The sequence below is a fragment of the Dreissena polymorpha genome, chromosome 4, assembly GCF_020536995.1.
Source record: "Dreissena polymorpha isolate Duluth1 chromosome 4, UMN_Dpol_1.0, whole genome shotgun sequence".
Classification (NCBI taxonomy): domain Eukaryota; kingdom Metazoa; phylum Mollusca; class Bivalvia; order Myida; family Dreissenidae; genus Dreissena; species Dreissena polymorpha.
This window is the reverse complement of record NC_068358.1, coordinates 136,617,130-136,761,308: the sequence shown is the minus strand read 5'-3', so window position 1 is coordinate 136,761,308 and position 144,179 is coordinate 136,617,130. Positions and strand designations below refer to the sequence as shown.

The following is a 144,179-nucleotide window of genomic DNA, read 5'->3' as shown; positions in this document are numbered from 1 at the left end:
TCTATCCTTTATACAGTTCTAGACGTCTATTTAGCATAAACCGTCAATCTTCCATGAATCAATGCAGGCAGAAGTAAAATGTTTGTTTTTTTACTGAAACACACTTTTAAACCAAGAATTTTCAATTATGTGGAAAATGAATCCTAATACCGGGTAAATATGTATTGTATTTTAAATTGGATATAAAAAATGTTGATTTTTGACGATGCTGCGAAGCAGCTCGTCTAAGTTATCATACAATGAAAACATTCTTCACAATGGCGACCTGTGTAAAAGACCGAGCCAGTCCGATTGAGATAGCTCGATTTTTCTAATCGGCATACCTCGCCGATTATCATTGATAAAGGTATAGGAAGCTCAGCTATAAATAGTACAGCATATTCTGGGGAAAAGATTTATTAATAGTTTGAAAACGTTAATTTTAAATCAGTTATATTAAATCCATTATATGTTTATCGATCAATCAACCAACTATGCATTTTCTGTATTGTATTTGACATTTGTCGCGATTCAGTAAATAAAATGCAATTAAAACGTGTATAATTAACTTTCAACGCAATCATGAGTGTAAAGAAAACGAATTATTTCGAACCTGCCACTTGTAAACGTTGTAGCGACTATGGTATATAAACATCATAATAGCCGTATGACCTGATAATTCATTCGTTTGTTGGATATTGTTTGCTGTTTTAAACACATATTAGGTCATATCGCGGATATTTAGTTAACCTTACCATGTGTTCATGGGAGAACTCACGTATTCAAGTGCTCTTACGACTATGTGCTCATACCTACTTTCGGGAATCATCATGAACTTATTGCCGTACTTAACGAACAAACATGCCCAAGCTTATTGAATTAGAGAAAAAAACAATAATCAAAAGAGAAAAATTATATGTTCATGCACTTGGGCATGTGAAATCACGTCTGTACACATAGCATCATTAACTAAGGAAAGGAAACAACGAAATATAAAGCTTGGTATGATATTCATGTGAAATTAAAGAGCATGGTGTAATTAAAGAGCATGTCAAGTTTTGAATGTATATGCTGAAACGTAATGTTATAACCCACAAACGTTTTACTGTAACAGAACGTTTTTTTTTTAAGATAGTGGTACAGAAAATACACGTCGAACATCTTTGTAAAGATATTTCTTGTTATATTTGATCGAGAATGTAACCCGCCTCCCAGTTTCGCTGAATGAATCAAGCTCCCCACCCACGGTTACTTCTTCCCCGTACCCCCAATTTTTTGTTCGTACCCTACATTTTTCGTACCCAATTTTTTTCGTACCCATTTTTTTTCTCGTACCCAATTTTTTTTCCTACCCATTTTTTTCCTACCCAACCTTTTTCCGCCAATTCGTAACAAAATCTTTTTTCGTACCCAATTTTTTTTGCATTATTTTTGTACCCAAAATTTTCGTATCCATTTTTGTTCGTACCCACATACACAATTGTGGTGATGTAGATAAACTTAAATAGATGCTTTTATATCAATCCTCTTTAAAAGCATCGTCACACCAGTACTGTCAGTCAGTAGGGATAGTACTTAGGGCCTATGATAGACAACCATAAAAATACATGGATAATAGATGTGTTGTTTGCATTTATTTGTTAATATAAAAACACGTTTATTTTTTATAAGATATTTAAGTGATGTAAGAAATTTTAATTAACGTTGTCACCAAGCGGCATCCATTAGTTTTAATAAAAATGTCCAATTGTAGTAAAATGGATTTTAAAATGTCTACATAAAATAAAGCTTTATTATATTTATTATTGTCAGCCGCCGAACTGTTCCGTTCGTGCCGGAACCCGGGATTGAACCGGGGGCCTTTAGATGATCGTTTCGTAAACAACTTCAGTCTAACGCTCTCCCAACTGAGCTTTGATGTTGTTCTGAGTTTATTTACAGGTCCCACGCCCCTTCACGGAGTCATTTTAGCTGGACCTGAAGGCCCAACTGAGCTATTCCGGCTGACATCATTTATGTACTGCTATTTGGTGAAGTTGTGCATAGCGATCGTTATTATATGTCTATTAATAAACTAATACATTGTACGTTTTCGTACCACTACGCCTTCCAATAAACTTGCTTGCGCGATAGGTCGTCAAATATCGTACTACATTGATTCTCCACTAAATAAGCAAATTAGAAAAACCACAAAATAAATATATTTTGATAATGTTTTGTTTTTATACAAAACCAGAAAGTTTCGCGTATTTGCCCAGTCCCTGTGATCTTTCCCCTGTGATCAGTTGGGGATCAGTTATTAATTAAAACAATTAGCTTTGCATTATTGGCAATAAATGTAATAGGCACAAATGCAGTACTTATTTACACTAATTTACGCAAAAAATCACCACTATGCAAGATATTCTTAAAACAAAAATATATACATTGATCCGTAAAATAACTTCTCCTCCCATAAGCGAAAAAATGCATTATATACTAGTCGCCGCTCACCAGAGCGACGCCAATAATTATGATATAATTATGAAGATGTCAAGTTAAACTGTTTTACGTGATACGGGAAAAATAACATTTGTTCAATGCCAGTAAACGAACAGTTACAAAGTGCTCAGATGGCCCCTCATTCCACTTTTGTCTCAAAACAACGCAAACGCAAGAACGCAATCTCGAAATGAAATTAATGAAGGTACACTTATCCTTATACATTAAAGTAAATATGTGAAAGCATTTCGCAAAAAAGCGGACAAGTGATATTTTAGAGAAAAATTAGAAAAATAGTTCAAGGCCCGTAATTTCGTCAAAAATCAAATGGACCGGAATGAAACCTAAACCTTATCTGTACGTTATGTAGATAGACTCACACTGCACAAAACAGGTAAATATCTGCAAGCCTTTAGCAAAAAAGTTATATAAAATACTGATATTGAAGAGAAAGTCCAGTGCCATTATATTCCAAAAAAAAAATCAATAGACCGGAACGAAACTTGAAAATTCCTAAGTCTAAGGCCCGTCACTTTGTAAAAAATCAATGGACCAGAACAATACTCAAACTTGATCTTTTCGTCATGTAGCTAGACTCAGATAAATACATTTTATTTTAAATCAAGCAAACGTGGACAATCATTCAAAATTATGAGTACAATTTAAAAATTCTACTTTACAATAAATAATCATGATAATTTAAGATTGTTTTTTTCAATTTTTAGAATATTTAGTAATGATTCTGATAAAATTCTATATTACCTTAATGATAATAATAAAACACAAATTGTTAATGTATGAAAAAACGTTTAAATTTACAAAAATCATGGTATTTACAAATAGATACACCCAATTATAAATATCAGACACATGGATTAATTATATAAATGATCAACCCAGACATTATTTTGATTTTTTTTTTATACATGACCTAGGCTAACATCATATGTTTTTTTTAGCCATCATCATCAGCATCTTTATTTTGATTACTTACAACCATATATTAACGTTATATTTTATCAGGTTTTCTAGATACATACTATAATCGAGGAAGCGGAGATGAGTTGTTCCATTCGTTAATAATTAAGCATTGAATTATTAAAGAGGCCTGACATTGATGAAATTTTCGCTTTGTTTAAAATTCTGCTTACAAAATTACTTAATTGATCATCTATATAGACCGCACTTTTTATTATTTTTTTAGATATATAGTTATAAATATCAAACTTATTTACAGTAATATATAATAATAATGCAATGTTTATACTTTTGATAATATTCGTGCCAGACAAAACGTGTTATTGATGAGGGCATTTACTATTTATTGCTTGTGACATCTAAAGTGAAGGTTTTGCATATGCTGTGTTATATCAACGCCTGATCAAAGTATGATGACCTTAAACATGATTGGCTTCAACAAAAGGTCATAATTTATGTAAAACTAATTTACAATGTATATGAATTTAATTCAACATAAAAATAACACATGTATATCTATAGCTTTACAATAAATTATAATTTATAAAAGAAAAAGAAGTTGTTTTTCAAAATGCCTTTAATTAATTGCCATTCGCGATTGCTCAAATCGATGACATGAAATTAAAATATATTTTATTGATGTAGATTTATGGTTGAAACTCCTTTTTTTTTAATCCCATGTTATGTCATTTTTCGAAAAAGTCTCATGTTTTGTAGAATTTTCTTACAAAACATGTTGAACTTCAACTATATAACTGTTAATATAGTTAATTAAATGTCCTGAAACAAAACATCCTTAAGGTTTTCAAATTTTAAAGTTAAATTGAACCTTATTTGGAGATCACGAGTTACTAATTTGCCGAAGTTAATAATTATTTAAAACAAATATAACGAATAGTTATAAGCGATTGTGTATTTTTTTATTGTTAAATTTTGATTCGTTTTCGTCTGTGAAAAATGTGTTAACAAATTGTGGTTTTGTTTTTTTATCTTGACAAGGAGAAGTGAAAAGGAATATCGCAAGAACAATGTCATACACGCAATTTGTGATATAATGTCAGTAAAAGTAACAAAAATTAAGTGTACAGACACACTATAGTTATATTTTTCTCCACATGCGCAATCCAAAGTTCCACGAACAGGTTAACTTATGACTGCTTACTTTTGTACCAAATAACGATGTATTAATGTTTCGCATTAAACAAACTAATTAAATATAAATGAGATACTAAGTCTTAGTTTAATATGTCAAGTTATTAATACTACCAAAGGTTTAACCACGTATTATTAAGGGTTTATTCTGTCGCAGTTACCTGTGAATGCAAAGTTTGCTACATTCGGTACATATCAATACGCCGAAAATGTAGATTTTGTTGTAACTGTATTTTGCACACGTGTACATATGGGCCACAATGGTTTTAAACATAGTAAGCCCCAATAAATAACTTTTAATCCTGTTTCTATGCTTGCTTCAAGATAGCATGCTCCGGTTATTTTTATTTGAACATTTAATTGTAATTATAAAAGTATAGAATGTTTATAAAAATGCACTGAGGGCATTATATTACTTCACGTTTGCATTCAATGTCTAAGTTTTCATTTTAAAAGCATTTTTTTTTAAATATTTCGTGAGATTCGTTAGAACTTTAGTGTTAGTATTTGTTAACAAAAGTGTTCATTTATGCATACTAGGTCGGTTATAATAAAATAAAAATACCTCTTAGTGGAATACTGCATTTGAATCATAAAATCGCTACTGTGGTGTTGTTCGGTACATAATATAAAACCCGAATGTCAGGTACGTAATCCTAGAACAAAGTCATTACTTTTGCTGCAACCTTTACCATGTAACGTTAACGAGCAACATTTCATATTCACCTAAATAAAAGACCCGGAAATCAGCAGAAAACCTGTCCTATTGAAATGTTGCAAAACAAATTATTTCTTCATCGTTCGAGAAGAAGCCATAGAAATCTATAAAAAAAACAACCCTTAATAAATTGGAAAAACAGAAAGTAAGTCAAAGATGTTTGTAAATTCAACGAATAGTTCACGTGTTTGTATTCGAACAAACTAAAACATACATACATGTATATCTAAAGCTTCAACGTAAAGTCGACTTTGTTTGATGTTAGAGTATTGTTAATAGTGGTAAAAGTTTAGTCCGAGGTTATTATTATACGCTGATGGCATTGTATTGATTGCTAAGAATGAGAACGATTTGCAAGATTATGTTAACAATGCTAAACACATGGTGTGAGAGAAATGAAATGGGCATTAAAGGGGCCTTTTCACAGATTTTGGCATTTTTTAACTTATTCATTAAATGCTTTATATTGATAAATGTAAACATTGGATCGTAAAAGCATCAGTAAAAAATCAAGAATAAAATTTAAAAAAGGAAAAGAACATTGCCCGGAGCAGGTTTCGAACCAGTGACCCCTGAAGTCCTGCCAGAGTCCTGAAGTAAAAACGCTTTAGCCTACTGAGCTATTCCGCCGAGTACACATTCTTAACGTATTTTATACCTTATATAAGCAAACTTTGTAGTTTCACAAAATTTAACGACAAAAACAGAACTCTCCAAATTATTCAATCGTTTCGCGTTGCAACGCTTTATAATTTTTAGGTTTTAAAATCGTCAAAAGATGAATATAATGGCTATATTAGAGCATGGTAAATGTTCAGTATTACTGTTTCCTCACAAATATCAAAACTAAAACGAAAATTTGCGGATCTGAAACAACTTTTTTCAATTTTGTCAATTTACCAAAGCGTGAAAAGATCCCTTTAATGCTAGTAAAAGTTATGTAGTTCGGTTTAGACAAAATTCGTCTCCAAGGTCAAACTTTGTTTTTAATGTGGAGAGTGTACATTATGTTAGTAAATATACGTATCTCGGTTTAGCCCTGACCGAACATCTAGATTATACTATTACAGCTTAGATAGTAGTTCAGTGTGCAGGTTGTTCCTTATGGCTACTCATTGCTAAGTAAAAATCATTTGGTGGTCTACCCTATGATGTATACACAAAGCTATACTATTCTTGTGTTGTACCAGTAATTACATATGCTTTGTCCGTGTGGGGTGTTCGAACCTTTTCATGTATAAATGCTATTCACCACAGAGCTATGAGGTTCTACCTTGGTGCTGGTAAATATACACCCAATGTTGCGGTTCAAGGTGATATGGGTTGGAAGCCTGTTTTTAACTATCGGCATAGATGCTTATTGTATAATGAAAGTAAGACAAATAAGAAAATATTTAACTGGTCAGTAGATAAAGGGAATACTAGATGTAAAAATTGGCCTTTTATTGTAAAAGATAAGCTGTGTTCTTTGGTTTTAAATATGTATTTAATGTTGCCTTTTGATAAAAATAAGATGTTAAATGATGTATGTACTGCACTAAAGCATAGTCATATTGCTCAGTGGCAAATTGATTTGAATAGAGACTCAGGTGTAAATCGCTCAAACCGTTATAAACCTAGAAAAAATAGATTATTTAAAAATAGTTATGATACGGAGCTTTATTGTAAACTGCAATTGCCATACTATCATAGGTCTGCATTGTCTAAATTTAGATGTGGTGTTGCACCACTTAGAATTTAAACAGGGCGTTACATTAATTTACCAGTGTCTGAAAGAACATGTCCTTTGTGTAAGGACTCCGTAGAGACGGAAATGCATGTTTTACTTGTATGTCCTTTATATATTCAAATACGAAATGTTATTAACCAGAAAGCTCAGTTTTAGACCCTGGTTTTCAAGATATGACTGATAAGGCCAAATTTGTATTCATGTTTACTCACCCAGACATGGTTAGGGTCCTCGAAAAACCTGCTGTGATAAATTGAAAATGAGAGATAACACGTTGTATAGTAAAAATTTTAGTGAGTAGATATTTTAATAATGGTAAGATTTTTACTGTAAATGTATACATTTTAGATGTATAGAAAACATGGCCACTGTTGGATTTCTAATTTTTAAGTTGATGGTAATTGATTTGACTACTTGTTTAAATGACAAGTTTTAGTGTTACTATTATATTTTTATTACTCATACTATAAATTAGTTGTTGCCTTCTTATCAAACCAATATATCTAAACATTTAAAGATGCTTTTCTAGATTGAAGAACACTGGCTATGTTTCTAAGCATAATTTTACTTTCAACTATTATAATAGCGTGTTTTAGTATGTTTTATAGTCTCTTATAATTCTTATAGAATGGCTGAATACATGTATTTGTAAAATCGTGTATATGGATGAGACTGGAATAAAAACATAAATAAATAAATAAATAAATAAATAAATAAATAAATAAATATATATATATATATACCTGACATTCGGGCTTCAACGTAAAGTCGACTATGTTTGATGTAAGAGTATTGTTAAAAGCGGTAAAAGTTTTGTCCCAGGTGGCTGGCTGCATACTTGTCATTACAATGTGTATATCATTAAGCATACAATGTACGAAGTTTACGGTTTATTGCCTTAACTTATGCCCGGTCGTGTTAAATCTTAGAGAGACAAGTCATAAACCAAAATAAACAGTCACACACTTAATACTGTGCCTACTGTTTTTCCTACAGATCATCTGTGTGTGTGGCAATGCTTCATTTTCGAATTTATTTATTAATATAATATTTACATACATAAATAATTAAAAGTGTGTGCAATTTTGAGAAGACGCTTGACATTCAGAGCGCGTTATTTATGAGGACATTAATAATTAGCTAAAATACATTCTGTCCTGTTAGTTTCTGTTGGCTGATCCATTTATGACGAGCTGTAACAGAATGTCATTCTTTATGGAAACTAACAAATGCAAACACACTACAGCAGAATATTATAATTATACTTTGTCCTGGTTATGAGTTCCGATGTACAATTAACAAGTGCAATACCTTCGCTGAAATAATACATTGACAATTTTGACAAATGCTACACGTCCCTCATTAGTTCTTTTTGATAATTAAAGTGATGAAACATAATTAATGGTTTTCACGTTTTAAAAGCTGTCGTTTAAAACGGTTGCAACTCTTTTGAAAATTCTTAAATATTTTGCACAAGGTATATGTACTGTACTACAATAATGTCGAAATATGTCATGTAAAATTGTTGAAAACATGTAGATCTTGATACAAATTACGCCATTCATAATTATGATTCCTACTTCATTGGTTTAAATAATGCAAGAAAACAGATCAACCCATGTTGAACAATGTATTATAACTAAAAAGTATCAAAGAAATTAATCGCCCAATTATTTCGTGATAATCGAATAGACGCACGTGTACCGTTGTTTTGTTGAGTGTTTAGCTTGACATTGCTGAATTTTACTGGCCTTCTCTGATATAAATGATTTCATAATCAACAATATCGCAGCATGTGCAAAGGAAAGCAGAGTGACAAATCGTCAGAATGATAAACTAAATGCATTTAGAAGGTTTTGCCATTATCAGTTAGTATAGTTAATTGTGCAGACATGGTACGGTGATGTTTCCTATTTGTCTTACATTCTTCACATACACATCACAGTTGAACACGAATAAGTAAAGCTGTTGCAGCAGAATTTCTAAAATAGTTTATGAAATTCGAACATTCAATACAAACAAATTGTTGATATAAGAATATGTCATAACCGGCATTCCGAATGAGTGAACGTTTCGTTTGCATTGAAATGTAAATATTCAAAAGTGTGAACGTATCAAGATGCAATAAATTTCTCAGTTCTGTACTTCCAATAGTCAGATTATTTTTTTTTACATACCGGTTCGCAACAGTTTAATTAAGTAAGCTGATGGCATTTTATATGTGCTACCTTTTATTATTCTCATATTTTCCATTTTCTTAATAAGGCGATGCTTTCTTACATTAAGTTTGTTTGAGATTGGAATCATTAATCGTATTCTCACTGTTTCTTTACAAATAAAGTACATTAACTGCATAATAACATTGTTAACACCGCGTTTTATTATTGAGCCCACTGTTCGCTCATGATATTGTTTTGACGTCTTTTGGGGATACATCATTTCTTAAATCAACCGTTTTTTCTAAATCAGACAATAGCCACGCTCTCATTAATGTTAGTGGCAGTCGCACGTCTATTTTTACATCCAAGTACTGCCTTCATTGTTGTTTAATTAATACGTGAAACATGCGTACTTAAAGACAGAAGCAACAAGATTTGGTGCATTTCGATATATCCTGTCTATTCATATATTCAAGTACTGTCGTCATTTTTGTAAAAATAATATGTGAAAAATGTCAGAATGCGTATTTAAGGACAAAGGCAAGACGACTTGGTGCATTTCGATAAGTCCTGTCATTAATATAAGACGCGCTAATAGTTTTGCAAAAACAGTTTATGAACTGTAGTGGTGGGGCTGCAGACAAAACCTTTGCCATCACGCCACGCGTGTACTTAACCCATTTGTATAACTTATGGGTAGCGATACAGAAAAAAGATTGATGGACGATGATATTTCTACAATCCATTTCTTTTTTTTTCCATAATATTTTGGGTCATACAATATTTATGACACTGCATCAATAAATGGCAAAAGCTTGTTAAGAAACACAATTAATTTACATATGTTTTTCTAAAATTAACACTTTCGATGACCTTAAAATAAATACTAGGGCTGTTTAATAAATTCGATGATTTTTTTCCTTGAAAACGTAGTCGTCCATTCAATTTGGATGTTATTTGAGGCACAATCAGTTTGAAGCGTAACTGATAATATTTAACCTTAAGTTTCATCCCAGTGGGCATCAAACGTTGTGCGAACGTTGCTGCAACGTAATTTTTAGGTCGCAACGTCGGCAACCATTACCGAACGTTTCCACAACGTTGCATACAAAACATTACCCGGACGTTTCATTCATTCCTTTAAATTGATATTTCTTCGAAATGATGTATGTTTTGTATTTAATTTAACGCATGCTGTTATTGCTTATGTATTATTATGACGAAGAGCTGTATATGCTTAAGTCGAAATAAACTATTCTGTTCTGTTCTGTTCTGATATTACACTGATTTGCAGTACACGTGTTAATACTTTCGATTCTATTCTTACCAGTAGCAACGTGGTGTTTTATGGCCATTAGCATTTAATTGCCAGAGATATTGGAAGCTATTGCAGTACGCACGGTGTGCTGTGGGTGTCTGGGGCGGTTTCCTCCATGGCGAGCTTCACATGATTGGCAGTAACGGAATTTAATGTTATATGTAAAACTAATATATGTCAGTTCACTTAAATAGACAACATTTGTTTCGTTTGCGTTGTGATACATTTTCATCTTTTATATATTATATTCATGATCGTTCTAAGCGGTTAACTGACACGAAGTCATGAATAACTGCTTTGCATGAGGCTCGAACCATAATGACCTTTAATATAATACATGTATAGATTATTAAAGCGATTTATATTTGCTTTTGAATTATTCCGTTTTATGATTGTTTTCGTCAGCGAAATCTTTGTTCACGAAATCTTCTTAAATGGAAAAGCTAACAGGTTTTCGCATTTAAACCAACAGAAGTAGTTTAATTTATTTTCTTTCGAAATTTCACTGTATATTATTGTTTAAAATAATCATAATAGCCAGGCATTAATAAAAGGTTTGCTTTATATATGATATTTACTTAAACTAAAATAAACGATTGCCGATAGAAGAATACAATAAAGCGTTGTCAAAAAAGTTGTAATACAGTTATTGTAATAAATAATTTAAGAAACCTGAGGATGCGCTTATAAATATTGAGTTGCAAGCGTGAACAAACACTGTTAATAAAATAATTCATTTCCTTTTAACAACAGAACGAACTTGTGCATCATAAAAAGGTAGCACAAACAATATGTCATCATCTTTATTGATACGTGCACAATTTAGCATCCTTGCATTCAAATGCAAATGAAATGTTAAAATACTTGCATAAAGCCAATTATGACATATATTCGTATGTCATTCATTAGGCCACGACTTTTTTTTTATTGGTTTACAAAAATTATTTTGAAAATGGTCCATCGGGCGGTCAAAAAAAAAAACATTGGAAAAAAAAGTTAATACTAATAACATCAGAACAAAGACAACATATCTTTGATAACCTTAACACAGAGACAAAAAATCAAATTATGCAATGAAACACATCTATATCTTCAAATGAAATGAGTCCTAAAAGCACCTTTGTAACATCAGGCAATTTTAAACACTCCATTACATGACATGCGTTCTTCTCCCATTAAAACGAAAAACTGCGCTTCATTTCCGTACTTCGATGCGCACCATTACGCAATGCGATGCACGTTGCATAAATCTTATAAATTATTTTTTTTTTAAATCTAAACATATTTTATTTCCAAAATAGTTACACAACTACAGAACATACATAGAAATACAACTGTTTTGAAAAAAGGGTAGGACCTAAAGTTCTAACAACATTATTGGTGGTCTTTCCCTGTTTTGTTATTTACATTGCATATATTCGTAAATTATAAGATAAACTACTAATACACAGATTATGTGTTTGCTCTTACTCGACTTATGAGATCGTCAATGAAAAAAATCGAGGTAGATCGATCCCCGCGTCGTCGCGGTAATGTTTGTTAAAGTTGTTGTTGTCATGAAAACTCGTTGATTTACAACGCAAAACGTCTTATTTGAACTGACGCGAATTAATTTAATATTTGTCAACTTCGCTTTTGCTTTATTTTTATAATTTTATCCAAAGTTTAATGTTAGCAAGTGTTTTTTTTTTACTGGAATTGTAAACAAGGAGCCAGTTAAAGTCTTCCGAAAATGTGCAGTCTGTGTGAATTGACAGTTTGACGTCATCAAAGGAAATCCGCTTTCTGTCTGAAGCGATAAAGCGACAAATTTCGCGCCGACAAAATTTGCTTCCTTTGTCTAGCAATCAACATGCCGAACCAATCGTGTGTTTGTTTCTCAATTGCAATCCATCAATTTAATAATAACACGTGCATAGCTCCACCTTCGAATCTTTTGCTGTGAACGGAGGCGGAGTTTAACGGTTAATTTGAGCTAGTGTTTTACGCAAATTGAGTTCCGATTTGCCGAAATTACTCGGCCCTATACGGTGGCACTAAGGTGACATCACCGCTCCAAATAAAAAAAAATCGGGAAAACATAACTTAAAAAAAAATTAACTCGGGGAAACACAAAATAAGTCTGTTTTCAGGTTGTTGTTTTTTTGGCGACGGGAAAACATAAGTTCTGTTTTCACGTCTTTTTTTTATTTTTGGAGCGGAAAACACAAGTTCTGTTTTCCCGTCTCCTTTTTTTAGACTTCAAAACACAATCGCTATATTGTGCGCACAAGATAATCGGCCAATCACAGACGCGGTTTATATGGAGGGAACATTTGAAAACGTCCTAAAGGCAAGTTCTGATATAACAAAACACACTACTACTACTACTACTACTACTACTACTACTACTCCTACAGCAGCAGTAGCAGTAGGAGTAGTAGGAGGAGGAGGAGGAGGAGGAGGAGCAGTAACAGCAGTAGCAGTAGCGATAGTAGTAGTTGTAGTATTAATAGTAGTAGTAGTAGTAGTAATAGTAGTAGTAGTAGCAGCAGCAGAAGCAGCAACAACAGCAGCAGCAGTAGTAGTAGTAGTAATAGTAGTAGTAGTAGTAGTAGTAGTAGTAGAAGAAGTAGTAGTAGTAGTAGTAGTAGTAGCAGTAGTAGTAGTAGTAGTAGTAGTAGTAGTAGTAGTAGTAGTAGTAGTAGTAGTAGTAGTAGTCGTAGTAGTAGTAGTAGTCGTAGTAGTAGTAGTAGTAGTAGTAGTAGTAGTAGTAGTAGTAGTAGTAGTAGTAGTAGTAGTAGTAGTTGTAGTAGTAGTAGTAGTAGTAGTAGAAGTAGTAGTAGTAGTCGTAGTAGTAGTAGTAGTAGTAGTAGTAGTAGTCGTAGTAGTAGTAGTAGTAGTAGTAGTAGTAGTAGTAGTAGTAGTAGTAGTAGTAGTAGTAGTAGAGGTATTAGTAGTAGTAGTAGTAACAGCAGCAGCAACAACAGCAGCAGCAGTATTAGTAGCAGCAGTAGTAGTAGTAGTAGTAGTAGTAGTAGTAGTAGTAGTAGTAGTAGTAGTAGTAGTAGTAGTAGTAGTAGTAGTAGTAGTAGTAGTAGTATGTTTTATTATATCAGAACTTGCCTTTAGGACGTTTTCAAATGTTCCCTCCATATAATCCACGTCTGTGATTGTCCGATTATCTTGTGCGCACATTATAGCGATTGTGTTTTTAAGTCTCAAAAAAAAAAGAGACGGGAGATTTTTTTTTGAGCGGTGATGTCACCTTAGTGCCACCGTAGCCCTAAGCATTGAAACGACAAATACATTTATCAATGATTTTCCGAGATATACCGATTTGTTCCGATTTCCAAACTTTCTGTACAGTTCCTATAAACTATGGCGGACATGTTTACAAAATTCCTAAACACATATATCGTAAATAATGGCAGTGTTTTATTGGATTATTTATACTAATTATCAAATTGCAAGGTAATACTTTTTTATCTACTATGATATCGGGTTTGTTTAATATAATTAACATGTTAAACAATTTAGTTGCGTCACAGACTCGGACATAAATTTTGATGGGGTCGACATTTTACTGACGCTGATTTTCCTATTGTCTGTAGTTTTTACCCGAAATAAATTTTGAGAAGTGCCCATAGAAGGACTGGTACATGTACGTAATGTGTCACATTGAAAAATATCCCGATCTCTACAATATATGTGAACCAATCGTTGATTGTACTTACTTGATTTTATTCGCAACCGTACTCAAACCGGATGTGTTTTTTTCTCGTTTCGCTCGTTTTTCAGTGCGGTCGGGAATAAAATATATAAAAAGACGATTTTCCGATTTTATTTTTTTCCCATTTTCCAAAAATTAGGGTCGGCGGTTTTGTAAACCAAGAACTATAAAAGTACTGGCCTTATATCATTATTTCATTTTTGTGAAATATTAGAATATCATAAAGCCATATATTCTTACTCAACTACTTCGAAAATTCAACAGTCACAAGTTTCCATATTCTTAGTACACTGTATTGTGTATGTTGGGAATGTAATACATATGTAAAACATCAACGTATCGTGTCTGCACGATTAACCATGTTTGCTGATTATAGTAAAACCGATTGATTGCAGGTAGGTTGTTATTTTTGCGATTCTCGACACTCTACTTTTCTTTACGCATGTTGCAATATTTGATTATGAGATCACAAACATCATATCACTTATCCCCTATTAATGGATAGATGAACTTGTTTGAAAGATTTTGGCGATGATGCATTTTTCAAAATTGATAAATATGTAAAAAAACAAATAAAACTCCATATCATGTATTTGGAAAAAGTATGTATGACATGACTTTATCTAGATCTGCATGTATATATACGTTTGTACTACAAATGTAGACATAATGGTGCGTGTACATTGTGCAAAATATTTTAAAAAATATTCGGACAGAAATGCAAAACCAAAATATATTTTGAGGACCTCAACCATCAAAAGGAACAAATGTGGGACGTTAAGCTTCATCATGACATCAAATACTGCATGTCAGCTGAATGTACATGCAGCTTTATCTGTACATCGGGCTTCATGGCTCAGAAACATAAGAATATTCTGCTGCATCGAATTGGCTTTTTTTAGTTTACATCAATAAACTTATTCTATAACAGCTAGCAAAATCTGAAACCGCCCCCCCCCCTTCCGATACCAACAACATAACATGTGTTCAAGATAATAATTGTTAATGTCCTCATAAAAACCGCGTTCTGTGTAACAAGCGTCGCCTCAAAATTGCACACACTTTGACGAATTTGTGTATATAAATATTTCATAAATAAGTACATATATATATAAACGAATATGAAGTATTGCCACACACCGAGTATCAATAACAAGATAACTGTTGGCATATTATGAATATAATAAAACAGAGATATTGTTTGTTTTATTAATTGCATGTTAAACATTATTCACCATCGGGCAATAAGTGAAGGCAATAAACCATCCATTTAGAACATTGTACGAACGCTTATATAATTGTTAGTATCTATCCGCAAAGGGCTATTAACGCGACTTCAACATCAAACACAGTCGACGTGACATTGAAGTGGTGGATACACGTAACAAATGCTTTGTTACTGTTTTTTCGAATATAAACGCATTGAACTGGACACACCTTTGTACTTTCAGTATTTCCGAGGCTAAAACAGTTTTGTCAAGTTTTAAGAGGACGCGTATTCAGCTAATTTTTGATCATGTCTATACTTATTTATGAAATGTTTTTTCGTTTTTATCACATGGTAAAGATTCCAACCAACTGCATGCCGTTGTTCTAGGGCCTTTTCACAGATTTTGACATTTTTTAACTTATTCATTAAATGCTTTATATTGATAAATGTAAACATTGGATCGTAAAAGCTCCAGTAAAAAATCAAGAATAAAATTTAAAAAAGGAAAAGAACATGGCCGGGAGCAGGTTTCGAACCAGTGACCTCTGGAGTACTGCCAGAGTCCTGAAGTAAAAACGCTTTAGCCTACTGAGCTATTCCGCCGAGTACACATACTTGACGTATTTTATACCTTATATAAGCAATCTTCGTAGTTTCACAAAATTTAACGACAAAAACAGAACTCTCCAAATTATTCAATCGTTTCGCGTTGCAACGCTTTATAATTTTTAGGTTTTAAAATCGTCAAAAGATGCATATAATGGCTATATTAGACCATGGTAAATGTTCAGTATTACTGTTTCCTCACAAATATCATAACTAAAACGAAAATGTGCGAATCTGAAACAACTTTTTTCAATTTTGTCAATTTACCAAAGCGTGAAAAGATCCCTTTAACCCTCTTGTTTAAAAGGTTTCTTACATCTGAATAAAGATCCTCAGAAAATATATATTGTAGACATTGTTGTTAAGGTACATATTTGCGTCATACATATTAACATCAATTTATTTTATATCAGCGCTTACAGTCATTAATTTTGTTCAATTCCATTCATTGTACCATGATTTTTTTTTCTCTCATGTTTTTTATGTTAGCATGTTTGCTTGGGGTATTACCTTTGTGTTGTTTGAAACATTTAAATGTCAATTTGAAAATACACAATGACTAAGGGAATCCATGAGTTAACAACTACTCGCTGTCAATCATCTTTAATGCACAAGTACCTATACATGCAATGTCATTTTATGACACTACAATTAAGATGCAAACGTTCCGTACAGTAACAGGGTGTCAGACAGTTCACCCCCAAGACAATTCACCCCCTGGACGACTCACCCCCAGAATTTGATTTCCTTGGACAACTCACCCCCAAAGACAATTCACCCCCAAGACAATTCACCCCCATATTTTTATGAGATTTTAATGTCATTTTCATTTGTCATATTTGAACATAAGTTGTGAGCAGATGCTTTGGTGTTATAATTTTGACTTGGCAGCACAATTTTGACGTAATAATAAACTGTAGTATGTAAATGAAAGATGACATTGTGATTTTTGTCAAATGAAATTCAACCAATTTATTTATCTATAAACTGTGTTACAGCATATAAAATTGAAATAAATAAAGTTTTTTGTATAATATTTGTGCATTTGTTTTAAATAATATCATTAGGTTATTATTTTATTAATAGAACTTTGTTAAATATTGAAGTTGATTAAATAATTTCATTCAATTCTTCGAATTTTACATTTTCACAATAATTAATTTTTTCATGATGATAGGATAATAAATTTAATAAAATACAATGGTTTAATTCAGAAAAACCTGAATTACAGAAAGGAAATTTAATCTGGTAAGAGCATGCCATTTGTGGGTATTACAATCGAGCATTCACACCAATGATGAGGCTTAATAAAATTGTCAAAACAGATTAATCAAAGTGTCAAAACAGATAAACAAAGACTTCAGTTACACACATTGACAAATAATTATGTTGGGGTGGGCAATTCAAAAGGTCTATTAACATCTCAGAAGATAAAACAAACAAGTTCATAAATATAAATTATGGCTTTTATTGCAAATGTCTATATAAATTTCACAAACATGATTTTCAATAAGATATCTTTTATACATCTACCAAGAATATTTACATAAGACAAACACAGCACATATAACAAGAGTAAGAGGGTTTGTTCACAACGTCGAATGTTCCATCCAGAAACCATCGTTTGGCCTTCTGCATATGTCCTAACTGGTTGGAGGTGGCGAATAGCAAATGGCGTTGTTCAACTACACGGACATCACCAACAAGAAATTCTTCTTTCAGGAATTCTGTGTTAACCTGCAAAGAAATATTTAACACTACTGACCACCACTATTTAATGTATTATTTTATGTTATTAATGTTATTATTTTAAGATTTATAGACTCCGATCATTATAACCCATTTAGTCACCTATTATGCTCTTAAGTGAGAAGTGTAACAAATGTTTATGCTGATTTCGCTTCGTTCATTCATTCGTATATTCATTCCACCTACCTCAAAATCCAAGGAGTCTGGTTCCTTTGGTCTATGTTGTGCTCTGGCTCTGTTGACGTTACTCGCCAGAGTTGAGGGTTGAGGTAGATTGAAATCACCCTGTTGGAAAACGTCCTGCATCAAACCTTCCACTATTGTACCGGCGGGCTGGTGTACATCTCGGACAGCTTCTCTGCGTATCTGCAAATCAAACACAACTTAAGGCCATGCAAACTGCAAGTGTAGGTACTCAGTTGGTGTTATAATATCTCATGTAAGATATAAGTGTAAATTCCACGACCTACCTCATACCTAATCTCTCCGTCTTCTATGATGGTATCTGTCAGAGGTGCATCGGGTAGTGGGTCTTCTACAATGACCTGAACAAGGGGACCATCTCGACTGAGGTCGAAGTAAGCGGGGACGTTTTCAGGCTCATTCTCGGTGTTGGTGTTCTCGGTGTTGTCATAGTTGTCGTCCGGCTCAGCCCCTGTTCTGTCCGCTGCAGTGGTATAAGTGGAGGTTGAAGTACCAAGGCTGAACTCCAAGTTGAATGTAATACTTGGTAGTGGCGGGAGTTCTTCACTGGTATCTATCATGGTTGAGTGGGCAACACCTTCCATCTGTTCAGGCTGTTGAGCAGCCCCGCTGTCTTCCATCTCATCCTCCTTACATGCGCAGCACGTGAAGATGACCTGTTTCTTGCATCTCATGGCCGGGTTGTAATGGCTCTTGGTAATACCTGTATTACAAAATTATATTTTTGTTCACTTGATATTTTAATAATTAATTTTATTTAACTGCCTGTAAACTTGAGTTTTTCTTAAACAAAAATAATTATTTTCATTGTTATTATCCATTTAGTTGTTGGATTTTCTCTCATAGAAGGATTAGTGATAAAAGTTGCGTTTAGTAATGTTGTGTATTGAAACAATTCAAGTCCACTTCAATCATACAGTATGTTAACTCATTCTATACTACAGCCTTATCTCTAGGTAACTCCTATCAGTAATAATCTTATCTACACCTAATTAATCAGGACCCTCATCAGCTCTGAAAGCCTGACAGATTATCTGTTTATTGTTACTTTTAGGTGTGAATAGGGATATGGTGTTTTAAGTTGTTGTTACTTTGTTGACTGTTGTGACAAATATTTTATTATCATATTTCTCATTAAAAAAAAAAGTCTTCATTGCATAACTTATCAAATAAAAAACATTGTATTAATGTATCCAATACCATAAATATATATTTAAAACACTTTTTACAAATATAAACTGTTTTATTGAATACAAACAATCTTAAATAAAACCAAACACATACTTTATTATTTAATGACAATAATAAAATATTGTTAATAATAAAAACAAACATCAATTGATAAAAAGCACAGTTCTGTTTCAATTGCAAGTAATTTTATGACAGACAAATAAATTCTGAGAATATCTTAATATGCTTTGATTATAACTTTATAAAAATTAAACAGAATACAACTATCCTCAGAAAACAGATATTCGTAATGAATAAATCCTTAACAACTACAGAGCATTTTTTTTAATTGGGAATAAGACAACAAACCGGGAATGGGCTTCATGATTTTGGTGATGTTTTCAATCAAAACTAATCATTTCATAATCTGATATTATTTGTTTACTACTTGTTCTATATTTCAAGCTTAATAAGCAATTTTCTATGACTTTTTATTAAAAGTAATTGTTTTTTATAATTTAAACTGTATTTCAAATTTTATTAGTATTTAAACAAATCAATTAGAAATCCAGTTTTGTAGTAATTATATATGCAAGTTTATATTTTAATTATAATTTGAACTAAATAAATACAAAATGTAAAGCTGCATATTATGCACTGTTGAAAGACTCAAATTATACCCAAATTAATGTCTTATTCCAACTTCACATAATATTGCGTTATAAGTACATTGAATATCAGGATTTTGTACGAAACCCACTTGAGGCAAAAGTCACAGAAATATTCAATTTATCGCATTATATTTTCTTAAATTACAAATAATGTTATAAAACTATGTTTTTAATTTACATATTTATAATGATGAAAATACAATTTTTTAATAAACTGTACATACCTGTATCGCATATGCGATGCTGCCATTTTGAGCAAAGATCACAGGACACAATAGTAGTCCGTCATTATTATCCAATACCACAAACCACTTTAAATTATATGTCCACACTAATATTATATCAACCTTATTTGAAACTATAATATCAATTAGCACAATTTCCCTGAATATAATCAATAGCACTCTTTTAGTTATAAACTTAATAATGTTTTGATAAAAAGTTGAGTTTATATACATTTTCAACAGTATTACTCAATAAAATCTGTGAAAACTAATTTACACTTCTACAAAGATGAAAGACACACTTGCTCTTTTAATCACATTTAATTATATAAAGATTATCACAACTTACCTGAAGTGATTAAAGGCTTCATAAACACACCAGCTTCAATCGAATCAATTGAAAAGAACTTCAAAACCTAACAATTATCAATTATAAGATTCAAAAGCACAATTAATGAACCTCATTATGGTCATTAATAATTAAATGAATTAAATGATTTCAAAGACATCTTTTGAGAAAATAAAGCTGCAAACAATGATCTCTCTATTTTGTCTTAATTCCAAGTGAAAGAATTAAAAATCAACAATGATAATAACAAACATGGTATTGAATTATAGTAATCTATACATAATGAGAAAATATCTGGGGTGAATTGTCCAGGGAGCCGGGGTGAATTGTCTAGGGGGTGAATTGTCTCGCTTCCCAGTAACATTACACTTCTTACGCCTTATTATAAACAGATGCCGATGGATGCCGAATATTCTACAAAACATCAAAACAGCCTAGAAATAAAGAAGAGATGTCAGGTCACCGCGACATATGCCATGGATTGTGCATTAAAAGTGAAGTGTGGTCATTTTTTTCTGGCAAAACCATTAAGCGGCAAAAAGTTTCGTTCAGTAACCTGGACTTGTGACGTCTTAAGTTTATTATAAACAGATGTCTAAGGATCTCGAATTTTCTTCAAAACAACAGAAGAACCCAGACACGAGGAAGAGATGTCACACCGATATGTATGTTATGCATTATGCATAACACGTGCATTTTAGGTCGAATATGTATAACGAAGTACGTATCGTAGGTGTTAAGAAAACAAATAATCCATTAGATTAACCGGGCTTAATGCATGTGCGCAAAGTATCGTCCAATATTAACCTGTGCCGTCCGCAATGGATAATCGCAGAGCAAACCTTTTCAATATACTGAATTTTCGTTTGTAAGAGAGGTCATTTACACGATGAATTCCATAAAAGAGGAAGTGTCATTACTCATTTAGCCTCGGCGAATTCAATATACTAATCTGTGACGATACTTAACACAAATGAATTATATCCGGTTTTCGCTGTTCGCAGCTCATACTCATTCTTGTGATTTGGAATTGATCTTTCCTCCGCGTTCCCCCATATGAAGACATCATTTGTCTTATATGTATCATATAAAATTGTTACCAGGTCACGTTATCGTATCGTGTCACTATGTGAAAATTACCAACAAGAGGGCCTGCAAGGCCCAAAGTCGCTCACCTGAGATAACAAGGTATTAATGGGACAAATCTTCGGACCAAGTTTCATGAAGATCGGAAAATGAATGTGGCCTCCAGAGTGTAAACAAGGTTTTACTATAGCCATAAGGAAAAATGCCCCGCCCCCTGGCAGCCATGTTTTTCAACCAACCGGCATCTTTTTTTTTAACTCTTCCGAGATATTATCGGGATGAATCTTCTGATCAAGTTTCATGAAGATCGGACAGTAAATGTGGCCTCTAGAGTGTTAACAAATTTTACTAAAGCCATATAAGGAAAAATGCCCCGCCCCTTGGACGCCAATTTGTTCAAGCAAACATAATTGTTTTCGAACTCATCCAAGATATCATTGAGACCAATCTTCTGACCAAATTTCATGAATATTGGACAATAAATGTGGCCTCTAGAGTGTTAACAAGGTTTTACTTAAGCCATATTTAACCATATAAGGAAAAACGTAACCATTTTCGAACTCATCCAAAATATCATTGCGACCGTTATATCATTCGCAGGCAATAACCACTATGTATGATATTGGTTTTGCTTCATTTTATAAATTCAATATCTTCATATTTATTTATTCATTCTACCGTTCATACACCCACTCTCACTGTATAATATGTGTTGTTGTTGTAAAAATTATCGGAAGTCTCAATATTGTACTTAATATTGTACTTTGTTATATTTCCCATATTGTATATGTTATATACTTGGGTGAAAATAAAGTTCTGTTTTGTTCTGTTCTGACTGGCGAATAATAATTTAGTTTCTGTAATCACAGTTTGAACATACATTAAAATATTTGAATTACTCAATTTTAACAAATGATATAAATTCCAAAAGTAAATTTTTGGTAGAGACTGCAAAACAATTATTTGTGATAAGGGATCATAATTTAAATATGAAAATGCCCTCAGCCCCTTCGGAAGTATGGAAATACTTTACACGTTCTGTGGATAAGAAGACCGCAACGTGTAATGTGAGTAAAGTTAGTTTTACATATGCGCGGAATATTTGGTGTACTGTGCATGCCTTATTGATATGTTTCTTTATATAAACGTACATGCTATCGTTACTTTAAAATTTTAAATAAAAATAAAATTCTATGACATGATGTTTTTCCTTCTATGTGTGCCTGATTACAGTATCGGTCATAGTATAAGCCGACACTGATACAATCTTTTGATCGCAACGTTAATAAACAGCCTCGTATTCAGCAAACGGATATAACTTACGAAACAATGGAAGTTATTATTAAGCTTTAAGTTTCACTCTTTTCTGATATATTTTCTTTTTATTTCTCAACACAGCAATTGTATATTCAATTGTATTTCTGTGTCAATTAATATTTAATATCCCAACTGGATACGAAATTGAGTAATATAATTTAATGTACTTGTTGTGGTAAAATGTCTTTAAAATCGCAGATGTCTAAAACGCCGAACCTCTGGTTGCTGCTGTCAATAAACAGCGCTTAAACAATTGCAAATTTCGAATCGTCATCGTCATCTTCTTGAATTTAGTTAAACATACCTTACTTAATTTTCTCTGTGCCAGAAAGCACATAAGGCTCGGACATCATTTCTCAAATGGGGGTCGGTTTGAAGCTGCACGTTTCATGTGGTCAAGTCTCCATCGTTCCTTTCCAATTCCACCATGCAGCACCAAGTAGTTGGGGGTCGGACTCTTTTCTTCGTCCTTCGGGTATCCACATGTCGTCTGTTGTGTCTTTTTCTAAGACCAAACAGATCCCATCTCCTTCTCACTCATTCGCTGATCTTCCCTGCCTCCGCAATCTGTAAAAGGGTTATCTTTCAGACATGCTGTAGCCAACGGATTTTCAAGATCCTCCTCAGACGCTTTTTCTGGAATTTATCTAGTTTCTCATTTTCGCCCTGTTTTAGTTTCAAATTAATTTCCAGTCCCGCACAGTAGTACTGACAAGACAAGGCTCTTGAATGGGGATGATTTGGTCTTTCTGTCGTTGTCATCGGCTTGCCAGGTTTTTGATAGCCGTTTAAACTGTGGGCTTGCCAGTTCTGTTCTTTTCTTGACGTCTGCTGCGCATCCACCGTTCTTTGTTACAGTTGCGCGCCGGTATATGAAGCTTTCCACCCATTCTACTTCTTTGTCTCCAAAGTTCACTTTATTTTCATTTTTGCTGTTGGTTTTTATGACCTAGCACGTCTGATCGTTTATCTCTAGTTCAACGTTTGTGGCATGGTCATCCAGTTATGTTGTATTGATTGTTAGGCCACGACTTTTTTTTTTATTGGTTTACAAAAATTATTTTGAAAATGGTCCATCGGGCGGTCGAAAAAAAAAAAAAAAAAAAAAACATTGGAAAAAAAAGTTAATGCTAATAACATCAGAACAAAGACAACATATCTTTTATAACCTTAACACAGAGACAAAAAATCAAATTATGCAATGAAACACATCTATATCTTCAAATGAAATGAGTCCTAACAGCACCTTATGTAACATCAGGCAATTTTAAACACTCCATTACATGACATGCGTTCTTCTCCCATTAAAACGAAAAACTGCCCTTCATTTCCATAATTGGATGCGCACCATTACGCAATGCGATGCCCGTTGCATAAATCTTATATAAGATAAACTACTCATACACAAATTACCCGGTATGTGTTTGCTTTTACTCGACTTATGAGATCGTACATGAAAAAAAAAATCGAGGTAGATCGATCCATGCGTCGTCGCGGTAATGTTTGTCAAAGTTGTTGTTGTCATGAAAACTCGTTGATTTACAACGCAAAACGTCTTATTTGAACTGACGCGAATTAATTTAATCATATTTGTCAACTTCGCTTTTGCTTTATTTTGATAATTTAATCCAAAGTTTAATGTTAGCAAGTGTTTTTTTACTGGAATTGTAAACAAGGAGTCAGTTAAAGTCTTCCGAAAATGTGCAGTCTGTGTGAATTGACAGTTTGACGTCATCAAAGGAAAGCCGCTTTCTGTCGGAAGCAATAAAGCGACAAATTTCGCGCCGAAAAAATTGGCTTCCTTTGTCTAGCAATCAACATGCCGAACCAATCGTGTGTTTGTTTCTCAATTGCAATCCTCCAATTTAATAAAAGCACGTGCATAGCTCCGCCTTCGAATCTTTTGCAGAGAACGGAGGCGGAGTTTAAAGGTTAATTGAGCTAGTGTTTTACACAAGTTGAGTTCCGATTTGCCGAAATTACTCGGCCCTAAGCATTGAAACGACAAATACATTTATCAATGATTTTCCGAGATATACCGATTTGTTCCGATTTCCAAACTTTCTGTACAGTTCCTATAAACTATGGCGGACGTGTTTACAAAATTCCTAAACACATATATCGTAAATAATGGCATTGTTTTATTGGATTATTTATACTTATTATCAAATACTATCGGGTTTGTTTAATATAATTAACATGTTAAACAATATAGTTGCGTCACAGACACGGAAATAAATTTTGATGGGGTCGACATTTGACTGACGCTGATTTTCTTATTGTCTGTAATTTTTACCCGAAATAAATTTTGAGAAGTGCCCATAAAAGGACTGGTACATAATGTGTCACATTGAAAAATATCCCGATCTCTGCAATATATGTGAACCAATCGTTGATTGTGCTTACTTGATTTTATTCGCAACCGTACTCAAACCGGATCGTTTTTTTTTCTCATTTCGCTCATTTTGAAGTGCGGTCGGGAATAAAATATTTAAAAAAAAGACGATTTTCCGATTTTATTTTTTTTCCCATTTTCCAAAAATTAGGGTCGGCGGTTTTGTAAACCAAGAAATATAAAAGTCGTGGCCTTAATGTTTACTTGTTGATAATAACAACGCAATTTCTTAAGTCGAGGCTAAAGTCGATGTCCTCGGAATAGTTGTGAAGTTCCTTCGGGTATCATGCCTCTCGTCTTCCACAGTTCTCCGAATGACCAAGTCGATCATAAGGGGGAAGGGAAATCCTGCAATGCAGCATCCCTACCTCACTCATGTCATCACTGGGAATGACTAATGGCAACCCAAAGACTGTTTCTGTTTATAGGATTGAATGCCTTTTCAAAGTAAACAAAGTGGCGTTCAATTCGTTGACAGGATGTTTGAACATCTGATCGACAGGTCCTCTGCCTTTCAAGAATCATGTATTCTGGTGATAAGGATCTTATTGAGCACTTAACTGGCAAAGGATAATAATGTTATTATGGCTATGTGAACAGGGCGGTTCATCTGGCAAATTCACGAAGTCGTTCACCATTTTCATTGTGTGTTCCTAATAAATGTATGCCAATTATTCTCTCATACTCACTATTGTCACGCCTTAACTAAGCGTTAAGGTCTCCGGTGATAATGAAAATGTCATTTTTGATTCTTTTCTATTTCCTTAAGTTCTTTGTAGAATTGTTCCTTATTCTAATCTTCTTTTCTTTGCGAGGAGCGTATACTTGGATAATGGTTACTCACCGTAACATTTTAAAAACAATGTTGCTGTTATTATACTCTTATTATAGGTGTCCATTATAGGACTGACTTCACCACGATTGTTCTGCATCAATCAGTGTTTGTTCCGGGGATATTTTCATCTGGACTTCTCCTGCCCATCTGCTCTCACGTATTCAAAGTATGTCCAATTGGTAGCATTAAATCTCCCTCGCGATCTGTACAGTTGATCAACTTCTATATATATTGAAAACACATTCAAGTGTCTGATGTTGAACATGTTTTGGGGGATTGAAATATATATGGTCGGGCGCAGAGTTTATCTATGGCTATTACTAAATGCCGCCATAGTGCCGCCTGCAGCGATCTTTTGCTCAACCTTCTTTTTTTGCAAAATGTTGTTCGTTGTTTATGTAGCTTGTTTTTTTCCGGAAGGTTGAATATATCTGCATAAATCCAAACCCGAAGATCCAGTCGTTTTTTGTCAGGATGTTCTTCCCTTATACTACGTAGGTACGCGGCATTATACGGTGCAACCTCCTATCTGCCACCCAGGGGACGCGCCTCTAAGCAGTGGACCCAGCGCGAGGTCGTTCAAGATAAATCAGTCTCAAATTTCATCCCATTTGGATACAGAATAAACAAGTTCAGAGAAATTGTTATGCAACATAGGTGTACAGAGTATTGCAAAGCTTTGTAGTGGCTATTGACAAATTGTGGAAATATGTGTATGAGTATCGCAAAAAAAATGTACAAATCCCGATATCGTACCAAAAGGAAGAAATTGGGAATCATTACTAACGCATATCGCTATTGTTAACGTTAACAATATGCAATGTCCAGAGTATTATTTCGACCGATTGCTTAATTCTATTTTAACGCATCAAAACTAAATAAGAGTCTGATTGCTTTCAATAAGGTAAAGTTTGCAGTGAGTTTTGAATGATTTATGACTTCGATTGTATTAAAGAACATCTGTTTTAGATAATAACAGACTGTTTGATTTTGATTTGCCATCCATCCGATACATTACAATCAGTAACCTGTCAATAATACCCACAAGGGGAGTCAGACAGTATAGAAAGATAGTAGGTAATGTATTTTTGCACAAAGAACCAAATCGGAAATGTCATGTTGCAATTATGTAAGAGTTAACCATTTTTGTACTGGCTTTGTTAGTCATTGACAAATTGTGCTTCCATTCAAACAGCCAGAAAAAGTATGTATTTACCAGCGTCATTTACTGGCATTTTGCAGAAATTTGTTTTTGTTTCTTTAATGGAAAATACACAAAATTGGAACACTTGAACATGGGGTCTTGAAACATTAGGTTCAAATAAAGCACAACACACAAAATTGGTGTAAAAATATTCAACTAAGTTTATTATGATATTCATAAAATCAGGATCAAGATAATCAAAAACAATTTATTTACAACAACAATAAATATACTTACATTGTAAAGACAGAAAAACAACATAAGAAATTAGACATAACTTCCATGTGTGGATATTAAAAGGAACAAGACTTCATTGGACATGATAAAATGATAAAACATCACAGGTATAGTTCCCTTCTTTTAAAGCCTAGACTAAACCAACTCCAACTTAGCTATGTATCTGTTTCAATTTGTATAAATGCCGAAACAAATCAGATGGATTACCAAGTTGTTTTTCCTGCAATTTATATCAAATACATATATGGTTGATAAACACAACCCTGCATACTAAAGAGGTTTAAATCAATGAATACAAAACTGGGTTTATTCAAAGAGTCATTAGCATATACTAGTATACAAAATGGTATATTTATTTTAATATTGCTATTAAAAGGTTTTTATATGAAAAATATTTTACTATTGTCACAAAAATAATATTGTACTCGTTAAGACAGTTTCGTTATATTGTACTGTGTTAAACATTGGCATGCTATGCAGTATATAATATAAACTATAAAATACAGAGCAACAAATTGATCTTAATGAGCACACAATATTATGTACTATATATACAGCAAAAGTGACATCTATAATAAAACAGCATTAATTTTTAAAGAAAGCCAACTATGTCTGGTTATAAAAGCAAAATTTGGGAACATTTGAGACATGGAAGGACTTTAAACCATGAAACCACAACATTTAAACATATATCTGACATGTCCACCTAAAGTCAAGCACAATTAAACCAATCACACAATAATGAATACATTCTTATAATATTTTGTTAACAACTGAAGTTTGTCCGACATGTCTTAGTGTCTCTAACTTCGCATTATTTATACTGGATTTAGCATTTTCTGTGATATTATATATACCTTTCTAATAAAATACACTGATCAATTGTCTCCAATGTATGTACTCAAATTGTTAATGAATAAATTATTAACACCAGAAAACATACAGAATTCCGTAATAGTACGTCATTAACAATCTTCTATTATAACGATATATTAATTAACAAATCCTTAAAGGCACAAATATTTTGAGCAAATCATGCATCTATTGTAACATTAATAATATGTATACATGCTGATCAGCTTTCATTCATCTGATCTAATTGTGTTTGTTTACAAAGTATAATGGGTCTATAGTATTACCAAAAGATGCATTAAAATAATAATGTAATAGGTCAAAATTAAAAAAGAAAGTGTTTTGTATATCTGTGGATTGTGTTACATGCACCAAACTCATGCACAGAAGTTGAGGAATGTTTTACAGTGGTAAAATTAAAATTATTAAATGTTGAGCACACTACTGATTGTTTGGGTCCCATGATTTGTGAGGAAAACGAAGCACTTACATTTTTTTTAGTAGGAATATTTATTATGTTCTTTTTTAATGCATACTATCTACTTAAAGACATTTTCTTAAGTTCTGATTCTGTTGCAATTTGCTTGAAGCATTTGGGTAACTCTACCTGTATATATAATACAGATAATGACTAAAATAAAAAGATAAACAGTTCATGTGGATACTTCTTATGACGAGCAAATAGGAATACATAAGCATAAAAAAATCACAAAGCTTACGTTCCAAGTATCAATTTCAATGTTCTATTTGCTATTGATAGTGTAGGCATTTAAAACTTCTATGTTAAACAAACCTGTATGGCGCTGCATAACCTCTCTAATATGTGTCATTATGCAAAACAGTAAGCAGTATCAAAGAGACTTGGCCGGCAGACAGTGCCATAAGCCTGATTTTTATTAACAGTGGCAAGGCAATTAATATATGAACGATATTTACAATACTGAACAAGTGCATTGCAATACAATGCATTTTATTGTAAATTGGAATTTATGACAAAGAATAACAGATATATTTCATATGGATGTGAATTCACATCAATTAGTTTAACATAAATTATGACATTCTGTTGCAGCCCATCATTTTAAGCTCGTCATGTCTTGATCCACCCCCAGGATACCTCCAGCACAGCATGTGCTCTGCATAATCTTCACCGCACATTTCCCAGATACTTAATTGCTAATGTCCATATAAATAACAGTAAATGCGACAAGTTGTCTCTGGAGTACTTTCATAAAACATCTTTAGATCGTGAGAAATTGATACAACAAATTACCAAAAGAATTCAACTTATTTTGCATCCAATTATTGTTGCCAATAGAAATGCCCAATCAACTATATTAGCACAAAGCAGTAAAAAAAGCATACTGATCTTTTATTCCTTGTCTATTAATCTTTGCATGTAATTGGGCACTTAGTTTATTATGCAATTAACAATCCATACTACTATGTGCGGTGCATATGTAGCAAGTCTGGACCCAAATTAAAACGCCATGCAACCATTAAGACTTCCATAAAGTATCTGTAGATGTGATACAGTCTCTGTGTAGGTGTGAAAACTATTTATAGCCTAATTATGTGAGCATAAGTGGACTTTGGCGGCAATTGCAACAGATGAACTGTTTCTTTGTTCCACAAAAAGCTAGCAACATTTATTAATTGGGTAGAATAAACATTGAAATCGCATGAAGCTGTTCAAGTTTATTTTATATAAGCCTCTCTCTGACAAACCTGGATTGAATGCATGTGCATAACGTTTCCCCCCAGAAAGCCTGGGCTAGCCTACGGACAGCACAGGCAATGCTGGGACGGCACTTTACACACATGCATTAAACCCCGCTTTCCCACAGCGAAGCTGAAATAAATTGTTGTTTGCTGACAAATACTAATGTTTTACATAAACACCAATGTGCAGCCACCCATTAAAGGGATCTTTTCACGGTTTGGTAAATTGACAAAATTGAAAAAAAGTTGTTTCAGCTTCACAAATTTTTGGTTTAGTTATGATATTTGTGAGGAAACAGTATTACTGAACATTTGCCGTGGTCTAATATAGCCATTATATGCATCTTTTGACGATTTAAAAACCTAAAAATTATAAAGCGTTGCAACGCGAAACGATTGAATAATTTGGAGAGTTCTGTTGTCGTTTAAATTTGTGAAACTACGAAGATTGCTTATATAACGTATAAAATACGCATTCTATGTATACTTGGCATGATAGCTCAGTTGGCTAATGCGTTTTTACTTTAGGATTCCGGGGGTCACTGGTTCGAGCCCTGCTGCAGGCTACTTTTTTTTCCTTTTTTAAATTTTATTTTTGATTTTTTACTGGAGCTTTTAAAATTTAATGTTTACATTAATCAATTATAAAGCATTTAATGACACACTTCAAAACATGCCAAAATCTGTGAAAAGGCCCCCTTAAAAGCCATTCTTTATAATGTGACATTTGAAGATCTTAATCAGCATTAACAATGTCTTCATTTGTATGGGAAAGACCCATATTTCTGCAAGAGAAAAAAAAGCCATTAATTCATCATCTATCTATTCCTAAATCTAGTCTGGCAGGGCAGGTTTTTAATGCAATCATCAGACTAGGATCATGATTTAAATACATGGTAAGGAGCACACTGTGTGTATTGTTGATATTTAATATCTCATATCCATGGCAGTGTTATTGGGGCCACTATCCATGGCAGTGTTATTTGGGCCACTATCCATGGCAGTGTTATTGGGGCCACTATCCATGGCAGTGTTATTGGGGCCACTATCCATGGCAGTGTTATTGGGGCCACTATCCATGGCAGTGTTATTGGGGCCACTATCCATGGCAGTGTTATTGGGGCCACTATCCATGGCAGTGTTATTGGGGCCACTATCCATGGCAGTGTTATTGGGGCCACTATCCATGGCAGTGTTATTGGGGCCACTATCCATGGCAGTGTTATTGGGGCCACTATCCATGGCAGTGTTATTGGGGCCACTATCCATGGCAGTGTTATTGGGGCCACTATCCATGGCAGTGTTATTGGGGCCACTATCCATGACAGTGTTATTGGGGCCACTATCCATGGCAGTATTATTGGGGCCACTATCCATGGCAGTGTTATTGGGGCCACTATCCATGGCAGTGTTATTGGGGCCACTATCCATGGCAGTGTTATTGGGGCCACATACATGTGAAGCTGCATGTTGACAGTTATTTGTTTGATAACTTTTTACTTTTACTTCTCTGATGGTATCACTTTTTAGAAACTGCTCTCTGATATGTAAATCATTATTGTGAATTGCCTATATTTCTCTTTGAACCAGAAGATAGCATAAAATAAAAACAGTTTTCATTTATTGAATCAGAACAATTATTTTTGGTTGATAAATCTTTGACAAGAAATAACAAATACATACATAACATTTAATTTAAATACTGTCTGCAAAAAATTATGTCATAAAACATGCTCTTATTAGAATATTCATTTACACAAAACAGTTTTATTAAAAATTTAATGAGAGCTCAGATAACCACTAATATGAAACACAAATATTTAAAAAATCAGATTAGAGAAAATATTTTAAATATGGTTTACATATTTTGTTACAAGGGATATGAATAATATTTAATGAGTATTTCAAATAAATATCACACCCCATAGAGGAGGATAAAATGTATTGTCAACCATAGGATGGTTATATCAACCGAGGTGAAAGCTGAGGTTGACATTAACATTTCGAGGGTTGACAAAATGTTTCATTACCCTCTATGGGGTGTGATGTTAATTTTTATATACAAAACAAACGCGACATTATCCATGGAACATTCATAATAAAATGAAATCAGCCTTCAGTACATTTTGATTAGCCTAATGAAAGAAGAGTTGTTTTCAGAAGTGTCAATTGGGGTGTGATATATATTAAAAAATCTTCAATGGGTTTGCTTAAATCACTTATTAAATAAGGTGTACAAAAATCTAAGCGAATTGTGCAACATGAATGGATGAGATAGAGCTAAAACAATGTGTGTATCAAATATTTAGCACAAATATTTATATAAATGACTCTTTATTAAAAACATTTAGCTGCATGTGGCGATACATTTATTTGCACTTGATAAGCATCATTACATAGGGTTATTAGTGCGCCTTGACCATGTTATTGTTTTAGTAGATCTGAAACCATTTGTTTCAGTCGTGTCTAAAATTGTAAGAAGTACAAAAACAAATTAACCAAATATAGGTTCTCATTAGTATTGGCGAATTTGAAAACGAGTCATATTTCTGGTGAGCAGGATTTTAATGAAATGAAAATTTAGTGCTCAGTATACTTTTGTTAATGTAAATTACATGGGACATGTCTCTTGTTGGATAAAATTCGATAAACAATGAATAGATGTAGGCATCTTCAGAAGCTTAAGATACATTTAAAGTTTCAGATTCCATCAGTTTTGGTTTCCGTTCTTCTATTTTTAGCTCCATGTCAGGTTGAGATTAAACAATGTCCTATGCAACGTTTTATGTTGTTGAACACTAAGTATGTGGAAATGGTACATGGGAACATAGGTGAGGTATAAAAAAGATAATTAATTTAGTTATGCTAAATGGGACATAGAAAATAGTTCATGCACTGTTTCACAAATGCACTTAACATTTGTACTACATAGGTAACAAAGTAACAACACAGTATAAGTTAGCACATACATGTTTTTTACAAAACAAGAAAACCAGTAACAAATGTATCATGTTTAACGCGCTCAGATGAAACCCGAACACACAATACACTGATATATACAAGATAAAACCTGAGGTGAGCATTAAAAACAAATACTTATTCATTAAAAGATATCACTTAAACATGGGCAATAGTAATTTACAATAAAATATCATCATGGAAAAATATATTTGGAAACACTCGTTGGTTGGTCAGGTAAGAACTGGAATGTGGGGTAAAATATTTTAGTTTATAGCTAGACCACTAAAAGCATCAATGCCTTATCACCATATATGACATACAGAATGATAAGCTTTGTGGCTTTTCAATAAATACTATAGTTAACATTGGAGGACAAGATTGGGCTTCAAGATACAGATACAATAGAGCTATATTATGCAGCTAACACGTTGTTAGCAGAGTTATAAATTGAGACATAAATGAATATTTTATAAAACATGAATAAACCTGAAAGAAACGATGCCAACATTTGCTACACTTTTAAGCACATAAAAATGCAAACTTAATTCAGGTAAGAAGCATTTGATTAATGCCAAGCGGTGCTTTCCATTAACAAGCAAAAGATTAGTTGTTAACAATAAATGACTTAGCATATCATCTTTTAACTTAGAGGAAAAGGATTCCATCAATTTGTTTTATTAAGGAAAAATACAATGTATGCAATTCATTCTAATTTGTAGCTGAATAGATTTTGATGTGAACAAGGAGCTACACAAACTGTTTAACCCTTTGCATGCTGGGAAATTTGTCTTCTGCTAAAATGTCTTCTGCTGAATTTGTAAAATTAGCATTTTCTTTGACTTTTTTCAAAGAACACTATCAGAATAGCAAACAGTTTGGATCCTGATGAGATGCCACGTTCTGTGGCGTCTCATCTGGATCCAAACTGTTTGCCAAGGCCTTTAAAATTCGGTTCCAGCGCTGAAAGGGCTAAGAAATAGAAAAATTGCACTTATTTAAACAATTTAATTGGAAATTTACCACATTTTATTATTTACATTAAAAAATATGTAGTTCTTGTTAAAATGTCCATCATCATTCATTATCAACATTTTATAATACAGATATGTACACACATACTGGCAATATACAGAAATATAGGGATAGAATGAAGAGAAAAATGGCACACAGATGAAAAGGATACAAGTTATTATGGTCTATCATTGAAATGCACAAAGTTCCTTATACAGAATGAGGATCAATGCAGTTCATTAGAGGTCTTTGCCATGGGCACACTGCACTGCTCTGCCCCTTGTTTTCTATTAAAACGGAGCCACATACCCTCATAGCAAATTATAAGAATCTTTTCCTCAAAGTGCCTACAGCTCTGAGATCAAAATCACAATGTACAATGTCCCAGTACAAGCAATAAACAGACAGGACTTGTAGCACTAGTTCTGACTGTACCATATGATCATGGTTATCAGCACAATGATGGTGACCTTCATTTGTCACTGGTCACTAATGCTATTGTTGAAAGCATCTTGCACTGGCCTATTCAAGCGGGTGATTTTGATTCTTTCACACAAAAAGGTGCCAAAATCAGACTCTGGAACGAATCTAAATGGGTCAATGACTGACTAGGTTTTCAGCATGTCTGACCTGATTTCTTGTTATCATATGACCTGGTCACAAGATCAAGTAACCATGGCCTGGAGCACATGATTTCCTGATCCACTCATGAGATATAAAGCCTCCTGGGTTTGTATGTTGGGCTATGCATTTGTGCAGTCGATTTCGATGATCTGTTTTGGAACCTCTGCAAACTGATACACGAGACGCTGTCCATCCACTTTGTTAAGAATACCCCGCGCATAGTAGTACCTGAAAAAAATGTCACGCTTTCATGATTTCATGTTATTTATGTTGAAAAGGTTGCAAGTCAAAAAGAAACATTACTTTTTTTCAGGTACTTGTGTACAAGGTGTAGCCTTTAGACTCATGGCACAAATTCAGACACAATAAGATATTCATAATAAAATACCTCAATGCTCGGCCCATTGTTTCATAATTCATGTCGGGCTTGTTTTTGTGAAGACCCCATAATTTTGACACGGCCTTGGAGTCCACAAGCTTGAAAATGCCCTTCTCCCTGTTCGTCCACTTGATGTACCGGGGACATGTCTCTCTGTTCTGTAACAACTGGAGCAGGAACTCCCACAGATATGTTGTGCTGCCTGCAAAGTGGAAAACACATCATCTGACCAGTGTCATGCAAAAACGGGTCTTATGCCAAAGGTAGCCATTGTAGCTCCAGACCAGCCAAGGGATCTGCTCAGTCGGTCATGAGAAACCCTGTTTGCTATATAGTCACACACTATTTGACACTATTAGATTCCACAATAATGCAATGGATCATATTCATGGCAATCTGCATATTTGCATTAGCTGCGTTACTGGTTACAAAGTCTTATGACATGGTAGCTCCTGAACAGACTCTGCAAATGCCCTAGCCGGTCTTAATCCTTTGCATGCTGGGAAATTTGTTGTCTGCTAAAATGTCGTCTGCTGAATTTTTAAAATTAGCATTTTCTTCATTTTTTTTCCCAAAGAATACTATCAGAATAGCAAACAATTTCGATCCTGATGAGACGCCACGTTCTGTGGCGTCCCATCTGGATCCAAACTGTTTGCAAAGGCCTATAATATTCGGTTCCAGCACTGAAAGAGTTAAGCATAGCTGGCCACATATGGCATAAGACCAATTTAAGCATGTATTGCATGCCATCATGTTTTCTAGCATTAATTCCTTCTGCATGTACAGCTGCATAATTTAGGACTTTTTGATAAAAAAAAAGAAGTATAAACATTCATCAAAAGCCAGAGCAGCTTCTTTAATGCCATGGTATTTGTAAGTGAGGCTGTTTTCTCCTTCATATGAACTCAATTGTGCATCTTGGTAATTGATTGCAGATTCAAAAATGTATTCAAAACATTGTAGGACAGCTGGATGGAACTAAATCATGGCTTGTATAATAGCAGACAACAGTCAGATATTGCACAGTCAGAAATTGCAGTCAAGTTTAACGAACACATTTTTTGTTTTGACATTATGCAAACCATTAAATGAAGTGTTATTTGCAATTTGTGTGTGAACACAACCATAAATTTACACTAATACTATCATTTCTAGATTCTGTTGTTTTTTTTCTTGGAGTCTGTTCTTACAGCAGAATTGCCTTGGTATCTATAGATGAATGCATTCTTGCCCATCCTATTACATCCTTTTCACACCAATTGTGTCCAATGCAATAAAGCTCACTGCATGATAAGAAATGTGCTGATAGGTTCAGTGTTTTAAGAAATAAAATGTGGGGACATAACTATTTAACAACTACCTTACTTAGTTTAAATAACTTTCCCCATAAATAGTATTAAACCACATATTGATTCAAGAAGATATGCATGTTAATTCTTTTCACAGACAATTAATACATCATATAATAATACTTTTTATAGGTTAGACCACAACATTATAAAAAAGAAATTTTTGCTTACTCTCTCTTTTTCTCTTTGGCTGTGGCAACTGACTATGGTCAAACTCGTGAAACTTTGGTTTCCGACCTGAAACAATTAAGAATTATTTTCATTTATTTCAACCACTAAAAATGTTTCAAGACAAACTTTACCACTTATGTCAAACTCAACACAGGGTTGGCTCGCTTCAACTAGATATATTTTAAAACAGGTTCTGTTCAATGTGGCTTTCTTTTGCCATTCCAACAACTTAAGCAGCTTAAAGAAGAGGTACAATACACGTAAAAACATTCATACATCATTGGAACATGCAATAAAATGACACCTTTATGTAATTACATGTGTATTCATGTAATACATTTTATGTAAGTAATCATAAGTATAATGCTGTTTGAATTATTTTAGCAATACAGCAGAAGGATGTTGACAAAAAGATAAGAAGATCAAGATTGTGTATCTCTTATATGATAATTATTATGAACTGTTATATAATAATCAAGAACGATTCTGTCTAGAAATGCATTAGGGGCGGTAATAAACCGTAAAATATGGTCCATAACGTAATTTGTTTGTATGTAACCCTTAGGTGTCATTATTTCCTATGAACATTATGAGAATTGAAAAAATCCTTCAAATTCGTAATAGGTGCAAGTTTTGAGAAAAACAGCACCACACATTGTTAGCATGACATGTCAATAAAAATACCATTTACTACATGAATGATAGATAGTAATTTTTAATAGGAGAACAAAAAACCTGAACAAAATGTTATGCAAAATGAATAATTGCTAAAAGTAAAAAAAACAAGATGTGTTTGTGAAACACAATGTCCCCCTATATGACGTTTGACCTTGAAGGATGACCTTGACATTGACCCTTCACCACTCAAAATGTGCAGCTCCATGAGATACACATGCATGTCAAATATAAAATTGCTAGCTTCAATATTGCAGAAGTTACATTACAAGCAATTTTGACCCATATATTTGACCTAGAAGGATGACCTTGACCTTTACCTTTCACCACTCAAAATGTGCAGCTCCATAAGTTACACATGCATGCCAAATATCAAGTTGCTATCTTCAATATTGCAAAAGTATTCATAAAATAAGCGATTTGGGCCACATAATATTTGACATCTGACCTTGAAGGATGACCTTGACCTTTCACCACTCAAAATGTGCAGCTCCATGAGATACAAATGCATGCCAAATATCAAGTTGCTATAGTCAATATAGCAAAAGTTATTGCAAAATGTTAAAGTTGGCGCAAACCAACCAACCAACAGACCAACCAACAGACAGGGCAAAAACAATATGTCCCCCACTACTATAGTGGGGGACATAAAAAGGACTGGAATGCACAAACAATCATAGCACTGGCTAAATATAGGAGATATACTGCACAATTAGTGTAAATGGTATTTATGTTTTCAATCAACAATCTTATATCTTTCTTAAGCAGTTATTAAATGGGTCACTTGTTATTGAGCAGTTATTGCCGAGAAGAGATCAAAGAAAATAATTCATAGCTACATTCATTTCAACAAAGAGTTATTAAAACCCACAAAATTACCATCTGGATTTCATGACGCTTACAAAAATTTTAATGTCAGATATATTTTTCTAAGAAAAAACAAACAACCTCACATATACATCACTGCAATTTAAGCTGTCATGTTCTGTATTTTCCATGTCAATTTTAAAGTTTTTGAAAAGCAGGTTATCTGAAACTACATTCTGAATAGCATTTGACTGAAAGTACATTGCACCTGACTTCGACAAGATCAACGGAGCCTAGAAATATTTTAGAGATTCGCCCTGTCTAGAAATAGCATAAACTTCTAGATTATAATTAATGAGATAATAATTATACAGCATCATTATAATGATATTCTTCATCCTGACTTCAAGGACATTTACTGTCAAATAACTACTTTGAACTCATTCAAGCATCCTTCCTGGAAACATGCAGCACTCTCATTCTTGTCCTCTGGTAATTAATGGATAACAATAGAAGTGATCTGTTTTAATATCATTATTTCATCATTTGCATACATCAATTAACAATAGAAACAATAACAACATAAATTATGGAATGTATGCATATTGTAGAATGGGGACAAGAGTAATTTTGAAAATTTATTAGGATTTTTGTACACTAATTGTTTATATCCTTACATCCAAATAACCTACTAGCTGATTGGTAGACAAATTCAAATGTCTGCGACTCTGAGATGAAACAATATTTTAAGATTTGTTGAGGTAAATGAATAATTAAATTTTGAATCTTTTAAACAGCTCATGCATTGTGATGAATGATTACCACATAATAACACAATTAATACAAGAGCACCGCCTTGCGGGTGAAGACCGCTCATCTATTTTTCTTCTTAACAGTGAAGGGACCTATCTCAATTTCAATCACAAGGGAAGGAGGGGCGGAGTGGAGGGGGGGGGGGGGTAGGGGGGGGTATAGTGTGGGGTTGTGGTCATTTATTACATTTTCTTCGAAAAATGTAAATAAAATGCATTTTTTTTATTATTTTTGTTTGGGGGGGGGGGGGGGGGATTTTTGGGTGGGATGGTTGGACAGTTTTTCAAAAATAAAATAATACAAAAAATATTTGTGTTTTTTAACCATGTTTTTCTTTGGGGGGGGGGTTGGGTTGGGGGGGGGGGTATAGTGTTAGGGTGTAGTGGTCATTTATTAGATGATCTTAAAGAAAACAAACAAACTTTTTTTTTTGGGGGGGGGGGGGCTTGGAGGATGGTTTGGGTGGAGTCTATTGTGGTATGTCAGGTAAGAGTTGTTTTGTCAAAGTATCAATCAAATCTAATCTGAAATAAAGAAGTAATGGCAATTTTAGCAAAATTTATTAATTTGCCCTTGAGAGTCAAGGTCATTCAAAGGTCAAGGTTAAATTCAACTTGCCAGGTACAGTACCCTCATGATAGCATGAACGTATTTGAAGTTTGAAAGCAATAGCCTTGCTACTTTAGAAGTAAAGTGGATCTAAACACAAAATGTAACCATATATTCAAAGTTACTAAGTCAAAAAGGGCAATAATTCCATAAAAATGACAACCAGAGTTATGCAACTTGTCCTTTACTGTCCCCTTATGATAGTTTGCGAGTGTTCCAAGTATGAAAGCAATATCTATGATACTTTAGGGGTAAAGTGGACCAAACACAAAACTTGACCAAATTTTCAATTTTCTAAGTATAAAGGGCCCATAATTCCGTCAAAATGCCAGTCAGAGTTACATAACTTTGCCTGCACAGTCCCCTCATGATAGTAAGTAAGTGTTGCAAGTATGATAGCAATAGCTTTGATACTTTAGAAATAAAGTGAACCTAAAGACAAAACTTAACCAAATTTTCAATTTTCTAAGTATAAAAAGGGCACATAATTCTGTCAAAGTGCCAGTCAGAGTTACATAACTTTGCCTGCACAGTCCCCTTATGATAGTTAGTAAGTGTTGCAAGTATGAAAGCAATAGCTTTGATTCTTAAGGAATAAAATGGACCTTAACACAAAACTTAACCAAAATTTTCAATTTCCTAAGTATAAAAAGGGCAAATAATTCTGTCAAAATGCATGCCAGAGTTATCTTACTTTGCCTGCCCAGTCCCCTCATGATAGTTAGTAAGTGTACCAAGTTTGAATGCAATAGCATTGATACTTTATGAGAAAAGTGGACCTAAACACAAAACTTAACCGGACACCGACGCCAAGGTTATGACAATAGCTCTTCTTTTTTTTCAAAAAATAGATGAGCTAAAAAAACAAATCCATTTGTGAACTACAAAAAAACATTCCTCATACTTATTTATTAATTTGGATTTAATTAAAATAACATTAAATATGCATACAACATGACTGCAATCTTGACACAGAGTTAGTTTTTTTCCTTGTACAATTTCAATTAAAGTAGCTTCATCAAAATTTATGAAGCTATTATACTTTACTACCAACAATCAACAGAACTTGTAATCATGGTTGCAGACATTTATTACCTAATTACTTCCTAAACACAATCCATTTTTTCCCCCTGATAATTGGACACACTGTGTCTGAGATGTAAAAATGACAAGAAATTCATTTACAAATGAATGCACAAACAGAGACCCACCTGTAGTTGAAGTAATTTGCACGAATGCTCTGTCATGGTCTTAATTTTTCTTAAATTTGGTGTTCATTTTTTTCACCCATTATTTCTCTGATATTGCATGGTAATTTTTTTGTTCCAGAAGTTTTTTTAATCTTGAAAAAAATAGTAAGGCTTTTACATTTATGTTTAATTCAAACAAAAGCATATTATTGAAAGATCATTTTAAATTATATTTAACTGGTTTTAAGTGTTACTCTCTGCTTAGCAAACAAAACTTCAATCTAAAACAACAACAACAACAACACATTTATGCTCTTTTGCAGGTATATGTCATAATGTGACTCTTTACAGTTACAAGTCAACCAAAATATAGAGAATAAATTGGTTGGTGAAGTGGATGGAGAATGGCTATCTGGCAAGTCAGAGGAATTTTGGGCTCACCCGAATAAGATCCTTCAACGAGCCAGAACCATTCTCCATCCGCGTCACCAACCTATTATTCTATTTATCATGTCATTTAACCGAATCCAACAAATTTCCTTTTTATTTTATGCCTTTTTTCACCGTTCATTTACATTGTAAGAGTTTAATCGGAAAATTTCTCTGGTATAATGACGTCATTTTGTTAAAAAAATGACGTCATTTCACAGTAACTTTTGGGTTATTAGGTTACCTGGTCAACAAGCCTAATAACTTTTGGGTTATTAGGTTACCTGGTCAACAAGCCTAATAACTTTTGGGTTATTAGGTTACCTGGTTATCAGGCTGATTTAGAGCCATGTGACAATGTTAATATATGTCTTTAACAGTTTTTTTTTAAACATAATTTGCGGTAGTCATTTACAATCATAATTGCTTATGTGACAGTCTGTTTAATGCACTTCAGAACAGCAAGTGTGCAGTATGTTTGCCTTGATATCTGATGGTTAAAACACGAAATTAATCTCATTTCTTATTAAAAGCTAACAGCTACCACCTGCTGCACTTGAAAGCTGGCGTGCATTTAAAAACAAGAAACATTAATTTCTTATGTAATTCTTCAAGCAGACATTTGACGCAAACCTCACTTGCACATGACATGTCTTATGTATCACAATAATGGAGTGACACGATTTAGTATTAATATACGAAAATATACTGTTTTGGGAGTATTAAAGTGTTATTGAAGTATATGCATTTCTTATGGTTTGTGGTTTTATTTCCAAATTGAAAACTAGCCTAATGAAGTTTCCATGAAAATATTCCATCTATTGATCACCACAACTGTTAATGGTGACCTCTCAAGGTCTCTGCCAACAAACCTCACAGTAATTCATCCTCTCCTTTCTTTCGGAAACACAGATGCACAAGATTTTAGTACAGTGATGCCAATATATTAAGCATTTCCTGCCTGTGAAATCACCTGCTGCCTGAAAATTATCTATATAAGGAATCCCTTTACCACGGAGCAGACAATAAATCATGAATGATGCATTGCTAATTTTTCATTATAAGTTCCACTACAGAATATCAACCCCAGCTGAAATGCCTAATTAAGACCATCCCAACAAAACATGCAAATAACCCATTTATGTCTAGAAAAAACGCTTGGCAAACAGCGTAGACCCAGATGAGACACCGCATAATGCGGCGTTTCATCAGGGTCTGTGCTGTTTGCTTAATAAAGGAATTTCTGTAAGAACAAGGGCTGTTTGTAAAACATGCATGTCCCCCTTATGGGCTGTCAGTTGTAGTGGCAGCCATTGTGTGAATACGTTTTTTGGAACTGTGACCTTTGACCTTGTGACCTGAAAATCAAAAGGGGTCATCTTGAGTCATGATCAATTAACTGTGTCAAGTCAACGTGACCTTGACCTTTGACCTAGTGACCTGAAAGTCAATAGGGGTCTTCTGCGAGTCATGATCAATGTACCTATGAAGTTTCATGATCCTTGGCGTAAGCGTTCTTGAGTTATCATCCGGAAACCATTTTTCTAAGTTGAGTCACCGTGACCTTGACCTTTGACCTAGTGACCTGAAAATCAATAGGGGTCATCTGCGAGTCATGATCAATGTATCTATGAAGTTTCATGATCCTAGGCATAAGCGTTCTTGAATTATCATCCAGAAACCATTTTGCTATTTCGGGTCACTGTGACCTTGCCCTTTGACCTAGTGACCTGAAAATCAATAGGGGTCATCTGCAACTCATGATCAATATACCTATGAAGTTTCATTATCCTAGGCATAAGTGTTCTTTAGTTATCATCCGGAAACCATTTTTTTATTTCGGGTCACCGTGACCTTGACCTTTGACCTAGTGACCTGAAAACCAATAGGGGTCATCTGCGAGTCATGATTAATGTATCTATGAAGTTTCATGATCCTAGGAATAAGCTTTCTTGAGTCATCATCTGGAAACCATTTTACTATTTCAGGTCACCATGACCTTGACCTTTGACCTAGTGACCACAAAATCTATAGGGGTCATCTGCGAGTCATGATCAATGTACCTATGAAGTATCATGATCCTAGGCCTAAGCGTTCTTAAGTTATCATCCGGAAACCATTTTACTATTTCAGGTCACTGTGACCTTGACCTTTGACCTAGTGCCCTGAAAATCAATAAGGGTTATCTGCGAGTCATGATCAATGTACCAATGAAGTTTCATGATCCTAGGCCTAAGCGTTCTTGAGTTATCATCCGGAAACCATCTGGTGGACGGACATACGGACGAACAGACCGACATGAGCAAAACAATACACCCCCTCTTCTTCGAAGGGGGGCATAAATATTCTAAATATAGAAACGGGTGATGCTCCCCAAAGGTATTTTTAGTCACAATATTGCACTATATATTCAGATAAAAGGAAAAGTCTTGAGGGCACAGTAGTTGGGGGGACAAGAATTTTTTTTATAGAAAATTTCAAAGGGCCATAACTCTGTGAAAAATCATCCGACCACAACCCGCTGATAATATGCACATTTCCTCTTGGTAGTGAAGCTTCCCATAAAGTTTCATTGAATTCCGGTCATTAGTTGCTGAGAAATAGCCCAGACAAAATTGTGCACGGACGGACAGATAGACACACACACGGACAGAGGAATCGGTGACTATATGCTCCCCCCAAAATAAATTTTGGGAGAGCATAATAAATATACTAGACATCCCTTATTTTGGAAATAAATTTATCCAATTAAGAAGTATGGGAGAGTCCACTAGGCATAAATGGGTTTACCGTTAATCCAAAACAAAAAGCTAGCTGCCTTCACACTTTATTTCAAAGATTTAGGTGCATGTGTTCCAAGAGAAAACAATTGTACTGTTTTAGATTAAGGTTTGTGTACCGAGACAAACAAGTATTTAGTTTTATATTTGCCAAACACAAGCACTTTTTGGACAATCTCAGCCAAGTCGGTTAATAATGCAGTATTGGTTTCTTTAAATTGGCCTCTTAAAATCGGTTATATGCATGAGTATAGTTGTCAAGTAAAACTGCTCTGTAAGATGGCCAGATGAGTGAAATGAACTTGTGGTGTCTGACAACAACATTGCAAACCAGCTTGTTTAACCCTTTACAACTAAGTTAATTTGTAGTTCATTTGTAGTCCCTCAGAAAGTTAAATCTAATGAAAGAATTTTCTTCCTAGATTAAAATTTTAAAGGCTTTCAGTTTAGACAGACTGTTAACATCCCTTATGAGCCTGTGCGGATTGCACAGGCTAATCTGGAAAAACACTTTACTCACATGCAGTGAGCCAAATTTTCTCAGAATCAGGCTATTTTAAACCTGAAAGCAGCCATTTACCTTTTTTACTTTTGTATCTGAGCGGGGAGGATGGAGGTGTAGTTGAAGAGGTCCCGGAGTCGGACTCTGACATGAACGACAGCCCCTGGGGAGGACTCTGATGGGGCTTATACACATCTGCAAGAAAACAACAATAAATATCACAGAAGTGCATTAATAGGCTTAAAATAATTAATGCTTAAGAGTTTTTAGTCGTATAAGTATTCAAATAGAAGTCCAAAAAGCAAGCTCGGATTCTTGTGTTATTACAGGAGTCAATGAAAATGTTGCCAGCCCACCCATATAAATGAGCCTTGCTATGAAAACATAGGGCTTAATGTTTTTGTGTAAAGTGTGACCCCATATTAACCTGTGCAGTTCACACACATGCATTAAGAACCTGTTCCCAGGGTCAGACTCAAATCAAAGTCTCCCCAAGTCTGGTTCCAAATTTTTAAGTGCAAGGCTTGTACTACTGGTGATTTTTTTAGCATAGGTGCAATGCACCTATGCTTAAGGTTTAAGCTACATTTAAAAAATCCACATGAATCGGTTGACCATTATGAAGCCTTACCTGATCAAAAATCAGACGAAATATCTATTTAATATAGTATATGGTAATTCTTACAATTTTTTTTTTGGAAACGTTTTTCTTACTTTTACTTCCAAAAATATTGCTGACACCGTTTTTAGTGAATTTTTCTAAGACCGTTTTACGTGAAAAAACCTTCTAAGAAACTAAAACAAATTTCGTTCGTAAAACAATTCTGTTCTTGTTGATAGTGACCTCACACCTAATTTCTATTTCCTTTGTTTACTGTTCTGGGAGAGGTCAAATGTTTACATAACTGAATTCATAAGGCCCTGGTTTAAGGATATGTAACATTTCATCGGTTAATTATAAAAAGAAATTAACATATTCTCAGCAGGAAGTGGGGCATAAAGCACTTTTATTCTTTGAAAATGTTTAAAAAATGGCGGAGTACGATGAATGTTTTCTGACTTAAGACATGGATTCTGACCTGCCTTTCTATGGATTTGATGAAGTAGAGTTTGAATGTAATATGAGATGTGTTAATTGAAGTTAAAATGATTTACTTTGAGCAAGAAATTAACGTTACGAGTAGAGCTAACGGTTTAAATGTGGCATCGGATTTAATGGATTTGCGCGAATTCTGGACGAGTGTTGTGTCTGTAAAATATTAAATGGAAAGCTGTAAATGTATCAAGTCGGAAAAGAAAACGGATGGTTGCATAATGGTATGCGTGAAATAATGTAATTCTACGTATTTATTTTCATAGTTATGTCATTTTGTAACCATTCTCGTACGTCACTATTTGGAATTCCCGTTTCTAAAAATAGAACATTGGTAGCAACAACAAGGGGGGCGACTCGTGATGTCAGAAATCGTTAAGGTTACAATATGCTAAATAATCGAGTCATGAAGGGCTAAATAATCGAGTCATGAAGGGCTGTACTCTCTAAACAAATCATCATATTTTCCTCGAAGGCATGTTATACACTTTAGACTGTTGTTCTGGTTTTATCGTTTGGAGATATTGATAGGGTAAGCATAGGTGTTCACTACTTAATCCCTGAAATAGGATAAATTTGGAGATTAAAGTAAAAGATGGCACTGCAAAAGGTTACAATCCACTAGAAAACGGCCGAAAAAAAGGTGCAAAAACAGTCGATTTTGATTTGAGTCGAATTCTTTTTTGGTTTGAACATGACACATCTTTTTTATTGCTTAAATCGATTCAGCTAAGAATGCCCGTCAAGAAAAGGTATGGTTATGAGGGTCTCTATGTGCAAAATGTTGTATTTATTTTCGCTCAAAGTTGTCGCTTTTACATCGAAACATATAAGGAAACTATTTAGTATATTTTGACTTAAACATTTACTTCAGCAGCAACTGCCCTGTATCTTGCAACTAAGCTTTCTGCGCCATTGGCGCTCTCGTTCCATAACTGCATCATTTGATTTGAGCTTGCATAAAACTCCACACCATGAAATTGACTTAATCATTTTTACAAGCAGTATCAGCGTTGTTCATAGTTCTACTTGTATCAACCCAAAGAAACCTCACATCAGCTTTGCATTACTGATATTATTGTTTAGAGCAAAGACTTGATAGCCATGTCATGTCATTTATATAACATTGGCATTTAACTTTATGAGTATTCATCTTTTTCCTAAAAAACATATAATTAGATTCCACAATAATGCAATGGATCATATTCATGGCAATCTGCATATTTGCATTAGCTGCGTTACTGGTTACGAAGTCTAAAGACTAGTGAAATCGAAACTGTGCTTTTATCTGTCTGAATTATGTGCTATACATTCAAGAATGCAGTAAAAAAGCATTTAGGAAAATTAACAAATGACATATAAATACTGGCACACAAATGTTGTTTAAAGGTCTTTTCAGTTGCAGCTTTTGCTAACGTTAAATATTGTTTTCTTATATACTTAGAGATAACTGGAGACATAAATTCTTGTTTTTGTTCGAAGTGAACTACGTGTTGGTGTGCACTTATGGCTCCTTTTTTCGGCGTAAGCTGTATTAAGCCAGCTTTTCACCCTGACTTGACCTTTGTAAGTATCCAATAATATGCAAATAAAATTTCCCGCGGCTAGGTACGAATGAATACACTTCATTTATTCCATTGGCTGATTTGAGTATAACACCAGAACATTGGAAACATATCCGCGTCTTTGTAACACTGTTTTACTGCATGAAACAATTTTATCTCTAATGAAAAGGCTCAATAGATAGAACAGTTTTACAATCAATTTTCGACATAAATACAGTTTGTGCGTTCACCTTTTATTTTCAGAGAATTACCAGCGCAAAAGCGTTTATACTAAAGGCTATATTCTCATATTTAGTACTTACTTGCATTGCATTTCAACCCGCGAAAGTCAGAGTTTATATACAGTTCATCACCGGAGTTTGCAGAAGGGGTTGCGACCTTTTCATTGAAGGACAAAATTGGAATCTATGCTATTTTTGTCTGATGGAGTAAATAGTTCGTTTAGTCGCTTTATCAATATTTTCGGCACAGCTGTTGCCTTGGTCGAGTACAGTTGGCGTAAACAAGCCGTCGTTTCAGCAGCAGAATTGTTACCTAACTTTAATGCATTGCATTCCAATCCGCAAGGTATCAAGGTCAGTTTGCGGTCAGTTGCAGAAATCTTTATATAAACGCCGTCTCGTAAACTTTGTGCACTTGAAGTCTGTTTTGATCAGAAAGATACTAAATAAAGATATTCGGCAATATTATTGTGGTTTGCCAATCATCGATTTTTAATATGTTTTCAACATTTGCATGATAAGGACCAATTTTGATAAAATTAATTAGAAATATTTATCCATTTTGACCAGTTTATTAAGCATGAGCACAATAATTCACTATACTATAATTATGCAATTAAATAAGATTCGAGTATTGCCGGCTGACCTATATGCACTCGTTTATTTTCATGTTTCTTGTGTTTTTCTATTCTGTAAATATAGACATCTGAGTAAAAATATCACATAAAGCAAAATAAGCCACGAAATCTGGCGCAACACCCCGTACTTGATTTGCTTGTGATGTAGCTAAGAACTGCGCAGAAAAAAGGCATCCGCTACTTTTTATCTCATAGAGATAACTTTTGATCGTTCATAAACATCGTCCACAATCAACGCCGTATATCTTTTTTAAAGATATTTCTTGTCACAATTAATGTTCTTTTTTTCTAGAAAATTCTGATCTTATAGAAAACATAATTATGACCAGACAAATTGTCATGCTTTAAAGAGCAGACAAGACAGTTTCCTGGCAACCAAAATGACTTCATAGCAACCTGCATGTACAAATTGAGAATCAGTTTAGTGTTTGTGGAAACTGTGAGCTTCCTATTTAAACTATCTGAAAGTACAAGTCATTACCATGGTTTGCTTTTTTTATTACTAAGATATTAATGTTTTGCACGCTTTTACAACAACAGTAGAAATAAAAAGATATAATTGTGTGTTGTTGTTTTTCTGTTTTAATTTCACTCCTTGCGAAATAAAATTTATTTCTGATTAACTTTTTTCTGCTGTTTACTGATGAAAAAAAAACTGGACGTATACAAAAAGATAACCAACTAGAAAAATATTTTTTCTTCACCATGACATAAAAAACAAATAAACGCATTAAACCTTTTTTTGTAACTTTTTTAATAGAAGAGACCTTTTACGATAATCAATAATAAGACACAGTTTTCTCTGAACTCTTTACTGGATTGCTATTATTCATGCAAACCGAAGAATTCATGACCAGGCCTAATGAAGAACATCCTAGTAATAATGGTCCATGAATGAACTTCTGAATAATAATGGCCATGCCTCATTAATTAACACCCAAATAATAATGGCCATTCCTCATGAATGAACACCCCAGTAATAATGGCCATGCCTCATTAACAAACACCTCAATAATAATGGCCATGCCTCATAAATGAAAACCCTTGTAAAAATGGCCATGCCTCATTAATAAACACCCCAATAATAATGGCCATGCCTCATTAATAAACACCCCAATAATAAGTGCAATGCCTTATTAATAAACACCCCAATAATAAACGCCATGCCTCATGAATGAACACCCCAATAATAATGGCCTTGCCTCATTAATAAACACCCCAATAATAATGGCCATGCATCATAAATAAACATTCCAATAATAATGGCCATGCATCATAAATAAACATTCCAATAATAATGGTCATGCCTCATGAATGAAAACCCCAATAATAATGGCCATGCCTAATTAATGATCACCCCAGTAATAATGGCCATGCCTCATAAATGAAAAACCCAGTAATAATGGCAATGGCTCATTAATAAACACACAAGTAATAATGGCCATGCCTCATGAATAAACATCCCAATTATAATGACCATGCTTCATGAATGAAAACCCCAATAATAATGGCCATGCCTCATGAATGAACACCCACATAATAATGGCCATACCTCATGAATGAACACCGAACGAATAATGGCATCTTTGCCATCATCTACAACTATAGAAACTGTACCATGTGACAATGTGAAGATGTTGACTATCCAACCTTGGACCACCCAGAAGCCTGCTCATCTTCTACATTGTATTGCAGTCCATAACCTTAACTTTTTGTTAGCACTGTCATCCATCCCCCTTCATCTTTTAAGAGGCCTGTTTTTCCCAACATTGAGTGCTATTATCATCCCCAGAAAATGCTTTATAGAAAGATAATCTGTAAAATTGTTATAATTATCATCCTATACAGCAAAACCTAAAAATATTGAGGAGTACTTAACCTAACAAAATCATTAGGAATCAAAGTGTCAATAACAAAACAAAAATGTTCCCTTTATCCAAGAATGTCTGGATGGTGGCAAACTGTTTCATTGCTAGTACTAAAGGAGTCAGTTACCCTCACATCAAACAGTTTCCATGATGACAAAATGAGATGTAACATACTTTCTATTAAAAATAAACAACAGGTCTGTTGATATTGAAATATAAGGACAACAATTCTGCAAAAAGAATTCCTGTAAAGTCTCACAAGCCTGGTGAAGAGTTCCTCATTTTCCAGCAGAACTAAGGCATGTCTCAGATACTTGTAATTCAGCACTAAGGCTAGATTACCAAAACATTGCCTGCAATAAGCACCCATTCATCTAGTCTTCTTTGAAAATTAAGCCTGAAAAAATACCTATTCACCTAGTTTTCTTTGACCAGCAGTATATGATACCTCCTTTAATACTACAACAATTAATTACTGTCCATTACATGGCTTGTGAACTAAGTTGAGAGACAAAAATAATTTTCAACGAAAGCATACTTTCTAATCTTGATTTTTTTCTTTACTTCCACCCCAAAAACAAACACTTAACAGGGCAACAATCTTTCAACAAGAGCTGTCCCAATAAGAAGACTTATGCCCCTTATAAACGCATGATAGAAGTTATGAGCTTTTTTCGAAACCTAAACGCAGATTTCGTAACCTAAACACAGACCCTAAGTTCAAGGTCAAGGTCACAGGGGTCAAAATTTTTGTGCGTATGGAAAGGCCTTGTCCATATACACATGCATTCCAGATATTAAGGTTACATCTCAAGGGACATAGAAGTAATGAGCATTTTTCGAAACCTAAACGCGGACCCTAAGTTCAACGTCAAGGTCACAGGGGTAAAAATTTGTGTGCGTATGGACAGGCCTTGTCCATATACACATGCATACCAGATATGAAGGTTACATCTCAAGGGACATAAAAGTTATGAGCATTTTTCGAAACCTAAACGCAAAATGTGACGGAAAAACGGACAGACGGACGGACAGTCCGATCATTATATTCCCTACTATCGGGGGCATAAAAACCTAACAACATTATTATATGATAATAAGATTAGCATAACATTTTTAGGATCAATGACACAGCCAAATTATTGTTTCAAATGGACTGCTGTCATTTAGAATAAATATATTTTGTGCTATTAGCCATTCACTTCGATACCAATAAACAAGGAAGAGCTCATGTACACTTGATAAAAAAAACTTCACCCCAGATAATCAAGATGAAAAATCCATTATATGGGGTTAAGACTTCATGTAGAATAAAAATGAACTTTGTCTATGCCTAAGGATGTCTGTCTGCTAATGTCTTGCTCTACTAGATGCTTCCATTTCAGTTATATCTATTAAACGCAATCAATACTGCCTGTGGAATTTTCACTTCTTACTTAGTGAACTACATTTAAGACTTTTCTTCCAGATAAGCACAGACTGCTGACAGGTGTGTTCACAATTTCATACAAATAAATTTTCAATTCATTCAGAAATGACCTTAATGTAGTTTAATGGAAAGTTTATAGAGATAGTGGTGTCCCCAATTTAATTATTGCATCATACATTAATGAACTACTTATATGCCTTTAGCATATGTTCATAAGCGTTTTAGGTTTAAGCACGACGCGGACGGCGAACACAACGACGGACACGACACGACGAGCTGGCTATGACAATACCTCGGGTTTTCTCCGAAAACAGCAGAGCTAAAAATAATTTGCCATAATGCCACCCAAACAAGGTTGTTTCCCCGAGTATACGGCTTTAACCCATTTATGCCTAGTGGACTCTCCCATCCTTCTAAATTGGATCAACTTATTTCCAAAATTAGGGACGTCTAGTATATTTATTTCTATATTTAGAATATTTCTTATAGAAATTCCTTTAAGCAAACAACGCAGACCCTGATGAGACGCCGCATAATGCAGCGTCTCATCTGGGTCTATGCTGTTTGCCAAGCCTTTTTTCTAGACGCTAGGCATAAATGGGTTAATACCAACCCAGCATGAGGAATCTTAAAGAGCTGGCACATTTATTTGCTAGGTGGTTAGTTGACAACAGTAGGTGCCTTATCTCTGTGGACAGGCTTAAATGGCGCAGACATGTGAACATACACTCCCCTAGGCCTTGAAGAGATGGGGAAACTCACACATAACATACATCAACCTTTATGTAAAAGGCACATCCATTTAACCCTGGTTATTTCCAAACGTTTCTTCAAGAATTTATAAATAAAGGCATGGTTCAAAAAGCCTTTTTGAAGTCTTCAATGAATAATAGGCCTGTTGCATTATTTTTATCCGCATCAATTAAATCAATTGTATTATTTTGCCTTTTTGACATTGTTTGATAAAATCTGTTTGATCAGGAATTATTAAAGAGGGAAACACTTTTTTAAATTCAATTTCACATTTTGTAGTGACTGTGTAGTCTACATTCAAAAGACAAATGGGTATCCAATTTGAAACTATTCCATACAAAAGTGGTCACTTACCAGACATAAATAATAAAGAGCTGCGCCATGAGCGCATGATACGCCCGTCGTTCGCCAATGAAGTAGTAAGGTAATAAATAACCCTTTGAATCATTTTTTTACTTCAGTTTATTTGTATTTGAATACATGGTTTATTTTATAAGTACATGAGCATGGAGCCCCGTCTCCTTGACATTCAACAAAGTCCCATAACTGTGGAACAACAATTCAGAATTCCGTCAAAAACGAAAGGGGATCAGGGTTTATCAATATTAAGATTGTGTTGAAATTTGAAAAAATCCATCGAAGGATATTTGAGCTACGGTAGGACATTCAATGAAATAACGAAATTTTGACGAACAAAGTCCCATAACTCTGGAACGACAATTCAGAATTCCGTCAAAAACGAAAGGGGATCAGGGTTTATCAATATTAAGATTGTGTTGAAATTTGAAAAAAATCCATCGAAGGATATTTGAGCTACAGTAGGACATTCAATGAAATAACGAAATTTTGACGAACAAAGTCCCATAACTCTGGAACGACAATTCAGAATTCCGTCAAAAACGAAAGGGGATCAGGGTTTATCAATATTAAGATTGTGTTGAAATTTGAAAAAAATCCATCGAAGGATATTTGAGCTACAGTAGGACATTCAATGAAATCACGAAATTTTGACGAACAGAGTCCCATAACTCTGGAACGACAATTCAGAATTCCGTCAAAAACGAAAGGGGATCAGGGTTTATCAATATTAAGATTGTGTTGAAATTTGAAAAAAATCCATCGAAGGATATTTGAGCTACAGTAGGACATTCAATGAAATCACGAAATTTTGACGAACAAAGTCCCATAACTCTGGAACGACAATTCAGAATTCCGTCAAAAACGAAAGGGGATCAGGGTTTATCAATATTAAGATTGTGTTGAAATTTGAAAAAAATCCATCGAAGGATATTTGAGCTACAGTAAGACATTCAATGAAATCACGAAATTTTGACGAACAAAGTCCCATAACTCTGGAACGACAATTCAGAATTCCGTCAAAAACGAAAGGGGATCAGGGTTTATCAATATTAAGATTGTGTTAAAATTTGAAGAAAATCTGTCAAAGGATATTTGACGTAGCGTACGACATTAACAGACGGACGGACGGACAGACGGACGCGGGGTATACCATAATACGTCCCGTCATAGACGGGCGTATAAAAACCTTGAATTTATGTTAACATCTCTCCATGGCTAATGCAATTGGATTTTCACTTTGCTTATATCACGCAAGAGATAAGTTCCTAAAAGAAGGGCTGGTTTTCCCCTGATTTGCCCCTGCAACGTACCTGGTCTCATGGCAACGTGTGTGGCTGTGTTGAAGTGAGCAGGCAGGGGTTGGTGAGCAGGAGGGGGTTGGCAGAACGGAGCAACATAACGCTCCTTCGGTGAACTGTCTGTCTGTGACGCTAGGTATGCTGCACAAACAAAGGCACAGTTTATGCGTTGAACATACAAGAATGCTTATTTTTCATACAAGTTAAATATCATACAAGTTGAGCCTACACGAAAGTGCTATCTTCCAATCTGTCTTAAGCCATACATGATCTTCATGATAGTTATGTTGTAGATGTTTTGAATGAACATCAATCTGACAGTTCTGCAAATTTAGATTGCCTTAATATGGAACAAAATAATAGTATACCAAATGAAACATAATAGATTCCTGGACATTTTTGGAAAAAAAGCAATTTCAGGATTGGGATTTTATTCGTGTGAAAACTCCTCTAATTTGGAAAAAAAAAAAAAAAATTATAATATTTCAAATTAGAAAAACAAAATAGTATAAATTTGGTTATATACTTTTTTTCATGCAATTGAAATAAAATTGAGATATAAAAATCATAAGACTCTTCTTCCTTAAAAAAGAGTTTTTTTATAAAGAAATTGGGATTTTTTACATTAAATTGGGAATTTTTGTTGACTATTTTTTGGAATGGGTCGGTTAAACATACCGTATTTTTTACATCAGAATGAGGCCAGGCTTTATAAAATAATTTTAAGTCTTTATACTTATGAAAACAGCGCTAACAAACATCAATAACTGATCCACCTTCAACTGTCATAAGATGTGCCTGCAATAACCTTGCATGAACAGAAAATTAAACAAAAAAAAATGCCAGCCAAAATAGCATAAGATCAAAACGCTTGTTTCTTCTCATTAACACAAATACATTTGGTGGTTATAATTGCCTGTGCATTTTTTTTATAATAAGCTATTATTAGACGCTGCTCTATAAGTTACAGGATATCATTTGCACCAGCAGCTCTTGTGGCATGCAATACACGCCACAAAAACAGTGCTGCCTTGCTGTTTTGTCATTCAAAAACAGTCAGTGTTTCAACACTATTGAAACACTAGACTTGTTGCATTCCCCAAACAGGAAATTGTTTGGAGAGCAGTGTAAAGAAAAGGACCTGAGATACAAAAAACAATGCCCCACTTTTTTCAGCTATATCATGCAAAAAACCTTTGTGCACTAGACATAATATGTTGCAGCTCTACAAAATGTATTTGACAGGAGCATGTTTTGTTAAAGTCTACATTGAAATGCACAATAAACTAGTATTCTACTGTGGACCAGAAAGACAAATGGCCATAATTCTGCTAAAACTGGTCGCAGCTGAAAATCCTTCCTGAATGCATATCAAGGACAGTCAACAGTGAAAGTATGACCGAAAAATCTACTAAGTTGTTAACCCTTTGCATGCTGGGAAATTTGTAGTCTGCCAAAAATGTCGTCTGCTGAATTTCTAAAAAGAGCATTTTCTTTGTGTTTTTTTTTCAAAGAATAATATCAGAATAGCAAACAGTTTGGATCCTGATGAGACGCCACGTTCTGTGGCATCTCATCTGGATCCAAACTGTTTGCAAAGACCTTCAAAATTCGAAAGGGTTAAAGGAATTGTAAACACAACATTTTGGTAGAATATATAATGATAAAGTGGAAAGTCAGACAACTAGACATCTTGCTGCAAACAATTGTTGCAGCAGAAATTCTTTTCTTTAATATTATGTACGCAATGAGCTGCTCATTGAACCGTGAAAGTGAGATTGATATCCACTCAGTAGTTAGGGCTGGGTTGAAAACACACGCTTAACCCATTTATGCCTAGCGTCTAGAAAAAATCCATTTTCAATCAGCGAAGACCCAGATGAGACACCGCATGATGTGGCGTCTCATCCGGGTCTGCGCTGTTTGCCTAAAGGAATTTCTGTAAGAAATATTCTAAATATAGAAAATAAATATACTAGACATCGCTAATTTTTGAAATAAATTGATCCAATTTAGAAAGAAGGGAGAATCCACTAGGCATAAATGGGTTAAGGATGTACTGAAGTACGGACAAGAGCAATTCTTTATGCCTCTCAAACATGAAATATGCAGAGAACCATTCCTCATTTCTTGAGATATGCATAATCCTATTTAGACAAAATTTTATTCAAAATACAATAAGACTTTAGCTTCAGTCTAAGTCTGCTTTCAAAATGTAACATTCAAAGACAAGCTGACAAAGCAAGGGTCACTGTGTCTCAAGATTAAGTAGCTCAAGAGGAATGCCCTAAAAGCAATAAACACATCCTTAAAGCTTAATAGTATATTCAACATCATGATGTTAAGCCAGGTCCCTTGGTAATCTGGAAATAAAACTGCAGACAATAACTTCTTATTTTACAGCTTATAGGCAGGCATAAGGAACAACAATATGTTTCATGATTAAGAAACCTTGTATTACAAATAAAACATGGATGCTTATATAACAAAAGCAAGTTGCATAAGGAGAACTACATGTAAAGAGGCTCTGTTGATAAAGAAGTCTCAAAAATAAAAACTATTTTTGTAGAATTTCGCTTTGACAAATACTTAAAGCACTGACATAGCAAAAGATGATATTTACAAGTAGCTCAGTTGGAAGACTGCTGGATAGGAGATATTTACAAGTAGCTCAGTTGGAAGAGTGCTGGATAGGAGATATTTACAAGTAGCTCAGTTGGAAGAGTGCTGGATAGGAGATATTTACAAGTAGCTCAGTTGGAAGAGTGCTGGATAGGAGATATTTACAAGTAGCTCAGTTGGAAGAGTGCTGGACATGAGATATTTACAAGTAGCTCAGTTGGAAGAGTGCTGGATAGGAGATATTTACAAGTAGCTCAGTTTGAAGAGTGCTGGACTATCAATCTGCTGTTCACAGGTTCAATCCCCGGCCTGGCCACATAACTTGTGTGGGGTTTGGTCATGAACCCCGTTTACGGCCATTCTCTCCCTCGCCTCTGCTTCAAAAAACACTGATGTCAGTTACTGACATAAGTATAAGCACTTAGTACTGGTAAGCCAGCTAGACCAGGAAAAGTGTGAGTACCTACAGTTGCTATGGTCAGTTTTGAGCAGTGAATACACTTTTAGCATATTGACTGCTTGAAAATCTCACCTTACTAGTGACCTGAAAATCAATAGGGGTCATCTGCCAGTCATGATCAATGTACCTATGAAGTTTCATGATCCTAGGCCTATGCATTCTTGAGTTATCATCCGGAAACCATCTGGTGGACAGACCGACGGACGGACCTACCGACATGTGCAAAACAATATGCCCCCTCTTCTTCGAAGGGGGGCATAAAAATACCTTGTAAAAGTGTAATGACTACTATAGGTCGAAACAAACACACAGCAAAACTAGAATTTGTTAGCTGTTACCTTGCAGTCTGAGCTTGTCGTCAGATGACTCCAGATCACTGGACACACCACTGTCACTGTCTGCCGGACTGGGTGGTAACACTGCAGAGAAAATGGGGAGACTATATGAGCCTTGGGCTAGGAAAACTGGGCTAAATGTATGTGCGTAAGGTGTTGTCCCAGATTAGCCTCTCCTGACTGCCCAGGCTAATCAGGGATGATACTTTCTACTTTTATGGAACTTTTTTTAACCCTTAAAGCACTGGAGCTGAATTTTAAAGGCCTTTGCAAACAGTTTGGATCCAGATGAGACGCCACAGAACGTGGCGTCTCATCTGGATCCAAACTGTTTGCTATTCTGATAGTATTCTTTGAAAAAAAATGAAGAAAATGCTTATTTTACAAATTCAGCAGACGACATTTTAGCAGACGACAAATTTCCCAGCATGCAAAGGGTTAAAAGGAAGCCTCTTCAGAACAAAAAATCTAATCTAGGAAGGTAGTCCCTGATTAGCATGTGTAAACTGCACAGGATAATCTGAGGCAATACTTTACAAACATGCACTAAGCCCTGTTTTCCTAGAACAAGGCAGATATGTAATATTTACTTTGTAAGGTACTATGCGAGGTTACTCTGCACCAATGTTGCATCCTCGGACCACCCAAGGTGTCCCTGCACCCCTGCTTTATTTACCTTCAAGCTCATCGAAAGTTGCAATGTTTTTGTTAATCATAGCTGCATTTGTTTATTTGACAACTTATTGAAGCTTTCAAAATCAGTTTGTAAAATAAAGTTGTGTTTTGTTCAGCAATCATTAACATGGTTATTGGCTGTTGTAAAGCTTTTAGAAGACTAGAATTTTATATCAACATCATTTTGTATAACTCTCGAGAAAAAGAAGGGAAAGAGATATAATACACACTATGAACACCAGAAAACTAGTAAAATTTCAATGTTTTCCATAATTACACAATCTGCAACAATCTCAAGAACTGAAAAGCCTGAACAAGTGGCTGCTGCTAGGATTTTATTCTTAGTAAATTAAATTATCTCCAGCATCTCGTCTGGCATTTAAATATGGAAACAGTTCAGCCAGTTCTGCTGTTTCAAACATCTGGGTTGAAACTGAAAAGATTGAAATGTATAGCAGTTTTTTTTTAACTTTCAAAATACAGGTTTGCAGTTTCAAGAGGGAGCTTATCAAATACATTAATCTAATTCCTCCACTGGCTTATTTCCGCATTCCAAAGTATTTCAGAATTTTCATTGCATGAGAAAATATGAGGTCTTTTTTTATTGACCTCTTTTTCTTTCAAATGTCTTGAAAACACACAGGTGTCTGGGGTAGTGTAGATTGTAGATATTTAAATGAGCAAGTAAAACTTATGTTAATGAGATTCACTTTATGAAAGACTGTGCATTTTCTTGATAATTTTTTAATGATAATAGTTTGTTACTTTATTTGTTATTATCATAAACCAATTGCTAAATTTTTTAAAATAAGAACATAAGGAACTGCCCGTTTCCGAGTACCTTAAAAGAACTGCCCCTGCAGAACAAAAGCAGGTTGTTTGCTTCAATAAAAAACCTTTAACAATCGAATTACGCAATATCAGTTGTCAATATTTTTATCTTTAAACCCAGTGTTTACAATGTACTTGCCCAAACGCAAAATTTATCAGTCACAGGACAAATAATTTGAGGTCATATTTCAAATATATTGCGCACACTACGTATATTATTTCCTGGTATTGAAAAAGATTTGAAGTATAATGAAATATGATAAGAGCTATAACACTTATCTGCCGTATCTTGATATGTTAAGTGCTAAACTGGCTTATCCTTTATTGTAGAGAGATCACAATGAGCTAGTCAAGCAATCACTCGCTACACAAAGCAAACTTGTCTAGATTCTTGTTATTTGACCTTGTAAAGCGGAACAGGAAACTTAATGCGTAGGCTTTGAGAAAAAAAAAAAAAATAGTCTGCATTTGCAAACCGGAAAAAAATGTCAACAATTTTTTTGCATAAAAATGTTCATGCTAATGTGAAACTGAAAAAGTAATTGAAGCCAACTGTAGTACAAACACTTACAAAAAGCCAAACCTTTAAAAGATTTGCCATTGTAAATAAACCCATTTATCTTCTTCCTGCCTGTGCAATAGTGCATGTTTTTGTACTTAAAATTTAATGATTTGTTTAACAATCCCTTATACTTCACTTACCGGTAAACAAAATGTCAAGATGTATTTTAATTATATGAAAGTCTGAAATTTATGGCTTGAATAGATTTCTATACATAGAATTCGTTAAAAGCATTCATAATGTTAAAACAATACTTTGTAATAACATGGCTTCTGAATTGTAGATCTAGGGCCTATGTGATCAGTGTTTTTTTGGTATTTTTTCTTTGTTTTTGTTAGAAATGATAGAACACCCTGCATTTAAACAAAGACACCATTAACAAGAGATGTGTTTGTCAGAAACACAATGCCCCCTACTGTGCCGCTTTGATACATGTTTCTTTTTACCTTTGACCTTGAAGGATGACCTTGACCTTTCATACCTCAAAATGTGCAGCTCCATGAGATACACATGCATGCCAAATATCAAGTTGCTATGTGAAGGGACATAGAACTTATGAGCATTTTTCGAAACCTAAACGCAAAGTGAGACGGACGGACGGTCCGATCACTATATGCCCTCCTTTAACACCCATACACTATCCAATACACTTTCACCGAAAACACTTGACATTCATCACTTAAACCCTAACATCCCAAATAACTGAACAAACTGTCAATCAAATATCTAATTTGTGTTATGCAGGACAATAGTTGTACACCAGCTTCAACACAGTCCACCTAGGTCACAACACTGGAGAAGATTGCAGACTGTGTATACATGCGAATGATGAATTCCAGGGCCCTACCGTTAGTCTGTTGCTGCTGCAGAATGCCCTGCAGAAAAGTCTTGCTCTCCGCGCCCGCGCTCGGTGACTCCATACACAGCAGGGCCTCAGCTGCAACCTGTCGCCCATGACGCTGTTGCTGCTCACATGTCTCCACTGAAACAGATAACAATGATTAGACTTAAATACAGGTTGGGAGGGGGTCCTATTGGCGATTAAACAGCAATTTAAAGGGTTCTCAATAAGAGCCGGCTGCCGGCAAAATCGGCCGTTTGAATCAGATTTTGGCCGTTTGAAAATCGCTCAGATTCAGAAAATCGGCAATTGCATTTTCGAAATTGGTGTCTTTTCGATAAATTTGCTCCTGTTTGCTATTAAGCAAAGATGTCGCTTGATTATTTCTCTTAACGCATTACAACAACAACAACAATGAAAAGGCGCAAATTGGAATATGTCAAAAAGCAGTAAATATTTTGATGTTCTTTTCATCACATGGTGAGTTTTTGTTCCTGATTGCTTGGGTTTTTTGGGTTAATGCAAAGTTTTTGTTGTTGTGAAAGTTTGTTTTAATACAGTTACGTTTCAAACTAGAAGTGTCAAGCAAAATTTGCATGGTAGACGGACGATCAGGCCTTTTCCGCCCATTCCTGTAGGGCCGAATTTCGGTCCCATTCCCTATCCAAAATCGAAGTTTTTTCCTTATTAGAATAAAATGTCCCAATTGGAACCTTGCCCCAAAAAACCCCAATCAAAATCGTAAAAATTGACCCTAAAAATCGAGTGCAATAACATATCCAAAAGTCGTATTTATCTGAATTATGATCAAATTTTACAAAAGTAATAAAGAGCTTTTTTCATTTATCTTTTGTTAGTTAAAAAAGCTAAAATTCATAAAATGCACACAAAAATGCTCAAATTTAAGTGCCTGGTTGACCATTAAAATAGCCATAATATGGCCCAAAATGCAGGAAATCAAGTGCTCAATTTTAAAATTTTCACTGGGAGCATGCCCCAGAACCCTCCTGGTTTCACATTTTGGACTGTTGGCTCAAAAGTTATTGAGAACCCTGCACTTAGTAAATTAAGTTGTTTATTTTTCACATCTCAACTGAAACAAACATCTTGGTTACATAGATATCTATTGCACTGAAAGATACAACATCAAACTAATTGACCTGAAAGTCATATTTTTTCACATCTCCACTGACAAATACAACAAAATTGGCTATAACAACATGTTTAAGTCTTTTCATATTTGCACTTGTTCAACTAACAACAATATTTTTTTCTGCTCCATCTTAAAATAATAAACCCTATCCAATAGCACCATGCAATAAACTTTGTTCCATGCTAATATACAACACTTTGTGTCAGTATGCAAATGGGAGGAAAACTTCACATATATCTATATGAATGAGCTTAACCACATAAATGTCTTAACAAACATTCAAATGTTAATGTTCTTGGTTTGGTAATGTTTTATTTCAGTTCATTTCAATCATTCACATTATGTCAACTCAACTTAAGTTTTAATTATTATGTACAAAATATTGCTTTAAAGGATATGGGACACTGACTTTTTTATCAATTTTTCCTTGAATTAAATGTACGTCTTCCTTGGTATAAAATGGTAATAATGTACTTTTGTAACCTAAGCAAGCTTTGAAAATGGGTTCAAATTTTTGTTTTGGAATTGGACTTTTGGGAAAACATTATGGGGACCGACCCATTTTTTCCACACTTTCATCACAATTAAATCTTACAAGTAAAAGTAATCACCTTAAAAGCTCTCACACTGCCAGAATTGAAATGCAAGCAATCTTAGTGACTTTTCAAAGCCAGCTTTAAATAAGACAAGTCATTGAAGATTACAAATACCCCCAAAATGGCTTATTTGAAGCAGGTGCAAAACCTCAAAATTTGTCAAATTAATCTAATAATTTTGTCATTCGCTACATTTCTAAGTTTCAGGTTGATGGATTTAATAGATTGCCTAAGTTCAAGGGCACATATTTCTTCAACATATTGTGACAAACAAAAAACAATACATTACGTTCATATTGATATGCAGAGAAAAGTTTGAGAAACTAAGTCAAATACATTGATGCTTAGTTTCAAAATTTCAAGGGCACATAACTCTGCAAAATTCTATCAGAATAAACAAGAAAAAAATGTCTTGAAATTCTACATAGTATAAACATCATAATTACGTCTTGCACTACCACATGGCATAAATATATCTATAAAGTTTACAGTGATATGCAGGAACTGAGACTAGATTGCAAAATAGAGGACAAATGTGCAGCATAATCACTAAATGTGATAGGCGTGCTCACAATTTTGCAATAATTCTACAGCTAGAACCAATTGGAAGAGGACAAAAAGCTGATTGGATCAAGCAAAATGAGTTCCTCATCTTTTACATCCGTGATTTCTGGGACACATAAAACAGATGTGGGTAGCACCCTGGTTTTGCCTGCATTAGCACAGCATACCAAACCTTTGCAATGATCATTCCTGGAATAAATCCTAGATGATTGAGTAAGGTATCACCAAAAGCAATTAAGCAAGACACTTCATATTGTTAGTCTCTTCATTTTTTCTAGAAGCTCAAGATGACTTCACAAAGGTGGAAATGATCAAGTAAACATGTTTGGGCCTCAATGCTTCACAACACTTAACCCTTTGCATGCTGGGAAATTTGTCGTCTGCTAAAATGTCGTCTGCTGAATATCTAAAATTAGCATTTTCTTCATTTTTTTTTCAAAGAATACTATCAGAATAGCAAACAGTTTGGATCCTGGTGAGATGCTACATTCTGTGGCGTCTCATCTGGATCCAAACTGTTTGCAAAGGCCTTTAAAATTCGGTTCACGCACTGAAAGAGTTAACTAATTCGGCTTTCAACATGGAGAAGACTTTAAGTATGAAATAGTGTCCGTCCAATACAAACAAGGGACAAAATTGTCACAAAACCAGGTTTTCATTGTGAAAAAAAAATCTGATAAAGGGAGAAAACTCAAACTGAACTTTTGAAATGACCAAAAAAAATTAACCCCCTTTGTAAGTTTTTTTTTTTTTTTAAATCTATTTTTAGTCGTGGCGACCTTGACATTGGAGATATTGACGTGAATCTTTCGTGGGACACACCGTCCCATGATGGTGAACAAATGTGCCAAATGATTTTAAAATCTCACAATGAATGACATAGTTATGGCCAGGACAAGCTCATTTATGGCCATTTTTGACCTTTGAACTCAAAGTGTGACCTTGACCTTGGAGATATCGACGTAATTATTTCGCGTGACACACCGTCCAATGATGGTGAACAAATGTGCCAAATGATTTTAAAATCTGACGATGAACGACATAGTTATGGCTCGGACAAGCTCATTTATGGCCATTTTTGACCTTTGAACTCAAAGTGTGACCTTGACCTTGGAGATATCGACGTAATTATTTCGCGCGACACACCGTCCAATGATGGTGAACAAATGTGCCAAATGATTTTAAAATCTGACAATGAACGACATAGTTATGGCCCGGACAAGCTTATTCCGCCAGCCCGCCAGCCAGCCAGCCAGCCCGCCCGCCAGCCAGCCAGCCCGCCCGCATTCGCCAATCTAATAACCAGTTTTTTCCTTCGGAAAACCTGGTTAAAAAGCAAGTTTTCATCCTCATGAAGTCTGTTAGGTAACATCCTACAACAAATTACATAATGTTGCATTTTAAAAGAAGCATAAAATTTTTAATTCGGACTAACGTATATGATTACTTTAGTCAAGTAATTGTATGCATTGATCGTATCTTTCACACGTCCTAAATTTGGGATCATTTGATCTTCTAGCTATATTATTACACAGAATGGCAAAATTTAGACCATTATACATATTGTTGCACTGTTCACTGTATAATGTATAAATGCTTCGATGACATAAAGTTGCCAGGAAGCAGGGAAGCTCCTGTACGACAGAGATTGCTCTGAAGCTTCTTGGTCAGGAACTGATGACTTATAGGGAGTATATCAAATTTCAGAAATATTCTTGATGAAGGAAGGGTTTATTTAAAGTTTATCCTTTTTATTTTTATTTTTACAAAACTGACACATCAAAGGCTTGTTCACAGCTTTATAGCTACAAAAATAGAATTAGGCTTAAACAAAGCTTATTGCTTAGATTAATTGAAATAAATGTATGCAATGTATTTTATTGTTATATTTAAGTCAGATTAAGAGAATATAATATTAACGCAACCATTTCTTCTTTCAAATCAGACCTCACTGTAAGCATATTAATTTTCTTGAATCCAATAATGACAGCACTAATGTTCCTATTTCAGCACGAAACAGCAATTACTTTCAGGAAACACACTGACAAATGAAGAAGACCAAGGAAATTCAAAATGATAAATAAGCTTAGTAGAAAATTATTTGTTCAACTTCTCAATATTTTTTAGGCTAGATATCCATACAGGTAGCTCAATCTGTATCATAATACCTATCTGCACAGCAATATTTTATTACGTTATAATGTCCAAAACATGCATCTTTGTTTACTTAAAGCTCAGTGGAATATTAGTTGAAGGAAAATATTTGGGCCCCATCCTGTCACAAATTTCAAAACATCACATGCATTATGTTCGCTTTTTTCAATAAAACATGAGGGACAAGAGATGCTTTCGTCAGAAGCACAATGCCCCCTATTGCACCACTTTGAAATAAAATTTCAATACATCATTTGGAAGGTTAAGCAATTATCTCCCTTTTATAGCTTATTACTTCCCTTGGATTGTAGTTTTTTTACTTTTGACCTTGAAGGATGACCTTGACCTTAAAATTTGTTTTTATTACATCCTTAAAAAAATATAACTGCCCTTGTGAATTGATCTGTACCTGCCAAATGACATAAAATAGAAATTATCTCCCTTTAAAGCTTGTTACTTCCCTTGGATTTAGTTTTTTTACCTTTGACCTTGAAGGATGACTTGACCTTTCACACTCAAAATGTGCAGCATCATGAGATACACATGCACGCCAAATATCAAGTTGCTATCTTCAATATTGCAAAAGTTATGGCCAATGTTAAAGTTTTCGGACGGACACACATACAGACAGACAGACGGACTGACAGTTCAACTGCTATTATGCCACCCTATTGGGAGCATAAAAATAGTGCATCCAACCCCAAGACTTGATATGGAAGTCATCACTAATAGTTAAGGTTCTGTCAAATAGAGCTGAAAGAGATCCTTGAAATTACGAACATGAAATTGCTCGAGTAGTTTTTTAAGTTTACTTCCTTATTCAATACACCAGTTCCTGTAATGCATATACTATCATGAGCTAAATGAGTAAATAGATATTTTTAAATGTTATAAGATAGTCATACATGTCACAATATAGTTATACATGTAACAAGATAGTGTAAAAAATTACTGGAGACTGGAATGGACAAAATCCAGAAATCCCCATTGAAAAATGCCCGCTAAGCGACCATCTAAAAATAGCAAGTGGGGCAATTGATGTGCAGCAAAATACCACTGCACATCAAAGATGCTTATTACCTATTATTTATTACTCAATAAAAGGCACTGTATGATATATCAAAGACTTTGTTACAATGAAAAAAGTCGTATTGTTATTTTCTTATAGCCTGGTGAGAACAAGATGTGAAGACAGACAAGCATTTAGTCTGTTGAACTGCCTTTGAAAGACAGACACATAGATTGACTATGTCATAAATTGGTCCTATGAGTATGAACTTATGAAAGCTTGTAAAGGACAATAATAGGCCATTACTAGACTATGCATCTAATCCTGATAATAGGGCATATTTTATGAGATGTTCCGCTGTATTGTGTTGCACGAGTTGATTGTAAGATGAAAATATTCACATAACAACACGTTCTTAATTGTTTGATTCATTTTGTCTTATGTGCAGTGAAATAGGTAAATGTGCTCCTTGTCCTCAACAAATATCCTGAGTTTCCTTTAAAGAAAAAGAACAAAGCGCAAATCTACCATAGAAGTTTAAACAAGATGATTTGTAGAACTATTTTCCCAACTGTGAATATGCACTGGATGTGTTAAAGCAGGCATTCAACTTCTGCAAAAGCAGCTGTTTAATACTGTCATAAAAATGTCAAATAAAAAAACTTGGAACATTTGTAATCCTTGGGAGACAGGCCATAATTTAATCTGCACAGCTTGGCCGCTCTCAAGTTTTCAAAGCTGTGACCCTTTGCAAATACTTCGAAAAAAAGTACACTGTCTGGTAACAAATGTAAGAAATTCCTGTGAGAACAAATAAAGCAGCAGATAAGACTTAGTGTTCTGAAATGTAATACTTCCATAAACATTGCTTGCAATTATACAAACCATAGGATGAGCATTTGTGACATAGGAAGAAAGACCATTAAGTGTATTTCAGCATTAAAAAGGAGAACTTCCCCATTTACACGGCTTTGAATACTCATTCCAAATCCATGGAATTCACTCATAATTTGATTCAGAACTACAACAAACAATAGAGGGTAAAATAGACTCCACAAGGATTTGTTTTTTTCTTTAATGACTTCACTTTTATGTTTGCTGCAAATATAATGGACATATCACACATTCTCAATGAACTAATTTCATGATTGTTGCATTTTTAAGCTCTTGCAATTGGTGTCAAAGTACATGCATAGAAAACTTCAAATCAAGCAGCAACACTATGTCTGGATAAACAAAACATTGCATAAAAAGTAAACATATATGTGTCTTGTTCTGAGAAAGCTGGGCTTAATTCATGTGCGTAAAGTGTCATCCCAGATTAGCCTGTGCAGTCCACACAGGCTAATCAGGGACGACACTTTCCGCTTTAATGGTTTTTTTAGTTTCAAGGAAGTCCCTCCTTACCGAAAATCAAGTTTAGGCAGAAAGTGTCGTCCCTGATAAGCCTGTGCGGACTGCACAGGCTAATCTGGGACGGCACTTTACACACATGAATTTAGCCCAGTTTTCTCAGAACAAGACACTTATAATAATACTTGTTTATTTCTTTTGGAAACAATTTTTATCTCTCCAGTAAAATTAATCACTCAGTGCGCAAATATATTGGGCTGTCCAGTCAGGTAAAGAAAAAGAATGCTTCCAAACAAACAATATCTGAACAAAAAACTAAATACAAGTTTGTACTTATAACAGAAGCGCCATAATTCCACTAATTTTGTTGCAGCTTTAATTCCCTTCATTCAGTCACCTGTGCATGTTGGTCATTTAGATGTGAAAGTTTGAGCAAAATCTGCTAAGCTGTTAAACAAGAATTGAGTACACAAAATATTTGAAGATAGTTTTTTTTCTGCCATGTAAAAAAAAAGTCGTAAAACTGACCCAATCCCAAAGCAAACAGCCCCGATCCCAAACAGATATTATAAAGAGCACCGCCTTGCGGGTGCAGACCGCGCATCTATTTTCTTTTCAAAGGTGAAGGGACTCTCATTTTCAATCACAAAGGAGGGAGGGGTGGAGTAAGAGGGGTGTATAGTGTGGGGTTGTGGACATTTGCGATGGGGGGGTGGGGGGGGGGGTATTTTGTGGGTGCGATGGTTGGACGGTATTTCAAACATAACCGTTTAAAAAAAAAATGGGGGGGGGGGGGGGTATAGTGTGAGGGTGTGGTGGTCATTTGTGAGATGATCTTTAAAAAAAAAAAAAAAAATAAAAAAAAAAAAAATTGGGGGTGGGGGGGGGGGTGGGGGTATAGTATGAGGGTGTGGTGGTCATTTGTGAGGTGATCTGAAAAAGAAAAAAATAAAATAAATTAGGGGGGGGAGGGGGGAGGGGGATGGGGAGGGCACGGGGACGGGGGATGGTTTGGGTGGAGTCTATTGTGGTATGTCAGGTAAGAGTAGTTTCGTCAAAGTATCAATCAAATCTAATCATAAATAAAGAAGTTATGGCAATTTTAGCAAAATTTAATAATTTGGCCTTGAGAGTCAAGGTCATTCAAAGGTCAAGGTAAAATTCAACTTGCCAGGTACAGTAACCTCATGATAGCATGAAAGTATTTGAAGTTTGAAAGCAATAGCCTTGATACTTAAGAAGTAAAGTGGATCGAAACACAAAATTTAACCATGTATTAAAAGTTACTAAGTCAAAAAAGGGCCATAATTCCGTAACAATGACAACCAGAGTTATGCAACTTGTCCTTTTACTGTACCCTTATGATAGTTTGTGAGTGTTCCAAGTATGAAAGCAATATCTATGATACTTTAGGGGTAAAGTGGACCAAAACATAAATCTTAACCAATTTTCAATTTTCTAAGTATAAAGGGCCCATAATTCCGTCCAAATGCCAGTCAGAGTTACATAACTTTGCCTGCACGGTCCCCTTATGATAGTTCATAAGTGTTGCAAGTATGAAAGCAATAGCTTTGATACTGTAGGCAACCAATGCGAAAGACGCAAAAATCTTGTCGGACACGAGGTCCGATAACTTTTAAAATTTGTCGGACCTCGCCAGATTTTATCGGACCTCGTTTTTCGTCCGTGCCGAGACAAGTATGTTTCGCCGTTTTATTAAAAGTTGTTAAATTTTAAATGCCGCTCACTTTCCAGCCATATCATGATATCAGTAAGAAAGTGATTAGCGTTTATTTTGTATTAATATTAGTTTCATATCTCGACTTGACTCGCTACGAATTTTATTCGCGGGAGCTGTAATTTTGTGATCCAGCTAAGAAATTCCGTAGCAAGTAAAGTCGATATATAGAGCGAATATTAGTACGAATTAAACGCTAATCACTTTCTTGCTGATATGGCTGAGAAGTGAGCGGCATACACAAATTACAAAAAGTAATAAAGGGTATAACACGGCAAAAATTGCTTGTCTCGGCACGGACGTCGCCATCTTGACTTCCTTTGACTTATACTGTTCACACAAGATAAAAATATAAATTGAGAATGTAAAAACTGTTTATTGAGTCTATTGGCAATGAACAAAACAACATCACCACACATTGAAATAAAAACGTTTAATGCATGTTGATTCCATCCTGTGAATCGCCGTCGGATTGATACTCTGAATCTGTCTCATCGGAGTCAGAGGGCTTTTCCACACAATCTGTAAAGGATTATTTAAAAATTTAAACATTCCGAATACAATAACTTATGAATAAGAACAGTAAGTTTAAACAATTTAAATTGATAATTAAGTAAAATTAAGTTTTATGTTTCTATAATTACTGACAAATGAAACATAAGTAGTTGTTGTTAGTTGTTCTTTTTCAGTAAAACAGGATTTAAGGCTAATAACCTTCTTCCTCAACATCAGCACCTGCGCCATGAGAACTTGAAGAGAGAGACCGTCTGGTATATGTTGGCCTTCTGTGGCCATGAGGTTTCATAGCATCAAACTAAACGAAAGTATAATAGGATTGTATGCATTTTACCTCTGAATATTTAGTATAAGTGATTAAGTCATCATTGAAATAATAAAATAAATACAACAGTAATAACATTTGTTTTAAGAATGAAATTTACAACTTAATCGTAATACCAGCCACTTCTCAACCGCAGACTCAGGATTAAACTCTTTAATATCTGGGGAGCACAATTTAACCGTCATCAGACTGTGCAGGGTAGCCTGGTTCATTCTGAGACGAGAGCTTGTCTTGACCAGCTTCATGTGTGAGAAGCTAGTCTCGCAAGAGACGCTGGTCGGTGGGAGGCTCAACACCAGGTCAATGAGGAGACTGATGTTGCTTAGCTCCTCATCAGCCATTAACAGCATGCCCCATGCCATTTTCTTCACAGATAGGCCATGTCTGTTAAGTTGACATTGACTTACATTTTTTTTCAAGTCTTGTCCAGGACGAATTACAGAAGATAAGGTAGTAAACAGACACTTTTATTATATTTAGAGTTAACTTTTGTTTAAAGATTGTTTAACGATTTTAATCTCTACGATTTTGTCACACAAAGTATTTTAGATTTTGCATTACCTTTTCTTCAGGATTTTCTTCAATGACCTCCATTCCCTGACGCATTGTTTAACATCAAAGGAAGGACACATTGAAGTTATCTTTTTTTCGAAGTGGGATGCCAGTGTGGCTACTTGTTCATTACCATATCCTGAAAAAGCATTTAAAAGAACAAGCTGTTTCATTAACAAACAACAACACACAAAACATACTTTAAACATGGGTATAACGCTTTGATTTACTGACCTTCAAATTCGTCAGAGGCAACAGGCCACATGGTTGTGTCGAGTACCTGTGTGGCATTTATGACTGTGCTGGAGTCGAGCAAGCTGAAGCGATCTTCGATGGCTTGACACAGACCATCTATCAACTTGCATCTATACAATAGGTCGGGTGTCATGCCACTCAGCTTCAGGCCTTGGTACTCTCCAGTCATATGCATGGCCTGGACTTCTTCTGGAGGTTTCCTGAATGCAGATGTTGAACAAATTAAATGTTATATTCTGTTTAACTTAACACTGTTACATATGCATATCTATCAGTGAATCAGTATAAAGTACTGACTTGATAATTAATTAATTTGAATTCTTACTCATTTGCTTTTTCGCGCAGCAATTCTTTTTGCGTGTCCACCCAAAGGAATGCGTCGCCTATGACTGTTTTTGGTCTCTGCAGCTTTTTGGATAGGATTTGGAGCGGCTGGATGAGATCCTAAAACAGATTTAAAATTGTGAAATAATCTTGTTACATTTTTTGGAGACCTCTATTGATTTTTTTAAAGTACATTTCGTATCAAACTATGCATATGTATATACACTAAATTAACTAATGCTGAAAATGTAGAACTTCAAGAAGGTTATATAAAACTTATAACCAACTACTTACAATAACAAAAACACTCGTTAAAGTTTGGTTAAATTCAACATCATAATAATACCTGAAGTACAATGGCAAATGTCATAAGGCCCTTGTCAAGAAGCATGGAGTAGTATCCCTGTGCCTTTGCATTTTCGTGCCTACATGAGGCCAAGTGTGCCTCATAAGATCTGAAATTTTTGGCAAGGGAGTTGATACCTTCACTAAGGTGGGGAAGCCATCGCGTTGTTGATACTCTTTTCGGAGATACCATGTTTATCGAGAGTGTTTCACTGGCCTCCTTTAGACCTTTCCTGTTTTTGTGAATTTTGTAAAATTTGTGGAGACCAATCAAGAGGTTCATTAACTTTTGATATTTTTTTTCCAACTTAACCACATCACGAAAGGCCAGCTCTAACCGGTGACTGAAACAATGTATATTGATGATATTGTCCCCATATTCCTTGCGAAGGAGTGCAGCAAGCCCTGCCTTTTTGCCAGTCATGTTTGCCGCACCATCCGACCCCAAACCTACAAGTTTTGCTGTAAAAATCAATATTTCGATTTATTAATAAAATTATGATTGGTCATGACTCATGACATCAGTAATTATTTTAAAATGTATATTATTCATATATTATAAAGCACTCCTAAATAATTTTAATAGCATTAAAATTAATTAAACACGATTTAAAAAAAAAGATATGCACTACACAGTAGATACAGTTAGACGATGGTACGTTAAATAATATTATTATTATGTTTCAGTTAAAGAAATAACATACTTTCATCTAAGCCAAGTTGTTGAATTACATTCTGTACAAATTCCAGCAGATGTTGACTTGACGTTGATCGTGGTGACCTAGACATCCGACAGTTAATTAGTTATAGAAACGTATTAAACTATAACATTTTAGATTACGACTATTACAATGTAAAGTTATGGGAATATAACCAGAATTAAAATAATTGTCTGTTGACCGAGAAAACTATTTTACAATACAACATAACAACTTACAATAATGTGCATTTTTAAGGTATTTAACAGGAGACTTGCCCCATTGTCAGAAATCTTTCAGAAACATTCCCTTGCAATGATGTCCTAACGTAGAGGCTCTCTTGCTCTAACCCACTTCTATCTTGCGATCCGTCCATCATAAAGGAGAAAAATGGGGCGTCGTTCAACATCTTTATTGTTTTGTCCGTCTCTACATCTGAAATAAATGAAACAAAATCGGAGCAGGCCTTTTCATTTAAATATGTAGAGCCAATTTCAACACCTTGGGCAGCCATTGCTTCACATAGCCAAACATAATCAGATAGTGGTCTCCCTTTCTTTGCAACAGCATGGGCATTGCGGAAGAGGCTTGCAATGACATGGCGCTCTGCACTTTTGAGAGACAGAAGAGCTTTGCCTGCTTCACTCTTCTGCATGTCATGCTTACTTTGTTTGGCTAGCTCAGCCTCAGCTGCCTTCTGATGGCATTTGCTGGACTCGTGATCACTTACTGTCGAGACCTTAAAATTAGTGCTGCCCGTTTTAAAGGTGTTCTTACCTACACATGTGTTGTTCTTAAAGAACACTTGGCACAATGAACAAGTCATGACCCCATCATTAAATTGAAGCCATGGCCTGTCCTTTTTCCAAACCTCATGAAATCCTCTTTCGTCACGTTTTTCTACCTCATAAGACTTCCATCTCTTTTTATTTCCCTCCGCTCTTTGCTCAATACTAACCTGACTCTGTCTTTTATCGCCAGGCTTAGCCCCGTCAAAATAACGTAGAAGTGAAAATGACATCCTAAGAATGAGTGTGACAGTAGGCCTAACAGTACACACTTAACAGCTTGAGGTGTTTTGTTTAACAACTTTAATCAAAAATGAAGCGATTACAAATTTACAAAAAATAAAGGTACTACAAGAACGTTTAACAATATGAAAACGGAATCACCTGATCAAAAAGTTATCCACGTTTTCGCGATCGTTGACACAGCCACTTCTACTTCTTCATCAAATCTTGACACGGGACAGGCAACGGTCGTGTGGTTCCCCGCTTTCTATTTACGATCATCACAATGCTCGAAACCAGTAAAATTTAATTCAACCATGATGTCATTGATGCGTCGCCTACGTCACGAAACAATGTGCAATATTTAACTGGTTCTAAGAATCGCGCTTGGAGTTTGTTACGTCACCAGCAAAGACAGCCAGTTCGACTGGTTGGAAAATTGATTTTAAAGTTAAATAATCTATCGAAGTAAAATAAACATGAATTAGACCTTTTTTTAATATTCCTAGTTTCGTGTTCATTTTTAATCAAAGTTTTACATATTGTTTTTTTTTTTTTCTTGTCGGACACGAGGTCCGACAATTTGGGAAATATTATCGGACCTCGTCGAATTTTATCGGATTTGTCCGAGGTCCGATGTCTTTCGCATTGGTTGCTGTAGGAATAAAGTGGACCTAAACACAAAACTTAATCAAATTTTCAATTTTCTAAGTATAAAAAGGGCACATAATTCTGTCAAAATGCCAGTCAGAGTTACATTACTTTGCCTGCACAGTCCCCTTATGATAGTTAGTAAGTGTTGCAAGTATGAAAGCAATAGCTTTGATGCTTAAGGAATAAAATGGACCTAAACACAAAACTTAACCAAAATTTTCAATTTTCTAAGTATAAAAAGGGCACATAATTCTGTCAAAATGCACGCCAGAGTTATCTAACTTTGCCTGCCCAGTCCCCTCATGATAGTAAGTAAGTGTACCAAGTTTGAATGCAATAGCATTGATACTTACTGAGAAAAGTGGACCTAAACGCAAAACTTAACCAAAATTTTCAATTTTCTAAGTATAAAAAGGGCACATAATTCTGTCAAAATGCACGCCAGAGTTATCTTACTTTGCCTGCCCAGTCCCCTCATGATAGTAAGTAAGTGTACCAAGTTTGAATGCAATAGCATGGATTCTTTCTGAGAAAAGTGGACCTAAACGCAAAACTTAACCGGACGCCGACGCCAACGCCGACGCCAAGGTGATGACAATAGCTCATATTTTTTTTTCAAAAAATAGATGAGCTAAAAAATCCCAATTTATAAAAAAATAATATATATATTTTTTTTTTATAAGAAAGAAGTGTCTTAAGACTTATAATTATTAGACTCTTTATCTCAATTTAATTTTTTAAACAACCTACAATATATATTTACATGTATTTTGTATATATTTTTATAATAATATATTTGTATAACTATCATTTATATGATTTATTCTCAAAATGTCCAGGAATAGACCTGTTGGGTCAATATTTGTTGATTAAAAAATCCCAATTTGGTCCTTTTTGTCAATAATAAAATTCAAAAATTTGCCTCTTTTAATTGATTTAAAAAATCCCAATTTGACCAGACTCCTTTTCCCAAAATGGCTAGAAAAAATCCTGAGATATACATTCTTTTTTTGAAAAAACAAGCCAAGGGTGACAATTATGTAAAAATTCTGCAACCAAAATTCATTATTTTCTGATCATCTAATCATTGAGGTTATTCAGTTGAGAAAGTTTGAGCAAAAGCTACCAATAATTTAATGAGGAGTTGAGTACAGAAACGCTACTAACATGGAGACCAACGGCCGACAAGACTTTGTCTCACACTTAGTGGTGGCATAAAAAAAGAATAATAACAGATGCCTTCATTAGTATTGTTAATTGCAAAGTTGGTTGTCTTTATTGCTGGAAGTGGTAATTTATGACACATGACTGTGTATATAAGCCAACACGCCAGTCAACCGATGCACCATAAAGAGTCACAGTTCAACGTACGCAACAACGGCTAAAGTTTTATTTTCATATGACAGGGGTTCCTATTTGTCATTTTATAAAGTAATTAATAATCCAAAGAAATGACCGCTTTTCTACATATTATATAGTACAGAGCCAGAATACTGAGTGAAGTATGCAACTTTTTAAGCAAAAGATCCAGTGTAAATAATTGGATTATCATGATACATGATAAAAAGTATAAACATGAATGGTCTTACTATTTCTCATTAATGAAGCATTATAATTGAAGCTAAATGAATATGAAACTGATTTTTTGGAAATGGCCTCAAGAATGATCACAGTGCGTCATAGAAAACATCATTTAAACAAATGCAGTTTTGGGAATATAATTGTGAAGGCAAAGAAGTGGTTTCAGAAGTGCCTTTTGTCAAAAAAATTACATATCTGCACAATATATAACTCAAAAATGTGTGTTTTATGCACACATAGACACGTAACATTTTATTAGTAACCATTAGGTGCTCTAAAAATCATTAACTTTGTAGGAGTTGTCACGTTTTGCAGGGAAGACACATGGAAAAGCAACTAATCCGCTGCAAAGTCAAGTGCAAATGCTGCCTCACAAGAGATTCAGACACAATCTTGGTCATCAAAGCACAGTCTTTTTGAGAGTTCCAATACCCATATTTCAATTATGTCTTGTTGTGAACCACTTAAAGCTTAACTTGCAAATGGTTAGTGTTTAATCAATTGTTGCATATAAATTAGTTGAAACACATTTAATGCCTTGTGTGTTATCGTTTTCCAAGTGTTTAAATCTTTGCATGTTGGCAAAAATACCTGAAGAAATACACATAAATTCATGAGATATCATTTATATACTGACAAGAAAAATACAATGTTCAAAACAGTATGCCACAAATTAGACAGTATAACTCATATTGATAAATACATAAACAAGACTATTGCCAACCAATAAAAGTCCCCTACCGGCTCCACCATTGTCAGAAATTTCAACATTGTCAGAATATTTTTATTATTTGTTTCCATAGCAACAACAATTTTTGACGTAGGAACAAAATGAAATGATGTGCATAATGTCCATATTGCCATCTATCCATGTTCGAAGTTTCATGAAAAAAATATTAAGAACTTTTAAAGTTACCCCAGGATCCAGAAAAAAACACCATTTTCAGCACTATTTCTAGTCTATTTGTTGCCATAGCAACCACAATTTTTGACGTAGAAACAACATGAAATGACAGGCATAATTTCAATATTGCCATCTGTCCATATTTCAAGTTGCATGAAAAAATATGAAGAACTTTGAAAGTTATCTTTTGGTGAAACCAGTAGGGGACTAATAAATATGTCTAAATAAAATTAAATAAATATGTCTAAATAAAATTAAATAAATAAATATGTCTAAATAAATATGAAAATGTTTGATGTTTAGTTGGAAGATTACTTTAATTAACAATGCATAGAAACTAGAATAATGCTTTCAACAACTGCTCTTCCACCTATGCAGTACCTACCGGTATTCACAATTCCGCCCCCTCATTCCAGTGAGAGAGCGTGGTCAAGGATGCCCACATGTCAGCTTGGCAAATACTGGACATAATGACAGCATTATAATACTTCCTGTGTCTAATACCACTGAGCCAACATCATTAACAGCATAACAACACTAATGCTGCTTGCTACCTTGATCTTAAATTGTTCATTACTGCCCGGTTAGTTAGAAGCATATGTGGCATTTGGCCCACTGGCCAACCCACAAGAGGATTCATTCATCAGTGTCATCAGTGGGTCCACTATCCCTTGCAGAACTTTTGATTTCCAAGTTTTGTTGTGCTTCCAATGTTGTTTAACCCTTTGCATGCTGTGAAATTTGTGGTCTGCTAAAATGTTGTCTGCTGAATTTCTAAAACTAGTATTTTCTTTGATTTTTTTCAAAGAATACTATCAGAATAGCAAACAGTTTGGATCCTGATGCGACGCCACGTTCTGTGGTGTCTTATCTGGATCCAAACTGTTTGCAAAGGCCATCAAAATTTGGTTCCAGGACTGAAAGATTTAACTACTCAGTGCATTTTTTTTACATGCAAAATAGTTTTTAGCGTAGGTGCGTTTACGCACCTATGCTTATGGTGTATACCACTTTTCGAAAATCCACATCTATCGGTTACCCATTATGAAGCCTTACCTGATCAAAAATCAGACGAAATATCTATTTAATTTAGTATATGGTCATTCTTACAATTTTTTTTTGGAAACGTTTTTCTAACGTTTTCTTCCAAGAATATTGCTGACACCGTTTTTAGTGAATTTTTCTAAGACCGTTTTGTGTCAAAAAATCTTCTTATAACCTAAAACAAATTTCGTTCGTAAAACAATTCTATCTGCACTATAAATCTCAAACTCCTACGCAGTGGCCTCCCTTATACGAGAAGTTACTGACCGGGCGAAGCAAGGGAAGTAACTGCTGTGAGGAGTTTCTATAAAAATCTGCATTCAGAAATCTGTATTCAGAACTCAATCTGTTGTGCACGTCTGAATCTAACGCTTACCAAAAGTTTTACGACAAATTCTTGACGCAGACGAATAGGGTAGCGTCTATTTTCATTTGTGAAAAGAATAGTTCGATACAGATCTGTCCGTGCTTAAATTTTAAAAGGCTTGGGTAATTATTTTTCATAAGCGTTTCAAACACTGATGTTAATGGAAAGATTATCTATTTAAATAGTCGGTAATTGTTTGAAATTATTGATTTGAGAAATTCGCGGATGGCGATATCGAACTACATTATACCACGTGACGCCATTCTTCCCTGTATCTTGCACCTATGCTTTTAACGCCATCGGCGCTCTCGTTATTAATGCCATACCAGTTCAGCGGACATGCTTAAAATGACAAAATAATCATTTAATTAATTGAAGTCAAACATGCGTTATTTGAAGTGGAAACAAGGTTTTTTCTTATATTTGACCTGACAAACAAGTTTTTGGATGCACACAACACAGGTTTAAACTTAGCCTAGATTATTTCAATACATAAATTTAATCAAGATTGGATGAAAAATTTGACCTATCATATAATGAAATAACAAGCTGTAAGTTGACTTCCATCTGACACAATAGCTCAAACAACAGAAAATGTAGTGACATTTAAATGTTATTGTTCAGGTCTGAAACTCATCTTTGCTCCATGTGTTTAAGACAAAATCAGCAATTGTAATTATTACCTGATGTCTTATATAAATGATGATTTATTATTTTTTGCTATTTCCTCGTCGAAAAAGAAATTTGCAATGTTTTAAACTGTTACCGGTGAATATAGAACTGTTGACCGGTCAACAGTTTGAACTGTTGCCCGCTGGAATAATGACGTCATTTCGTCGAAAAAAATGACGTCATTTTACAGTTAAACAGTCAAAATTATTTATTTTATCGATTACTGTTGTGTGTAAATCAAAATTTAGTTTGCTGTTATTTCCATGTTGGAAATTTGATTTGGTAATAAAACTCTTATTTCATGGATGCTTGGTGAACAGTCAAAACTGTTGTCCCTCAGTATCAGGGCTGACATTTGGAACTGTTGCCTGAGGCCGAAACAGTTCCAAAGTCATCCCTGATACCTTGGGACAACAGTTTTGACTGTTCATCGCGCACCCATGAATTAACTGTATACTGCTATAGATCACTCATTTGCCTGTTACTGTTGGCATTGGTATACATGAGCCAAATGAATATAACAACAAAAACAAGTATGTTCCCACTGAGCAGTGACCAAATACCCCATAACCTCCCACAACCACAGTTCATATAGTTCACAATATTGTCCCATAACAACCACCATGTGGAGAATATTACTATACAGGATATACTAATTAAACCTTAGGAATGTCATTCATTGCTAATAATGAGAAGGTTCATCATAATAAGATACTTTTCCTATAATATTGAGGATGGAAGATAAGAAAGTAGTCCCAACATGATTACCTTAATAAACAATCTTCTTACATCTTTTTTTGATGATCCATAATCTTTCTCTGTCAGCAAAAATGATTCGAAGCTGATTTTGGCAAGTTAATAATTGACTCAAATTATGTCAATTAACCATCTGATTCATTGGTAGACACAAACCTTGATTTGGGGTGAAAAATTATTAATTTAAGATTTATGATTGAAGAAACTTCTATTCAAACAGTTATTATGTCATTACACATTATGATGAATAATTAGCCTCAATTCAGACAAAGTTATATAGATTAATACTGGACTATCAATGCGGGGAATCACGTGGTCAGAATTGAGAAAACATGGCGGCAAATGCCTCGATAAGATGGAAAATTTTAGTGTTTAAACAGGTACATCTTCCGTATTACTTACTTGTTTTTAATCGGATGACGCCTATCATAGGGCCAGCAGGACGCGGTTTCATCGAGTATCGACCGTTTCCCTCTGGTTGGTCTGAGTGTGGAGATTACTCATGAAACATTTTGCGATTTCCTGAACCGTCAATTGCTGTTGTTCACAGACTAGCAATAATATAACTGTTTTCACACTAATTAGCACTGTACCAGTTGTTCATGCGGACGCATTGAAACTGGCAAAATAATGGATACATCGATTGCTAATGGCGTTATTTTCAAGGTAAAGTTATCTCCACACTCAGACCAACCAGAGGGAAACGGTTGATACTCGATGAAACCACGTCCGGCTGGCCCTATGATAGGTGTCAGCCGATAAAAAACAAGTAAGTAATAAGGAAGATGTACCTGTTTAAACACTCAAATTTTCCATTTTATTGAGGCATTCAAATATTAATTCAAAATTTATGAGTAAACTAAAAAAATATCTGAAGCTCTGAATAAGTATCTGATTTTCAATTAACCCATTTTTGTCATCAAGTTCAGCGGAAATATAGGTAACGGAAAGTGGCAAAGTGAAAAGCTCTTTCCATACATAGATGCCTGCAGCACAACAAGCCACATGGGAGCAGCAGGAATGGTTGTTGGAGACTATTGATTATAGATATAGGGTCATGTACATCTTCACTTCCTGCTTCCGCCTTCAAACCCATCAATAATTCCATGCCAGACATCTTTGTCAGACAATCAAGGTCTGCAGATATTTCCTTGCTATCATTTAGGGTGTTACCTTATTAAGAAACCATATATTGATGAACAGTGTTTTAGAAGTGCTTGGGGGATAAAAGTCACACATATCATGGCTGAAAGTTAAAAATTTAGAAAAACCTGACTTTATGGCTGTTGTTGTGGGCGGAATGGGGGGGGGGCTTAATTGGGGGGCTATCAGGAAGGGTGAGGGAAGGGCAAGACCCTCTAAAAGCTCATGAGAGTTATTATTTGACAAGTGCCCAACAACATTTACCAAATGAGGATGTACAGTACAGCCAAAGCGGAACAAACGTATTTCGCGATCCGCGGCGGCAAGGCGAAACGAGTCGATGCAGCGTCAGTCGTTGAAGCCGCGTCAGTTGCATGTTGATTCCGCTATTATATTTTAGCTGAGAAAATTAGCAGTTTGAAGCCACATCAATAATCAAGACGATGACGACGTATTTGTAGTTTTGTTAATTATCAGCTTATTACAACTATTGTTTGAATATGCGTATATAAACACGTTTTATTTTGTTCATATTATACAGTTAACATCGCTACTAATTACCCGATAATCCCGTATATTCCAGTTTTAAATCAAATGCTGGTAAATATTTACGATACACAAACATTCTCGATATTTCCTTAAGTATCAAATACATTTGGGCATTTGTTACTATTTATAGAGATGATGAAATAACGTCTAATCGGGGCGTTTTTTTCTCCACTGAACACGCGATTTACGCCTGATGTGATGTTCATGTATTTATACAACACAAAATACACCCAAACTTTCCAAACGACGTTCTACATGTCTGCATAATTTTCGCGCGCTTTTTATGAAACAAAGGATATTTTAGCACTGTTTATTTGATGCTAGAATTTGCCAAAGGACGCGTTAGCATTAAAATTCTGAAGTGTGTTTCGGATTACAAATATAATAATGATAATCGAACGAAACATACACAGTTGCTCGTAATTAATTCTACGCTACACATACATGTATGTACATGTAGGTGGATATCTTTTCACTCGATCCGCCGCGTACGTATGCGGCGGATTTACTCCGCGAAAGTACGCGAGGTAAATACAGACTCGGCGTCGTTGCGCGGATCGATGCCGAGTGCCACGGCGATACGCCGCGTGAACACACGATTCGGCCGCCGCGGACTAATAATCTGGCCGTGGCGTAGCCGCGGATTATGTTTGTGCCGCTTTGGCTGTACTGTACATACTGAAAATAAAATTTTATAAATCACGGAAATCCTGGCACTTGCAGGAACATCGTTACCCATGCATTTTTAGAAGTTTGTAAATAATGAGGTGTTCCTAAGTGACTATTGATGATGTCATTTTTTAACATTTGCAAAGTATGACCAAGTATTCATTTTAACGCAAATAGTTACAAGCCCAAAATGGAAAACCAAGGACTGGACCAAACCCAAGTTCAAAATATTCGGTTCCTACTGAAAAGCTCGTGCTCTTGCATACCAACAAGTATTACTATTAAAGTCCCACTCTTCTGATCACCGAAGGAACCACCTTTAGACATTTAGCTAAAAACATTTTTTGGCAGTTTTTTCTTCATAAAACCCTATAAATTTCCCTGAAATAGAGGCATTTCATGTCTATAACCAGGCAGGCTGCTTTTCGCTGCTTTGTCAGGTTCCATTATTTAGCCAGCTATGATAAAGCAAGAGGTTTTCATTAATCAGTTCAACATGAAGTGTGTCAAAAAAATTACAGTAGTGACTACACCTACCAGTACCTAACATATATCAGTGAAGTACCTATTATACATCAATGGTGAAACACTGAATTTAGAGTTACCTTACAGCACCTATGGCTATGCATGTGACGTGATACTACATAATGCAAGATGAATATCAAACTAACCTACTTAGTTGATCAACTTTCATGACAGTGATCAATCCTGTCAAAGAAACAAACATTCTGGGTCCCATTTACCATTAACCATTGAAGCTATCTATGCAATTAGTTGGAAAACTGAACATCATCATGATCACAGATAAAAGAAAGTACATGGCTTACGACATTAAATTTTAGTCTGGTAGACATTTTATTTATAGCAAGATGATTAACAACATTATGGCAAGATAATTTTCATTCTTGCAGTAAGTAACACATTGATTTTTCACATAATATAAAGAGTTAATTTATAGCAAACAAAATTAATATATATAAAATATGGAAGAAAGCATCTCTTGCATTATTAATTTAAAAGCAATAAATATTACATGACAAAACAAGTCATTTGTTTTGACTAACATCGCCCAAAAAAGTAGGGTAATTAGGTCAGGTGAACTGTTTTTGTCGCTTAATTTTGCGCACGATTACAATTTCTTTTTGTTAATTTGATTGTAGAAAAAAAGATCACAAACTTATTTTATATGACTTAAGCCAAAAGTGATTGAAATAATCAAGATATTAGCAAATGAAAATAAGGGTCGGTCAGATTTGTTGAAACTAATTATTTTACGCTTTAACATCAAGCAATGATGATCTTCTTCATCATCTATGCATCCAACAAATAATTTGTAACAATGAAGTATTTTCCTATTATTTTCAGAATACCCAAAAATAAGTCCATGAATAATTATTATTAATTATTATTTTCAAGTTTAACATGGTGAAATCTTCATGTAATTTGCTTTTGATTGTTGGAGTTCTTGATATAAATTAAGAGTTTTGTCAATCAAAAATTTGAAACTGACTGACAATTGTGTAATTTACACCAACACCCACCATATCTTTTGCTTTGATTATTTATTAAATTCACAAACTGAGAAACATGCTACAAAAATACTGCTTGCTGAAGGCCAGTTCAATAAGTGCTCATCACAGCCTGCTGGCAGGTCAGCCATATTAAAACGCAATTAAAGTTACAACAACAGCTTTTAAAACAACAACCAAATCACGCCGTCATGGTAAGTAAGTTATTAAACGATGCGCTTGTTAGCCTCAAGATATTTATCAAATTCTATGGCATTTATAAACCCTTCTTGTCACAAAGCTGACAAATGCAGTGGCATGCCCTTCCATAGCCGCCAGCAAGTTAAACGTTACAATAACTAACGTTACGTCCTAATTCACATCTTAAACCTAACTGCCGTAGCACGCCAAATTCAAACATTTTGCGCCCAGTTATCACCTTTAAGCACTGAGGCTTGCTGACAGATAACACCTGTGTTAGTTATTCACGTGTTGCTCAGTTGTTACATCTCATATCCGCATAAAATTACTGGTTCGGGGAAGTAGTTTTCATTTCCTATTTTGGTTTCATGTAGTGCATACTGACAGCTTGTATATCAAAATGTTTTATCATGCATACGGCCATCTACACAACCTCCAAAGCCTGGGCAAGTCAATCAATCTCAAAACAGGTAGAGCTGAAATTATCATATACATTCTGTTTAAGTGAACATCTGAATGTCAAGATGTGATTATGTTCTTGTACATGTACACTTGATTTAATCAGTGTAAAACTGTTAATATTAAATTAGTTAATAAGTATTAGTAAATAAACTAGCATATTTTTTTTAACAAATCAAGAATGACAACACTGAAGAAAATTCAATTCAACATTATCAACCATAAATATATAATTATTGTTACCCTATATACACTTTGGTTTCATTTCTCTTTATAATTAAAACCCTGTTGCATATAAAATATTTGAGATATAAAACCTAGCCACAAGCTATGGAAGTTAATGTCTCATGTAATATCGACCACTTTTGTCAGCTAAGTCACATTTTTGTTGCTTTTTGCAATTTCAGTTTAACATTGCCCAATAATTTATTAAACAAAACGTGACCAAATAAATGTTTAATTATGCATATAATGTGATTAATTACAACTTCAGGTTGTCGCAATTTATGAGCGGCATCTCCAAATGTCGCAATACGCTCAATTAACCAACAAGATACACACAGAAAGACTTCCATGTGCAGTAGCCAAAGTTTCCATGCAGAAGCACAACAATAGAAAAACTGTAATGTATTGAAGTGTAATGTATTGCCTTCATTTTTTTATTGTTTAAAGTTCTGACTGTATATATTTTTCTCACTACATTGGTTACAAACAAAACTTATCTAAGTCCCTTACTTATTTTAATAATTGCATAAATTTTCACAATTATTCCCAACAAGACTGTTATAACTCTATACAAAGCACTTTCCTTACTGCTGGTCTATATTCAACTGAACCTTTGCAGTCAATTTTGTTGGGTTAAAGCACTGACATTTCAATGAGCATTTTCATTAATAGAGCCTGGCAAAGTAAACAAAATTGCAGACAGGGAAAATAAATGAATAGAGCGAATTTACTTTTTTAAACAAAAGACCAGCATGAGCAGTGGCAAATTTACTGGCATTGCATCTAGACATGCTCACACTCCTTCTCAACTACAATGTATGCAATCTGAATGTAATGGGCCCCTTCACACCTGCTTCTATTTTTTGTCTTTCACAAGTTTTGTTATTGATGTATACATTTAATGGACCATGACACTCACCTCGACCGAAAAAATGTTAATAATGACAGACTGGTACATGTAGATGTGAACATATGTGCCAAAGCAATTACAACATAAAATTGTAAATTAAATTAATGTTTTATGTTACACATTATTCTCCCAAAAATCATGAATGCAATATATATTATAATAAAAATAATCTAAAATATAATCTATTAAATAGCCAGTGACAGAAAAGTTTGAGTACTAGTTTAAAAGCTTGTCTGCTTTCAAATTGTCTTAGTAGCCACTTTGTATTTTAAACAAAATGTTTGCTGGTACATTCAAAATAATACCAAATAATATAATACAATATGACTAATGGAAAGTGGAAAGTGTTGTCCCAGATTAGCCTGTGCGGACTGCACAGGCTAATCTGGGACGACACTATGCACATGAATATTGCCCAGTTTTCTCAAAACACAACTCGAATTATTACATAAGTAATTTCAATCAAATTTATAAAAGAACAAATTAAATGAGAAAAATCTGTTTTCAGAATAATTTCAGATGTATTAAGAATTACAATTCTTATCTGCCTCTTCAGAAATCCCTCAACAAAAGTAGTGTCAACTAGAGTTAACAGTATGCAATCCCTTATCAGACATCTACAACTATGACAAAAGGTCAATTAATATACAAATACATGTGGTCATATTCAACAACAAACCCAGGTAAAGTATATTATTGTTCCATTTATCCTCATGGGGTATTCAATGTTTGCTTTGCAAATCTCAATACCTTGCACAGATAACATAAACTTCCGACAATAAAGAAGGAAATACCGCATTGAAATAGCTATCACATGATCTGGCTATGCACTTGATTAAAAATGTAATCTTAGATAAGGTCTCTTTTCCTCTTGAGCGTACAGGAAACGAAAAATTTCACAAGGAAACGAATTTCAAGACCATAATTATTTTCTTTAAAGCTGGATGCACTATGTATTTATATGAACAATAGTCAGCCATGTGACAAACTTTACTGAAAAAGTTAGGACAATTTTCTTATCAACGTCTACATAACATGTTCCCAGTAGACATGTGAGCCATACAAGGAACAAAGAGCTCAAATATTAATGAAATACTCAATAAAAAACAATATTTGAACAAATACTTTAATATTCTTTTCAAAAATAACTTTTAAAATTTGGCTGATTTCAGAAAAGGGAATTTTTTGCTGCATTTAGAGCACTAAAAAATTCAATGTCAAAGATATTTTGTCAAGTTGTTGTGTTTTGTTGCTTTTGTTTCAAAGGAATTTTTTTTGATGCTATCTGATATCATTTAAGTTGCGAGAAAAAGCAGAACAAGGGACAAAATTGTCACAAAACCAGGTTTTCATTGTGAAAAAAAAATCTGATAAAGGGAGAAAACTCAAACTGAACTTTTGAAATGAACAAACAAAATTAACCCCCTTTGTAAGTTTGTTTTTAAAAAAAATCTATTTTTAGTCGTGGCGACCTTGACATTGGAGATATTGACGTGATTCTTTCGTGCGACACAACGTCCCATGATGGTGAACAAATATGCCAAATGATTTTAAAATCTCACAATGAATGACATAGTTATGGCCAGGACAAGCTCATTTATGGCCATTTTTGACCTTTGAACTCAAAGTGTGACCTTGACCTTGGAGATATCGACGTAATTATTTCGCGCGACACACCGTCCAATGATGGTGAACAAATGTGCCAAATGATTTTAAAATCTGACAATGAACGACATAGTTATGGCTCGGACAAGCTCATTTATGGCCATTTTTGACCTTTGAACTCAAAGTGTGACCTTGACCTTGGAGATATCGACGTTATTATTTCGGGCGACACACCGTCCAATGATGGTGAACAAATGTGCCAAATGATTTTAAAATCTGACAATGAACGACATAGTTATGGCCCGGACAAGCTTGTTCCGCCAGCCCGCCAGCCAGCCAGCCAGCCAGCCCGCCCGCATTCGCCAATCTAATAACCAGTTTTTTCCTTCGGAAAACCTGGTTAAAAAAGACTTAAGATAAAAAAAAACATATTCTTAAAAAACTTACATTTGAGATTTTATTATAACCAATGTCCACCTAATTAACTTTTTTTCAATAAAATAGATAAATATGCTTTTGGTTGCATTTTTATCAAGTGATTGAGCATTCCAATAGACATTAAAATTTGATTTTAAACTTCCATGCAGTGCAACAATATTCAGAGAGAATTACAGAAATATTGAATTGTTTAATTAAACTAAAAAGCACCTGCACAATTTTTTTCAAAGTAAAATTTTGCCCTATATTATTTCTGCCAAATTATAATAATTTTTTTCCTATATATTACGATTCTGAGTGCTCATTGTTTCTTAACTTTACTTTTTACATTTTTATTCTGATAGGTGATTCTTTATGTGCTGTTTGAATATGCAGAAATAAATTATATATCAATTTTTTATTTCATGGAAGACTTTTTTTATTGTCATGTTTGACACAACAATGAGGTGAGTGATGCCGGTTTTATCAAGTAATATACAGTAACATTTTAATATACATACTAGCTAAACCATCAAATATGTCACGACTTTGGAGGTGTAGGTAAAACACACATACTTTTGGTTAAACAAAGTCAACAAGGTTATATATATATATATATATTTAAATGAATTCCAGAGGGTAACTTACAATGGTATCGATTGAGCAATGCTTTTTTAAATGTTTTGCCGCTACTCTGTTTGTCCTGTGAACTGAGATCTAGGCCTTGTTCGCTGCACGAGTCGTCAACATCAGAAAAGTCCATTTCTCTGGACTCTTTTATGTCTCTCGGATCCTTCATTTCTTTCAAATCCTTCATTTCTCTCAACTCGTTCATTTTTCTTGACTCATGCGACCTCGATGAATCGTAACAATCTCTTTTTTTCAAAGACAAGTCCAAGACTGGCGTATCTTCATTCGTCATGAATTCTTTTGGAAAAGTCAAAGAATGAGACGTTCGTGTCGCAAAGCTTTGAGAGGGAATCATAGGATGTGGTGGTGGTAAAGGAATGTGATTTGGAATATGAGGAAACCCGAGCGGCAGAAGTGGGCGTGGCATCAGGAATGGATAATGCATGGTCTGTGGTAGAGGTAAATATGGTTGCCTGGGCAAGAACGCAGGCTCCATTTGAATTGGTCCAGGAACAGGCATAGCGTAGAAACCAGTCTCCTCCTTCACATAGAACATGGACGAATTTTTCATAAACATTTATCTTTTGCAAAGGTTCCTCCACTTGTATTCAATCCTTTTTATTTGCAAACACATGTTCAATCAAAAGTCTGTAACAGCTCTACAAAATAAATGTTCATCAAAACCACTATCCATTCACATGACACATAAGGACTTCATCCGTCCTAAATCCTCCGCAACTGATAAAACACAACTCTCACGTCTTACAAATTTATTAAAATATTTTAAACCATGTTCAAGCTTATTTCAACAAAATCCAATAGATAATGAAACACGATAAATCGGTGAACTTCAATGTACTGTACCCAAGCCAGCCAAGCCAGAAGTTAGAACTGACTGACAATCAACATTGAAATACTTCCCACAATTATCTACAATAATCTTCAATCTGTTGGTAGATAGATACACACACAGCTAATACAATATACTCCTCCAAGCCCACGCCATTCAAGCACAGAGATTTAAATGTCTCAAGGTGTCGCTGAGCACACAAGCTATGCAAGGACATGTTATATCTAAGTTACAATAGGCGTGCTCTCATATAGGAAGTATTCCACTGTGAAGCGGTTACTGAAGTGTAACACTGTCACTTCGTATAACATCTAAGTAGTCAGTATACATTAAGACCACATGAGCAAGCATATGGGCCAGTTAGTAGTCGTAATCATATCATCACCGAAAACAGGCTTACATAGTGAATGCACTAACCCTGATAAAAGCCTTTTAGGTTTTGCACTCAAGGAAATCACTTCTCTGCAACATTACAAACTAGGCTGGCTTAAAAATCAATGAACATAAAACTATATTTTGTTGCTCCAGAAAATATCTTGAGATGTTAAAATTAAATTTAATGAGTCGTGTTTTGAGAAAACTGGGCTTAATGCTTGTGCGTAGTGTCATCCCAGATTAGCCTGTGCAGTCTGCAAAGGCTAATCAGGGACGACACTTTCCGCTTTCATAGTATTCTTAGTTTCAAGGAAGTCCCTCCTTACCGAAAATCAAGTTAAGGCGGAAAGTGTCGTCCCTGATTAGCCTGTGCAGACTGCACAGGCTAATCTGGGGCGACATTTCACGCACGTGCATTATGCCCAGTTTTCTCAGAACATGACTCAAATAGTCAGGTTGACCTCTGTATATACATTGTTGCTATAGCAAGTAAGTTAACAGGTTGTAAGTTAACAGGTTGATATCCAGATAATTGTCCATAGGCTTTTATCTAAAACAGTTTACACTATGTAGTTGAGGAATGACTGACAATGTGAAATGTCTCCCAGTTTGTGAGCATAAAAAATAGGCTGCGATTCCACCAAAAGACAACAATAAGATTTTCACTTTCAGTTCAAGTATTTGCATTAATTTAACTTAATATGTAGGTCAACACAAACAATATTTATGATAATCGACAATTAGCAATAGTTGAAATAAGTGGAATTTCCTCTTTTTTCTCCTAAATAAAGATGAAAATAGGTTTTTAAACAAGATGCGTTTGTGAAACACAATGTCCCCCTATATGACGTTTGACTTTGAAGGATGACCTTGACCTTGTGAAGGATGACCTTGACCTTGACCTTTCACCACTCAAAATGTGCAGCTCCATGAGATACACATGCATGCCAAATATAAGGTTGCTATATTCAATATTGCAAAAGTATTCATAAAACTAGAAATGGCGCGGCAGAGGCCGACGCGTATCCCCACGCCGCATGTTTGACCCAAGGGCGCCCCAGGGTTGATCATGGGGCCATGCATAGTTGAGATTGACTGTATTGTCATAAGAGAAGTTCAGTATCAATTAGAAGTGAATGGGTGTAAAAATAAAGAAGTTATAGTAAAAGGCAATTTTGGGAGGGTGTGGCCTATGTGGGCGGGGTGCCCCAGGGTTGGTAATGGGGCCATGCATAGTTGAGATTGACCGTATTGTCATAAGAGAGGTTCAGTATCAATTTGAAGTGAATCAGTGTATTAATGAAGAAATTATAGTAAAAGGCAATTTTGGGCGGGTGTGGTCTATGTGGACGTGGCGCCCCAGGGTTGGCAACGGGGCCATGCATAGTTGAGTTTGACCGTTTTGTCATAAGAGAGGTTCAATATCAATTTGAAGTGAATCAGTGTAGAAATGAAGAAGTTAATGTAAAATAACCTAAATTTTTTTTATAGTAAATGGATTTTTTTGGTGGGTATGGCCTATGTGGGCGGGCGCCCCAGGGTTGGGATTGGGGCCATGCATAGTTGAGATTGACCCTAATGTCATAACAAAAGTTCAGTATCAATTTGAAGTGAATCCGTGTAGAAATGAAAAAATTATAGTAAATGGAAATTTTTGGTGGGTGTGGCCTATGTGGGCGGGGCGCCCCAGGGTTGGGAATGGGGCCATGCATGGTTGAGATTGACCGTATTGTCATAGGTGAGGTCCAGTATCAATTTGAAGTGAATCGGTGTAGAAATAAAGAAGTAAATGTAAAATAACCTAAAAAAATGAGTGATAATTTCTGACGCGGCCCCACCCCAACCCCTATAACTTTTGACCCAGGGGTCAGATCAAAATTCCAAATAGTGCACCGTCGCACATATGCTCATAGCTACCATGTGTGTAAATTTCAAGGTTCTAGTGCTTTTAGTGTAGGAGGAGATAGTGGCCAGGACGGACGGACAGACGGACGGACAGACGGACGGCGGAGATCACCACAATATCCCCACCTTTTTTTCAAAAAGCGTGGGGATAATAAGCGATTTGGGCCAAATATATTTGACCTCTGAACTTGAAGGATGACCTTGACCTTGACCTTTCACCACTCAAAATGTGCAGCTCCATGAGATGCACATGCATGCCAAATATCAAGTTGCTATCTTCAATATTGCAAAAGTATTTATAAAATAAGCGATTTGGGCCACATATATTTGACCTCTGACCTTGAAGGATGACCTTGACCTTTTACCACTCAAAATGTGCAGCTCCATGAGATACACATGCATGCCAAATATCAAGCTGCTATCTTCAATATTGCAAAAGTATTCATAAAATGAGCGATTTTGGCCATATATATTTAACCTCTGACCTTGAAGGATGACCTTGACCTTTCACCACTCAAAATGTGCAGCTTCATGAGATACACATACATGCCAAATATGAAGTTGCTATCTTCAATATAGCAAAAGTTATTGCAAAATGTTAAAGTTGGCGCAAACAGACAGACCAACAGACAGACCGACAGACAGACCAACAGACAGGGCAAAAACAATATGTCCCCCACTACTATAGTGGGGGACATAAAAATTTACATCACCATCATCTACTTGTATGTATTAAATTGCGATTCTCAGATTTTGCTTTGAAATTTTATATGACAAAACTTAAGGAAGAAATATTGAGTAAAAGAAGAGTGCAATATAATTATCTATATAATTATGAACAATACAAGCATACAAGTCTCTAAAACAGTTACATTTTATTTTAAGACACTATGCAGTGTTTATTTTCACCGTTTTGGGAATTGGGCCAGGTCCCTTTGGACTGAGAAAATTCGCGGCGTTTTGACTAACATTGGGAAATTAGCGTTGTTGTCGTTTTGCTAAAAATGCTTCAAAATTGAGGAAACAAAAGTGTCCAGTATTATATTTACTAAGGTTGAACTTATATGGATGGGATATAAGATATTGAGATCCAAAAAAAAAACAAAAAAAAAAACAACCTTCCATTGGGAATTTTTAGCTCCCATTTAGGAAAAATATATATTTTTTTCCATTGGGAATGGGTCTGATTACCGGACCCTATTTTGAATGAAAAAACAAAAGCACCGCATAACGGGTGCCCTGCTTGGCTGCGAAAGCTTGTCAGAATTTTTTTTTTTTTTAGAGGTCACAGTGACCTTGACCTAGTGACCCAACAAGAGATGTGTTTTAACACTATAATTCACCATACAGAGGGAAAAAAACATAATTCAAACTCTTTTATTCATTAACATGTTATGTTCATGTTCAAAGTTCAACATTTCTGGGCTTTTCAGCGAATTTATCAATTATTCTGGTGACCTCCTCTTCACCAAGTCTCTCTGTGTGCAGACAAAGTCTGATCAGAGACTTCAGTGTAGCTTTCCCAAGCTTGTGTCTCTGTGGCGTGCAAAGCAGGTTGAGCAAACTAAACAGTCTTTCAACACTCTCTTGACCGGACGTTTCTGGCGTTTCACTGCCGGCATTTGAAGAAGACTGACTTTTAAGTTTTACTTGTTTGAAAAGAATATCAATTTATTTTTAAATTAAAACAGATTTGTCAATTATTTTACGATAGCTTTTGTTGTTGTGCGACATGTTGGAATACGTATGGTTTGCGGTAGATGTCTTAAAGCGAAAGTCGTGATAGTGAACTACGTACGATTTGCGGTAAAGGCTAAAATAAAGTAAACACGCGGGTGCAGTTCAGGAAAATTGTAGTAAATTCGTAACGAAAGACGTATTTAAATGAGGTATTGATTAAAATTGAATAACACTTCAGAGAGGGGAATTTAAAAAATATTTGGGGGAAAAATATATACTCTAAAGATGGGGGAATGGGGCCGAATAACGCCGAATATTTCATAAAATACACACACTGAATTATATAAATTACTTCCATTGAAAATAATTGTCTCTAACAAATCTCTATTTTTAGTAGCAAATAATTAAAAGCCACTACTGTAACTGTAGATTCACCACTCAAAATGTGCAGCTCCATGAGATACACATGAATGCCAAATATATAAAGTGGCTATGTTCAATATTGAATAATTATCACCCTTTAAAGCTTATGACTTCCCTTAAATGTGTATTTTTTACCGTAGACCTTGAAGGATGACCTTGACCTTTTACCACAATGTGTTTGTCAGATGCCGCCTACTGCGCCGCTTTGATTTGTTTAACAAAAATATATACGTGGGCAGGTCAGATAACTATGTCCATTTAAATCTATTACTTCCCTTGACTTTGTTTTTTCGCCCCTAGTCCTTGAAGGATGATGTTCACCTTGAAATTTTACCACTCAAAATGTGCAGCTCCATGAAATACACATGCATGCCAAATATAAAGTTGCTATCTTCAATATTTAAACAGTTATGGCCAATGTTAAGGTTTTAGCACGACGCCTACAGTGGACGGCGAGCTGGCTATGACAATAGCTTGGGTTTTCTCCGAAAACAGCCAAGCTATAAACCACTGCTAAGGGTTACAAAATGGCACATTTAGTGGCATATAACTCTTATACCCAACAAGCATTGAATTTCTGATACAGACATATTTCATTTTATTTCTCCAGCAGAATAACACATTATTTGAAGAGTTTGAGTTTCAAAGCAGCTTATGGTGTTTTTTTTCCAGAAAAGAACCATTTAAAACACATAAGTGCAAATCCCTGTAACAAACATTGTTTCAGAGCATAAATAATTTCAGAACTATCAATCCAAGTTCAGATATCATAGTAAATTGATTATTTCAAAGATTGCATAATTCAATTTTAAGGTAAATCAGATGTGACGTATTTTTTAATGTAAATATTTTACTAGCAATTACTGAAGATTTCTCTTTTAAAGTTAAGATGACAAAAAACTAAATAAGTCTGATCCTTATAGTAAAATGATTAAATGCATAATGCCTCAATGTGTTTTTATACTTCACAAAATTGTACTCAGACTGAATTTGGCCATATCAAAGGAAAGGAAATAATTTATTATAATGCATTGCCTTATTTTGCAAAAGAAGTCAAACTGTATTATTTTCCAAATAAGAAACTTTGCATGCATTCAAGCCATGCATCTACACGATCAATAACCATAAACAAGATTAATCAACCTATTAAATATACCGGATGAAAAACTGTAAGGGAAATAAGGCACGTTAAATTGAAAGATTGCTTTAATTATAAGACAAAGGATAAGGTATTTTCATAGTCAATTACTATCATATTATTAATTAAAGGGGTTATACATGTAACTCATAATTCAAAATCAAATTACCAGATCTCATATATTTCTGTTGAACTTATGAACTCGAAATACAAAGCTCAACAGTTGCCAATTACAAACTGAAAATATGACTCTTTAAATGTTCAAACATCAAAGTTAATAAATGTATAACAAATAATGATTGTTATATTGATGACCTTTCATAAATCAAGGTACTTTCAATGATAATGATATACAATTCTATGTACAGTTAGATGAGAGCCTGCATATCGTTTTTGGTACATTTATGACTTAAAAGTCTACTTTTGCTAATTTTTTTCCAATTCAAAGCAGTGAAAATATTATTTTCCTTTTAAAGGGGCCTTTTCACAGATTTTCCCATGTTTTGAAGTTTGTCATTAAACTCTTTATATTGATAAATGTAAACATTAAATTTTAAAAGCTCCAGTGAAAAATCAAAAATAAAATTTAAAAAAGGAAAAAACAGTAGCCCATAGCAGGGCTGGAACCAGTGACCCCAGGAATCCTTTAGTAAAAACGCATTAGCCAACTGAGCTTTCCTGCCAAGTATACATAAGATGAGTATTTTATACGTTATATAAGCAATCTTCGTAGTTTCACAAATTTAAACGACAACAACAGAACTCTCCAAATTATTCAATCATTTCGCGTTGCAACGCTTTATAACTTTTAGGTTTTTAAATCGTCAAAAGATGCATATAATGGCTATACTAGACCATGGCAAATGTTCAGTAATACTGTTTCCTCACAAATATCATAACTAAACCGAAAATTTGCGAATCTGAAACAACTTTTTTCAATTTTGTAAATTTACCAATCCATGAAAAGATCCCTTTAAGATTACTAGCAGTCTTTGAAATCATTTTTAATACTTCACTTAAACGATAAGTGGAACACAGTGTTGAAGTCATATACAATAAATGTACCAAACCTTAAACCAGTGTTATTTATGAGCAAGTTGAAATATGAGACCACATTAACTGTATAGATATAAATAGGGACAACAAAATCAGTCATGCAAGGTTATGCTACACTAAAGTGAGTTATCTCTTGTGGTGGCAGTAACGCTTACAATCATTTCCTACAGCTTATATCCCATATCCTGTTTTACCAGTTTAAAACAAATCTGACAAAGCAAGAATGAACTATCTTAACATGACTCTTTGCTTATTTACATTCATATTTCATAGCGAAAGCATTATTCATGTTATGACAAAATAACCTGGTATTAAATAATTCTTTCTGTAAAAGGAGGATGTAAAATGCAAGTTAGGGTTGAAAGATGATATAATGCCAAAAGTGTTCAATTTCAATCACTATAAATACAATCTTCATACATGTAATTATAGACAGACAAAAATAGACAGCAAGGACAAGAAGTTTAACTATGAAAATCTTGCAGCTTTATTCACTATGCTGTCAGTTTCCAGATCATATGTCGCCTAAAAGAAGCCAACTAGCTGCAATCTAAAGGACAAATTAATACCAACATCAACAAGTTCAGATTTGATGTCTGATAAATGCGCGTAAACACAATATTGCCCCTTTGGTGCAAAAAGGTACCATGTGAAATTGAAATGAGAAGGTACATTGTACCTTTTTGCACCAATGGGGCAATATTGTCTTTCAATAAATATATGTGCACTTTTAAATCTCCTTCCTAGCTGGAGTCCAGCTTTGCCATAAACAGTTTAACATACTCCAGAGCATATGTAACTAGATGTGTTTGTGAAACACAATGTCCCCCTATATGACGTTTGACCTTGAAGGATGACCTTGACCTTGACCCTTCACCACTCAAAATGTGCAGCTCCATGAGATACACATGCATGTAAAATATAAAATTGCTAGCTTCAATATTGCAGAAGTTACATTACATGAGCAATTTTGACCCATATATTTGACCTAGAAGGATGACCTTGACTTTGACCTTTCACCACTCAAAATGTGCAGCTCCATGAGATACACATGCATGCCAAATATCAAGTTGCTATCTTCAATATTGCAAAAGTATTCATAAAATAAGCGATTTGGGCCACATATATTTGACCTCTGACCTTGAAGGATTACCTTGACCTTGACCTTTCACCACTCAAAATGTGCAGCTCCATAATTACACATGCATGCCAAATATCAAGTTGCTAACTTCAATATTGCAAAAGTATTCATAAGGGCTGTTTGTAAAACATGCATGCCCCCCATATGGGCTGTCCGTTGTAGTGGCAGCCATTGTGTGAATACGTTTTTTGTCACTGTGACCTTGACCTTTGACCTAGTGACCTGAAAATCAATAGGGGTCATCTGCGAGTCAAGATCAATGTACCTATGAAGTGTCATGATCCTAGGCAAAAGCGTTCTTGAGTTATCATCCGAAAATCATTTTACTATTTCAGGTCACCGTGACCTTGACCTTTGACCTCAAAATCAATAGGGGTCATCTGCGAGTCATGATCAATCTACCTGTGAAGTTTCATGATCCTAGGCATATGCGTTCTTGAGTTATCATCCGGAAACCATTTTACTATTTCGGGTCACCGTGACCTTGACCTTCCACCTAGTGACCTCAAAATCAATAGGGGTCATCTGCGAGTCATGATCAATCTACCCATGAAGTTTCATGATCCTAGGCGTATGCGTTCTTGAGTTATCATTCAAAAACCATTTTACTATTTCGGGTCACTGTGACCTTGACCTTTGACCTAGTGACCTCAAAATCAATAGGGGTCATCTGCGAGTCATGATCAATGTACCTATGAAGTTTCATGATCCTAGGCCCAAGCGTTCTTGAGTTATCGTCTGACAACAACCTGGTGGACGGACCGACCGACAGACCGACCGAGCGACATGAGCAAAGCAATATACCCCCTCTTCTTCGAAGGGGGGCATAATAAGCGATTTGGGCCACATATATTTGACCTCTGACCTTGAAGGATGACCTTGACCTTTCACCACTCAAAATGTGCAGCTCCATGAGATACACATGCATGCCAAATATCAAGTTGCTATCTTCAATATTGCAATAGTATTCATAAAATGAGCGATTTTGGTTACATATATTTGACCTCTGACCTTGAAGGATGACCTTGACCTTGACCTTTCACCATTCAAAATGTGCAGCTCCATGAGATACACATGCATGCCAAATATCAAGTTGCTAGATTCAATATAGCAAAAGTTATTGCAAAATGTTAAAGTTGGCGCAAACCAACCAACAGACCAACAAACAGACCAACCAACAGACTGGGCAAAAACAAAATTTCCCCCACTACTATAGAGGGGGGACATAAAAATAATTATGTCCATGCATCTAAAATCACAAACATTGTCATGTGTGCTTCAGTGCTTCTCAAAATCAAAATGCCCTACATTTTTTACACATACAGTTTAAGGCCAGAACACACCCTGGCTCTGTTTTCTTATTAAATAACGTGTCTAGACAGCTATAAATATGACTGACCTAAATTTTGTGGAAGCATCTATAGGCTAAGCTAGCCCAGGAATAGAAGTGTTAAGTAAACTTACCCCTGTTATATGACTGAAATAGGAGTAGGTTAACGGACCTCTGTTAAATGACTGAAATACTGAGTAGGTTAACTGTCCGCTGTTATATGACTGAAATATTGTAGGTTAACTTCCCCCTGTTATATGACTGAAATAAGAGTAGCTTAACCGTCCCATGTTATAGGACTGAAATAGGTGAAGTTTAACTTCCCCTGTTATATGACTGAAATATAGTAGGTTAACTTCCCCCTGTTATATGACTGAAATTAGAGAAGCTTAACTGTACCCTATTAAATGACTTAAATAAGAGTAGATTAACTGATCCCTTTTATATGACTGAAACAGGAGTAGGTTAACTGCCACATTGTAAATGACTACTATAGTAGGTTAAAGCGCCCCTGTTATATGACTGAAATAGGAGTAGGTTAACTGTCCCCTGTTATATGATTGAACCTGGAGTAGATTAACTAAAACCTGTTATGTGACTGAAACAGGATTAGGTAAATTGTCTCCTGTTATATGACTGACATAGGAGTAGGTAAACTGTACCCTTTAAAATGACTGAAATAGGAGTAGGTCAACTGTCCCCTGTTATACGACTGAAATAGGAGGTCAACTGTCCCCTGTTATATAACTGAAACAGGAGTAAGTTAACTGTCCCCTGTTATATGACTGAAACAGGAGTATGTTAACTGTCCCAGAGTTATATGACTGAAATAGGAGTATATTAACTGTCCCCTGTTATATGACTGAAATAGGTGAAGTTTAACTGTCCCATGTTATATGACTGAAATATAGTAGGTTAACTTCCTCCTGTTATATGACTGAAATAAGAGTAGCTTAACTGTCCCATGTTATATGACTGAAATAGGAGTAGGTCAACTGTCCCCTGTTATATGACTGAAACAGGAGTAGGTCAACTGTTCCCTCGTTAATGACTGAAACAGGAGAAGGTTAACTGACCCCTGCTATATGACTGAAACAGGAGTAGGTCAACTGTCCCCTCTTATATGATTGAAACAGGAGTAGGTTAACTGACCCTGTTTTATGACTAACATAGGATCAGGTTAACTGCTGGTTTTTTTAATACTGAAAAATAGTTAACTATCTCTAAATCCAATGCAGTTAAAACCCATAAGACCCCAAGGATCTCCAGGCAATGCCTCTAAACTCTTAAAGGGATCTTTTCACGGTTTGGTAAATTGACAAAATTGAAATAAGTTGTTCCAGATTCGCAAATTTTCGTTTTAGTTATGATATTTGTGAGGAAACAGTATTACTGAACATTTACCATAGTCCAATATAGCCATGATATGTATCTTTTGATGATTTGAAAACCTAAAAATTATAAAGCATTGCAACGCGAAACGATTGAATAATTTGGAGAGTTCTGTTGTTGTCGTTTAAATTTACGAAACTACGAAGATTGCTTATATAAGGTATAAAATACTTCTACTGTGTATACACGGCAGAATAGCCGAAAGGGCGAATGCGTTTTTACTTCAGACTAACTCCAGGACTCCAGGGGTACCGGCTAATTTTTTTTCCCTTTTTTTAATTTTATTTTTGATTTTTTACTGGAGCTTTTAAGATCCAATGTTTACATTTATCAATATCATTTAAACATTATCATTTAATGAAAAACTTCAAAATATGCCAAAATCTGTGAAAAGGCCACTTTAAATTAAAAATATGCAATATGCAAATACGGAATTTATTCAGAAGACTTAAGGACATGTTATCCATTGTTTGAACTAATATGACATAGTTCAATTACTTTACACAGAGCCCTTTTTCCAACAAAGGTTCCAACTCCTTCACAGCTCTTGTTAATACTCTAAACATCTTTGTTGAAAAACACAAACATTACCATAGTAATGTTCTTTGGAAATCAAACACAAATAGCATGTGCAAATCCTGCAAAATAGAGAAACTTTCTAAACATGTGACATCCAAATGCTATGAATGGATATTGCAAACAAATTCAAAAATATGATTGACATGATATTATGGAATAATATGATTGACATTATATTATGGAAGGATCTTTTGCATGTTTTAACAATTTGACATTAATTGTATAATGTTTATGCATCTTTCAAAAGACAATTAGCCACATGGAATCCAAATAAACCAATATAATAATCAATTACAAGAAAAACAATTAAATGTCACTTCTGGTTTGTTAAAAGAAGAAACTACTTAGCAACAGCATAAGTACTTAAAAGTGGAACACGCGGCCAAGCCAACATTTACTTCATTATGACAAGGACTTTCTTACAGCTAAGCGTACCAACAGTATTTCTATGAAAGGATGGGGAATTAAATTTGCAAATTAATAGGAACATAAGACATATTGATCACAATCTACTGCAGGTCAATTTTGGTTTTTAGAATTTATAACTGATCTTGTAGGTAAATAAATCTTTATGGCTTATTGGCCATATCAGTTTACATTGACGCACACACATTTCAAAAATTGATTTACTGTAAAACTAAAAGAGACATGGTTAGTGTAATGAAAACCTAAATTCAGGTTATCTGCAAGTAAACAAAATATGATATGAACCGTTGGTGCATGTTTGTTACTACAACTACATCCTTGACACATTAACAAACTGTTTACATTTAATTACTAGTATGAAGACCACATTCAATAACAATGTAGGGAAATAATGCATACTTTTTTTTCACATGAGCCCCACATCCTTCCCAAAAGTCTCCTTAATTTTACACAGTGACATTGACCGTCTCACATCCTAGATTTATAAGTATCCAACAAAACACACGATTGGATACTTAATTACCATGTGTACAGAAAGCAAACAGATAATTCATATTGTTTTGCATAACAATTAATTAAACAAGAGGGCCATGGTGGCCCTGAATCGCTCACCTGACTCATTAAGATCAGATGAAAACTATGTCTACACAATGTTTTTCTATGATTTGACCTAGTGACCTAGTTCCTGACTCTAGATGACCCAAATACAATCCCAATCCAGATTTCATCAAGATATTCATTCTGACCACAGTTCATAAATATTGGATGAAAACTGTGACCTCTATTGTCAACACAAGGTTTTTCTATTTATTTGACCTAGATTTTTACCCCAGATGACCCAAATACAATCCCACCCAGATTTCATCAAGAATTCTGACCAAATTGCATAAAGGTTGGATGAAAACTGTGATCTCTAATGTCTACACAAGGTTTTTCTATTATTTGACCTAGTGACCTAGTTTTTGACCCCAGATGACCCAAATAAAATCCCAACCCACATTTCATCAAGATAAACATTCTGACCAAATTTCATAAAGATTGGATGAAAACTGTGACCTCTATTGTCTACACAAGGTTTTCTATTATTTGACCTAGTGACCTAGTTTTTGACCCCAGATGACCCAAATAAAATCCCAACCCAGATTTCATCAAGATAAGCATTCTGACCTAATTTCATAAAGATTGGATGAAAACTGTGACCTCTATTGTCTACAGAAGGTTGTTCTATTATTTGACATAGTGACCTTGTTTTTGACCCCAGATGACCCAAATACAATCCCAAACCGGATTTCATCAAGATAAACATTTTGACCAAATTTCATCAAGATTGGATGCAAACTGTGACCTCTACTGTCTACACAAACAAATTGTTGACGGACGGACGCACGGACAAACGCAGGCACGCACAACGGACGCCGGACATCACACGATCACATAAGCTCACCGTGTCACTTCATGAAAGGTGACCTAAAAATATGTGTCGGAGATAAACATGAACAGTTGTGGTTAAAATCCCATAGAAACAAGGGCTGTTTGTAAAACATGCATGCCCCCCTATATGGGCTATTAGTTGTAGTAGCAGCCATTGTGTGAATACGTTTTTTGTCACTGTGAATGGTGGTGGTGGTGGTGGTGGTGGTGTAGTAGTAGTAGTAGTAGTAGTAGTAGTAGTAGTAGTAGTAGTAGTAGTAGTAGTAGTGGTAGTAGTAGTAGTAGTAGTAATAGTAGTTGTAGTAGTAGTAGTAGTAGTAGTAGAAGTAGTAGTAGTAGAAGTAGTAGTAGTAGAAGTAGTAGTAGTAGAAGTAGTAGTAGTAGTAGTGGTAGTAGTAGAAGTAGTAGTAGTAGTAGTAGTAGTAGTAGTAGTAGTAGTGGTAGTAGTAGTAGTAGTAGTGGTAAAAGTAGTAGTAGTAGTGGCAGTAGTAGTAGAAGTAGTAATAGTAGATGTGGTGGTGGTGGTGGTGGTGGTGGTAGTAGTAGTACTAGAAGTAGTAGTACTAGTAGTAGTAGTAGAAGTAGTAGTAGTAGTAGTAGTCGTAGTCGTAGTCGTAGTAGTCGTAGTAGTAGTAGTAGTCGTAGTAGTAGTAGTGTCGTAGTAGTAGTCGTAGTAGTAGTAGTAGTAGAAGTAGTAGTAGTAGTAGTAGTAGTAGTAGTAGTAGTAGTAGTAGTAGTAGTAGTAGTAGTAGTAGTAGTAGCAGTAGCAGTAGCAGTAGCAGAAGCAGTAGCAGCATTACAAGACCAATACTTAAGAATGATCAAATGGGAAAAGGTAACCTAGCACTGGCAGTAAATATGGGGCTCATTTACAGGTCAGATTTGGAATCTCTGCTGTAAAATGAGATTTTGAATGAATTAAAGGGAGGCAAATCTGTAATAAAAAGAACATGCATAAACAGCAGTTGTTTTCCCTTGTTTGAACCATGCTAAATCCTTACAAGTTTGGAAAGAATTGGATGAAAAATTTGGACTTCATTGCATAAACACCATTTTATCAATTCAATGGGAGGTAATTCTGTACTTCATGGACCAATAATGCTCATTTTTTGTAGGGTTCGTGTCCTCATTGATATAAAGACACTGTGCAAATTTGGAAAGGATCAGACAAAAAATGTGGAAGATTTTCACAAAATAGGCAAAAACGAATAAACATGCAAAGTTCAACGAGCTCCTGCGGCCATGTTTTTTGACGAATCAAATTTCTTTGAACAACTTTTTCAGGGGAGCCCTCAAAGGTCATCCCTGTGAAATTTTTTGAAAATCTGATGAGCGGTTTCTGACAAGAAGATTTTTTAAGGTTTTTACCATATATGGTCATGGCGGCCATCTTGGTTATGCAATCAAATTTTTTTTAACAATTCTTTTGTCCCATGACCTAGGGATGCTCCACATGAAATTTAGTTGAAATTGGCTCAATGGTTTAGTAGAAGAAGATGTTTACAAATTGTTTACAGACAGACGGACGGACGGCCGGACGCCGGACGCTGAGTGATCACAATAGCTCACCTCAAGCTATCGCTCAGGTGAGCTAAAAATGATACAAAAGAAATTTCAATTTATTTTTTACTATATTGTCTAGATATAGGATAGAAAACCACCTGCCACAGTAACCATGGCAATTATTTCCCTGTCTCCCTACATGTTCTTAACCTGGCAGCATTGAATCCATGGATAGATCAACTTTCTGCAAGCAAATTTCCTTTGTTTTGTTTTTTAATTTCATAATAACCAGTTCTATGACAAAATAGTTTTTAGTAAACATTTGCATCAAGATTAAATCCTGAAATTTGTAAAACTTAAAATGATTTTCTCTAGATAATTCATGGAAAAGCATCTATTAAAATATCTTTTAGAACATTTTGCTTCAGTAAGCTATCAATTTCATTTTGCAAGTGTACTGAGCAAGCGTGTGACCAATTCTTAAGAATGCAATAACTGCATGCAAATATGCAAAAAAACTAAGTCCATGTTGCAAATGTGCAAATGCACTACTAGGCATGCTTGTGAACATTTCTTAAGAATAACATACCTTCAAGCAAAAAAAATTATAGGATCAAATTTAAGACAAAGCAATTCATATATTATACTATGTAAGCGTTTCCGATCGCCAAAATCGCCAAAGGCGATTGAATCTTTCAGCTGGCGATTAAAGTTTAAAATGTGAATGAAAATGGCGATTGCAAAAAACCCTGATATTTCTCTATAAGTATGTAATATTCCCTTCTTTTAAAGAGAATTCGGTACCGATTTCCACATGTAATCGCCATAAAAGCTCCAGGTGGTAATAGATAGTCCACTGCTAAGAGATAACCGGATGCCCGTATCGTATATTCAAGCCACTTAACACAGTCATGTATGCTGACAGATGCATCACGGGAAATTTTCGGGTAACTTTCCAATCGCCAAACTGTGATATTTAACGTCTAATAGGTTACGAGAATGCTTATGGAGGCGGGGTTATATAGCGATTATAATTTTTGATTGACGTCGGTCACAGAGTTTGTTAACAATGAATCGCAGTTGTAGCATTAATACGTGATATAAAACCGGTAAATAAAGCAGTACATTAAAGGGGCCTTTTCACAGATTTTGACATTTTTTAACTTATTCATTAAATGCTTTATATCGATAAATGTAAACATTGGATCGTAAAAGCTCCAGTAAAAAATCAAGAATAAAAATTAAAAAAAGGAAAAGAACATTGCCCGGACCAGGTTTCGAACCAGTGACCCCTGGGTCCTGCCAGAGTCCTGAAGTAAAAACGCTTTAGCCTACTGAGCTATTCCGCTGATTACACGTACTTGATATATTTTATACCTTATATAAGCAATCTTTGTAGTTTCACAAAATTTAACGACAAAAACAGAACTCTCCAAATTATTCAATCGTTTCACGTTGCAACGCTTTATAATTTTGAGGTTTTAAAATCGTCAAAAGATGCATATAATGGCTATATTAGACCATAGTAAATGTTCAGTATTACTGTTTCCTCACAAATATCATAACTAAAACGAAAATTTGCGAATCTGAAACAACTTTTTTCAATTTTGTCAATTTACCAAAGCGTGAAAAGATTGCTTTAAAGGCGGTTTCGGGCATCATCATCACACCTATTTACCGTACTGTAAACATTCATTAATTATGAGAAGTTAATTGCAATTGGTGAGCAGTGTAAAATTACTTACGGTGAGTAAGTTGTGAAAAACAAAACCCTTAATAATTTGATGCAGTAACAAATTAAATCCAGTGCATGTATATTATATCATGTCTATTTGTAGAACTGATTTACACCGTTTTTCTACAGCCACGTGATAATAACTATTCTCTATGCATTTATACCGGTATGCCATGTAAAACCCGTGTTATGAAAGAGCGCAAAATTATTGCTGTCGTCTGCAATGCCAAAATCTAGGCATGCAAAGCATGCTTTTTTTTAAACAGACCATGTGTAACTAAATTTTAAATATAGTCTAGCCGCTCAGTACATGCAGTATTTAAGACTTACAAATTTACTGGTACCTTTGAATAAATTATAGATTGCAACTATGGAAAAATATGTCAATTCAAGAATACATTGCAGTAAATGTATTTTTCAAGAATGAAGAAGCACCAGACTACGGCAAAAATTATTGGGAGAAGGGGGGGGGTTGGCGAATAGGAGTTACGCAAGACCCATCCAATCAAAGACCGGGCATATCTGACAGTTGTTACATTGTATACCGTTTATTCCAGTGCATGAAAATAAATATAAATAAAAAATAACATGAAATTATTTGATTTCAGGTAACAAATAATTTATTTAAATGTGACTTGATTGATAATTAAATACAGTCATTGTTGATACCTATAAATTCGTGATAATGATAATGTCGTTCATTGAGCAAATAAGGTTATAATGTGGGTCGTCATCGTAGTGCTGAAACTTGGCTACTAATTTTTTTTCCTTAGCGCCAACCTAGTATTATAGCATTGTGTACAATATTAAAATCCCACAACATGTACAAAACTCAATGAGCCTAACTCTGAATATACTAAGTTTAATGCTTGCGCCTAAAATGTGGGCCCAGGAAAGCTCATGCAGTCCCCACAGGTTTATCAGAAAAAACTTTTCAGTTTCCACTTATGCTGGATTTTCGTTTAGAAGAGACCTGTGATTCTCACTTACCTTTTTACCATTAAACAAATAGGACAACAACCTTAATGTCCATGCCTGACAAGGTGATTGGCATAGATTATATTTAACATCATAGATAGGTAAAATGAATGGGTGTTGGTGGCCAACCTACCCTTTTTATACTGGAGATATAAAGACAATAAATAGAAACCCATTTAAATGAAGAAATTAGAAACTTCAAGAGATAATTACGCGGTATTTCAAGCAGTTATGTCATGGTATCCAATAAAGTAGAAGAAAATATTGATCCCTTGAAGTAAAACCTTTTTGCACCAATGGGGAGAAAAATATGAGAGAATTTAAAGCTAAAAGCTAAAACCATACGACTTTGAAAGAAAACTGACAGCAAAATAAAAATTACAAAGGTACATGATTTAATATTATTGCTAACTGTTAATTGGGAAAAATTGAAGCCAATCAGAATTGCTGTTTTTCTTTGAAATGTGATGATAGCAGCATTGTTTTCATGCTTACAAAACATACCATAATGCAGTTAAATGATCATGTCAATATTTTTAATTCTGAGAAAATTCATTCAAACAAGTTGAAATTCAGTTTTGTATATGGTAGGGTAAATTAAAGTCACCTGTTTCTATAATTGCAAAATCAGCAGGATAAATGCATTAAAAAAATATAATGTTAAGACTTTGGCTTAGCTATATTGCATGTGTCTTGACTGAATCGAGTTAATATAAAAGATATTTATTTAATAAGAAAGCAAAAAAGCATTAACCAATACCAATATTTTAATAATGGACACAAATTATGTTAACCTTTGTGATTTTTTTACTTTAAAGATTATTATTACCCGTTTTACATGCAGTGTATGTTGTTAACATGATAAATAAGAATGAATATGGTTGTTTTCATGCTACTTTTCACTTTTCATACAAGGGAGTGTAATGGTAGACATTAATTGCAAAATGAAAGTAGTACTGCAGTTACTTCCCTTGATCTATCATCAAAAGGGAAATAACAACAATTTTATATTTCAACCGCATACTGCAGCAGTTCAATCCCTTTGTGGGCAGAAAAATATGGAGGCACCTATCTTGTTGCATTGTGCCCATATACAATCATTATTAGAAATTATTTTAGGGGCATGATTGGGATCTTGGTTGGTAGTTATCATACCAGACATGTGGGCTCTACTATCTATGAAGTCTAATTTCCTGTAAACAACTCCCAGTGAATGTTACTGAGTAATTTTCAGAGGATAGTACTTGAGGTCCAGTAAAAAAAGGTAAGTTTACAGGACCTTCTCTTTTTTTAACCAACAGTTTCAATCAACATTTCTCGGGCAATACATTTCATGCACAACAATAAAATATGTCAAAATTTTTGCAACCCGATATACCAGCAAATAGACTGATGACTGCGTAATTATGGTTCTTTCCATTTGGTAGTAAATAATGCCTATGCATTACAAAGCGTCTATTGTTGGGTCCAATATTTGCCCGCATGAAGAGCTTTCTCCGTGTCACCCGCATCCCCCCTCTCCAAACAAACAATCTCTATACCCCACCCCTTCAAAAAAATCGTATTAAATGTATATGAATTACGATAAGACCTTTGGTGCTCTGAAAAAAATCTGAATTCTAGCACAAACCAAGTATTGGTTCAACAGACATACTCGAAAAACGAATTGATAATAAAAACTTTTACAGAAAATTCGGTTAATTAAAGCCACGTTGATTAAATTTCATCTATTATCAACGGCACTTGCTTCGTTGTTAGTCTACGTTGTAAACAAAATGTAGGTTCTTGTATATAACAACTACATGTTATATTGATGTTATAAAACTTTTAGATTTGTAATTCAATATGAAAAAAATTGTAATTAATAACGCATGATTCTTTGTAACAGAACGATATTCTGATTTAAAAATGATTATTTGATCAGTGGTTATTTTTGGAACGCGGAGTAATACACTGACCTTGGTTACACTAGTCAATGTCAAAGTATGACAAACACTCGTGAAAATGCGAAATTATCCACTTTTACTTATTTTGTTTAAATAAAAAGGTTTACTGAATAAAAAGTGGGATAAATAGAGTAATAGGTTAGTGTTGATTATAGATCAGGTTTATCATGCTCCGCACGAAAACAAAAAAGCACGAGCCTTGGCCTAAGCCTCGCATGATAAACCTGATTTATAATCAACACTTACCTATTATTCTCTATACATTTACTAAGATTTAACTTAAAGAGCTGGATAGGAAGATGAACTTAAACTTACATGTACTTAAAAAGCACTGGAATTTAAAAAAAAAGCACCACCATACAAATTATTATGTAACAAGCATTATGTTCCATTAAGAACTTACATAAAACAAATATTTGTGCATCATGAACAATACAACCTTTTTTGAATTATAAACATCTTTGAAAGGTCTTCAATATTTAAGAAAAACAAATAAGATTCCTGAAATTTTGTTATCAAGACAGTCACTAAAAAATCTTCAAAACTTCAAACAGTTTGTAGCAATATTGAATGCAAAAGTAAGTAACAACTAGCAACTATAAACATACCATATCTGTTATCTTAATGAAAACTCTTTGCATATGAACAAATCCAAACACAAATTTTGATGTAGAAACATAATAATCTACACATGAATCACATACAGATAAAGCTTATAGCTTGCATTGAAGGAGAGTGAACATGTGAAACATGTCCCATTATTGATTTTTCCAAGATATTCCAAGAAAACGACTATTTTTATCACATTTGTTGGCAGATGCTGGACCAATCGTACTGTGGCATTCATACAAGGAAATAAAATTCAAAGGACTTGCTTTGACAGGATAACTGTCCACTACAAGAGAGAATGGATCGCTTGTATGGGATAAGCTGATAGTATTGCATAGTAAAATAATTAGATTCCACATTTGTCTTTGATCCGAGTTCAATTATTGTTTTGCTCTATCAGCATGTATGCATTTACTGAGTCAAATGCTGAATGGAGTATGAACAAACTAGAGCTTTGTCACAGACGTGACGAATACCCCCACATGCCGCATTGACACATAATATTTTGCATGTCGTCTTCACAAAAAAACAGCGGACACCATGCTCAATTTTTAAAACGCACTAAGTTTTTGACCCAGAAAGGCCCATGTTCTAACTTGGCCTTAAGATCATCTCCATAAAACTTCTGACCAAGTTTGGTGAAGATCTGATGTAAACTACTTGAATTAGAGAGCTGACACCATGCTGAATGTTAAAAAACGCACTAAGTGACCCTGTGACCTAGTTTTAGGCCCGGAATGGCCAATGTTCAAACTTTTCCTAGAAATCATTAAGATAAAACTTGTGACCAAGTTTGGTGAGGATTGGATGAAAACTACTTGAATTAGCGAGCGTACAACATGGTGAGGTTTAAAACACACTAGGATACCCCGTAACCTAGTTTTTGACCCGGCATGACCCATATTCAAACTTGACCTAGACATCATCTACATACAACTTCTGACCAAGTTTGGTTAAGATTGGATGAAAACTACTTATATTAGGGAGCGAACAACATTGTGATATTAAAACGCACTAAGTGACCCTGTGACCTTGTTTTTGACCCGACATGACCCATATTCAAACTTGCCCTAGACATTATCAAGATACAACTTCTGACCAATTGTGGTGAAGATTGGATAAAAACTATTTGAATGAGAGAGTGGACAACATGGTGAGGTTTAAAACACACTAAGTGACCCCGTGACTTAGTTTTTGACCCTGAATGGCCCATGTTCGAACATGACCTACACATCATCTTTAGTTACAACTTCTGACCAAGTGTGGTGAAGATCAGATTTAAACTACTTGAAATAGAGAGCGGACACCATGCTCAATGTGTAAAACGTACTAAGTGACCCTGTGACCTAGTTTTTTATCTTGCATGGCCCATGTTCGAACTTAGCCTTCAGATTACCTAGATAAAACTTCTGACCAAGTTTGGTGAAGATTGGACAAAAACTACTTGAATAAGAGAGAGGACACCATGCTGAATGTTAAAAACGCACTAAGTGACCCCTTGACCTAGTTTTTGACCCGGCAGGGCCCATGTTCAAACTTGGCCTTAAGATCATCTAGATACAACTTCTGACCAAGTTTGGTGAAAATCGGATGAAAACTACTTGAATTAGAGAGCGGACAACATGCTTAATGTTTAAAACGCACTTAGTGACCCCGTGACCTAGTTTTTAACCCGGCAAGGCCCATGATCCAACTTGGCCTAGACATCATGTAGATACAACTTCTGACCAAGTTTGGTGAAGATCGGATGAAAACTACTTGAATTAGAGAGCAGACAACATGCTGAATGTTTAAAATGCACTTAGTGACCCCCTGACCTAGTTTTTGACCCGGCATGACCCATATTCGAACTTGACCTAAATATTGTCTAGACACAACTTCTGGCCAAGTCTGGTGAAGATCAGATGAAAACTATTTGAATCAGAGAGCGGACACTGCTGTGGATGCCGCCCCCCCCCCCCCCCGCCAAAGGTGAAACTATAATACATCCCGTTTTTAAAAACGGGTGTATAAAAAGGAAAAAGAGATCAAGAGACATTAAACTTCTTGACATTGTTCATAGACGACACCTTGTTTGATTGCCTTTTGCTATTTAACCATGCTTCTGCAAAATTAAATGGCCTACTAAAAACAACACTCAAGAATGACAACGCAACAAACCGTGGGTTTGTGGCTCATATTGAAGTTACGGTCAATGAGTGTATGTTAAATTAATTGTCTCGTGTTAACTGATTAAAACTGGACATAAAAGTAAGAACTAGTGTAACATCGTTTTTAATAATTAAACAAAGAATCATTTTGAAGACAATGATTTAAGAAATCAATGGTTACAAAATGGCTCATATGTTTTTAAAGTGGTCAAAGAAAAATTAAAATGTTGAAAGACGGTGGATTAAAGCTTGATCCAGGAGGTTATTCAGAATTAAAGCTCATGTGGCTGTGTGTTACAATTCAGTTAATAGTTTACTAGTTCCAACAGTCACACAGATTGGAATGTTTTTACGAGTTTAATTTTTTAAATGAAACTGTCCGAAATCAACTGTGTCTGTATGACCAACAATAAACAGATATTTGATACTGAACAATTTTTACACATAAAAATGAATAGATAGGCAGTGTAAACATAAATGTTTTCTTTTCAATAATGTGTCTTTATGGAGGCTTGTGATTTAAAACAATAGATTGTTGTGATATTTCTAAATTCCATGTGTGTGAAAATGCACTGATAAAAACTTCCCAGTTAAAATGGATGGATGTTTAAAAAATATAGTCAGAAAAGAGCAATGCCTTTGATGAGGGATCATATAGAAAACAAGAGCACCGCCTTGCGGGTGCAGACCGCTCATCTATTTTCTTTTTAAAGGTGAAGGGACTCTTATTTTCAATCACAAAGGAGGGAGGGGTGGAGTAAGGAGGGGTGTATAGTGTGGGGGTGTGGACATTTATTACATTATCTTCCAAAAATGCGTAAAAAATGCACACAAAAAAAGAAAAAATCGGGTGGGGGTATGTGGGGGGGTGGGGGGGGGGGGGGGTTCTTGGGTGCGATGGTTGGACGGTATTTCAAACATAAAATAATAAAAAAAAATATTTGTGTTTTTTAACTGTTTCAAAAAAAAAAATTGGGAGGGTGGGTGGGGTATAGTGTGAGGGTGTGGTGGTCATTTGTGAGATGATCTGAAAAAAAAAAAAAATAGGGGGGGGGATTCGGGGGGAGGGCACGGGGGATGGTTTGGGTGGAGTCTATTGTGGTATGTCAGGTAAGAGTAGTTTTGTCTAAGTATCAATCAAATCTAATCATAAATACAGAAGTTATGGCAGTTTTAGCAAAATTTAATAATTTGACCTTGAGAGTCAAGGTCATTCAAAGGTCAAGGTAAAATTCAACTTGCCAGGTACAGTACCCTCATGATAGCATGAAAGTATTTGAAGTTTGAAAGCAATAGCCTTGATACTTAAGAAGTAAAGTGGATCAAAACACAAAATTTAACCATATATTCAAAGTTACTAAGTCAAAAAAGGGCCATAATTCCGTAAAAATGACAACCAGAGTTATTCAACTTGTCTTTTTACTGTACCCTTATGATAGTTTGCGAGTGTTCCAAGTATGTAAGCAATATCTATGATGCTTTAGGGGTAAAGTGGACCAAAACACAAAACTTAACCAAATTTTCAATTTTCTAAGAATAAAGGGCCCATAATTCCGTCCAAATGCCAGTCAGAGTTACATTACTTTGCCTGCACAGTCCCCTTATGATAGTTAATAAGTGTTGCAAGTATGAAAGCAATAGCTTTGATACTGTAGGAATAAAGTGGACCTAAACACAAAACTTAACCAAATTTTCAATTTTCTAAGTATAAAAAGGGCACATAATTCTGTCAAAATGCCAGTCAGAGTTACATTACTTTGCCTGCACAGTCCTCTTATGATAGTTAGTAAGTGTTGCAAGTATGAAAGCAATAGCTTTGATACTTAAGGAATAAAATGGACCTAAACACAAAACTTAACCAAAATTTTCAATTTTCTAAGTATAAAAAGGGCACATAATTCTGTCAAAATGCACGCCAGAGTTATCTAACTTTGCCTGCACAGTCCCCTGATGATAGTCAGTAAGTGTACCAAGTTTGAATGCAATAGCATTGATACTTTCTGAGAAAAGTGGACCTAAACTCAAAACTTAACCAAAATAGTCTATTTTCTAAGTATAAAAAGGGCACATAATTCTGTCAAATGCACACCAGAGTTATCTAACTTTGCCTGCCCAGTCCCCTCATGATAGTAAGTATCATGGACGAACCATCTTTCGAACCTCTTAATTTTTTACACGTCAATTTGACTCAAATATAATATTGAAAATAGTGAAACATATTTATAAGTACTCTATTTGATAAATAACTTGTTTCTTCATTGCTGGCAACTGAAATTGATATGTAAATCCTCTTTTGTAAACAGATTTTTTCAAGTTTCCAGCACCACCATATCATGTAAAACTACCAATGCCTCCCAAGCAACAGATACCTGCTTTCGAACCATTCAGTGTACAACATTTAAAATAAATAAGTGACATGTTTTGACCATGGTCACGTGACTTATTGCAGCAGCCGAAATGTGTAAATTGTCAAGCAAAGTTGAGAACAAAAATTAGACCATGTTTTTATAGTTTTTTTAAGGAAAATCCTAAAATATGTAAAAAGCATTGAGAAATACAAGGATTTTTACGTGTTTTATGATTAATCTACTTATTCTATGGGTTTTTGACGCATTATCGTCGATTTGCAGCTACGCCCGAGTCGGCGTAAACAAATTACTTATACACAAACAAGGGTGATGTAGTGCGCATGCGTGCATGCTCATAAAATGTAAACAAATGAAGGGTTCGAAAAGAGGTGAGGTTCGAGAAGAGGTACTTTAACGATAAGTGTACCAAGTTTGAATGCAATAGCATTGATACTCTCTGAGAAAAGTGGACCTAAACGCAAAACTTAACCGGACGCCGACGCTGACGCCAAGGTGATGACAATAGCTCATAATTTTTTTTCAAAAAATAGATGAGCTTAAAATGATTAATTAGGTCACTAAAATAACCTCTAGTTATGAATGTTAGTACCACGTTTCTAATCGTTTGAAAGTTAAACCAGAATAAACACGTGGGGTCATTCGTGTTTCTGACAAGCGTTCGCATATGATTTTGAACACCTTTATAAACATATGTCGCATATTCATGAAATTAAAAAAACAAATCACGTGGATTCTAAATTTTGGTGAGATTGTTCAGACGCTTAGAAGAGAAAACAAGATGACAAAACAATATAAACACGTTGGTTACAACAACAGGAAGTGATTGTCTTTCATACAACGATCACTTCCTGGTTCTGAAGTGGTTTAATTCGTGACCCTTTTCGATGGTATCACGTTATAAAGCTGTCTTTTCATCATGTTGGAAGAATGGATGAAACATGTTTCTATGCAAAACCACATTGTCATCACATGTACCTGCTTTCAGAAGAAGATCTAAACAGTTTGTTTCTCTCGTGGCCATTTTCATCACAATAATTTCAATTCTTGCGCCATTCATGTAGACGGAAGTGGCATTTTGTGGGAAATAGTTCGTTGTAACATGTCGATATTATTAGCATTTACCAAGACACAAATGGTCATTTTAATGTTGAACGTACACTAAATGTTCTCATCGTATCGTTTTGTTATTTATTAATAATTTACATACCAATACTTATCATTTCAAAAACTCGGGCACGCGGATGAATAATAATGTTTTGGTTGAGATTTGGCTATAAACGCACATGTTCAGACGGGAAAAATTCACACGGTTCAAATGATGTTTAAGTTGATATTATAAAATTGTGTTGGAAAAAATCTTGACATATATTCGAACATGCGCCAGCAAGAATATTTAACGATTTGAAATAGACAACCCTTTTCTTAAAAATATATGCAATGTTTAATTCTTCATACCTGGCTGAAAAGTAGAGACTAACTCGAAAATTGCAGTTGTTTCCCTTATACTTTTACCACTTCAACGCAAAAACAACAGCCTGACCGATCATACAAATATGTGCAACAGATATTAACATAAACTGTTTTATAAACTGTCATGGAATTTGATATTACTGTTAGATATTTATCGTTACATTTGCATAAACAACACATGGAATGCCAGTGCATATTGTACATGTATGTGTGATATACATTCAAATAACCACACATATATTTTGGTTATTCATACTGAAGTAATCATATATGACATGCATTCACATAAACCACACATAGAATGACCATACATATTTTACATATGTGTACTGTACATTCACATATTTTCATATTATCAACACATTAATGATCATAGACATTGTATGTAAATTTGTGTGATATACACTAGCATCAACCAGTTATAGAGTTGCCAGCATATTGTACCTGTATATATGATATACATTCTCATAAATCACACATTGAAAGGCCATTCATATTTCACATTTACGTCTGATATACCCTCAAATAATTAACACAAATAATGTTATAAAGGGATATTTACGATTGCATAGAGGTGACATGCACTCCTCTATTTTTTTAATGTTATTAAATTGCACTACTTTTTTTACTATCTTGTTCCCTTAACTTTGTATGTAGTTCTCATGGCATAGCTTACTCTTTCCTGCGAGTTAGTAAGTGGTTCCCTCAAGTAAGTATGTCGTGGGAATGAGACAGAAAAAAAACGAGGGGTGCATGTCACTACTTTGCCACCGTAGATAATGTATGCGCTGAATATGCATGATAGTTCTGGATATCCTATTCCTAAATATATTAATTTTGTTGCATTAGTCATGACTATAAAAAAAGTTTGCTGGAGTTCCTTAAGCTATTTGCATGCATATTGTAAAAACAAGTGCGATGAACATTTGCATAAAGCATGATCTGTACTGACCATTAATGGAACACATTCATCTAAGACCTACATTTGTGTAAACCGTATGTACAATGTCCATGTCAAATGTTTACACTCATTACAATTCACATGTTGTTAATTAACCTAGCATGAACTACAAATAAATGTTGTCTAATAGTGGTAACAATTAATCTAACCAAATCCATCACATATCGAATAAACAATCTTGAGTGGGATTTCCTACACAATATGAGTTGAAAAATAACATTTACAACACAAACACATCTAGGGATGAGGTCATAATACTTATTTAAATTAATGAGATCCATTCAAAGGTTAAGCCATTCATCCATTAAGTGGCGCATTTAATGAATTCTTACCTCTCCGTTTTCTCATGTATCTTTTGCGCATCCGCCTTGCCTCTCTCAGAACATGATAGCACCCTTCGCTGTCGGACTCCCTCTCCAATATGGAGGAATGGGACGACCGGGATGAATCAGAATCTGTCAGAAACCTCTCATTGACTTCCATTCTCATCTTTTTGAAAAACTTTCTGCACTGGTACTGCTGCTGGTCTGATTTGAGTGGTTCGTCTCTGTCAAAGTTCTGCAGGCGCTCTGTGATTAGGTCGGCAAGGAACTGGGGTTCATTCATAACAATCACAGAGGGGTCCGAGTCCTGTAGAAAAAATAAAAAATTAAGGTTTAGTCACTATTTAATTTAATTATTCCCACAGTGATCAAGGTTGAGTCACTATTTGAAATATTTTTTTCCAACAATAAAGGTTGAGGTACTATTTGGTTTAATTATTTCCAGTTAAACACCTTTGTTGTAACAGAAATTTATAAGCTATACTTTGTTTAAGTGTTGGTTAAATGAGCACTTGATTGATAACAACCCAATGGTACTTGCAAATGTATCATCATAAATAAACTTCTCTTGGGTCATATGATAAGAAACATACTTGTAATCTAAAGGATGTAATAGTTCTTTATTAAGGAAAACCTAAGGCCACAACATATTGATCAGGTGTTTTAATTGTCAGATTTGCCGAGACTATATTCACAAAAAGAACAAGATATGTGTTTGTCAGAAACACTATGTCCCCTTTTGCGCTGCTTTGAAGCTATATATTTGATCTTTGACCTTGAAGGATGACCTTGACCTTTCATCACTCAAAATGTGCAGCTCCATGAGCTACACATGCATGCCAAATATCAAGTTGCTATCTTCAATATTGCAAGTTATTGCAAATGTTAAGTTGGGGCAAACAAACAAACCAATAACACAAACCAACAGACAGGGCAAAAACTATATGTCCCCCACTTTAGTATGTGGTGGGGGACATAAAAATGCTTGCTCCTACATGGTTAATTTCACCCACATGTGATTTTTTAAGCATAGTTTGTTTGTAAATCATGTCAATTTTTATTTAGACTGCATTTTTGACAACATTCACTGTTTCTTTTTTGTTAATCTCTTAATATCATAAAATGGCAATATTAAATAAACTATATGCATTTGTCAGAAATTTAAACAAATATGTAAACAAACTTCAATATCTACCAAAATCTGTGAAAAGGTCCCTTTTACACTCTTATACAATTGCTGCATAAAAAATGGCACCACATCACACAATACTGATAATATGGGACAAGGAACTCAGAAAAAACAAGGTTATGTTGTTCTTGGTCTTTACTTACATTTTTAACCAGGTTTTCCGAAGGAAAAAACTGGTTATTAGATTGGCGAATGCGGGCCGGCTGGCTGGCTGGCTGGCTGGCGGGCTGGCGGAACAAGCTTGTCCGGGCCATAACTATGTCGTTCATTGTCAGATTTTAAAATCATATGGCACATTTGTTCACCATCATTGGACGGTGTGTCGCGCGAAATAATTACGTCGATATCTCCAAGGTCAAGGTCACACTTTGAGTTCAAAGGTCAAAAATGGCCATAAATGAGCTTGTCCGATCCATAACTATGTCGTTCATTGTCAGATTTTAAAATCATATGGCACATTTGTTCACCATCATGGGACGGTGTGTCGCACGAAATAATTACGTCAATATCTCCAAGGTCAAGGTCACACTTTGAGTTCAAAGGTCAAAAATGGCCATAAATGAGCTTGTCCGAGCCATAACTATGTCGTTCATTGTCAGATTTTAAAATCATTTGGCACTTTTTTTCACCATCATTGGACGGTGTGTCGCGCGAAATAATTACGTCGATATCTCCAAGGTCAAGGTCACACTTTGAGTTCAAAGGTCAAAAATGGCCATAAATGTCCCTTGAGATATAACCTTCATATTTGGTATGCATGTGTATATGGACAAGGCCTTTCCATACGCACAACAATTTTGACCCCTGTGACCTTGACCTTGAAGTAGGGGTCTGCGTTTAGGTTTCAAAATCTGCGTTTAGGTTTCGAAAAATGCTCATAACTTCTATGTCCCTTGAGATATAACCTTCATATTTGGTATGCATGTGTATATGGACAACGCCTTTCCATACGCACACAAATTTTGACCGTCCGTCCGTCCGTGTGTCCGTCCGAAAACTTTAACGTTGCTCATAACTTTTGCAATATTGAAGATAGCAACTTGATATTTGCCATGCATGTGTATCTTATGAAGCTGCACATTTTTAGTGGTGAAAGGTCAAGGTCATCCTTCATGGTCAAAGGTCAAAAAAAAAAAAATTCATGTGCATCTCATGGAGCTGCACATTTTGAGTGGTGAAAGGTCAAGGTCATCCTTCAAGGTCAAAGGTCATTTTTTTTTTTTTTTTTCCACCATCAAATTACCAGTCTGCCAAAGGCTACAACAAACCTCTACTTACAAAGTTCTCATTTTTAACCAGGTTTTCCGAAGGAAAAAACTGGTTATTTGATTGGCGAATGCGGGCGGGCTGGCGGGCGGGCGGAACAAGCTTGTCCGGGCCATAACTATGTCGTGCATTGTCAGATTTTAACATCATTTGGCACATTTGTTCACCATCATTTGACGGTGTGTCGCGCGAAATAATTACGTCGATATCTCCAAGGTCAAGGTCACACTTTGAGTTCAAAGGTCAAAAATGGCCATAAATGAGCTTGTCCTGGCCATAACTATGTCATTCATTGTGAGATTTTAAAATCATTTGGCACATTTGTTCACCATCATGGGACGGTGTGTCGCACGAAAGAATCACGTCAATATCTCCAATGTCAAGGTCGCCAGGACTAAAAATATTTTTTTTTTAAAAACAAACTTACAAAGGGGTTAATTTTGTTTGTTCATTTCAAAAGTTCAGTTTGAGTTTTCTCCCTTTATCAGATTTTTTTTTCACAATGAAAACCTGGTTTTGTGACAATTTTGTCCCTTGTCTTAACATGCATTTATGAAATGCTTGTAAATTTGTTACCATGGCAACGCTGTCGTAGTCTTCCTGGAAAGGCAGATTCCATGTCTCCCCTAACACATTGGAAGGAATGTCGTCCGAGTCTGCAGGGATCACGTCTACCATCCTCTGCAACACAAAAAGCAAAGGACTTCAACTGATGTTCATAAAATATCATTTCCATGCATTCTGAAAAGAAATTTGCACTAATTAGTGCTAATGACACATTTACAAATGTCTACCGTTCAGGAAATGGAATACACACTTGTTGAGGGAATGCAATACACACTTGGAAAAATATTAGAATGAATACCTGTTACTCTGTACTTGTATGTTCCTATCCAACAATTAGGTTTATGCCTTATCATCTATAAATTGTATGCGATTTTTTCCACATCTTTGCCACAATTAATGTACACTGTAAATAACTGAATGTAGTTTTTTTTGCAGATTGCAAATAGTCTTTAAACGTATAACTTTAAACAAATGTACATGTCAATTCACCTTAAAGGAATGCCTTCATATAAACAGAAACTTCGTTTAGATACGAAAAGAGTATGATTATTCTGATTTCAATGCATTTTTTGTACCGGTATCTTTATAAGTGAGATGTACATTAAAAATGATACCTGCAGTTTCTTTTTCTCACATATTTATAGACCTCTGCTTTAATTGGTGTAAGTCAACAGGGATCGACTACTACATTTAATAAACTTTAAATAAACTTGAAGTCTTTAATAAAAAAGTATAAAAAATAGCACAAAAACTCATACATTAAATATAAAATTGTATTTCCATTCAATTGAGTTGAGTTTAAGATTAAAATGTCCATATTCTTTGGCCAGATTAATGATGGTGAGTAATACTAGATTGGCTATGCAATAAGTCTGCATTTTGCATGGTATTACCTCTACCACGCTGATATTATATTCGCACTGATTTGTTTTCTGCCTCTAGTTTATATGAAAGCACTCAAATAATACTAAATAATACTTAAAGAGAAAGTTACAGGTTAGTATGATAAAAAGTTAATTAATTATATTGACAACAGAACATTTTATTTTATTTTGGACCTTATTTGGAACACGTAATATACTAGATTTGCGGGTCCAATATGGGAGACAACTATTTTGTCAATTCAATTCATTGAATAGGGTTACCTTTCTTTTTGGAAGTATGAACTCAATGATGTGTTTGTTTAGTTTTATTTCACGTTGAAAGGTTGTATGATTGTCTAGACTGAACACATTTTACATTAAATTTCCACATATTATCTTTAAAATAGATATTGTGAAATGACATTTTCACTTTCATATATATATTAGGCTTTTTAAAAAATCCTGGCCATAATTGTTTAAGTGAATGAATAAGTTGAACAAATAATTATCCCCACGCTTTTTGAAAAAAAGGTGGGGATATTGTGGTTATCTCCGCCGTCCGTCCGTCCGTCCGTCTGTCCGTCCGTCCTGGCCACTATCTCCTCCTACACTAAAAGCACTAGAACCTTGAAACTTACACACATGGTAGCTATGAGCATATGTGCGACCCTGCACTATTTGGAATTTTGATCTGACCCCTGGGTCAAAAGTTATAGCGGTTGGGGTGGGGCCGCGTCAGAAATTATCACTCATTTTTTTAGGTTATTTTACATTTACTTCTTTATTTCTACACCGATTCACTTCAAATTGATAGTGGACCTCTCTTATGACAATACGGTCAATCTCAACCATGCATGGCCCCATTCCCAACCCTGGGGCGCCCCGCCCACATAGGCCACACCCACCAAAAATTTCCATTTACTATAATTTTTTCATTTCTACACGGATTCACTTCAAATTGATACTGAACTTCTCTTATGACATTAGGGTCAATCTCAACTATGCATGGCCCCATAACCAACCCTGGGGCCCCGCCCACATAGACCACACCCACCAAAAATTGCCTTTACTATAATTTCTTCATTTCTACACCGATTCACTTCAAATTGATATTGAACTTCTCTTATGACAATACAGTCAATCTCAACTATGCATGGCCCCATTACCAACCCTGGGGCGCCCCGCCCACATAGACCACACCCACCCAAAATTGCCTTTTACTATAATTTCTTCATTTCTACACCGATTCACTTCAAATTCATACTGAACCTCTCTTATGACAATACGGTCAATCTCAACTATGCATGGCCCCATTACCAACCCTGGGGCGCCCCTGGGTCAAATATGCGGCGTGGGGATACGCGTCGGCCTCTGCCGCGCCATTTCTAGTTTATAGCATACAATAGCATCACCACTAGGTACATTTTATCTACACTGCTTCTATTATTTTATCAGTTTTAATGTTGATTCCAAGTTTATCAATTCTGATTGTGTTTGATCATTAGGGATTCATATTTACTTTATGCTATATTGGTTTACAATACAGTCTTTAAGTTATCCAGTTTGCTTTGATTTTAAGTCCCAAACAATACAATGTGAACTGAGCTGTGATAGTCGTGCATGTCTGGGATTCTATATATTACCATTCTGTATAGTAGCAACAAATCCATCTATCACTTTTAGATACTTGCTACATTGTTGCTTAATACAATTCAAAATCCACCCAGTTCACCTTATCTTACTTTGATGATGACCTTATTTGGGAATAAAAAATTAAAATGGCATGTCCAGTTCTCGCTGTAAGTATTTGTGATAAATAAACTGATTAAATAAAATAATAAATCCAGGGTACACACAAAAACTTTTGATCATGTGTTTCCAGAGGGTCACTGTTTGATCAGGCATTGTTTTTTTAATTTTATAAGTAACCTGACCATTTATCATTTTTTATGAGTTTGTTCTTTTTCTCATACTATGTCTATTAACTTTTCTTTTTATCCCCACGCTTTTTGAAAAAAAGGTGGGGATATTGTGGTTATCTCCGCCGTCCGTCCGTCCGTCCGTCTGTCCGTCCGTCCGTCCGTCCTGGCCACTATCTCCTCCTACACTAAAAGCACTAGAACCTTGAAACTTACACACATGGTAGCTATGAGCATATGTGCGACCCTGCACTATTTGGAATTTTGATCTGACCCCTGGGTCAAAAGTTATAGCAGTTGGGGTGGGGCCGCGTCAGAAATTATCACTCATTTTTTTAGGTTATTTTACATTTACTTCTTTATTTCTACACCGATTCACTTCAAATTGATACTGGACCTCTCTTATGACAATACGGTCAATCTCAACCATGCATGGCCCCATTCCCAACCCTGGGGCGCCCCGCCCACATAGGCCACACCCACCAAAAATTTCCATTTACTATAATTTTTTCATTTCTACACAGATTCACTTCAAATTGATACTGAACTTTTGTTATGACATTAGGGTCAATCTCAACTATGCATGGCCCCAATCCCAACCCTGGGGCGCCCGCCCACATAGGCCACACCCAGCAAAAAATTCCATTTACTATAATTTTTTCATTTCTACACGGATTCACTTCAAATTGATACTGAACTTCTCTTATGACATTAGGGTCAATCTCAACTATGCATGGCCCCATAACCAACCCTGGGGCCCCGCCCACATAGACCACACCCACCAAAAATTGCCTTTACTATAATTTCTTCATTTCTACACCGATTCACTTCAAATTGATATTGAACTTCTCTTATGACAATACAGTCAATCTCAACTATGCATGGCCCCATTACCAACCCTGGGGCGCCCCGCCCACATAGACCACACCCACCCAAAATTGCCTTTTACTATAATTTCTTCATTTCTACACCGATTCACTTCAAATTGATACTGAACCTCTCTTATGACAATACGGTCAATCTCAACTATGCATGGCCCCATTACCAACCCTGGGGCACACCTAGGTCAAACATTCGGCGTGGGGATACGCGTCGGTGTCTGCCGCGCCATTTCTAGTTTAAATTTATTTCTAGCAGTTTGCGACAGGTCACGAACCAGTAGTATGTACAAACTCTATATTTTTTTTTAAATACAATGAACATACCAAAAGAAACAACACATTTGAAATCTGATTATTATTATAATAATCATTAATAGGATTAAATGACATTTTAATTCTGTATATAAAGCTGTCATCAAAACAACAATTCACTTAATGCTCTAAAAATTCAAGTTTATCTGCATATAAGTTTGTTCTGAAAAAGCACCAAGTGTGTTATTTTATACCAGTGGCGATTTTAGTATGCAGTATTGCCAGGAACAAGTGTGGATAAATATGCTATTAATATGTTTCAAGGTCAATTTTGAGCATACGCCCTAGATTTGTCTATCTTTTATAATTCAGATTTGCATTTACTTATAGCTTGAATTTCAAATCAATGGATTTCCCTAATAAAATTTATAAATCATATCAGTGGATGTTCTTGAGAGAGGTAAAAAGAATGATCATAAGACACTTCTTGACTAGTCGAGCATGGAATATGACATAATATTCACCAGTAGAATATAACATTAAATTCTACATCAGGGTGTTTTTCATATTCAATGGCCCACTAGCCAATACCTGTCTTATAATTAAAGTTACCACAATATCAACAAGTCTTGGTCTGTAACTGGAACAGCAGCATACCAAACCTTATTTACAGATTTCTACCTTTTGAGTTTTGTGACAATATATTGTGAAAGGTTAGTATTGTATTTCTTATGGTTGAACAACAAAGAATGTGGTACAGTCAAAACTGGTTTTGTATATTTGAACTGGTATGAACCTGATTAAATTATGCCTCTGTCAAAAAGATACAGAAAACCTGTTTCTACAACACATATTTCTTACTTAAATACATTTAAGTCAATTTTAACATGTTCTCTGTCAGCAAGATTAATGATTGATTTTTAAAATGCCAGTTTTAAGTTTGCAAGTATTGTTGAGAAGACAGATTTGATATTAATTCAAGCATTATTAATATGCATATGAACAATCAAATACTCTCCTATATAATAAATTTTATTAGTGACAAAATAATTTAAAAACAAATAATCTACATTAATTGATTGCTAAATACTTTCCTCCTGTAATTTAACAAATAAACAACTTTGGTGGAATTAATTAATCATGCAAATGTTACATGTGAAAGTTAAATAAGGAGCAACCCTATCTGCTTATGAGACCATGGCAAGAATCTTGGATTTTCCAGCATAAATGTTTTAAAAGGACAACCAATCTAATATTGGACTCCTACTGATTAAACGCTCATTCCTATGATAAATACCATTATAGTATCAACCTTACATAGACAACCTTGGACAAACATCATTGAACAAACAACATTGGGACAAATAACATTGGGAAACTAACCTTGTGACAAACAGACTCAGACCAGCAACATTGGGAAGACAAACAATCTGTTCTGTTCTTTTGGACAAACAACATTGGACAAATAACATTGGGTCAAATAGCCTTGAGGCAAACAGTCTTTTACAAACATCCTTAGGAATAATAGCCTTGGGACAAACCGCTTTGGACAAAAAACCTTGGGACTAGCCACTTTGGACAAACAAACTTTTGACAAACCAATTTGGAAGAACAACCTTGGGACAAACCACATTGGAACAAACAATCATAGGACAAACCACTTCAGACCAACAACATTTGAAAAACAGCCTTGGGACAAACCACATTGGAACAAACAATCATAGGACAAACCACTTCAGACCAACAACATTTGAAAAACAGCCTTGGACAATCAGCCTTGGAAATAAATCTTGGACAAACGGCCTTGGCACAAACCAATTCGGCCAAACAACATTGGGACAAACCAAATTTGACAAACAACCTTGGGATAAACCACTTTAGGCAAATAACCTTTGGACAAACCACCTTTGACAAACAACCTTGGAAAAACAAACTTGGGACAAACTATCTTTAAAACAAGAGCACCGCATAACGGGTGCCACGCTCGGCTGCGAAAGCTTGTCAGAATTTATTTTTTTTAGAGGTCATAATGACCTTGACCTTTGACCTAGTGACCCACAATAGGTGTGGCGTGTAGAAGTCATCAAGTTGCATCTACATATGAAGTTTCAAAGTTGTAGGTGGAAGCACTTTGATTTTAGAGACAATGTTAAGGTTTTTGTACAAGTTTTATATTAGAGGTCACAGTGACCTTTGACCTAGTGACCCAAAAATGGGTGTGTCATGTATAACTCATCAAGGTGCAACTACATATGAAGTTTCAAAGTTGGAGGTGGAAGCACTTTGATTTTAGAGCCTATGTTAAAGTTTGATATTAGGTCACAGTGACCTTGACTTTTGACCTAGTGACCCCAAAATGGGTGTGGCGTGTAGAACTCATCAAGATTCATCTACATATGAAGTTTCAAAGTTGTAGGTAGAAGCACTTTGATTTTAGAGCCAATGTTAAGGTTTTAGCACGACGCCTACGGCGGATAGCAGACGAGCTGGCTATGAAAATAGCTCGGATTTTCTCCGAAAACAGCCTCGCTTAAAACACATTGGACAAACAACCTTGGAAAAAATCTTGGACAAACTGCTGTACATACACAATCTTTGACAAACAACCTTGGACAAATAACCTAAGACTCACAACTCTGAGACAAACAACATTAGGAAAACAATTTTGGAACAATTAACCTTGGGACAAATACTATTGGGAGGAACAGACTTTGCGGTTTGTCCAAAGGTTGTTTGTCCGAGGTGATTAGTTTGAAGGTTTCACACTTCAAACATGGCATGTGTTCACTGTAGGAGTTTCATAGAACATTTTATTTTAAGGTGAGTGGGATTTATTATCCCTGTGCAATGAATTAAGAGAAAATTGTCATAGGTTTCTATGGAATCTATGTTATCTTCACATAAAATTACAGAGTATTGGTCAATTGGATTTGGAAAAAGCCTCTAACAATTATTTTTTTGTTCGGCGTAAGCTGTATTAAGCCAGCTTTTCACCTTACCTGACCTTTGTAAGTGTCCAATAAAATTCAAATAAAATTTCCTGCGGCTAGGTACGAATGAATACACTTCATTTATTCCATTGGCTGATTTGAGTATACCACCAGAACATTGGAAACATAAACGCGTCTTTGTAACACTGTTTTACTGCATGAAACAATTTTATCTCTAATGAAAAGGCTTAATAGATAGAACAGTTTTACACTCAATTCTCGACATCAATACAGTTTGTGCGTGCACCTTTTATTTTCAGAGGATTTCCATGGCAAAAGCTTTTAAACTTAAAGGCTGTGTTCTCATATTTAGTACTTACTTCCATATTCCTGTCAACATGTTAACATGTAAAAGTATAAAGAGCAGTGGGAGCGAGGACTCACTTTAATGCATTGCATTTCAACCCGTGAGATATCGGGTCAATTCGCGGTTAGTGTGTGTGGATGTCAGAGTTTATATACAGGTCATCACCGGAGTTCCCGGCCAGTAAAATAATTGTTATATAATAAAGATGCTATCCGTGAACTAGGTGACCAGGAATTTTCTTTAGACAAGAAATATGTTAAATGAAGATATTCAGCAATATAATTATGGTATGTTAATAATAGATTCTTAATGTGTTTTCAACAATACAATGATAAATATTATGTTTGATTAATTTAACAATAATTATTCCACCATATTCTAATGTATTAAGCATGAGCGCGATGATTCTCGATACTGTTAATAATAGAATCAAATAGCAACGCCGGACAAACCACTAAAACAGGTTTGTTCGAAGAACGCGCGTATAAATACGGATACTTCGCGTGTGGTAGGTTGACTCATATGTTTTAATTACACTTCCATTCTTCTTTTGGTTTTCTTTTTTGTATCTATAGGTTTATGACCAGCAATATGTAATAATGTAAAATAAGCCGCGAAAACCCCGTGTAACATCCCGTACTGCGTGTGATGCAGCTAAGAACTGCACAGAAAAAGACATTCGCTATCATTGATCTCATTCATTGAACTATCAACGCCGTATATCTTTTTTAGAGATATTTCTTGTCTATTATTATAAGTATAATGCTGATCAAACAATTTGTTTTTAATGTGATAAATGTATATTAACAATATTTATCTAATTTTGTGCAGAAAGAAATACATTCTAATGTTCATATATATTGAACAGAATTATATGATTGTAATCTTCAGTAATTGCCTTAATACAAAAAGATCAACTAAAATATAATTATGTTTACCGTGTCCACACTCAGTAGTTCCATCATTATTAAATTATCACTTGAACGTATTCCACATATTTCAGCACCTCCACTTAAAAGATACTTTATGTACACATAAAATGTTTTTCTTTATATTTGCCAAAGGTTGCAACTCAATAAATTTCCTTATTTAATGAATAGAAAATACTTTGTTTTCAGTAACCAGCATGTACAACATACATAGTTTGCATGTACGATAAATGCAAGATTCTTAATACATGTACTATGCTGACATTACAATGTTTTCATATTTTACTCAATTAATATATGCGTATACATCAGATTTATTTCATGTTCCACATTACCACATTCATAAAATTGAAATAAATGCCTCAGTTTCAAATACTGCGGATAAATTCAATCTCTTGAAGTTGCTTGCATTACACAGGAAAATATATTTTTTTCCATATAAATTATAATATGAAGTCTCCAGAGCAAAAAATAATAAACACAAATGGAAGCGATTGTCTTAATTGTTCTAATACATTCATATTATATTTACATCGAATCCAAAACAAATTGCAAACTAATGTGTCAACAATTGTTTGCAAATCGACTTGCAATGCATTCCATACAGGATACTGGTCAGATGATGTTGAGAGGTACTTTAGAATGATGATGGTCATGATAGTATGTATACCACAGTTTGTACACCTAAGCGCAATACAAACGTATTTGCTTTACTATGGCTGTAATGATTGTCACAGTTTGCTTTCAGTTCGTGCTTTGATTGTCTTAGAAGGCCTCTTAATTAAACAAGTTGTGTCTTCCATAATTCAAAAGACGAAATTGTTGCAGTTAAATATACACTGCAGGAAACATAAACCTAGTCAATCTGTAAAAGCAGTCACAAATCATCATAATTTATTGTTTCAATAATTACTAGGCAGTTCCTAAATTTCCCTTTTTGTTTTGTTGCAAATATTACAATACTACATTTTTATAACTGCAGTTATATTGTATCATCTAAAGACATAAAACTTTAAAATAAATTTGTCTTTACAAGTATCGAACATAAGTTTGTACATTCACACTATATGCAGTCTCCAGAGCAATTCAAATTCATAATTAAAGGCTAGAAATATAAAAAAATCATAAACACACAAGACAATCACATTTGCCATTTATAGGTATATATACGATATATAATGTTCCATAAATCTAACCTGCATTAGACAATGTGCTTTTGCAACCCCAATAAACACAGATTTTTGTCTAAAAATTATGTTCAATAATTTAATTAAAAACCTTTAAACATGAGATCTTGCTATCAGTGGACATGAAACAAGGAACATTTTTCATGCCTAAAGAAGTAACATGATTTGAACAACATAGATGAGCATTCAAGAGCTAAGGGAAGTTGGTTCTCTTCAGATAATACTATACATTGTAAACGTTAGTTTCCTTATTATCTGAGTCATGTAGAAGGAAAACATGTTAAGATTCAAGGATGTAGGTGGTTGATCAAGTTCACACAAATTTGTTGTGACTGAAAAATAGTTGCACAATTAGGTTATGTTTTTCAGATATTTGAATAACAAAGGTGATTGGTATCAAATAAAAGTATAACACCAAATATAACAAGGCTATTGTCAAGCAATATGGTCCCCTACCTGCTCCAAAATTTGTCAGTAAATTCCACCATTTTCAGAATTTTTTTTAAAAAATTGGTTGCCATAGCAACCACAATTTTTGATGTAGAAACAAAATTAAATGAAGTGCATAATGTCCATATTGCCATCTATCCATGTTGCAAGTTTCATAAAAAAAATATTAAGAACTTTAAAAGTTATCGCAGGATCCAGAAAACCACCATTTTCAGCAGTATTTCTAGTCTATTTGTTGCCATAGCACCAGAATTTTTGACGTAGGAACAAAATGAAATGACGTGCATAATGTCCATATTGCCATCTATCCATGTTTCAAGTTTCATGAAAAAATATTAAGAACTTTTAAAGTTATCACAGGATCCAGAAAAGTGTGACAGACAGACTCACAGACAGACAGACAGACAGACACACAGAGCGCAAACCATAAGTCCCCTCCGGTGAAACTGGTAGGGGACAATAAAGCATAGTAAAAATAAATTATTAGACAATTATGGCCTGCAAACTTCACAAGAATGAAATATTATCCTTAAGACAATAAAAAACTGTAGTACTTTGCATGAATGCATAGAAATAAGGGAAAAACATTTTATATGATACCACATCATTTAAAATTCTGATAAATATTTTCAAAGTAACAATTGCATATGTATTACAACAATACATTATTATATCCTAGGACCTGTCATTAACCTGAATACAAAATAAATGTTATTTAAAATGTGACACCATTATTTGTAGAAGCATACATGTAAATCAGGCTATGGTGAAGAGTAATATTGTTCAAGAGTTGAATCCAATTGCGCAGCACATGTGTTACACACACTGGTGAAAATAACTAAAAATTATCATTAAGAAGAAAATGAACATGAATGTTTTACTCTTTAGCATATGGGGCAATGTTGGGTTGTGTTATTGCATTTTAATTTACAATGTACTTTTTGCTGCCTGTATATTGCTGTATGACGTAGGTTATTATATTTGAGAAATACTGAACTTTGGTCTCTAGCAAACTAGGTGTTAAACAACATTGTGTCTTGCAGCGGAACAGATAAATGGTGAAGCAAAAAGCACTTTGTTAGAACCAAGTTCATCCTCATTACCACTGCTTTATCATCATCATTATCATTTATGAAAGTTTTTCATCATAATTGTCTTCATCATTGTCATCATCATCAATGGAATCATCATAGTCATCATCATCAGCTCATCAATGACATCATCATCATCATCAAAATCATTAAAAAGCAAAATTGTTCTCCATATCCAGATATTAAATCAGATTAGTATTATTGCACTCATCCTTTAAAGGGACCTTTTAACTTTTTGGTAAATTGACAAAATTGAAAAGAAAAGCAGATTTGCAAATTTTCATTCTAGTTATGATATTTGCAAGGAAACAGTATTGAACATTTACCATGCTCTAAAATAACCTTTACATGCACCTTTTGACGATCTTAAAACCTGAAAATTATCAAGCGTTACAAATGCAAAACTATTCAATTATTTGGAGAGTTCTGTTGTTATCGTTATATTTTGTGACACTACGAGGATTGCTTATATAGAGTGGAATATAGACCAATCACTGTATGAGCACTGATGGCCAAGTGGTTTAAGTGTTTGACTTTTACTCCAAGGGTCAGTAGTTTGAGACGAGTTGTGGGTTTATTCATGTTTTTACTGGAGCTATTTAGTTCAAATGTTTACATTAATCAAAATTAAAGCATTTAATGACACAATTCAATTCATGCCAAATCTGTGAGGTCCCTTTAACATATAAACATCATTTATACAAGTGTTTTGTAACTGTTTTATAAGATTGAAAAACAAGTTGTACATTGTATACGCTCATTAAAAACATTTTATGTAAAATTTTATAATAATATTGATTACACAATTAAAGAAAAAATAATAAGGATCGATGATAATGACGATAAAATATTGATGACAATGATGATGGTGACATGATGATGGTGACATGATGATGGTGACATGATGATGGTGACATGATGATGGTGACATGATGATGATTTTGATTATGAAGATGCTGATTATGGTTATAGTGGTTGCAGTGATTATGGTTATAGTGGTTGCAGTGATTATGGTTATAGTGGTTGCAGTGATTATGGTTATAGTGGTTGCAGTGATTATGGTTATAGTGGTTGCAGTGATTATGGTTATAGTGGTTGCAGTGATTATGGTTATAGTGGTTGCAGTGATTATGGTTATAGTGGTTGCAGTGATTATGGTTATAGTGGTTGCAGTGATTATGGTTATAGTGGTTGCAGTGATTATGGTTATAGTGGTTGCAGTGATTATGGTTATAGTGGTTGCGGAAGTGTTGAGGATGATATTAACAAGGATGAGATTTGGCGAACAGGATCTAAGTTACACTGCAACACTAGCATGATCACTACCACCAAACATCAAAGTTAACACACTATGGTGTTTGATCTAAATCAGGTTAAAACCCATTTTTTATTCGATGAACATAACTTTTGAGCACCCAAAAAAGGTTTAACACTGAGTCAAGCTGAAGTACAACCGTTCATACAATGTAACTCTAACAAGTGGATCTTATAAATCCTGCTTACAAACTTCCTTATCTAATTGTCAATAGATCGAAGGCATCATGAAGAAACGCACAAGTGATTTCATTGGTCCAATGCAGAGGTGTGTCTTTACAACTGGAGATTTCATTCATAAAGACTGCATGATCATTGTCAACTGGGTCATGCAAGTTGTGTATCGTGCTATTTCTTAAAAATTGACCCAGCATTTGTAAAAATATTGCAAGACATATACATTTCCAGAAAGAAAATTCATTTCTGCGTTGAATAAGAACAAGATCGTGAAAATCGCTGCACAATTGATGAAGATATGGCTGTTCAAAGCGATTCACCCCGTTTTGGGGGTGATTTTGAGTTGCATACCTTGTTATATATATATTTGATGGTGAATTTTTTTTTCAGAAAAGTTTTTTTTTGTTATAACATGATTATTTATCATTCAAAATGATGTTTTCACTAATTAATATCATAGCAACACGCTAACCACCTGTGATAAAGTCTAGCAATTAAAGGGAAAAATACACGGTGATAGGATTAGAAAACCAGACGAGGATTGACCTGTCCAAATAAATAATGACTGTACTGGTGAATACTGTAGGCAATAAATTAAAACACAACAGAAAGTTGCAACAAGTGGGCGGGAAAAAAGTTATTATTACATTGTATGACACCAGATTTGTGTGACACATGTATATCTGCTAAATGCATGGATCTTCAAACCCTTATAATAATTGATCAGATTCATCATGGCTCATCAGTTATCACATTTTCAATTCACATGATATGGTGGATCCTTGATTTTTTAGTGCTGATGTAAAATCTGTTTAAATATCTTAATTTGAACAAAAAATTTAGTACACAAATTTGTTTGATTTCCAAAAAAGTCATGATAGCAACTGTTTATACACCGACAATTTTATATCTTTGTTCTTGAGCTATCACACGAGTCACTGAAATACAGAAACACAATCAAAATAACAATATACCCCTTAGATGAGATCATGTTGTGCAAAGTTAACAAATCTGATAGGTGATGTAAGCCTCTGTGTATACAATGATGGTGCAAAGCCTCCTTGTATACAATTATGCTGCAAGTGCACACACTTCCTATTTAAATTTGGGGACATTTCTAAGTTATTTTTTTCATTCATTAATTTGTTTATTAGATTCAGCAGCTCAGTATACTTTTTATTAACTAGTAAGATATTGTTCTTTTAAATAATAATGCACATGTTTGTGGTGTTAAATTGATGTTGTTTTCTGTCACTCAGCAAGCATAAGCTAAACATTTACTTTGCTTTGGATTAGCTAAACAATATGGAGACTCTTTTAAGTTAATTGATTGCAAAAAGTAGTACAATAAGGCTGATGCAAACAGTGTTACCGCATTATGTTATACTTATTAATTTCATCATAATTGAAACAAATAACAAACACAAGAATGACAATAGGATGTGTATCCTGAAGATTGCCTTTTCTGTTGGTATTTTGGTAAGATGTTTAAATGCATGTGTGTACAGGAACAAACGTTTCATACGGTATTTATAAAGGTAACAGTCTTTCACTTTGATGTATTTTCTCTGTAAATTAACTGTTTTTTTGCAAATGTAATGTTTATCCTAAGTGGACACACCCTTTTAAGGCAATATTCCCAGTGGGCATCCAACGTTGCTGCGACGTTGTATTTAGGTTGCATTCGAACGTTGCAGTTTGGTTGTACTAATGGTCTATATGAAAGTTTTCCTGACGTTTTTTCCCAACGTTGCTGCAACGTTTTTTCCCAACGTTGCTGCAACGTTGTATTTAATTAGGCCGCATTAAAACGCAGTATTTTTAAATTCCATTTTTTTAATAATATAAAATTTAAAAAATATATTTCCTGCCAACCGCTTTTTTGATTAGTATTGACAGTTATGGACATTTTCGAGTTTGTTTCTTAGAAAGAACCATCATATTTGATGTCATAATAGAGGAGTTAATGAAACGCTCCCGAGTGGGAATCGAACCCACCAACTCCCGATCGCTAGGCGGACACCTCATCCACTACACCACGGCGACAATTAAAAGTTTCAGACAAAAATGTTGACTATTTTTTTTTTTAATTTGAAACTAGATTCTACCATTTTAATGCATAACAAAACTTAAACAAAATATTTTATCCGGCGATTTTGAGTTAAAGTTCATCTTTAGCATCTTTAAGTTTAAAATCTGATCTGTAAAATTAAAAAAAAAAATGAATTTCTAAAATTTTACAAGAAATCATATTTTCATTGATGCTACGATTCGTACTCGGTGAGCGTTTTATTATCTCCTCTTTAGACACCAAGTACTGGTTCTTTCTAGGAAGCGGACTCGACAGTGTGCATATCTGCCGATAATACTCGAAAGAGCGGTTGGCAGTAAATAATTTTTATTTTTATTTTATATTATTAAAAAAATAGAATTTAAAAATACTGCGTTTTAATGCGACCTAAATACAACGTTGCAGCAACGTTGGCAAAAAACGTTGCAGCAACGTTGGGTAATAAAAAGTTGGGAAAACTTTCATATAGACCATTGGTACAACCAAACTGCAACGTTCGAATGCAACCTTAATACAACATTGCAGCAACGTTGGCAAAAAATGTTGGGAAAACTTTCATATACACCATTGTGACAACCAAACTGCAAGGTTTTAATGCAACCTAAATACAACGTTGCAGCAACGTTTGAAAAAAACGTCGGGAGACTTTCATATACACCATTGTGACAACCAAACTGCAAAGTTTGAATGCAACCTAAATACAACGTTGCAGCAACATTGGAAAAAAAAACGTCGGGAAAACTTTCATATACACCATTGTGACAACCAAACTGCAACGTTTGAATGCAACCTAAATACAACGTTGCAGCAAAGTTGGAAAAAAACGTCGGGAAAACTTTCATATACACCATTGTGACAACCAAACTGTAACGTTTGATGAAACGTCCGGGTAATGTTTTGTATGCAACCTTGTGGCAACATTCGGTTATGGTTGCCGACGTTGCGACCTAAATATTACGTTGCCACAACGTTGCATACAAAACATTACCCTGACGTCCGGGTAATGTTTTGTATGCAACGTTGTGGCAACGTTCGGTAATGGTTGCCGACGTTGCGACCTAAATATTACGTTGCAGCAACGTTCACACAACATTTGATGCCCACTGGGTTACTAATCAAATACAGTTACATACAATGTGCATGAAAGGTGCAAATGTTGGTTAAACTAACATGTAACATTATCACAAGATTGTCCACATACTAACGACATGTCAATGTTTAGACTGACTGACAACAAACAGCGATCCATGTTTGGTTTGCCTATTTTTTTCTACCAATAAACTATTCCCTGATGGCTAAACAAAATACACATGCCTTCTAATACAGTAGTTGTACATTCTTTGCTTATATATGTATACAGCATCCAAAATATTAAGCCATAGAGGGCTTTTAAACCTAGAATACTCACCCTGAAAGAAAGATAAAATCCAAACCATACACTTCAACCAAAAATGATATTCAGTACAACTATAGCCTCATACATGAAATGTTTTTTTTTTACTCTTGGGTAACTCAGTGAATGCTATATGAGGGGAACTTAAATCTGTCACCTTTAGTAAATATAAGCCTTTCGCCTGAATCTATTTTAAAGCAACAACCATTTGGGTATATGACCCATTACCACAACTTTTGCAAGTTGTAAATTCTGGATGGATATGTTTACTTGTTACAAGTATTATTGGCAGTTCATATGTTTATGAGTCATTGCTTCGTGACAAAAATGCAAAGGCTGAATAGGTTTAAAGGGACAGTTTTGACTTAAGTTTGTATTAAATTTACTAGTTTGTTTACAATAATGATTGTGTACATCTAATGCCAACCATGTAAATTGTTCATATATTTTAAGCTCTTGAAATGAATTAACAAGAGTACCACATAACGGCTGCCACACTCAGCTGCGGGTGCAGCTTGAATAGATGAAAGCTTGTCAGAATTGTTAATTTTTTTTTAGAGGTCACAGTGACCTTGACCTTTGACCTAGTGACCCAAAAACCCAAAAATGGGTGTGGCATGTAGAACTCCTCAAGGTGTAGCTACATATGAAGTTTCAAAGTTGTAGGTTGAATTAAACTTTGATTTTAGAGCAAATGTTTAAACCTTGACAAAATGTTATGGTTTTAGCAAGACGCGGACGACACGACGACGGACACTACACGACACGACGAGCCGGCTATGACAATACCTCGGGTTTTCTCCGAAAACAGCCGAGCTAAAAATGAATAATTATTTGTAGATATTTTTTAAGTATAACTAGCTGGAAATTGATAAGTGGTAACTATCAAATAAGTAAATGATTATGTTTTTATATTAACAATGAATTTTACATTAACTTAAGTTTCCTAATGAAAGATATGAATCTCTGTGTTTTCTTTTTGTTCTGTTAGCCAGTAGTCTAACACACAAAGAAATGCATTTGGAAATGATGACAAGTCATTTTGAAAGGCAGTTTGGAAAACAAATGAATGGACATCAAGCTTCCCCATAACAATATAGATCATGTACTTGCCAATTACAGTGCTATTTTAGTACAGTGTTTCATGAGCGATCTAACAAGGGCAATAATTATGGGAACATCTAACACTGCTGAAACTCTGTCAACTTTTTAAGCATCATTTTCCTGCAAATAACATGCAATTGCAAACATTTAAAATTTCATAACATTTGCTTTTGATATTGTTACTTATGTGGTACAACTGCATCAAATGCTTACACATTATTAAAAACAAATTTTATGATTAACTTGTTTATTTCAAAGTCCAAAAGAATGACATTTATTCATATCATGTCTTTTAAAATTTTGTTTAAATGGCGTTTTAGTACATATTTACAACTCTTTTAATCTGACTTCATTATGTCAACACAGTATTGTCATCAGTCGCCATATTTAGGACACTTCAGACTGCAGACCAGGATTACCATTTTTGAACCCATTTAAGGTCACGTTACAGTTTAAACATTCCTAAAAAAAATACAACAGCATGTCTTTCTGCACACAATTTGATATAAAAAGAAGACATTTCTTTTTTATTCATGCAATTGTATATCATGCAATTGTATCTGTTCAGGATGTCAGTGATGTCTGTTCATGATGTCAAAATTATAAGTGTTATTTGATATTGTGAACGACTATTGCAGGCCAGGTAAGGCCGCTGGATAGCTTTATTGCCAGGTAATCTCACAATAAATCTAACAAATGTTGATCATATTTATAGCCCTATGCATGACAAACCACCTATGACTCAATTATTCTGATAAGAAGAAAAGTTTCGAAATAATAGTACAAAAACTGATTTGTTAAAAAATAAAATAACTTCAAATATGATATAATCAGTTATACATAAATGAGATATGGTTTGTACCATGCAGTTCCTAATAGTTTATGTAACAAAACAAAATGTATATTACATGTGTTTACATGGTATGTGTATAGACTATCGATGACAATGTTTTTTTCTTTTTTACTTTTTTTCTTTTTTTTAGTTACCTGTTGTTAATTATAATGCAAACACATACTAAATCTATAAAAATCTTCCGACAAACTTCTTCTTAAAAAAAAGATAGTTTGACTTATAATGTACATAGATGTTGTCAATATCTAGATCTATAACATAGATTTAGTATTTGTATGCATAATAATTAACAATGGGTTACTAAAAAAACAAGAATATCAGTGAAACTGATGGATGCTCCCCAATGATGCGCTTTGTCATGTTTGTGTTAATAAACACCTAAAAATATCTATTATTAGCCTCTGTGACCTTGACCCAGTGACCTCAAACCTCATCAAAAGGTAGAGGTCCATGCAAGGTACCTACATGCCAAATATGAAAGCGATTGGTTAAGTATTGAAGGCGCTATGAGAAACGGTAGCAAAAGAGTGACGGAAAAATATATTATTAGCCTCAGTGAACTTGACCTTGACCCCAGTGACCTCAAACCTCATCAAAAGGTAGAGGTCCATGCAAAGTAACTACATGCCAAATATGAAAGAGATCGGTTAAGTATTGAAGGTGCTATGAGAAACTGTAACAAAAGTGTGACGGAAGTAAGGAAGGAAGTATTAGGAAAAACTGGCAACTATATGCTCTGCCGAAATTTAATATCGGGGAGCATAAAAAAAAATAAAATATATATATATTGTCATTGAGTGCCTATGGGTATGTGTACATATTTTTCTTTAAATCTTACATATTTGTAGGGTTCATCATTAATAACTATCTATTCATATATACAAGTTTGCTTGATAAACACAACTTTCCTTACCTTTCAATTGAGTCGAGTGTCCGGGAATTTCAGATGCAGTTAATTTAAATTCCTGTATCACACATTCATTGAACAATTAACACAAAAACACCAATTTTGTCATAACAGTTTCAAACTTTACATCCAAACAAGGAAGTTAGAAACTTGTACACACAAAACGCAACTTAGTATGTTCACAAACTTAATATTAAGGAACACAATACAATGCACAAAAATAATAACTCTAAACACAAGAGTAGCCTATTTCCTAACCAAAGAATCTGGTGCATCCGGTCATTTGTGGGAACAGATCTGGTTACACTTCAAGTCCTGAAAATAGACAAGTATAAGTTTGCATTATATATAATAACTAATTCTGAAGCTTATATCCGAATATGTGGCTAAAAATTTCACCTTATTAATATCCAACAACCAAATAACGTGAAATTTTAAAGTATTGGTGTATTTAACTATGTATCTCCAATATCCAAAGCCAGTATTATAATATTAAATTGTCTGAATTCTATAAATTACTTCATCTTAAATCAATTACAAGTAATGCACTATTAAATTATTCAGGTGCATGTTCATATGATAAAAGTTGTTATTAATAATCAATTATGAAACCAATTATATTCAGCAGAATATTTATGCCACATATTATACCGAAAAATATTGCTTACTCGACAGAATACCATTAAAAACCAATTAAATGTATCCAATTCACTCCTTAAAAGAAATCAGGAAATCAGCAACTTTTTAACAAAAGCAACTGCAATCAATTAGATTTTCTACATTCAACTATTAAAATTACAAGGTAATATACATGTAACAAACAATTAAATCACAGTTTAAACACCTTGCTATCTGTTATAAATTGTTATCATATTTACAATATCATAATCATATAGATTATCATCTTATTATGAGGGTATGAAAGTAAAAGTATGACCAACGTCATGCAAAAATGGGTCTTATGCCATACCCTGGAAGCATTTTGCATGACGCATAATATTGTCTATCTATGAACAGCGAACTTCTTAAAAAGTGCTTTGCATAACAAAAAGATACCTCTCATTAGCAAATGTAGATTATATAACATATTTCTTTTTATTCTTCCTGTCAAATGTTTGCAATGTAAATATGTTTTGATAAGTTACTAGATAACTGTTATTTTACACGCTTAGATGCACAAAATTAAAGGAATACTTTATAATATTGATATGCGTTGGAACAGACGACCCAATATTTTGAAAGGAGCAAACCACAAAAGTGAGTTTCAATAAATGTACCAACAACTCAAATCAACAACGCCACAAAGATTTGTCCGCTATAAGATGTGTATAAACATTGGTACAGACTGGTCCTCTAGATGCACGGTCTAGCGGCCATAATAAGATGCGCTAACAGGGGATGAGATTGCCATGAAAAGTTTTTTTTATTGATATTTTCACACACACTTAAGCAAATGTGTTTTTAAAAAGTGTTAAGTGCTTCAGTTCCCAGGGCAGCATTATATTTGAGGCCCTGATTGATAGCTTAAAGTTTCAGCTTTTGAGTGTTTTTTAATACTTAAATAGGGTTGTCGGAAGTATCCGAATGGAAACACCAGAAGTGCGCCAAGAGTGGTAACAACACCTGGGCCACCTAGATTAATAGCACTTGTACCAACCACTGACTGCCAACCTGAATGATTCATTACATTAAAAATATTGTTCAAGTTTGTTTGCAAAAAAAGTCCTTACTAACATGCTAACAAGTTTGTTTCTTGTTTAGGATATGTAGTTTTTGTCTTTGGAGGACCTTAAAATAGCCCTAGATTAGGGATAGAACTGGAGACAGTTCTCAAACCAGGGACCTGTCAATAGTAGAGGCTAGCCGAACAGCTTATATAACACTAAAACTAATAAAAAGCTATTGTGCATTAAGATGCTGGCTTGCAAAAGGTGGGAAAAGTATTGTTTTAATTTTTTATAAAAATGTATGTCAGCGATCGTATAAATTCTGCAGCCCTAACTAAATTGGCAGCTTCCGACAGACCTTCTATTAAAGATATTTCAATATATTCTCTCTATCTATCATAAGTTCTCACTAACTTAAGTAACTCTACTTTAAAAACACAAAACCTTGATTTCTTAACCAATCCAAGTTTAATAAATGATTCATCGTAGCACTCCCCCAAAAGCAGAACAAAATCTTTCATGATAGTATTATGTTTACAATTCATGCATTGGCCCTCCTATAAAGGACGTGCAATCTTGCATTGTTTAACAGACATGTGGGCCAGTACATTCAGTGTCTCGCCTGTCACATTGCCAGGTCACTATATTTATACACTATGTCTAACGAAATAGTACAATGTTAACAAAGTACTGTAATCCATAAAAACAATTAACTAACAAGTTGTGTACTATGAAGCGTGACTCTATGTCTGCTGTCACGCCTGACCATAAAGCTCATCATTTAAGACTCATCTTACACCACAAGGTATATGACAGGTTGGTATCAGGCGATATTGGGCCGAATACCTGTCATACTTGCGTAATGGGATAAGCTAGTATATGGTAGTTCATATGGTAGTTTTACGCATTTAAACACACAGACGCACTTAAGCTATGCTTATTACACCTTATTAGTTTGGGTGTATGCAGAGTAAGCCTATTTAACTCAAGCTCAGTCCCAATAAGCCCTCAAAAATTATTATCATGAATAGTTCATTAAATGCACACCAAATGGACACTTTTTCACTAACTTGAAGGGACCTTAATATCGCGTTTTGATAAATTGACAAATTTTAAAAAAAATTGTTGCAGTTTTGCAAATATTCCTTGAAGTTATGTTTTTGCAAGGAAACTGTAATACAGAACGTTTGCCATGCTCTAAAATAACAATTATATGCATATTTGAAGATGTAAAAAACCTGAAAATTATAATGCGTTACAAACATGAAACAATTATATAATTTGGAAAGTTCTATTGTTATCGTTATATTTTTGTACACAACGAATATTATAAAGCATAAAACAGGGGCGTACCTAGGCATATGGCAATACGCCCGTGCGTATAATTCAGTTTCCTTCTGTAATGAACTCCAAAATTTTCTGGGGAATGAAGCAAGAGTCAAACATTTCCTCACATTTACCTACATACCCATTCACTCGCAGTCATAGGCTTCTTGATTAAAAGCCTTGACACTCAAACTTAACAGATGGTGAGTGTCAAAAGTACATTTGCAGTTGGCAGTTTTTGTTTAAATATTTATTTTTCTTATCATTTTTCAAGCAAAACTTTGAGGATAAACATTACCAAAATGTGCCTGAAATGCAACACCTAATAACACCTTCAAATTGCAAAGAAATTTCTAAAATTTTCTAGGGGAGGACCCCATAATCCAGCCAGGAATTGAGTTGAACGCTCTCGCACACCTATGCAACTACAGATCCATTTTCCCTCGCAATATAGTTTCTTGATATTTAAGCATTGACACTTAAACTTAGCAAATAAATTATGATCAAAAGTATATTTGCTGTTGACAATGTTTAATAAATTTTCAAGCAAGAAACTGATGAAATAAATTGCCATAATGTGGCAGAAAGATAACACCAAAGCGCACCATCTGCAATCAATTTTCCAAACCTCCCCAGCAGGAGGGGGAGACCCCCTCCCGCACCTACCCTCCCCCCCCCCCCCCCACTCGCAGCTTAGCTGCTCGATCTTGCATATAGCTGAAATAGCCTCATAATAACAGGAACGCCCCTGTAAAATACATCTAATACTATGTCAGCATGGATGGCCAAATGGTTTAAACAATACACTCTTACTCCATTAGGGTCACTGCAGGTTCGAGCCTGGGTGTGGGTTGCTTTTTTTCTTTAATTTTATTTTTGTTATATACTAAAAACTCTTAAGTTGTGATGTTTACATTTATCAATTCCAAGCATTTAAGAAGTGAAATATTATGCATGACTGAGCAAGAAATTATAAATATTATTTATTTTTATGTAAAAAAAACATCATTCACAACTTATATATTTATTAAGTGTTTTATACACTTTTCATTTGTAACATGGTAAATGATGTATCACTAGCACAGCAATAAAATACACATAACAATTCAATGGCTAAGTGGAAAGATGGTACATTCTAACAAACCTTGTTTAAAATCCCATCACAGAAAAAAATGTACAAATATGTGAAAAATTTTCTTAAAAACACATTAACTGACATATATAAATGTGTTCAACCTCAAAGTTATTCAACAATATGACTATAACAAATATGAAATACCAGTATTGAGTTATATGCATATCATGCATAACTTATTTAACAAGAAGATCACTGTTACTATGTATCTTAACCATAGGGTGAATTTCAGAGAAACAGACTACAAACTATATTTTTTAATCGGGATTCTACTATAGATAATAAAAAGGTTAACAAGGGCTGTTTGTAAAACATGCATGCCCCCATATGGGCTGTCCGTTGTAGTGGCAGCCATTGTGTGAATACGATTTTTGTCACTGTGACCTTGACCTTTGACCTAGTGACCTGAAAATCAATAGAGGTCATCTGCGAGTCACGATCATTGTACCTATGAAGTGTCATGATCCTAGGCAAAAGCGTTCTTGACTTATCATCCGAAAATCATTTTACTATTTCGGGTCACCGTGACCTTGACCTTTGACCTTGTGACCTCAAAATCAATAGGGGTCATCTGCAAGTCATGATCAATCTACCTATGAAGTTTCATGATCCTAGGCGTATGCGCGCTCGAGTTATCATCCAAAAACCATTTTACTATTTCGGGTCACCGTGACCTTGACTTTTGACCTAGTGACCTAAAAATCTATAGGGGTCATCTGCGAGTTATGATCAATGTACCCATGAAGTTTCATGATCCTAGGCGTATGCATTCTTGAGTTATCATCCGGAAACCATTTTACTATTTCGGGTCACCGTGACCTTGACCTTTGACCTAGTGACCTCAAAATCAATAGGGGTCATCTGCAAGTCATGATCAATCTACCCATGCAGTTTCATGATCCTAGGCATATGCGTTCTTGAGTTATCATTCAAAAACCATTTTACTATTTCGGGTTACCGTGACCTTGACCTTTGACCTAGTGACCTCAAAATCAATAGGGGTCATCTGCGAGTCATGATCAATGTACCTATGAAGTTTCATGATCCTAGGCCCAAGCGTTCTTGAGTTATCGTCTGACAACCACCTGGTGGACGGACAGACCGACCGACAGACCGACATGAGCAAAGCAATATACCCCCTCTTCTTCGAAGGGGGGCATAATTAATAGGTGACACAGATTTTGTAGCTTGATTATCAGCTTCACACCCACAGTGATGAAAAGGGATGATTACTGGAATTACCCACGTAATAATAAGTTAGTTAATCACAGCCGCCTGTTTAATAATGTTTACAGTGGTCATTTAAAACAAGAAATATCTTTAAAAAAGATATACGGCGTTGATAGTTCAATGAATGAGATCAAGGATAGCGAATGTCTTTTTCTGTGAAGTTCTTAGCTGCATCACACGCAGTACGGGATGTTACGCGGAGTTTTTGCGGCTTATTTTACATTATTACATATTGCTGGCCACAAACCTATAGATACAAAACAGAAAACCAAAAGAAGAATGGAAGTGAAATTAAAACATATGAGTCAATCGGCCACACGCGAAGTATCCATTTTATAGGCGCGTTCTTCGAACAAACCTGTTTTAGTGGTTTGTCAGGTATTGTCATTTGATTCGATTATTAACAGTATCGAGAATCATCGCGCTCATGCTTAATACATTAGTCAATATGGTGGAATAATTATTGTTAAATTAATCAAAAATAATATTTATCATTGTATTGTTGAAAACACATTAAGAATCTATTATTGACATTCCATAATTATATTGCTGAATATCTTCATTTAACATATTTCTGGTCTAAAGAAAATTCCAGGTCACCTAGTTCACGGATAGCGTCTTTATTATATAACGATTATCTTACTGGCCGCGAACTCAGGTGATGACCTGTATATAAACTCTGACATTCACACACTGGCCGCGAATTGACCCAACACCTCGCCGGTTGAAATGCAATGCATTAAAGTGAGGCCTCGCTTCCACTGCTCTTATACTTTTACATGTTTACATGTTGACAGGAATATGGAAGTAAGTACTAAATATGAGAACATCGCCTTTAAGTATAAACGTTTTTGCGCTGGTAATTCTCAGAAAATAAAAGGTGCACGCACAAACTGAATTGATGTCGAGAATTGAGTGTAAAACTGTTCTATCTAATTAAGCCTTTTCATTAGAGATAAAATTGTTTCATGCAGGAGAACAGTGTTTCAAAGACGCGGATATGTTTCCAATGTTCTGGTGGTGAACTCAAATCAGCCAATGGAATAAATGAAGTGTATTCATTCGTACCTAGCCGCGGGAAATTTTATTTGAATTTTATTGGACTATTACAAAGGTCAGGTAAGGTGAAAAGCTGGCTTAATACAGCTTACGCCGAAAAATCGCTTGAGAGGCAGGGGCAAGGCTGTATAAGCCTTATAAATGAGATGTGCAGATAATTCAGTCACAAGTTATACAAGCTTTCCCCATTCAAATGATATCAATTTACAATGACCATGCCACACCTCAATTTATTACTGATGACATGAAACAATAATGAAGTACCTTATCAACAGGTATATGTTCAGTACTTTAAACTGATCAGTCCCACTATCAATTGTCATGTGCACCATAGATAGTATTATACAGATAATGCAGTTATACCACAGCAGGACTAACTATTTATCATAATAATAACATGTATACACATGGGATGCCTGCCAAGTTATTCCTATATTTATTAAAAATTCTTAGTAATATAACAAATGCTGATAGTAAATTTGATTTCATAAACATAATATTATATAAAAACTTGATACAGTCACTCTTTTCTTAAATATTTCTGACACAGGCCTTCTTCAGTAAACGAATTTAAAGAAAATTTCACATAGCATTTCCTTCTGTTGAGTCCAATACTGGAAGTAAATGCAATTAATACAGTTAATTGCATTTACTTCGAGTTTTGTCAACAGAAGGAAACGCTATGTGAAATTTTCTGTATAATCGTTTACTGATGAAGGCCTGTGGCCGAAATATTGAATAAAAGAGTGACTGTATCAAGTTTTAATACTTTCCTCCCTCTGGAGATCCAATATATAGAGTATAGATAATATTATATAATCGCGTTCAATACAAAGAGAATAGAAAGCTTATATCACTTAAAGATGCTGAAACTGTAAAATAAAAGCATTGTTTTGCAAATAAATGCACATGTATTGAAAGATATTCATTCAAATGAATTGATAACGGATTTGAAGTCATCTTAAAAATTACTTGTGCTACATTGCCTAATAATTTGCCGTTCAGATGTCTGTTTGCTTACATATCACTGGTTACCCGATTTCTGTTGTTGAATGAGAGTGTCTTCAGAGCTTTCAGTGTCTGCAAATCCACATCAATGGAAATATTTCCATAGATAATCATGTCAGCAAAGATTTTAAAAATGTAAATAAGCAAAGCCAGAAATGCTGACAATACAATACAAAAGGTACAACTCAGCATCTTTAAGATAAAAATCATCTTTCTTTAAATCCTTCTTTAAAACATTAACTAACCCATTAAATTTCAAAATAATGCAAGCTTGATTAAGACAAGTACATGTTTATATGACTCAGCCATTTCTTTAGCTGTGCATACAAAATTAGGTGCTTTTAGTAGCATTTTGCCATGAGCATAATTATCATTATACTGTAGGGTTTTAAGGAACAGCAACAATTTGATAACATTTTAAGAGAGAACCAAAGAAACAGATTGAAAAAACAACAACACTTTTTATGCAGATTTTGA

At 34.7% G+C, this 144,179-nt stretch overlaps 2 protein-coding genes and 1 long non-coding RNA gene across 5 annotated transcripts; all 3 read right to left on the bottom strand.

Moving 5' to 3' along the window:
- Positions 1-17,490: 17,490 nt before the first annotated feature.
- Positions 17,491-19,261, bottom strand: LOC127876778 (uncharacterized). Its single transcript, XM_052422252.1, has 3 exons — positions 18,262-19,261; positions 17,978-18,157; positions 17,491-17,779 (listed from the first exon to the last, which is right to left on the bottom strand). The coding sequence occupies exons 1-3, from the start codon at positions 18,667-18,669 to the stop codon at positions 17,585-17,587; spliced, it is 783 nt and encodes a 260-aa protein (XP_052278212.1). The 5' UTR covers positions 18,670-19,261; the 3' UTR covers positions 17,491-17,584.
- An 8,122-nt stretch (positions 19,262-27,383) lies between these two features.
- Positions 27,384-136,444, bottom strand: LOC127876765 (ETS translocation variant 5-like). 3 transcript variants are annotated; one of them, XM_052422232.1, is made up of 10 exons: positions 136,284-136,444; positions 117,599-117,703; positions 114,577-114,874; positions 59,918-60,052; positions 57,006-57,086; positions 53,598-53,726; positions 44,439-44,555; positions 36,556-36,621; positions 35,042-35,234; positions 27,384-34,881 (listed from the first exon to the last, which is right to left on the bottom strand). In XM_052422232.1, the coding sequence occupies exons 2-10, from the start codon at positions 117,698-117,700 to the stop codon at positions 34,773-34,775; spliced, it is 1,230 nt and encodes a 409-aa protein (XP_052278192.1). In that variant the 5' UTR covers positions 117,701-117,703; positions 136,284-136,444; the 3' UTR covers positions 27,384-34,772. The 3 variants fall into 3 exon arrangements, with proteins under 3 accessions (XP_052278192.1, XP_052278191.1, XP_052278190.1); XM_052422231.1 differs by lacking the exon at positions 136,284-136,444 and adding an exon at positions 125,740-125,932; XM_052422230.1 differs by lacking the exons at positions 114,577-114,874; positions 117,599-117,703; positions 136,284-136,444 and adding an exon at positions 86,816-87,942.
- LOC127876792 (uncharacterized) lies at positions 62,895-63,553 on the bottom strand. Its single transcript, XR_008048079.1, has 2 exons — positions 63,334-63,553; positions 62,895-63,171 (listed from the first exon to the last, which is right to left on the bottom strand). It is a non-coding gene; the product is annotated as an uncharacterized LOC127876792 (long non-coding RNA).
- Positions 136,445-144,179: the final 7,735 nt, after the last annotated feature.

Coding starts and splice junctions, on each gene's coding strand:
- LOC127876765 (XM_052422230.1), bottom strand. CDS start 87,374: ATGTTTATGAAAAATTCGTCCATGTTCTATGTGAAGGAGGAGACTGGT. Junction 36,622..44,438: donor CAGATACAAAAGTAAAAAAG/GTAAATGGCTGC, acceptor TAATTGTTTCAG/GTCGGAAACCAAAGTTTCAC. Junction 34,882..35,041: donor ACAATGGGCCGAGCATTGAG/GTATTTTATTAT, acceptor CATTTTTTTCAG/GTACTACTATGCGCGGGGTA.
- LOC127876778 (XM_052422252.1), bottom strand. CDS start 18,669: ATGAGATGCAAGAAACAGGTCATCTTCACGTGCTGCGCATGTAAGGAG. Junction 18,158..18,261: donor ACGGAGAGATTAGGTATGAG/GTAGGTCGTGGA, acceptor TTTGATTTGCAG/ATACGCAGAGAAGCTGTCCG. Junction 17,780..17,977: donor CAGACTCCTTGGATTTTGAG/GTAGGTGGAATG, acceptor ATTTCTTTGCAG/GTTAACACAGAATTCCTGAA.